This window comes from Oncorhynchus clarkii, chromosome 4 (genome assembly GCF_045791955.1).
Source record: "Oncorhynchus clarkii lewisi isolate Uvic-CL-2024 chromosome 4, UVic_Ocla_1.0, whole genome shotgun sequence".
Classification (NCBI taxonomy): Eukaryota; Metazoa; Chordata; class Actinopteri; order Salmoniformes; family Salmonidae; genus Oncorhynchus; species Oncorhynchus clarkii.
In genome coordinates this window covers 63979533-64091955 of record NC_092150.1, presented here as the reverse complement: position 1 = coordinate 64091955, position 112423 = coordinate 63979533, and the positions used below count along the sequence as shown (strand labels likewise).

The window sequence follows — 112423 nt, the reverse complement described above, 5'->3', positions numbered from 1 at the left end:
ACACTACAGGGTGTTGTCCAAGGTCACACCGTGGTTCTTTGCAGTCTGGGACACAATGGAGTAGTCAATGTTGATGGATAGGTCTTGGAGCGGACAGGCCTTCCAAGGAAGGCCCTGTCTTGTAGAGACACATACAAACAAATGTCAATACATTTTATGTAGCTATAAAGCCCTTGCTACTAAATCAGCAGCGGTCAAATACATAAATACTACTACATACACAATCACATTTGACAGTCATAGGCCTATTAGCTACTTGTGTGTTTACGGACATATTCGACCTCTCCTTGTCCCAGTCTAGGATCCCCACACGCTTCAAGATGTCCACCATTGTCCATGTACACAAGCAAACTAATGTAACTTGCCTAAATTACTATCACCCTGTAGCACTCACTTCTGTCGTCATAAAGTGCTTCGAGAGGCTGGTCAAGGACCACATCAGCTTACCTGACACCCTGGACCCACTCCAATTTTCATACCGTCCCAACAGATCCATGAATGACGCAAGCGCCATTGCTCTACACACTGCCCTATCCCACCTAGACAGAAGGAACACCTATATGAGAATGCTGTTCATTGACTACAGCTCAGGGTTCAACACCATGATCCCCTCTAAGTTTGACACTAAGCTCAAGGCTCTGGGTATGAACGCCTCCCTCTGCAACTGGATCCTGGACTTACATTTACAGTGCCTTGCGAAAGTATTCGGCCCCCTTGAACTTTGCGACCTTTTGCCACATTTCAGGCTTCAAACATAAAGATATAAAACTGTATTTTTTTGTGAAGAATCAACAACAAGTGGGACACAATCATGAAGTGGAACGACATTTATTGGATATTTCAAACTTTTTTAACAAATCAAAAACTGAAAAATTGGGCGTGCAAAATTATGCAGCCCCTTTACTTTCAGTGCAGCAAACTCTCCCCAGAAGTTCAGTGAGGATCTCTGAATGATCCAAAGTTTACCTAAATGACTAATGATGATAAATACAATCCACCTGTGTGTAATCAAGTCTCCGTATAAATGCACCTGCACTGTGATAGTCTCAGAGGTCCGTTAAAAGCGCAGAGAGCATCCTGAAGAACAAGGAACACACCAGGCAGGTCCGAGATACTGTTGTGAAGAAGTTTAAAGCCGGATTTGGATACAAAAAGATTTCCCAAGCTTTAAACATCCCAAGGAGCACTGTGCAAGCGATAATATTGAAATGGAAGGAGTATCAGACCACTGCAAATCTACCAAGACCTGGCCGTCCCTCTAAACTTTCAGCTCATACAAGGAGAAGACTGATCAGAGATGCAGCCAAGAGGCCCATGATCACTCTGGATGAACTGCAGAGATCTACAGCTGAGGTGGGAGACTCTGTCCATAGGACAACAATCAGTCGTATATTGCACAAATCTGGCCTTTATGGAAGAGTGGCAAGAAGAAAGCCATTTCTTAAAGATATCCATAAAAAGTGTTGTTTAAAGTTTGCCACAAGCCACCTGGGAGACACACCAAACGTGGAAGAAGGTGCTCTGGTCAGATGAAACCAAAATTGAACTTTTTGGCAACAATGCAAAACGTTATGTTTGGCGTAAAAGCAACACAGCTGAACACACCATCCCCACTGTCAAACATGGTGGTGGCAGCATCATGGTTTGGGCCTGCTTTTCTTCAGCAGGGACAGGGAAGATGGTTAAAATTGATGGGAAGATGGATGGAGCCAAATACAGGACCATTCTGGAAGAAAACCTGATGGAGTCTGCAAAAGACCTGAGACTGGGACGGAGATTTGTCTTCCAACAAGACAATGATCCAAAACATAAAGCAAAATCTACAATGGAATGGTTCAAAAATAAACATATCCAGGTGTTAGAATGGCCAAGTCAAAGTCCAGACCTGAATCCAATCGAGAATCTGTGGAAAGAACTGAAAACTGCTGTTCACAAATGCTCTCCATCCAACCTCACTGAGCTCGAGCTGTTTTGCAAGGAGGAATGGGAAAAAATGTCAGTCTCTCGATGTGCAAAACTGATAGAGACATACCCCAAGCGACTTACAGCTGTAATCGCAGCAAAAGGTGGCGCTACAAAGTATTAACTTAAGGGGGCTGAATAATTTTGCACGCCCAATTTTTCAGTTTTCGATTTGTTAAAAAAGTTTGAAATATCCAATAAATGTCGTTCCACTTCATGATTGTGTCCCACTTGTTGTTGATTCTTCACAAAAAAATACAGTTTTATATCTTTATGTTTGAAGCCTGAAATGTGGCAAAAGGTCGCAAAGTTCAAGGGGGCCGAATACTTTCGCAAGGCACTGTATATTTTACATTTTAGTCATTTAGCAGAAGCTCTTATTCAGAGCGACTTAGTAGTGAGAGCATACATTTTTCTACTTCCTGATAGGCAGACCCAAGGTGGTGAGAGTAGGCAACAACACCTCCGCCACACTGACCTTCAACACGGGAGCCCCCCAGGGGGGCATGCTCAGCCCCCTCCTGTACTCCCTGTACACCCATGACTGTGTGGCCACTCACAACTCCAACACCATCATAAAGTTTTCAGATGACACAAAGGGGGTGGGCCTGATCACCGACAGCGATGAGACCTCCTTCAGGGAGGAGGTTAGAGCCCTGGCAGAGTGGTGCTAGGAAAACAGCCTCGTGAAAAAGAAAAGGAGAGCCGCACACTCAGATGCAATAATTGAATTACCTAATAACAAACGTTTCAACAGACAAGCTGTTTTCATCAGGGTATAATGACCAACACTGCAGGTAACTAGTTTATATAGTGTCAAAGGATACACACAGGTGTCTGTAATCATGGCCAGGGGTGGCTTGATATCATTGGTTAATTTACAGATATAAATAGAACATTTAAAGACATGAAAGGATAGCATGCGATCATAGATACAATTTGGCTACATAGGCTTCAGATCAAAGTCTACGTTGAGACCAAAGCGAGCAAGGGTCTTTAAATTAAAGATACAGGTAGCCTCTCGTTTTAACAATACATGTATTTTACCTTTATTTAACTAGGCAAGTCAATTAAGAACAAATTCTTATTTTCAATGATGGCCTAGGAACAGTGGGTTAACTGCCTGTTCAGGGGCAGAATGACAGATTTGTACCTTGTCAGCTCGGGGGTTTGAACTTGCAACCTCCCAGTTACACTCTAACCACTAGGCTACCCTGCCACCCCAAGGTCACCCCCTCTCCTAGGGAAGGTGACGTGTTTGATGCCGATAACGTAGGGACGAAATCGAGTGGTTCATTTCCAGCACATGATAACACATTTGATTGGGATCTGTTTCCCTGTTTGGGGGTGTTTGAAGAATCTACATTTATAAGTGCCATTGCATTGAGCGCAGTCATTACACTTGTAGTTTCCATCCGTTAAAGACTCAAACAGACGTTGTGCAGGGGTAAACAAAAAACTGCCTCTCCCTCAACGTCATCAAAATCAAGAAGCTGATCGTGGAATACAGGAAACAGGGGGGGGGGGATCACGCCCCTATTGTCATCGACAGGAGTGCTGCATCAGATGACCTGGCCTCCACAATCACCCGACCTCAATCCAATTGAGATGGTTTGGGATGAGTTGGACCGCAGAGTGAAGGAAAAGCATCCAACAAGTGCTCAGCATATGTGGGAACTCCTTCAAGACTGTTGGAAAAGCATTCCAGTTGAAGCTGGTTGAGAGAATGCCAAGAGTGTGCAAAGATATCATCAAGGCAAAGGGTGGCTACTTTAAAGAATATAAAATCTAAAATATATTTTGATTTGTTTAACAATTTTTTGATTACTACATGAATCAATTTGTGTTTTTTCATTGTTTTGATGTCTTCACTATTATCCTACAATGTAGAAAATAGTAAAAATAAAGAAAAACCTTGGAATAAGTAGGTGTGTCCAAACCTTTGAATGGTACTGTATATAAAAAAAATTGTGGGACCTAACATATCATATGAAATGGATAACGTAGTACACAAAAAGCGGGGGGCACGTTTTTGCATGTGACCACCACTTTCAAAACTACTGGATGAAATTATACCAAAGTTCCTGAGCATCACTTTCACCGAGGTTGGTTACGAACCGGTTGGGAGGCCACAACAGGCAGTGTGTTCTTCCATCCACAAGTAAAAGACAAGCACAGCCTAGAATTGTTTGTATGATGAAACAAAATGTACGTCAAATGAGCAAATGGGACTAGTAAAGGCTGCTGAAAGTTTAACTGTTCATCTTAATAGCTAGCCGGCACTAGTTTAACTTTACTGTAATTAACGTCAGTACTAGCTATCGAATTCACTGGAGAATACCTGTCTGGTAACACTTTACTTGACACCCGGTGTCATAACACTTTATGTCTTGGACATAACCATGTCATAATATGTCATAACAGCTGACATTGTGTTATAAAATGTCATAATTTGGTCATAACACTGTCATGACACATATATTTAGAACTGTTGTGACATCTATTGTATTATTTTATGGCTGGTTATGACACCTACATAAGAGTGTCAAAACCTACCACACAAGGCATAGTCTACACCATAGTCTACATGTCAACAGTATGTTTATGTTATATAAATAAAAGTATAAAAATACCAGATTCTAAAATTGACCGTATTAAATGATCATTGTAATTGCGCATAAATTGACGTCAGAAATACCCCTACCCCAACGCTCTGTTGATGATGACAGGGAGGAATGTAGGAGCATAGGACAAGTCACTCACTTTTTGATTGATGAATGGCATAAGGGCATGTACGTGATAGGCCTATCTGGCTAATATGATTATGATGGTCATAATGCTTCTTGACAGTATCATAAGGTGCATTTTGTTAGTCCAGGTAAAGTGACACAGGATGGTCATAATGCTTCATGACAGTATCATAAGGTGCATTTTCTTAGTCCAGGTAAAGTGACACAGGATGGTCATAATGCTTCTTGACAGTATCATAAGGTGCATTTTCTTAGTCCAGGTAAAGTGACACAGAATGGTCATAATGCTTCTTGACAGTATCATAAGGTGCATTTTCTTAGTCCAGGTAAAGTGACACTGGATGGTCATAATGCTTCATGACAGTATCATAAGGTGCATTTTCTTAGTCCAGGTAAAGTGACACAGGATGGTCATAATGCTTCTTGACAGTATCATAAGGTGCATTTTCTTAGTCCAGGTAAAGTGACACAGGATGGTCATAATGCTTCTTGACAGTATCATAAGGTGCATTTTCTTAGTCCAGGTAAAGTGACACAGGATGGTCATAATGCTTCATGACAGTGTCATAAAGTGTATTTTCTTCAAGTTATTTAAAATATCTAAACAGAATGAATTACTACAACAACCACAAAGGACTTAAGAAACAAACGTTCAAACAAAAGGAAACTTCTTGGCAGGGAAAAAACACATTTGAATAAATGTTGGTTTTGACACTCTTATGTAGGTGTCATAACCAGCCATAAAGTAATGCAATAGATGTCACAACAGGTGTAAATATATGGGTCATGGCAGTGTTATGGCCATGTTATGACAAGTTATGTCAGCTGTTGTGGCATTTTATGACATGGTTATGACCATGTACAGTAATAATGTGTTACGACATCTGTGGTCAATTAAAGTGTTACCAGTAAAGTAAACAGACAACAAAAGTCTATAAGGACATCAAAATCTAAAATTCACCCTTACCTTAAAACTAAACTTAAGCAAATTTTAACACATTTTTAAATTAAATATCGGTTTCATATCACTGAGGTATATGTTTCAAACAGCCTTTTCCGAAATGTAAAGGTGACGTTTTCTTCCCCTTCAAAATAGTCCCATGATTGTTGAGGTTTTCGAATTCAACCAATCAAATGTCCCTGTTTCAACTTTTTTTTAAGAGTCTAGTGATCTAGTGAATGTCATTGGCATCAGCTGGTGGAGGATGGAGGGAAAATACGAAATAAGACCATTTGGACAAAGCAAAAGATTTTAGATTTCAGCAGGTAGCCTAGTGGTTAGAGCGTTGGGCCAGTAACCGAAAGATTGCTAGTTTGAATCCCCGAGCTGACAAGGTAAAAACTTGTCATTCTGCCCCTGAACAAGGCAGTTAACCCACTGTTCCTAGGCCATCATTGTAAATAAGAGTTTGTTCTTAACTGACTTGCCTAGTTAAATAAAGGTTAAAGTATAAAGACATCATTGTTCCCTAAAGAAAATGAGGGAGATCTACACAGGCTGATAGGTAAGTAATGGCCAGGTTTCTAAATTCTGTCAACAATTTTACTAGGCCTATGTCATCAATCTGAGAACAAAGTTAATTAAAACAAATTCACTAAATTAAGTTAAATTAAGCCTAGGATGTTCCACATCTCAGCACCTATTGACCTAAATGTCTCCTTCATGCTGTAAGCCATTTATTTTTGACCCAGGACTTAACACTAATGTGAAACGTGCATGCATGTCTTTTATGGGTTTTGGCTTGTAAGTAGCCATATCATTTCCAAGTCTCACTCAACTAAAAGTAAATAAATGGATGTAATACTCTTTTTACAAAGAACTTCCTCAAAGTATAGAAAAACATTTTAATGCTTGTCTCTAACATCCAACTGAGAAGGTGTGTTTTATTTTTGCTCTTTAATACATAGGTCTTAAAAATAACTATTTATTTGGTGAGATCATTCAATTTGTGTGGTAAAATTTGGAAATGCAGCATTAATTAATATACAGGAGGCATTCCTGCTCGGTAACACTGAATCAAAGATGTAAACCACTCGTTTGGCAGTCTGAAGGAAGTCTAATACCTGCATGGCAAACTCCAAACGTATTTATTCATTAAGTAAAAAATAAATCTGCTGGGATCAGCACTAATATATTTTTCTTTGGTTCTTTTCTGTTAAGACTTCAAGATTAATCGAATAATGACAACAACAACTATAAAACGCGGGCCCAAGTTCTACATCCAATGGAAAATGTAAATTCATTCCAAAGTTTTTGTTCCAACTCTGCTGCTGCAAAAAAAGGGAGAGTGAGTTTGCAGCTTCACAACCACTACCTGAACACCCCGAGCCTGGTCCAAAGAATGGGCATGATTAAGGAATGCTTTGGTAAAACTTTAACCTTAACAGTTCTTTTGTCCTCCACAAGGTTACAGATGAAGATTTTCTTTCCAAAACGCTACTTCCACAAATTGTTCACGTGTTTACTGTTCTCAGACTTTTTATTAATAGATTTTAGATGTTTATGATTTTTTTTTTTTTACAAAATGCTATACATCTATTGTTTAGTTGGAATGGAATGTTCGTATTCCTGTATATTTGACTGTGATATGTGGTTGTCTCACCTAGCCATCTTCTCAAGTTGAATGCACTTACTGTAAATCACTCTCGATAAGAGGATTTGATGAATGACTAAAATGTCGAATGTACATTTCAAATTAATTTATTGATTTTTATTTTTTATTAAATAAATGTCGATGTCACAAATGTAGCATTTGTAAATGTCTTTATTAAATATGTAGTTATTTGTTACATTTGACTGTGTAAAACCTAGCAGTACTACTTATTTCTGTGAGAATGAGGTGAATATATAGAATTTTGCAAAAAAACATGATTATTTGTCTTTCTGAAATGAAACCATCAAGTTATAGATTTTAAACAAATACATTTCTGTCATTGAACAACCCCATGCCATGATTATACTGTATCTTGAAAAAAAACTCACCAATCTCTTTCAAAATGTCTTTAAACAATAAAAGCTAATTTACCAACATTTCTGAAAATTGATATATAGCATTTTGGAATGAAACTCTTCATATTAACACAGGCCTGAATAAAAGTTGCTGTAAAAAATATTAATGTAGGCCAAGTCATATACAGTAGCCAACTCTTTTTGGAACACTGTAAGCAGCCCTACATGGATCAGTTCACAGCTAATTCTATATTTTCCTATGGCATTAACACCTTACAAGTCAGATAGGAAGGGTCAGATAAGAAGGGTGTCACTTCTGATTGGCCAGTATGTCAAAGACTTTCATGACATTCACCAAACACAAAGTCAAACCAAATTAATCTTCTGAATTAGTCCTTTAACAATGCTGCCACCAAGTGAGACATATTGTAAGTCCCCTTCAGATTTAGCAATACATACTTTATTTGCTGTTGCTACCCCTACTCTCCAGCATTTGTACGTTTTTCAACTGTGGCATGGCTATTGTCAAATATAACAATAAGCAACTTACATTACAGCAGCACCATACTGTTTATATATATTAATGTTCAAGGCTCAAGCAGTATTTTACTTCTATCCAGAACAATTGTAAACATGGCACTGAGCTTACTTCCCTGTACTATACAATGAAAGGCAGAATGTCACCTGTCTTACTTTAATGTGCTGTGATTTTTGCCTTTCCGATAATCTCGCTGTCTCAGAATCAAAGAATGTCCTAATTAGTGCCATTTAAAAGGACTTCATGACGTCTTTTGATGTAATATTACTGTCTGTCCCAATTAGCTGTGCACTTGTCAACCTCATTTTGTTATGATGTCTCAGTAGAAGAGGCATGCACTGTTGGCAACATAGATCTTTCTGCAAAACGTGCCCCTCTCTGTGTAGTATGTTAGCCTACTTAGTGTATGTTGTTAAGCCACAGAAATTAAGTGTATGTATGTGTGTTTGATAAATACAGTAAAATATCATTAAATCTTGTGCAGCGTTTGGTGATTCTTAAACATTTGCATGAATCCCTCTGAAGAATGCAAAAAATACCAATCGAATGAAAAGTTACCTAGATCACAATAGTGTACTTTTAATGTCAAATGAGAAATGCCCTCTATTGGGAATAAATTACATCCTTACTTATCTGTTTCACAAAGCAGGGAGTTATGGCCAACCAACCCCCACACATTGTTTCTGCTGTTCTCTAGCTGCACTCTAGCAGGTAGGTAGTCAACAGTGGTCCTCTCAACCTGTGGAGGGAAACGGTTTTACTTAACCCCTAAACTATCCTTTGTGGCTTTTTCCACTGAGATGGCTATAAAAGCTAAAAAAAAAATATATTTCCATTCTTTTCATGATATTTGTCCTGAACATTGCAAATATTAAAGATATTCCAGAAATGTAATGAATGATTCAGATCAATTGAAAATGTAATCTTCATTTCACTTCAGTACTTTGATAATTGTTAAACTTGTATCTGTGTTAGACCCTTATGCAGTAAATAGGTAAATAAAACCAAACTGTAAGATAAAAACTAACACATAGGAGCAGAAATTTGAGAAATATCTGAAGTAGAAAACTATCCTAAAAATGTTACATGCTACCTGTAGTGACTAAATTTGAGGGGTGACAATGTTATCCTAAGGACTACGGTGCCATTATTCACATTAGGCTGGAATTTACATAATCTAAGGCTGACACCTAGTGGCAATAAATAGAATGACTCATCAATCGAACGTAAACAAACCTAGGTACGTACGTTACCTAGTTATGAGCATCCTCCCATGCCAGCTGACTCGAGAGCTATCAATATATATGTGAAAACATTTCCAGTTACCTGAAAGCATTTCACAGAAAAATAAATACCTAACACATTTCAGCAATAATTTGCAGATTGCTAATTGAGCCATGCTTCTACGTTACACGTGATAAAAGTTACGTAAGTCAAGATTCAACCAATCAGCTTCTGCTCTTCAAACAGGAAGTTGTGTGTATGTTTACGACGTTATTTTCTTCTCAGCGACTTGCTTTTTTCATCCCAAAAAGGCATCTTTCCACCTTCAGTTTGCAAAATGAAACAAAACTCAAATGTTCCAGCTTTCCTCACCAAGCTTTGGACTCTTGTGGAGGATTCTGATACGAATGAATTTATTTGTTGGAGTCAGGTAAATGAAATTGCCCCGCTAAGCGTACCAGAGCTAGCTAGCGAGTAAGCGCTAGCGCTGCAGGGTGTGAAACGAACGATTTAGCCAGCTAGCGATTTATCATCTGTTGCCTCATAGACCGAGTTATAGTATTTCTTCCTAGTCTTAAATGCAGGTGTCACTGGTAGGCTTCAAGAAGCATCATTTTTTTTTAGCTACTGATGTCAAAGACGAATTTGCTATTGTTGTCCGTGCTTGCTAAAGCTTGCATAGTAGCCTCCGCTACAACCCTCCCCCAGAAGCTGACGTTATAGCTAGCGAGTGCAATTTGAAATATCTGTTTGAATGTTGGCTAGTGTCCTAATAAGAGCACATCAATAAGCATTCCGTCAGGCAAGAAAGTCCATGCACTGTTTAGTTCCTGAAATGTAACACAAATACATTCCCTTTAGTGGAAGTAGTTGTTGACATTGCAGTCTCATAACTATAATAATGCTTTGTTTTCTAGGAGGGGAACAGTTTCCTCGTCATGAACGAACAGCGATTTGCCAAGGAGATCCTTCCCAAGTTCTTCAAACACAACAACATGGCTAGCTTTGTCAGACAGCTAAATATGTGTAAGTCAGCTATTCTATAAACAGAGCTGCTCAGCTGTTCTAGTGGAATGCCCTCTGTGCAGCTGTCTAATGGGTGGTCTCTCTGCAGATGGATTTCGCAAAGTGATGCACATTGACACAGGCATAGTGAAGCAAGAGCGTGATGGACCAGTTGAATTCCAGCATCCTTACTTTAAACATGGGCAGGATGACTTGCTGGAAAACATCAAAAGAAAGGTGAGACCATCATGAGGAAACAAACAAATAATGGTAAACACATAAATGACCTATATCAGTAAGTGGTCAAACTGAATAAGGTAGACATTGAGTAATGGGCATATTTTTGTTCAGGTTTCTAATGCAAGACCAGAGGATACTAAGATCAAACAGGAAGACCTGTCCAATATTTTGGCCAGTGTTCAGAATGTTAATGGAAAACAAGAAAGCATTGATTCCCGACTCAACACATTGAAAAGGTATGCAAACTACCATGGGGGTATAAAAGTAGTAGTGATGTGTTGGTTTGGAGATGGTACTATGCTGATGCTTGAATTTCTGTTTACAGAGATAATGAAGGTCTATGGAGGGAAATATCAGACCTGAGACAGAAGCACTCCCAACAGCAGCAAATCATTAAGAAGGTACAGTCAAATGTGCTTCACCCCAAATTACTTCACATATTCAGAGGAAGTTGAATTGGAAACAATTTTCTTACAATAAAACAGCTTAACCATTGAATGCATAATTGGCCTTAAGGCTATAAAAGTTTAATCTAACTTTGCTTGTTGTGGTCTTTGTTCATTGCAGTTGATACAATTCATTGTCACATTCGTACAGAAGAACCGGATTATGGGTTTAAAACGCAAACGGTAAGCCTTCATAGTATAACAATTCTTCCACCGAATGACATCATCGATTACAAAACATTATTAATACATTTTACTTCTCAATCTCCATTTTTCAGACCTATTCTACTGAACAACAATGGAAAGAAGCCTAAATACATCCATGAAATCTATGATGAACCTCCTCTGGAGCACAACAAAGTATGTGTAGAGGTCTGAAGGGATTTACCTCCTTATGTAAGGTATACACAGGGATGTCCATCCATTGACATCACACTAATGATACTAGCAAATACACTAGATATTTTTTTCTTGACAAGATTAAGGCAGGATCATTGCCCAGGAAAATTGCTTCAATTGTGAGTCAATGAAACTTGACATTGTCAGGGGGGAATTTTCCAATATGAGTTTATAATGTTATTTCAATGAAAAGCATTCTAAAAATGTATATTCTGAGCCCTCTCCCAGCCCTCTGTCAGTGGTTTGAAGAACGCTGATCTTACTGATGATGTTGTCATCTGTGACGTAACTGACGACGATGCAGAGATCACAGAGGGCCCCTCAATAATGGATCAATCGTAAGTCAACATCTACATTTTTGTTTCATGTATATTTCCGTCTGTGCCATCTATCCTCATGCCTGTTCTCCTCTCCTTCATTCTTAGGGGGGATGTAGAAATTGTTGAGGTCTTCGACAGCAATACTGTGTCACAGACAGATGGCGCTGACAATCCAGGCCAAACCAACTCTTTGGTATTCGAACCAGAAGAGACCACCATAAGCACATATGATAGCCTTCCAACCAGCAGCGTCTTGCAACTCAACAAACCATCAGGCCTGAGCCTGGAGGATCCCATGAAGATGATGGACTCAATCCTCAATGAGAGTGGAGCTATTTCTCAGAATATCAACCTCCTCGGCAAGTAAGTGGACTTGACTTACTTTATCTTCGTGGTCCGTAGTTCCTGAATAACTTTAAAAGGCTCTCACAATATGTCCAATATTACTGGGTAGCATTTTTGCAATACTAAGGATATATAGGCCTATGGAATTTGTTTCAGGTTACAGTTAATAAGAAGCATCCATATGTTTTAACAGGGTTGAGCTGATGGACTACTTGGACAGCATTGACTGCAGTTTGGAAGACTTTCAGGCTATGTTGTACGGGAAGCAGTTCAGCATTGATCCAGATATTTTAGAGGTATGCTTTTCATTTTTAAATGTAATTGGGAAGTTGATAGGCCACAGAGGTTTATGTTAATGACATTTCATACAAAATGTTATTTTTACTCAGTTCTATGATTCCTCTTCAGTTGTTCAGTTCAAATTGCCCTGTGAACTTGCAAGATTTCAGCATCTGCACAGCTTAAGTGAGTCCTGTCAAACAGGCAATACACAAGTCTATAGTGAGGCTACTACCTGCTTCCCCTCTCTTTAAATCTTTTTAATTATTTTGTTAGGGAATTAATTTCACTCAAATTATGTCATCTTTAGGAGAGTGGGGGTTCCAAAGGAAATGTAGGGCTGTTATCCAAAGGAGGCAAGTCTGGCATCTCTGCAGACAAGCAGCTGGTCCAGTACACGTCCTGCCCTCTGCTGGCCTTCCTGGATGGCTGCACCCCTTTGGCCCCAGAGCCAGACAGCAGCATAGCCACAGAGCTGGGAGACAGCCTGCTGCAGCCGAGCACTGAGGTACCCACAGACCTCCTGGAGCCAGATGAGGAGCCTCCACGGAGCTCCCTGATCCGCCTAGAGCCCCTGACTGAGGCAGAGGCCACGCTTTTCTACCTGTGCGAACTCAACCCAGAAGGGAGCACCACTGACTCGACACAGCTGGATATTTAACCAAGGAGCAGAAAAAAACTCAATGATTTACTGTATTTATTTCCTTGTATCTTTTGGTACATTTAGGTCAGAAGTAAGACATTCCATAATGTAGCTGTTGATATGGTTTCTCCACTATTTCCACTAGCAGTTGAAGGTAAACCCCGATTAAAGAAAAGGCTGCAATTTTGTTTCACTGTATTATTGATTCCTGTATTGATAGGTCAATGATCACATCAATCTTTAAATGAAAAAAACAAGTGCCTGCGCATTTCCTTGTCCTAGAACTACAGTGCTCAGCATTTCAAATACTGCAGTCTGGGGTGTATCATAAGGTGTCGTGTTATAAGACTGTGATTTTGTGAGATTCACTGTTAAGCTTCACAATGACATTCAAATAAAGTGTATTTTCATTCTGAATGCAGTATGAAGTGGCAAAATTCAAGAAAAAGCATGGTTTGCTTTGGGTTACAATGCACTTTAATACATATCGAAAGGCAAAAACTATTCAGGAGAAATGGGAGTTGACATGTATCGTCTGCTAGAAACACTTAATACCTTAAATTATGCTAAAGCAGCTACAAAATAACTTATCCACTGTTTGAACATCAGTATTTTACCTTTAAAAGAACTAGTGCAAATCATAAGTAACACAAGGTACATAAAAATGAGGGTCTTATTACAAGATGTGCAAGTTGGCCAAAAGGTAAAGCTGCAGGTTAGCAATTGGGGCAGATATTCTGAAAAGGAAACCACAGCAACATTACGATTTACATGATGGTAGATTAGCCTATAATATCATGCAAATGGTTAATCATGCTTACTGATGGAAATGAACCTAGGATAACAATGTTAGCTAATATCTGGAACCCTGCACTTCCTCTACATATGCCTAACTTAAAGTGAAGGAAAGTGTAGCATAAACAAAGCAGTCTTACTCATTTTGTAACAAATTAACAGTTCTTTCTGAATGTCCTATCCAGAACCGATTACAGTTGAGGAAGAGTCCTCCCTTCTTTAACTGAACACATGTCCACTGACCATCTCCCCAAGCCCCAGCAACCTTTACAACCCCAACTCTGCAAAAGTAATCCTCTCCATTCTTTAAATTGTGCAATAGGATAAAACACAGTGGATAACACATGTACTCAATACTTGCATGCATGCCGTTTGTTAAAAACAAAAAGGGTGGGTGGGTTATCCACGGGGAATACACACACACAGAGCTTGTTCACCTTATACAATTTTGAATAGTCATGATCATGAGCAAATGATTGCGCCCCCCTCTAATTCTTTCTTTAGCTCATCAGTCGAAGTCTCGATTGACCAGGACCAGTGGGGCAGCCAGGGTCCACACATACAGGGCAATGCAGATCCAGCTGGAGGAGATCTTCACCCACACAGAGGGCCACTTGCTGGTCATTGTCTCATAGCTGGAGTCGGGGCTGGGGAAATCAAAGAGACCTTTTAAAATGAGTGACCTGTGTATATGTTCACAATATTCAATACTTAAGCAGACTCATTGCCTAATTCTCATGTATAAAACCAGATCAACCAGGGAGAGTGAGAGATACACACCTGTACCAGTTGGTGAGGGTCATCATGATGTAGAGGGAGGCCAGGAAGAGCATGAAGTGGAAGAAGGAGTAGCTGTAGGTGACTCCGTCCTTCTCGTTGTCCAAGGCCCGGTTCTCGCCGTCTTCCACGTCAAAGTTCTCAGGGTGGGGGCCATCCTCGATCAGTGCAGACTCGTCACTGGTCAGAGTCAGTTTGTTCACTTGGGTGTTAGAGGAGTTTCGGATGCTAGAGGAATGAATGGATAACTTGTTATTGTTAGGGTCAATGGCAACTACACGAAGCTGGTAAAAAAATGTACATTTAGTTTACCTTCATTTAACTAGGCAAGTCAGTTAAGAACCAATTCTTATTTTCAATGACGGCCTAGGAACAGTGGGTTAACTGCCTTGTTCAGGGGCAGAACAACATTTTTACCTTGTCAGCTCGGGGATTCGATCTTGCAACCTTTCGGTTACTAGTCCAACGCTCTAACCACTAGGCTACCTGGTGATAAAATAACATTAGCAGTTCCTTCTTATAGGAAACTGCAGACAGTTAGAGTTTGACCTGTTTTCTACCTTGAGTATAGAACACACATCAGGAACAGGACCAGCCCCACAATGCCCTGGGCATCCCACCACTGAACAACAGGATGGTCCTTGCCAGCTGGGGTGGTGTTGTTGAGGCCAATGATACCCAGCAAGCTTGGGTTGCATTTCCTGTCTGTGGATGGCAAAGACCAATACATTCACTCAAGTTGTCTTGATGAAGAGCTAGCCACTGATTGGTGTATTGAAAAGGGAGACATTGGCTCATTAAAATCCTCACCTGGCTCATTGGTCATGGCAGACCAGGTGAGATACATGGTGTACAAAGTTACAATGGAAGACTGCAGCAACCCGGACCTTGGCTGGGACTCCTGTTGAGAAAAGGGGTGAGAACACATAATGACATGTTTATTATATAACATGATGAAGGTTTTAGGGATACAACATGATGAAGGTTTTAGGGATACAACATTGAGTGTAGGTGACATGCTGGTCCAATGCACTTCCTTACCTGAATCTGTGGCAGGATGGACATGACTGAGGCTCCCACACACAGCAGCATGTTGACAGTGATGAAGGCCTTGTTTTCAGTGCAGCCGTCAGTGTGGGTGTAGTAGACGTAGAACATGACCAGAGACACAAGGGACAGGATGTAGTTGATGGTTGTAGCAGACAGCAGAGCTGCAAGGGAGGAATGACACTTGATGGTTATTTCTGGACAATGGGAACAGAGGTTAGAGGAGAGTAGACGCTGAAGACTGCTTTAACTCAACCATCACCATTTCCACAAGGTATTCTCAAAGAGAAGCTCACGTCCCATACCTGCATACCAGCAGCGAGAGTTGCCCTCCTCCATTTTCTCCACCCAGGACTCATTCCAGGAGTGGGCAAAGTCAATCAGCAGGACCAGCTGGATCAGGATGAAGCAAAAAGCTCCAGCCATTCCTATGTAGAACCAAACTATGGGAGAGAAGGGCAATGTGTGAACTACTTTCAAAGAGCTGCAGGATATGCTAATATTTCCACAAGACAGAAAAATATATTTGAATGAAAAGGGGCGTTACCAGTTGTGAAGGCACCCTCTGGAATGAAGAATGCACCGATGGTAATGGCAGTCGCAGCAGCAAACTTGAAGAACCAAAACCTAAAAGATAGCATAAGTATTTTAACTGTGTGACCTTTTGTTTTAACTTCCTTATAAACAGATACCCTTATTTATGAATTATATTCATGCCTTGCAGTATATAAGCTTACTGATATCATCATTACCTATTCTAATTATACATAATAATAATAATAATAATAATAATAAATAAGACTTGCTGTGTCATTTTTACCCGTTGTGTACTGCAGCTCTAGGATCCTGGCTACTCTTGACCTTGACCATAAGGAGGGAGAAGAGCAGGAAGAACATAGACATGCCGAAGCAGACACGGTACACAGCCTTGTAGCCGACCAAGACATCACAGTTGACATGACCCTCCACACCTGGGATTGATGTACCCATTCCCCCATCACAGAATCCTGGAATCTGCAAGAGCCAAGATGCACAGGTAATTAGTCAGGCAAATAGAAAAATGTATAGAATTAGATGTCACTGAGCGCACAAAACATTATGAACACATGCTCTTTCCATGACACACTGACCAGGTGAATCCAGGTTAAAGCTATGATCCCTTATTGAGGTCACTTGTTAAATCCACTTCAAATCAGTGTACATGAAGGGGAGGAGACAGATTAAAGAAGGAGTTTTAAGCCTCGAGACAAGATTTACATGCCTTTGAACGGGGTATGGTAGTAGGTGCCAGGAGCATCGGTTCAAGTGTACATGTTGTACATCAAACACATAACATAGTTTAGTACCTTCTTGAGTTGCTCTTCCATCCCTGGCATTAGCATGATGCATGCGATGCCCACACCCAGAAGGAGGAAGAAGGCATAGATAAGTCGGGTGACAGTGGAGTTATTCCCACTGGGGCAGCATCTGCACAGCAGGCAGGGGGCAGTGCCACACAGGCAGGGGATCTACAGTGAAGACAACATTATTAAATCAATTAGCTAATAATAAGCATTGAACTGATGGTGACACAATCATGCATCTGCCTAGCTACCACTGAATGGTTGAACAAATAGAATAATGGTACCAAGTCAACAAGTTATTCAGTCATTGATCAAAGTTAATCAATCCACCTAGGGTTAACATAACACCAACACAGTTGTTTTTGACAAGTTGCTAACTATTATGGAAACCAAATCCCTGCCAAGAATAGAGATCTGGACATGGCTGGTGTCAAACCTAATCAAGTGGATACCAATGTGGAAGAGAACGTCCAAACAGCTAACGTTACACTTTCAGCTTAAACGGTTTCAGGAATAGTATTAGTATAACCAAATAGAAAAAAAATACCTATGCCTGTTATTGTCTCTACATGAACTTAGTGTATTTTCAGGACGCACATTTCGCAAGTCACTACTAGGCTAACGTTACGTGGAGACGTCATAGCTGTAGCTGTTATCTGACATTTGACTCTGCTTTGACTGCGACGGTGTTGCAATATTTCCAAGTACCGGTAGCTAACGTTAGCTTAGCTATCAATGACAAAGTGGCTAACTATCTAGTTAGCTTTCACGTAAGGCTACATTGCTGTGTAGTATCGAAAATGTAAAACGTATACGGTAGAGAGAGAGCAATCGTTAATCTGAATAAAACATGGTCGGGTTCGAACTGTCAAACCCCACATAGTTATGACGGTTGTTTGCCAAATAAAAAAATACTTGTTCAATAATTTGTGTTCAAGTGCTGGAAATATTATCACAGGCCAATTTATTTCATTAAAAAGGCAATGCGCAAATCCCGACAGCTGAACAGGGAGGAACCACCCTGGCTTGCCTTCGTTGTTGCGCATTTGCTACAGAAGGTTAGCAACTGAGCTAGCGAAGCTATCTCGGAAGAAATGGTTGATTCGGCCCTTTTGTTTTTTATAACTGGATATGATGTCGACTTTTATTTCAATTAAGAAAATACTTACCCAACTCGCCATGGAGCACAGTCCAAGAACGGCCCCCATGGTGTTTTGCTGAAATACGACTTCTCTGTGAAAAAATATGGATGCTTCTCGTCTGTTTACGATCTCTTCTTCAATGAGGTTTAACCGCAGTTGGCATCCAATAAATGATGCATTACCGCCACCTACTAGACTGGAGTATAACTCCCTTACACTTTGCTTAAAAACAAATAAATATACAGTACCGGTCAAAAATTTGGACACACCTACTCATTCAAGGGTTTTTCTTATTTGACTATTTTCTGCATTGTAGAATAATAGTGAAGACACAAAAACGATGAAATAAAACATATGGTATTTTTATTTTACCTTTATTTAACTAGGCAAGTCAGTTAAGAACTAATTCTTATTTTCAATGACAGCCTAGGAATAGTGGGTTAACCTTTCGGTTACTAGTCCAACACTCTAACCACGAGGCTATCTGCCGCCACATGGTATCATGTAGTAAACCCATGGTATCATTTAGTAAACAAAAAAGTGTTAATAAAATGAAAATATATTTAATTTGAGATGATTCAAAGTAGCCACCCTTTGCCTTGATGACAACTTTGCACACACTTGGCATTCTGTCATCCAGCTTCACCTGGAATCATTTTCCAACATGCTTGAAGGAGTTCCCACATATGCTGAGCATTTGTTGGCTACTTTTCCTTTACTCAGTGGTCCAACTCATCCCAAACCATCTCAATTGGGTTGAGGTCAGGTGATTGTGGAGACCAGGTCATCTGATGCAGCACTCCATCACTCTCCTTCTTGGTCAAAAACCCTTACACAGCCTGGAGGTGTGTTGGGTCATTGTCCTGTAGAAACGCAAATGATAGTCCTGCTAAGCGCAAACTAGATGGGATTGCGTTTAGCTGCAGAATGCTGTGGTAGCCATGCTGGTTAAATGTGCCTTGAATTCCAAATAAATAACAGACAATGTCACCAGCAAAGCACCCCCACACCATCACACCTCCTCCTCCATGCTTCATGGTGGGAACCACACATGCGGAGACCATCCGTTCACCTACTCTGCGTCATACAAAAGACATGGAGGTTGGAACCAAAAATCTTACATTTGGACTCATCAGACCAAAGGACAGATATCTACTGGTCTAATGTCCATTGCTCATGTTTCTGGTCCCAAGCAAGTCTCTTCTTATTGGTGTCCTTTACTAGTGGTTTCTTTGCAGCAACTTGACCATGATGGCCTGATTCACACAGTGTCATCTGAACAGTTGATGTTGAGATGTGTCTGTTACTTGAACTCTGTGAAGCATTTATTTGGGCTGCAATTTTTGAGGTGGGTAACTCTAATGAACTTATCCTCTCTAGCAGAGGTTTCTCTGGGTCTTCCTTTCCTGTGGCGGTCCTCATGAGAGCCAGTTACATCACAGTCCTTGATGGTTCGCACCAAACGACAAGCATCACAAGCACCTGGAATCTTCCCCTTCATTTGGTCAACTTCATGTTTACCGCTACCCCAGTAATCACTCCTTTCAATGGCGCCCTTTTCCTGAGAGCAAAAAATAAATAAAAAAATGCACATCTCTTGTCCCCATTCGTTTAAATGCGGATGGCCTGCTTCCTCTGACCAGCAGAAACACAAACAATGATCAACAACCTTCACCGATTCCACAGCACCCAGCTCATTTTTCACTCACCCTGAAACCACAAATGGATCAGCCAAAAAGCAAGGGTACACACTTTTCCCAAAAATGTCACTCCTGCCTTCACGTCTCATCTTTATCCTGACCCTTGGTACAAGCCTCTGGCTCCGAGAACTTCACCACACCTGCCCCCTCTGATGCTTCGCCCTCCCCCAATCCATTTTTCCTCATGTCTTCGATCCAGTGTACAGCTCACTCTGCTTACACTTTCTACCATTCTGCTTTAACAAACCATTTCCCTTTTCCCCACCATTTTAAACCAATTCAAGCTCACCCTCTTCCTCCCTCTCTCTCTTTGACCTCCTCTGCCTCTCTTTTTCCCTCCATTCCTCCTCCGCATTCCAGGTATACATCTCCTTAGTAGAACACTGCACTTCTCCTGACATACCGTACATCTTGTGTTTGCCCTCTAAAGGGACACCATTTTTCTTACCCGCTCATCATCTGTTTACGAACTCACTGACTTTCCCGTTTCTTTAACATGGGAAACACCCCCATCTATGACTCATTTCCGGTGTGTGTGATCAGAGATGTGATCATGCACAAGTGTGAATAAATGCAGCATACTCAGAAAATTGGCACATTTGTTGCTTTGATTCTGTTGGTTTGTTCTAAAAACAATGCCCTCATTGTTGTTGAATGAGCATTGTAACACAATGAAGGAAGGTAACAGTATCCAGGGGTGGAAATATTCAAATTCATTGGCACACATTCCATTCAATTTCACTCCAGACAAAGGAAGTATCTAAAATTCAGCTCCCTCTTTGCTGGATGGCTCAACCTGTTCCGTGTCAGTTGATAGTTCTATACTGAGCAAAAATATGAATGTAACATGTAAAGTGTTGGTCCCATGTTTCATGAGCTGAAATAAAAGATCCCAGCAATGTTCCATACCCATAAAAAAGCTTATTTCTCTAAAATCTCACAAATTTGTTTACAACCCTGCTAGTGAGAATTTCTGCTTTACCAAGATAATCTATCCACCTCACAGGTGTTACATATCAAGAAGGTGATTAAACCGAATTATCATTACACAGGTGCACCTTGTGCTGGGAAAATAAAAGGCCACTCTCAAATGTTTTATAACACAACACAACGCCACAGATGGCTGCAGGAATCAGAGCTGCTACCAGAGAATTGATTGTTGATTTCTCTACCATAAGCCGTCTCCAACGTTGCTTTAGAGAATTTGGCAACTACAGACCACGTGTAACCATGCCAGCCCAGGACCTCCACATCTGGCTTCATCACCTGCAGGATCATCTGAGACCAGCCACCCAGACAGCTGATGAAACAGGAGTATTTCTGTCTGTAATAAAGCCCTTTAATGGGGAAAAACGTATTCTAATTGGCTCGGCCTAGCTCCCCAGTGGGTGGGCCTATGCCCTCCCAGGCTCACCCATGGCTGTGCCCCTGCCCAGTCATGTGAACTCCATAAATTAGGGCCTAATGAATTTATTTCAATTGACTGATTTCCTTATATGAACTGTAACTCAGTGAAATTGTTGAAATTGTTGAAATTGTTGCATGTTGCGTTTATATTTGTATTCAGTAAATTTCCTATTCAAGTGAAGTCATTCACTTCTTGAACAGTAGATGCCAAATTTCCTGCTCAACCATGTGTCTAACCTTATACTTGTAGCTACTACAACCCACCCAACCAATAAAAACCCATAGTAGCAATGATTTAGCATGAACCCAACAGATTAGAAGGGGTTATAAAGCATGACACATTCTACAAGACAGACATTAGAGCTTTTCTCTACCCAAAATGCCCAGCTGTTGGAGACAGCAGACAGCTCTGGCGAGGAGTGAGCTCAGACACCTTGTCACAACAAGGTCATCTCTAGGAAACCTCTATTAATAGACCCTGGGCTGTTTTCAAAGGGACAAGCAGAGTTAATTCTGGAATCATGTTAATGGAAAGAAATATATGTATCAATCAAGGGGGTCAAATGGACTCATTTAAATCTCTCTCATGGATTCCATCACCATCACTTTAATCTGAGAAGAAAAATGCATCCCAATTGCATTCCCCCCGAGCACAAAACGCTGCTCTGAATCATTCACTAATGGCCTCAGCAGTGGGAGACATTAAGATAGGGAAAAAAGATAATGTGTGGAAAATAAGTATGTAAATGAGTCATTCATGGCTTTTTGCAGTGAGCAACAGTACAAAGGGCTACTGTTCAAATTCACAGTCAGATAGCTTTGGTAGCTTTGTCACCTTCAACATATCAGATTAGGCTAATTTGGATAAGCACATATTCTGGCTATGGAGTATTAGGAAGTCATTCATGAGTACCTTGGGTTTCACATGTAAATTAGTAAGTATGTAAGTAGTCTTACACGAGCCTTGGCTTGTGGGTTTCATGGGTTTCATGGGTTCCATGGGTTTCACATGGGCATCAATTTATAAGCCAGGTACCTTGCCCTAATTTTGGCTGTGGAAGGGGAGCACAGTCTGATCATGTTGCCATTTTAATTGCTTTAGTTAGATTTAGAAGATACATTTCCTCCCTTATCTAATTATATATTCTTAACCTGTTTAGTTTGCATGAAAGCCTGACATAGGCTTACTCTATACAGTAAGAAGAGTGACAGATGGTTTTAAATCACATTTAATCTAAGTCAAAGCAGTGGCTATTCTTTTGCAACAGCTACTGCTTGTTCAGACAGTACATAAAACAAATTGCATTGATAGGAAGCAGCCTAATTCACCAAAGGGACTTCATACATTCTCAGTATATGATAGTTGTTTGAATGCAGTGATAAGTGAAATCACATTTACAGATATGCAGCATGCATACTTATATTAGAGTTAGTTTGTTTTACCTCTCAAAGCTACTTATTATCGCATATGATTTAATAGAACAGGAAGGTCTGGGGGAAATGAATGCAATTCACAAAGAAATAATTCACAAAGAAATACACAAAGAAATATACAACAAATCTCAACATCACAACAGACCCCGACGATTTTAAACTCTTGAAATGGAACTGCATCTGATACATGCAGTTCATTACACACAACTGTGCTGAGTTTGGCATTGTCCCTGTTCAGTTGGTCTGTGTTTTCTCCAGCTGAAAAAGTGTGTTCCCTGTCCTTCCATGCAGATACGCACAATTATATCTTGGAAAACTAATTTTTCTCTGTGGCTGCCTGTCTACTCTGGAATTTAATGTTACATTTCACAATGGACAGAAAACCTCATTGCTCATTTTATTTCTGGAAACAGAGCAATAATGTGGAAGCATACATGTGTTCAATGATGCACATTTATTATACAAATAAATGAACCACTAGACAAGTAAGGAATTCAAGCATTCATTTGGTAAACTGTCTTTATCCATCAGAAATATGCAATGACTGGAATTGCTATAATGACATAGTAGGCCAAAGGCTTTGTTTTTCATTGCATGACAGTTCAATTCAAACTGATGCAATGCAAATGCCAATACTACATTATCAGTTCCTTATCAGAGCATATGTCAATCTGAATGTCCATCAAACTGGTGATATAGGGTCGTAATTACATTATAATAGACTTCAAAGATACTGTGATAGAGGACGAAACAAACGTGCTCAAGTTAAACCCGCACTGGCCTCTGCGCGTTCCCGTGCGAAGTATGTCTGTGTGATGTCACCGTGTCGGGGATATAGTTCCTCTCAATAGAATAAAGAGAGTAGAGGAAATCACGATGAGGATGGACTGTGCGCAACGCGTCCTATCCATGGGTTGTCGATGGTGAAATATATATTTCGGGGGAGCGCATTTAAAGCACATTATTGTAACAACCATTTGTTCTACACATTGGGTAAGTAAGTGTCACAATATGTCGTGTTTTGGAAGGTTACTCGTCGTCAGGTTGTTGCCCAATGCCGACAAGTAACCTACAGGCTGCTGAAGCCTAATTTATGCGCAAGTTATACGGTTCTTAATTCAGCTGGTTATTGTTGGCATTACTTGCGGTAGAAATCTGCAGCCAGAGGATTTCAGTCATGTAAATTCCACTCATGACAATGCCGTATATGCAATGTCATACACACTATAGACTACAATGTGCAGATGTTGGAGCAACCTTTTTGTCAATCGATCTATCCGTTGTAGGCTACATTCATTCCATTGTTATTGAACAATCATGTTGTTTGTCAAGCAGAAGAATATCGACGAATATCATGCTACTTGGATTGATTGATAATCAGGGTTATTATCAATTGTTCATAAGGTCGTTGTATTTTAAGGACAAATCCTCCTCTCATTCCAAATGACATTAGCCTTTGAAGGCTATTCAATACTTGAAACAAAGCTCACCTATCTCTAATTCAATTGTTTGTCCCTCTGTCTGAACACCTAGCTGATTTGATTTAATGCCATAAATGTTTCAATTAGCTTAGCAGTGCAATCACGAGGAACAATACTGATTCTCTCAATCAGTGTTTCCTCATTTATTTTATATGATATATTATATTATATTATTCCCACTGATCAAATAAAGCATGGTCACATTTATATGGCTCTCATCTTTTGAATAAGCTGTTTGAGGAAGGTGACACTCAGCTAAAACCTTTCCGATGACAACTCAAATCTATGGTTTGAAACATTGTTTGCTCTACGTGCATCATGCAGTAGGATGTTGTATTTATGGTGATCTCCAAGCACTGGGTTTATTCCTGATTACAGCATGCATTCCATTCCAGTGTCCGACTCCCTAGCTCCTGCTGAGTAGAGGGTAAGCACCATGCTATTCCTTTCACTCCCACCATCAACACATCCACCAGTCAACACCTGCCCTGAGAGACTACATGACTGGCAGAATAATGAGCCAGCCTGGGGAAATGTGTTGATTATGACACTGGGAGGGAAGAGATTGCAGACACATTCCAGTCTTAAATCTGTTGACTGTCTGCTCTAGTCTTTAGAATCCTGTGTAACATGTCATTTCCAGATCCCATCGCACAATCTGTCTGACCTTCTCCACCATAATTATTGTATAAGTTTAGAATGACTGTAGTGTAGGTGTCAGATTACCACCCAAACAGTGCCACTCAGCTTGGACCAGGCTGTTGTTGTCAACGGACTGCTGTGTTTTCTAAAGAGGACACTAAAAGTAGAAGTGAAATGTTGTTTAACGCATATCCAGAGGGACAGCTGAAGTTGCATGGGGACGTGGCGTTGTTTTTTTTTTTTTTTTTTTTTTTTACCTTTATTTAGCCAGGCAAGTCAGTTAAGAACAAATTCTTATTTTCAATGACGGCCTGGGAACAGTGGGTTAACTGCCTGTTCAGGGGCAGAACGACAGATTTGTACCTTGTCAGCTCGGGGGTTTGAACTCGCAACCTTCCGGTTACTAGTCCAACGCTCTAACCACTAGGCTACCCTTTACACCCCCCTCTGCTTCCTCTGGTCAGCACTTTGTCAAATAGACTCAGCGCTCCTTCACCTCGCAACGCTATACCATTGTTATGACTCTCTGGAAAGGTAAAGAGAAATGGGAAGAACGCTGTTACCCTTTTCACCTTAGAGGTGTATGTCCCGAGCTGGTAGCTGCCTATAGGCTTATATTCCTGCTATCTGGAGGTTGTCCGGTGTTAGATATGCAAATATAACTATTCATCATTCTTGTGGACCAGTGACCATCATCTGTCACTAAGGATCTTATGTCACAGTAGATCATTCCAAATTGGTCAGTATTGACTGTACTTTAAAAACATGTATTCAGGTAATGAGTTTAGGTGCCTCCCATTTGTATAATCCTGTTAATTGGCTGAGTTGATGACAGAGAATTAGTAATGTTGTCTGCCTACTACTGTGTGTAATTGCACACATGATGGGAATGAAAAGGGCAGTTTGGTACCACTTATTTCCCTGTTATCACGTTGTGTCGTATCTACACATCAAACGTTTTTCTCAGGAATGTCTGATGAAACAAATGCAGAGAGAAACTGTGCTTTTTATTGTATCAAACAAGGAGGGTAAGCTGTAACCTGATTAGAGACTCATCAGGAGTTTGATCGAAGACACCTCTACCTTAAATCCCCAGAGACCAACTGTCTTTTAAAGATGGCGTCTGAAAGGATTAAGGCTTAGTCAGGTAAACGCTGACAATAGGTGGCATTTCAATTTGGCCATCTTTAACTACAGTCTGCCTGCTACAGGAAAGCGGTTTTGTTGTGGCTCATGCTGTTTGAAGTTTTTTTTTCTGCTTCAGTGAGTGTCATCAAGGCATCTGTTTCTGCCTTTGACAGTTTCTGTGCTGGTATTTCTCTAGCAATGCCCCAGGAGGGCTCCTCTTTCCCATCATTCCTCTCCTCTGCCTCGCTCCCTCTCAGCTTAGTCTGCCCTATGGTAATTATTAGACCTCGTCAACTTGTAGTCCTAAAAAACGGAACTGAGTTACCTCTGGTTCGTTCAGCCATTCCTATGGAGAAAATGAATGAGGAAAGAATATGGTTGTGGGATAAAGGTTGAAAATAAGGTTAACACAGGTTTAGGAGATTTTATACATTTTTGTTCTATGATTGTAATACCAGTCAGTTGACATGATCTTTATGAATTAGGAAGCATTTATGTGTTTTTTTAAATTACATAAATGCTTCAAAATGCACAGAACGTGACTTTAGCTGATGAAGATTATCTCATAGAACAAAACGTATCAAATCTCCTAAACCTGTGTTTACCGCATTCTCTGTTTTCTGTGTTTATCAAAAAAAACGACAAAAACTAAATTAACTTTCCCATAGGCTTTGTCCAACGAACCATGGCAGAGTTAGTGCCTACAAAAAGACGCCGTTAATATTTCTCTCTATTGGCTCTTGTTAAACCGCATCAGTTTTAGCACTTAGCCAAGCATGCTCTCGCTCCTCTCACTATTGAGTCAATAAAATGATCACAAATCTGGCCCATTGTGGGAGTCATTCTGGACTGCTCTGCCAGTGTCAGAACAGCCTCCAGAGGCTGCTGCACACACACACACACGTCCTTTTTGTGAAATAATGAATAAGAGGAAACTATTTTTGGATGCTATATCCTTACTACATTATTCTTATGTTGTGTACTGTAGTGGAGTGTTAAGTTCATCATGTTTTTGGAGTAAAAAAAAAAAAAAAACATTTTATTTATTTGAATTTCACCCCCTTTTTCTCCCAAATTTCATGGTATCCAATTGTTAGTAGTTATCGCTACAACTCCCATTGGGAGAGACGAAGGATGCACCAAAACACAACCCAACCAAACCGCACTGCTTCTTAACACAGCGCGCATCCAACCCGGAAGCCAGCCACACCACACCATGCACCTGGCGACGTGGTTAGCGTGCACTGCGCCCAGCCTGCCACAGGAGTCACTAGTGTGCAATGAGACAAGGATATCCCTACCGGCCAAACCCTCCCTAACCTGGACGACGCTAGACCAATTGTACGTCTCCCCATGGACCTCCCGGTCGTGGCCGACTGCAACAGAGCCTGGGCTCGAACCCAGAGTCTCTTGTGGCACAGCTAGAACTGCGATGCAGTGCCTTAGACCACTGCGCCACCTGGGAGGCTGTAAATAAACATTTTGGGGATGAAATCTCCACTTCCCTGTTGTTGCCACACTGGATTTCGATCCAAATGTGCTGATTGGCCCATTGACCCACAGTGAACAGTGGTATTCCTCCGAGGTTCCTAACGTCTTGGTTTGTCTTTGTCCATCCTTCTCTGTCTTGGTCCCTTTGGGTCACCAGCTGCCAGTTTGTCACTGAAAAGTGGACAGTGGAGCTTACTATATGTTGCAGTGCCAGTCTTACATGACACACATGCAGCAACCCCATGAGAGTACTTAGCTCTCACTGGGAGCATGTGCAATTATGTTATTCTAGTCTACACAGTGCACCGGTGCGTACCAGCAGAAGTCATTTTAAGACCACAACACTGTGGCCCTTGTTCCCAGGGCCACAGATGGTAATTCATACCACAGACAGATTTACTTTAAAACACAAATAAACCACATTGTACACTACCGGTCAAAAGTTTTTAGAACACCTACTCATTCAAGGGGTTTTCTTTATTTGTACTATTTTATTTTTACATTGTAGAATAAGAGCGAAGATATCAAAACTATGAAATAACATATGGAATCATGTAGTAGCCAAAAAAGTGTTAAACAAGTCAAAATATATTTTATATTTGAGATTCTTCAAATAGCCACCCTTTGCCTTGATAGCTTTGCACACGCTTGGCATTCTCTCAACCAGCATCACCTGGAATGCTTTTTCAACAGTCTTGAAGGAGTTCCCACATATGCTGAGCACTTGTTGGCTACTTTCCCTTCACTCTGCGGTCCGACTCATCCCAAACCATCTCAATTTGGTTGTTGAAAAACAAATGATAGTCCCACTAAGCCCAAACCAGATTGGATGGCGTATCACTGCAGAATGCTGTGGTAGCCATTCTGGTTAAGTGTGTCTTGAATTCTTAATAAATCATGGACTGTGTCACCAGCAAAGCACCACCACACAATAACAGCTCCTCCTCCATGCTGAGAACCACACAGGCGGAGATCATCCGTTCACCAATAATCTCAAATTTGGACTCATCAGACCAAGAACAGATGTCCACCGGTCTAATGTCCATTGATCGTGTTTCTAGGCCCAAGCAAGTATCTTCTTATTATTGGTGTCCTTTAGTAGTTGTTTCTTTGCAGCACTTCTACCATGAAGGCCTGATTCAAACAGTCTCCTCTGAAGAGTTGATGTTGAGATGTGTCTGTTACTTGAATCTAATGAACTTATCCTCTGCTGCAGAGGTAACTCTGGGTCTTCCATTCCTGTTGCGGTCCTCATGAGAGACAGTTTCATCATAGCACTTGATGGTTTTTGCAACTGCACTTGAAGAAACTTTCAAAGTTCTTGACATTTTCCATATTGACTGACCTTCATGTCTTAAAATAATGATGGACTGTTGTTTCTCTTTGCTTATTTGAGCTATTCTTGCCATACTATGGGCGGTATTTTACCAAATAGGGCTATCTACCTTGTCACAACCCAACTGATTGGCTCAAACTCATTAAGAAGGACAGAAATTCCACAAATGACCTTTTTAAGATGGCACACCTGTTAATTGAAATGCTGATTGAGAGACTGCCAAGAGTGTGCAAAGCTGTCATCAAGGAAATTTGTGGCTATTTGAAGAATCAAATAAAAAATATGTTTAGATTTTTTTAACACTGTTTTGGTTACTACATGATTCCATATGTGTTATTTCATAGTTTTGATGTATTCACTATTATTCTACAATGTAGAAAATAGTACAAATAAATAAAAACCCATGAATGAATAAGTGTTCTAAAACTTTTCACCGGTAGTGTCCATCTGCATAAATTATAACCATACACGTTATAATTCACAGAGTGCACACAGTAGATGAAGAGCCCCACAGTCACACAGCTCTGAAGCCTAATCCTTGTCTTTATCCAGCCTTGTGTAAAGTCTAGAGACTTGGGGCAATAAAACAACCAGGATTGTGTAATCTTAAATCACTGGATTTGAGCCGAGTCATCACAGAGGCTAAAGATAAACCACAAGCAATCTAGGCTGTACTCATCACCCTGCTTTATATCCTGCGTTGCACTCTGTTGATGAAGCTGCGGTTGAACAAGATACTGTACGAGGAATAACAAATATGAAATAGACCACCTAGCTGTGATTGTTTGGCCCCAGCAGACCGCACAAACTGCCTGGTAAGGTCTTCAGCAAGCCGGTTGTTTATTGTAGGCTGCCCTATGTGATTTGATGAAATGGTACTCTCATTTACTGCTAGACAAACCACCTGTCTGCTCATGAAGTCTGTGACACATGATATATGGGCCGATATAAAGACAAGGGTTTCATTCACAAAGTGTTTTATTAACCTCTGGCAGGAATTATCTCGAATGTGAGGAAATTCATTATTTATTAAAGCCATTGATAATTTAAGTTTTTATTTATTTTATTTACAAGCAATAGTTTGCAAATAAATTACAAAATTACATATTAGTTTCCTTAACCTGTAAGCAGTCTATGGACAAGTTATGACAGCAATCCATGCTTTGGTTTAGTTTCCCTGGAACTTTTTCCACATGCAAAAATTTTAGCATTTGTAGCACAAATCCCATTCAAGTCATGGGACTGATATTAGCATTTTTCGCGCATCATGTTCAATGCAGCTAGGTGACTTTGTTGAGCTTCACAATCCATTTGAGATACTTTCGAATTATTTGGACACGATGTGCGAAAAATGCTAATATCAGTCCCATGACTTGAATGGGATTTGTGCCAAAAATGCTAAAACGTTAGCATGTGGAAACCGTGCCAGGGAATCTAAACCAAATAATGGATTGCTTTCATACCTTGTCCATAGACTGCTTACAGGGTAAGGAAACCAATGTGTCATTTGGGTGAACTATCCGCAACCATTTTGACAGGGAGTTATGCTGAGACCAAGGTTTATTTTACTGATTAGCCCTGTATATACAGCAGTACATATCAATATTCATATCAATACTAGAAAAGCAAAACACAATCATAGAAAAACACATTATTCAGGTAAAAGGTCCTCAATCAGTCTTTTGAATTGCCCAAGAGGCACCATGTTATCCAAGAGTCTTGGATGATTGTTTTTCCTTTCATGTGTAATAAACCTTGTTTAATCTGGATTGTTTTAAGCTAAATTGCTGTGGAAATTGTACAGATACACTGCCTTCAGAAAGTAATCACACCCCTTGACACACCCCTTGACACCCACATTTAATCACACCCACATTTTGCTGTTACAAAGTGGTATTAAAATTGATTTAATTGTACTTTTTTTGTCAACAATCTACACAAAATACTCAAATGTCTAAGTAGATGAAAAATGTATGAAAAATAAAACACTAATATATGTATTCAACCCCCTGAATCAATACATGTTAGAATCACCTCTGGCAGCGACCCAGTCTTTCTGGGTAAGTCTCTAAGAGCTTCCCACACCTGGATTGTGCAACATTGTCTCAGTTTTCTTTTCAACATTCTTCAAGCTCTGTCAAATTGGTTGTTGGTCATTGCTAGACAACAATTTTCAGGTCTTGACACAGGATTTCAAGCAGATTTAAGTCAAAACTGTAACTCGGCCATTAAGGAACATTCACTGTCTTTCTAAGCTACACCAGTATAGATTTGGCCTTGTGTTTTAGGTTATTGTCCTGCTGAAAGGTGAATTCATCTCCCATGGTCTGGTGGAATGCAGATTGAACAAGGTTTTCCTCTAGGATTTTGCCTGTGCTTAACTCCATTACGTTTTATTTTTAATCCTGAAAAAATCTCCAGTCCTAAATTATTACAAGCATACCCATAACATGATGCAGCCACCGCTATGCTTGAAAAAATGGAGAGTGATACTCAGTAATGTGTTGCATTAGATTTGCCACAAACATAACACTTTGTATTCAGGACAAGAAGTGAATTCCTTTGCCAAATGTATTTCACTATTACTTTAGTGCTTTGTTACAAACAGGATGCATGTTTTGGAATATTTTTTATTCTGTTAGGGTTCTTTCTTTTCGCTTAGGTCAATTAGGTGAGTGTTGTGGAGTAAATACAATGTTGTTGATCCGTCCTCAGTTTTCTCCTATCACAGCTTTTAAACTCTGTAACTGTTTTAATGTCATCATGGTGAAATCCCTGAGCGGTTCCTTCCTCTCCGGCAACTGAGTTAAGAAGGACGCCTGTATCTTTGTAGTGACTGGGTGTATTGCTACACCATACAAAGTGTAATTAATGACTTCACGATGCTCAAAGAGATATTCAATGTCTGCTTTTTATTTCATTTTTACCCATCTACCAATTGGTTCTCTTCTTTGCGAGGCATTTGAAAACCTCCCTGGTCTTTGTGGTTGAATCTGTATCTGAAATTCACTGCTTGACTGAGGGACCTTGCTGATAATTGTATGTGTGGGGTACAGAGATGAAACAGTCATTAAAAAATTATGTTAAACACTATTATTGCACACAGGGTGAGTCCATGAAACGTATTATGTGATTATGTGACTTTACTCCTGAACTTATTTAGGCTTGCCCTAATAAAGGGGTTGAATACTTATTGACTCAAGACATTTCAGCTTTTCCTTTTTAATACAAACATTATTCCACTTTGATATTATGGGGTATTGTGTGTAGGCCAGTGATAAAATAATTGCAATTTAATACATTTTACGTTCAGGCTGTAACACAACAAATGTGGGGGGGGAAAAGTAAAGGGGTGTAAATACTTTCTGAATGAATTGATTGACTGATTATATAGGAGGGTCTTTGGGCCTATTGAAAATGTGTTATTTCACATGTAGCCAAGTAGACGAGTCACCATAAAGATCTATTTGTAGAGATTGCCAGTGCATGTGTGTGGATATACACAGTACAAAATATGAATATTTTATTCAAATCCGCTTATATCATCAATTATGCAATTGTATTCAATTGAGCAGAGAGAGCTGTTTTTATTTGATAGGGTCACTGTCACTCGGGCACATAATGGTGAGGCCATCAGACCTACCAGAGAGAGGAGTTACAGTGTTGGGGTGCCTGCCTCTTCTGGCAGGTGTGTGTAATGAATCGGCTTTCAGTATTTCCGCTCCCTGACTCTTGTTCTCCCCGACATTAAACTCCTCATAAATCTTCTCAAGGTGATTTTTCAACAAAGTGCAAAGGGAGGAAGCCTTTTCAAAGTCACAGGCTGCTTCCTGGGGGAGAGGGCCATGACTTGACAGTGAGTCTCGAAGATGCCCTTGGCAACACGACGGGTCACAGCATCAAGCTTTGAAACCAGCATCTAAGATATGCATTAATTGTGATGATAAACGGGGTCGTTTGATCTCTGAATGCTGATTGGCTGAAAGCCATGGAATACCACAGATATGACACAAAATGTGTTCACTGTTCTAATTACATTTGTAACCAGTTTATAATAGCAATAAGGCACCTCAGGGGTTTGTGGTATATGGCCAATATACCACGGCGTTGCGTCGTGCTGTGGCACAGTATATTAGCCATATACCACACCCCCTCTGGCCTTATTTCAACACACTGGTGTGATAGAAATGTTTGTTTCGGTATTGTATTTTTTGTGGGACCATTTTAGGCATCTGGGGGATTTTCTTCGCTATTATGACTTAGTTAGGACTTTTACAGAAATATTAAGTGAAAAATACATTTTGTTCCTCAAATGCTCAACTTCAATAAGACCTCAATGTGTTGTGTTCTGTAAATTGCCAACTCAGCCACGGGCAGCTGTTTTCCAAAGCTCTGTTGTGGCTTATTTCAAGATCAGGTACTGGCTTTCTTCACTTCAAAGCATGTAAGATATCCAATTGACTATCCAGTTCAAAGGACTTTAGTAAATCTTGGAGGGATTTGATCATATTTGTGTCCCAAATGCCAACCCCAAACCTATTACGCTGACCTATGCGCCCTGGTCAAACATAGTGCACTATACAGTGGATAGTGTGCCATTTGGGAAACAGCCCATATGAAGCCTATCGGGAGAATGTTTCATGTTTGTTTGAGGAGGCAGGTGGCCAGCAGGACAGGCATCCTCCAGGGACGGCCTCTCTCCCTCCGTCTGGAATGGGAGAACGACCATGGTCCCGCCTCTACAGTGGTCAGTAGAAGATGAATCACATTGCCTCTCTGCTCTGCCTCGTCTCCATCTCTCCTCGCTGCTGCTGCTCAGGCCAACTCACTTGGCTATAAATAGGGAAAGATTAAAACCTCTCATCCGGCTTACCTGCACAGCATCTTCAACTCGCCTGCTAAGTATGTTTCGGGTTTTTTCTCTCTCCATTGCTTGTAATATGTATTCTTTGAGCACTGGGGGTGTTTATAAAGACGTTTTATGAGCTCATCAGTGGCTTTAAGAATGACTCTGTCTGACCAGATGTGACTAGCTACAATAATGTAGGATATTTATGAGAAATGGCAACAAGAATTTGCAGATGGTATGAACTGAAGAGATGCTCAATCAGGCTTATGAATCTCTCGATTGGAAATACCCTGGAGGTGCCCTACTCAGTGATTTGAAAAATATAAGCTTTTCAGTGCATTAAAGTCACTTGTCAGTTTGGTGCTCTTACATATGAGTGACAGAGAATGTGCAGCCCTGGGAGCTGTGTCCTCTAAATCCCAGGCATCAGGAGATCGCCTGTCCAAATATAGCCCTATATGGAGGTGGAGGGCCCTCTTCTCTTCCCGGCTGCTATGGGAGACATTTACTTAATTACCCTCTCTATGCTGCAAAACATGGAGGCAACATCTGTAGGCTTTGTTTCAAATGACATCTTTCCATAGCAAAATGACAAATATTAGTAGTTGTGGGCTCCTCAACTAGGATATATTTCTGGGTAGAAGAGGTCCAATGAGCAGTGTAACATGATCAAATGGGCATCTGCTGTCAAGGCTTTATAGTAATGCTGAAATAACATTGTGCAGAGACACACTGTACTGTAGCCGTGATGCCTGTGATTAATTTAATTGCATGTTTTCGCAATGTAATGTGGTTTCTTATCAGTTACATCAGCTCCTAAAACATTCAAAGAGATGACTCATTTTCTTCCTTTGCCTAATGGCTGTTACGTGCGCGCTTGTTTTTTTTATTTCTGATCTGCTGTGCCTTAATCAAATGTTGTCACAGTATTTCTAGGTTATGTTTGGCAGTCATCCCCATTGCCTTGCTTGAGTCTCTCTGTGTTGGCCGTGTTATCTGACCGCTCGCTCGGTCACATGCTGCCCTTTTGGACAGAGGGTTGCTGGGAAAAGCCTGTGAGCCTGCTGAGAGGGACAGACCGAGGACGGGCCGGCCTTCCACGCTGTCATTCACAGCGGGATCAACACAGCTACCACTGGGTTGGGTAAAGAGCCCATAGGGGCAGGATACAACACTCTTGGATGGACATCTCTCAGATATAAATAGGACACTGTCACATTTCTCTTCCTTGTAGAGTATCTTCCATCTGTGGAATATCATTGTTTTCAATAATACCTCAGTGGACAATTAGACAATGGTGCCAGATCAATGATGTCATGTTATGCTTTGCGCTGCTATATGACCGGGTAACAGTGGGAGTAAACAGTGGGAGTGGAGAGGCAGGCTGTTCACTATGCTCTGTGAGCAGGACTCTTTTGTTTGTTTGGGGCTCCAGTAATGAGAGTCCCTGACCCACCTGAATAATGAACAGCCAACTGTTTATTCACAATGCTTCCATGTGACTTAATTCCCTTAAGTTTCTCACTGAACACAGCTCATTATCAGACGTAGGGAGCTCTCTCTTCTCTCAGTGGAGTGGAAAGAAGAGGGGGAACCCAGGGACAGGGTCCTGGTTGAGCCAAGGTGGAGCCTCAGGTGTTTTTCGTTCTGCATGCAGTTCATCCACCTATTATATACTGTATATATATATGCCATTTAGCAGATGCTTTGTCAGTCGTGTGCATACATTTTAAGTATGGGTGGTCCTGGGAATTGAACTCAATATCCTAATATTGCAAGCACCTTGGTCTACCAACTGAGCTACAGAGGATCACGTATAACTGTCCATGTAAGCCTCCTGGCAATCGGACATACATACGGGTGCTGTCGGATAACCTTATCACAACAATGGCCTTTATGACAGCTGGTTGAATGTAGTTTATGGTGCATGATTTGCTTACAAATTGTATTTATCACCTAGAGATTAAATACTATAGAAGGCTCTGGAAACAGTTGGTTGAAATAGAAACGTGCACTGACGTTCTTTTCGTTCCCTTATGAGCTAATTGGCATGTTGACTCTGCACCCTGTGTCACATCTGAGCTGTTGTAACTGCTCCACTTTCCCTCACCTATTAATCCTCTTACCTCAATCGAAAGCTTATTTCCATGTAGATTAAGAGGCGGTGGGGCTATTGAAAGTGTGCTATATTCTCCATTTAATATGAGGAGGATCAAGAAACCTCGTGGCTGGCAGGGTGTGATGAGTGGTGGTGGCCGTCTGAGCTTGAAGGTCAGCCTAGCCCAGTGTAATGGTTCTCTTTCAAGCCATTGTCACTAAGTAAATGAAATGGGGCTCCACACGTTGTTTCTTGTTCTGACACAGGTGTAGGAACTTCCAATGGCCGTTACCCTTACCACACTCAGCCAAGCTGCTCTAGGTCATCACTCCACATTGGTCCAACCAGCACTGGTGGACAGAGGGAGACGGTTTACAGTTCAGCCATTAGTTGGTGAGACAATTCAAGCCACTAAAATAACGACGCTTTGATAGGTTGTGAGGACAGGCCACATGAAATAAGAAGCTTCCATTTACAACTAAGGACAGGTTTCCATTCAAATTTCAGAAAGACAAGTCGGTGGCTGAACCAGATATTCTCCACAAAGAGTTCTGCAGTGAAACATTCTCAGTAGTAGAGCAGCAGAGCCGAGTTGAGTGTGTTTACGACTTTGTGCCGAGTTAGTTTTAGTCTGTACAGTGTCTCCTGGGAAATGCCATGTGAATGGAATGGCATTGCGGCACAGTGGCTGTGCACATCTTATCCCCACTCCGTAGAGCAGCGATGATTCACTGAACTCAAACATGTTTTGCTTATCTTGTTTGTTGGAACGTAAATAGAACCCAAACGACCTGAGGGTTACATGTCCAATACGTTTTGACCTGATCGTTATGTTCCCACAGTTTTTTTTTTACACGGTGTGTTTCTTTTCATGCTTCATAAAACGTAACGTGGAGTGGTCACACGGCATACATTTTTCATCGTACGCATGAGTGCTTGCTGCATATATAAGTATCTGTATAGTCCTGTTGTCCCTATAACCAATCCTATGTTTTAAAGGGGTGGCTCATTAAGTCAATAAGATGGGCGTGTTTTTCAAATGAGTGTCCATTTTCAAATATTAAGTCCATTACAACTGATTTGATATTTTGATGAGTTGGAACATAATCTGAGTTTTTAGCATGAATCACTCATCTCCCAGGGTCCACTCCTAGGTCAGCCGTTTAAGACCTATTTTTGCATATTTATGGACATATGTGTGTACTTCACAAGTAGTGTTACCTTCTATATTTAGCTTTGACGTGCCTGAAATGAAAGACGGCTCTACCTCCTCTGTTGTTGACCATAATAATTGCAAATGTTTTGGAGATATTCCAAATTTATGTTTGCATTTTGGAACTGTTATCCGGGTTTCATGTTTTTGTCAAGATTGTCAATCTTCATCTGATGGAGAGATGTCAGTCATCTGTGCTGTGCTCGGTTAGTATATTTTTCCTATATTTGTCCCTTCAATCCCATCCCCAACTTAATTGCAGAACAGATAACCTATAATTTCCGTTCTCGGGACATAAATAAAGCCTCCCAGGATTTTTTAGGGAACCATAGTAAAACATTCTCAGAACCTCCCTGCAACCTAAAAATGAACATTCCCAGAACAGACGAAATGTTCACTTCCGTTTTCAGAAAGTTACAAAAAAAAATCCAGTCAAAAAACGTATGGCTTCGTTCCCAGAACCAATGGGAAACAAAAACCTACATTCCCACAACTTCCGAGGAACCAAATGTCCTAGCTGGGTAGTCATTGAGCATTATCATAAATAGACATGAAAGGAAACGCATTCAGGAATGAGGAGATTTCTCTCCATTAACAACTTCTTGTTGTCATACTGTACTGTAGCTGGAAAGTTGTAAAGAATTAGAAGGAGATAAGATGTTGTGCTACTCCAATACTGTTAAGGATTAAGACTGGATTAACAGTCTTTGTTTTAGAGGGGTTTGTTATTAGATAATGTTGAAGTAGAACCAGTAGAACCAGTCTGATCACTGTGTTCATCATTCTATTACACTTGTGAATTAGAATGGTGAATGCAGCAATCAGGCTGGTTCCACCAGTTGCTCAAGTGGGGTAACTTGAGTGACTTCAAGATATTTGACTTCCTTGCATACTTTCAAGGGGAAAAAAAAAAATCTTACCCCATTTTCTCCCCAATTGGTAGTTACAGTCTTGTCTCATCACTGCAACTCCCATACAGACTCAGGAGAGGCGAAGGTCGAGAGCCGTGCATCCTCCGAAACACAACCCAACCAAGCAGCACAGCTTCTTGACACAATGCCCACTTAACCCGGAAGCCAGCCGCACCAATGTGTCGGTGGAAACACTGTGCACCTGGCAATCGTGTCTGCGTGCACGGCACCCGGCCACCTCAGGAGTCACTAGTGCGTGATGGGACGAGGACATCCCTGCCAACCAAACCCTCCCCTAACCCGGATGACACTGGGCCAATTGTGTGCTGCCCCGTGGGTCTCCCGGTCACGGCCTTCTGCGACAGAGCCTGGACTCGAACCCAGAATCTCTAGTGGTACAGCTAGCATTGCCTTAGACCACTCCGCCACTCGGGAGACCTTTCAAGGGAAACATGTTTGCTGATTGGCAAGGCTCTTATAGTCAGTCTTTAGTGGTCTAACTTGTAGTCAGATTCTATCCTTTCTGATTCCGACAACAATAGGCCTTTACACACCGACACCTTTCATCCCACATATGCATAGGATGCTTTACCACGCCCTCCTTGCTGCAGTGTGTGAGTGAGCTCAACCATACGGAGACAAGCTTGTGTTTCTAACAACAGTGGGCAGTGATGTTCTCAGTCAAACATACACAAGCTGCTGCCTCCCTCCTGTCTCCTGGCACTGGGCTCTCGTTGGCTGCTTGGCACAGGGGCCTGCTGGCAACGCAGCCAGCTCCTTTTATTCCAGTGGACGTGGATGATTGAATGGCTGCACTGAGGAGAATGCCAACACCAGTTCCTGCTGCTCCCACTCTGTGAGGGCACTGTTGGTTCCACTGCTTCCCAGAGCCCTCTATTGGATGGGACCCAAGTCCAAATACAGCAGTCTCTCTGTAGGCTCAGACAGTTATGGATGCATGTGTTTAGCAGTGGGCCTTTAAACATGCAGGATCACTCCTCCGAGGGTCTCACTCTCAGCGCACACAGGGCCTTTATATGGGCCATGCTGCTTAACCAGATTTCTGTCTTCTAAAGCTGGCCACAGATGAAGCTGGCCACAGATGAAGCTGGCCATACATAACACCGGTGATGAAAAAAGTACCCAATTGTCATACTTAAGTAAAAGTAAAAACACCTTAATAGAAAAATCACCCAGTAAAATACTACTTGAGTAAAAGTATTTGGTTTTAAATAGACTTTAGTATCAAAAGTAAAAGTATAAATCATTTCAAAATCCTTACATATTTTAAGCAAATCAGAGGGCACAATTTTCTTGTTTTTCTATTTATTTACGAATAGCCAGGGTCACATCCTAACATTCAGACATCATTTATAAACAAAGCATTTATGTTTAGTGGGTCTGCCAGATCAAAGGCATTAGGGATGACCAGGGATGTTCTCTTGATAAGTGTGTGAATTGGATCATTTTCCTGTCCTGCTAAGCATCCAAAATGTAACAATATTTTCTTTAGGAATGTAGTGAAGTAAAAGTTGTCAAAAATATAAATAGTAAAGTACAGTACCCCAAAAATGACTTAAGTAGTATGTTAAAGTGATTGTACTTAAGTACTTTACACCACTGCATAACACCTTTAGTCACTCACCGCCCTAAGTCAAAACAATTACATTTCTAGTCCAAATGGCCCTGCGTGGCCCTGACTCTGATTCTGATTAACGTCTCTCTGCTTGGCCCTGATTCTGACTAACGTCTCCCTGCTTGGCCTTGATTTTGATTAACGTCTCTCTGCTTGGCCCTGACTCTGATTAACGTCTCCCTGCTGGGCCCTGATTCTGACTAACGTCTCCCTGCTTGGCCTTGATTCTGATTAACGTCTCCCTGCGTGGCCCTGATTCTGACTAACGTCTCCCTGCTGGGCCCTGATTCTGACTAACGTCTCTCTGCTGGGCCCTGATTCTGACTACCGTCTCCCTGCTGGGCCCTGATTCTGACTAACGTCTCCCTGCTGGGCCCTGATGCCGGCTAACGTCTCCCTGCTGGGCCCTGATTCTGACTAACGTCTCCCTGCTTCCGTCTGACCTGCCTCACCGGTGCCCAGGTATTAAGCTGGAGGCCTATTTAAAATAGCGACAAAGCTAATCCAAGAATAGCCTGTGTTGATTTAGGGGGTTTTGATTAAATTCTAAATCTTGTGACATCCAGTGGGTGCTTATCACCTACGGCCTTGATCTACACCCACTGGAGGCGATGCACCATCTGTTGAAGGATGGCTAGATGGGTTTTTTAGGCACTATCTGTGTGTGTGCTGTGTTCTTGGAGGTAGGACATATTGCCTTTGGAAATGTATAGGCTGTCTAAATGTTATCGCTGGTGTTAAAAATATAAAATAGTGAATAGTCCAGGAGAGACTGTAATCCAATCTCTGAGTATCTTTACTTAGCGTTAACAAAACAAAACAAGAGGGAATGGTTTACTCCCTGTTTAACATGCACAGCAGATTATTATTAGACCTACAATACTGTATTGATGTGAAATGCGCCCTCTGCTGGTCATGTTGTACACTGCATTGCATGGTATTTCGTCTTACTACATTTGGTCTCATAATGTAAAACGCAGGGTTGTTTATTCAAAGGGGAAATGGAGCTGCAGGAAAGGTTGCGTAACACATAGTTGAGTATTGATCACAATATTGATCAGATGTATATGTCCCTGTAGTAATACCAATCAATGGCCTTTAGGCCAAGTTAACAAAGGTCCTGGATATTTAGACTAGAGCTAAAGGACCAAATGGCATTAGAACAGGGTATTGAAGCAGTGCTCTTAGTGAAAGCACTATGATCTGTAATATTGCTCATATCAGGTTTCTGTCTGTAGAGCTTTACTACACTGTACAATACCTTACCAGATAGTTGGAGTTAAAAGCAAAAAATGTTTGGCCTGTTACTGCTTATTGTTACAAGTGCAGAATGCCCAATACATTGATTACAGTGGAAGCTGCTGAGGGGAGGACGGCTCATAATAATGGCTGGAACCGAGTCAATGGAATGGCATCAAACACATGGAAACCATCCGTTTGATGTATTTGATACCATTCCACCTATTCCGCTCCAGCCGTTACCACGAGTCCGCCCTCCCCAATTAAGGTGTCACCAGCCTCCTGTGAGTGATTACCTCTGTAATATGCACTGCAGATATTCTGTTGTACTGGGATGTGTGACTGAGAGCTTGTGCAATGATTTATAACGCAGTGTTTATCAACCAGTCACAATATGTTTAGACATAAAATACACTATGGTGTTGTGTTCCTTTCCCTCCAGACTATGCTATGAGGACAGGGCCCAGCGATGACTGATGTGGAGCCTGTTGTCACCGACTTTGCAGCCACGGGGAGGACTGGCCGGAGGAACGCTGTACCTGATATCGTTGAGGCGGGGCCTGCTGACCTGTCAGACAAACTAGCAGAGCTTTCAGTTGTAGGTGGGTAGTGAAATTTATTTTTTAAATTACATACAGTACTTGACTGCATACTTTCAGCAATATTTACAATAATGTACATAGGCCTCCATGCTTTCACTCTGTTAATGGTTAGGCTGAATTGCACAATTTAAGGTATTTTCATCTCAACATTTAGATGAACAGTTTTACCTGTTTACTTTAGATGTAGTATTGCACCTTTCCATAAATGATACAATCCAAACCTAAATATAAGGGAAAAGCATGGCAGAGCATCACTGAACAGAGAACAAAGCGCTCTGTCATTAATAGATGGTTGAGTGCTTTTGTTAGGACCGGCCAGCCCAGTACCCATCACCATTAGCAAGTGTCTGTCTGGATAGCCAGCTTTCCATTAATCAAGCCGGGTTTAGTGGAAAGGGCATCTGGAAGTTAACAGTATGGAAAATGTACCACAGCTTTAACTGTTTAAATGGAAACTAAAGAATGGAACAGCCATCTCTCTCTTTTTAGTAATAGCTCAATGGCTGTGAGGGTCATTTGGAAAGGGATATCTATCAGTGAGGGGAAGCCAATCAATGCATTGGTTCATAGGGGTGGGGAAGTAATTGTTAGTTGGAGGCCTCTGTAGATACAGTATACACTTTTCACTTAGTGGCTACAGTGCAATGTCGGGGTCCATAGGTCCTCATGTTATAGAGGGCATGAACCAGATATAACATAGTTGCCTGCAATTTGCAGTATAAATCCCCTAGGCCTTGCCCTATGAGGATCAAAGCAGAGTAGTGTTTGATCGGTAGAATAAAATACTGTAAGTGTCTGGCTGGAAGCAGTCGGTATTGGCCCATTTCCTCAGAAGATTCTCATCTCTATGTGGCGTATTGCACTTTGTCAGTGTTCGAAACAGTATTCAAATTCTGGATATGAACAAAGCGGTTGAGTTGAGGGTCTATGCTATGATTAGTCTCTGTTGATATTCAAGGTGTCAGCTAGCGAGCTATACGTTATGTGCTGAGGTTGGTAATCTCATATTCCTTTTATCTTGCGAATGCAACATATCACCCATATCTTACAAAGCAACACAAAAGAGGGGAGAGTACACAGCTTGGATTATAATTGGAATGCAGACATTTTCCACTACATGGGCCTTGAGGCATTTTCAATGATATGTTTCTGACGAAAATAATGAATGCTGTTCTGTGTGTTTCTCAGATGATGAAGGAGGAGAGGGCTCGTCCTCTGGAAGCCCACCGAAGAGTCCTACAGAGGGTGAGGAGAAGGCAGAGGGGACGTAATTGGGCCTTGGTCTCTGGCTAACTGACTACGAGAGAAGATGGAGAACAAGAGAGAGACTGTCTCTAACATGGACCACTTCTCCTCAAACAAACCCCATTGACCAGACAACTGTAATCGCCATGCACCGTGCTATGCAACATCAGGACACCTATGATGAAAACTTAAAGAGCTGTTGGATGATGAAGGGAAGGGAGAGCTCTGTCGCTAGGAATGAAGTGGTTGTTTCTTTGTAGCTTTAAGGGGGTATTCATTCAAGATTACCCATAATTCATTACATGTACGGTGAATGAGCCTGCATTTATGTCTTGTTCATCTTAGCATATGCAGTGAACTGGTGAAGTGGCTGACAGTTGGGCATGACTCTGAAAAATGTCATTTCATATTTGAGCGAGAGTGACTTGTACATACGTTGCTTACAGAGGTGTTCCAATGAAAGCATTTTCTCAGAATGTTAACATGTAGTTGCAGGAATGTCTCTTTGCACAACAAAAGTATAAACATTCCATTTGGTGATGTAAGTACAATTTTTATCTTAGAATTGTGATTTATTAGTGTGCTACAGTACAAACCTCTACTGTGTGTTTTTTACTGTTAAAATCAACATTATTATCAACTGAGTTATTAGAAGTAAAAAAATATATACGTATTTTCGGTGTGTAAATATAGTTTTACATTATATTTGCTTCCTTGTAAAGATGCATTTCAATGTCCACTGCAGCTAATAAACATTATCCTCTACGTACGGCAATGTTGTGAATATTTTTCAGATGCTATAATTAAAAAATATATGTTTGTTTGTTGTCTTTGTACAGGGGAGGCATCTCATTACACAGTGAAATTGATACCAACGTTGCTGCCAATTACAATATTTGTAATTGGCAGTAAAATGGTGATTACATTGTCTATCCTACTTTTCCTTAGTCAGCTGCAATGATACAGTATGTCAGTAGAGCTTTTCTTAGCCATGAAACCAGAATATTGTTGTGTTTGTCACCATTGAATTTTTTATATGTTTTATTTTATTTATGTCTTATACTGTATCTGGCCAGAGGAGGGCACCAAACATGTCTTTCACTCCGAAATTAATGGATCGTTCAGAATAAACTGGCAAATACACAGTACATTCTCTTTATAAGACCTTTATTGACATTAAATATACAGCAAATTGTTAACTGAACATAGATATCGAAACAATTAAATGAAGGATAAATATTTGTTCAAATATGGATTATGCATGTTACTGTAGCAACAAATCTCCATGCTATGAATTAGGCTACCCATGTTAACTCACTCTGTATCAAATGTCAAAGCGCTTGGAAACAAAGCACTGAACATCTTTAAGAGGGCCAAGTAAAAAATACGATTGTCTCCTAATAGTATTCATACATGCACATGCATACACATTCATCACATATTTAATCAGTATAGTCAGAACCCGATGTCATGCTCTGAAATCATTACTGTAACCATAGCCTACTCAATAACGCAATACATGAATGTTCCATTTTTACTTTCCTTCAGATTTATGATACTGAAAATGAATAGCTTTCTCTGCCTGAAACATATGACCTAGTCGAATGCACACAGAGTGCATAATGGCTGTCCTCAATGCGGAATGCCCATGCGACTGTTTGAGTGGATTAATCCACTTAACGACAAAGAATTATCAAACAAGCTCTGATTCCGGCTGAGTATTTTCACACACCTAGATATGACATATTCCTTTTACAGTCTGTCTTGCAGAGGGCAAGGAGAGTAGTTAGTGTTGTGCAGAACATTCCTCTAGTAAGTCACAAGACGGGTCTGCAACTGCAATCGATGCACGAGCAGTTGATAAATAATAGTTGTAATTTGCAATGGGTACGCTGAGTCAAATCTTTGTTAAGTAAAAAGCGAAATATAGCTTTAGAAGCGCTCAACGCCAATCAGAAGATAGAAAGTATCTCCTAAGCCAATGGGAAGTAATTCTCCGCCCCTTACAGGATGCATATTAATAAGCCCCAAACAAATAACGTAGGTGTACGGGAAAACGCTCACAGACTCATCAGTATTAACTTTACCTCAGTTCTCTTATTGCACGGTCCTCTAACTCTTCATCATGGTTGATGCCTTCTGTGCCACCTGGAAACTGGTCGACAGTGAAAACTTCGATGAGTACATGAAAGCACTTGGTGAGTTTTTATAACTTTAAAAGTATAACCTAAAAATAAGACAGTTTATTTATGATTTATATTTGATACATTACATGATGTATGGTCGTTCGCATGATCACACCTCTTATTACATGTTTTCCTTAATTTCGCAGGTGTTGGTTTTGCAACAAGGCAGGTCGGAAATGTGACCAAACCAACGGTTATCATCTCAAAAGAGGGGGACAAAGTAGTCGTAAAAACCCAGAGTACTTTCAAGAATACTGAAATATCATTCAACCTGGGGGAGGAGTTTGACGAAGCCACTGCCGATGACAGAAACTGTAAAGTAAGTGCTACAATGTGGGATTTATGGTCAAAATTGGGGATATATGCACTGGACACTACTCAGCTATAGGCTTTGGGCAGTTGGAACCGCTCATAATTTTCACTGGGTTTGAGAAGCCTGTTACAGTGCCCAGTCCAAATTTAGTAATATGATCTGAATTATGTTTTGGATGTTGTATCCCTTGCTTGATAGAAGTTCCAATAACATTGTAATTATATGTAACTAGTTGGTGAGAGCAATATTCTGACCTATTTTGCCCGTCTGTTTGTAGTCCACTGTGAACTTGGATGGCGATAAGCTTGCGCACGTTCAGAAGTGGGACGGCAAGGAGACCAAGTTTGTGAGAGAAATCAAGGATGGAAAATTGGTCATGGTAAGAGCCTTACTGAGTTAATTATGAAATGTGAATTCCTGGGTAATATGGATGCTGAAACAAGGCGGTGGGGCAGCAAGCCCACTAGTAATACTACTGGTGGAGAGGGTATTTCTATGCTGAAAGCCTTTATTCTGAAGTATAGTAGCATAGTTGTCAATGTAGAGATGTGAAAATTAGTATAGAAAATGTTCATTGTCCTCATCAGTTCAGCATGATTACTGCAGTTATATATTTATTTTTTTAAATGCAAGTTTGCAGGCTTACCTCTAATTGTCCATATTATGCATTTATCATATTATACAATTATCATATTAAATGGTCATTTCTGGTGTGACCTGGTGGGATGTATTTAGCTGATAGAAACTGGAGTCTTATTTTTATCACCATAAAACAAGCAATATCTTACTTTTAATAATGATGAATGTTTATTTACACTCTATTTCATGTTTGATTTGCTAATTTCACAGTGATTTATTTGTTATTTTATCTGATCCACAGACTCTCACATTTGAAGACATTGTGGCAGTGCGTACCTATGAGAAGGCATGAGCTGGGAGACATAACTATTTAAATCATTTGAGTCCATTTTACTGGGAGACAGCCAATGTTTACTTTTTTTTTTTTTTACTGTATGCTGACCGTTGCACTTCATCCTTCCAAATGTTTTATAACATGGGCTGGAAATCTTTTTTTTAAAGACATTTTTATATACATTTCTTTCATGATAGATCATCCTTTGTAAACATGTGTGAAACATGCTGAAATAAAAAAATTAACTCAAAAAGTATATATTTTTACTCGGTTATTTAAATGACTGTTTGATACCCATTGACTGCACAATCTCCTCAAACTCAACATATTCACTCACGCAAGGATTGAGCAAGTCTGTCTGTGAGACTGTCAAGTTATCACGTGTGTAGGCTGGTTTGGTATATATCTCATAAAGAGTAAAACCCTCAAAACACTATTTGTCATTTTGAGGCTTTTGTAGGCTACCTATCTGTAGTCCTACAACACAATAATAGGTTATATATTAGTTCACACATGTAGTGTTATTAACTGTTATGTAACAAAATATGACCTAATCAATCCGTTATAATGGTGTTCCAAACTTGCATTGCGTAGCCTTAATATGTCGGATCTTCCTGCATGGATGTTGTTCTCGTAGGTAAGATCCTATGTCGTGTCTGCCCCAATGTATTCATTTTATGACCATTCGATACAATGTATCAGCAGAAATCAAGCTCACATCCCTTGGAAGTCCATGTTGAAACAATGTTGCAAAAAGGGCTTTGGCGTGTGTATGCCAGCGCCAAAGTCAAATATAATTTTAGTAGAACTGCGCCGAGCGACCTCAGCTCTCTCTCGACTCTCTCTGAAATGTAAACTATCTAAAGTGCTCCCGTGACCGCACTGTTTTCACAACCAGGGAGCGGTTAAAGGAGTCACATGACCGCCATACTTCCTGTTTGTGTTTGCTGAGACAACTTATACGACGCATTTTCGCTCACATTTTATGAGCTTAATGTGAGAGTATGGGCGTCGTGTCCCTTCTGGCTGGGCTGCTGATTTACGCGGCGCCTCTTGCACCTGTAAATAGCATTTACCTGCCAAGCATAGGTAGATTGTTTATATGCGTTGATTGCACCAATTAATATTTTTTTTAACCTGATTGTTGAGCTGTCAACCATTTTTGCATGTAAAATGAAAGCACATGCTGATATTTGCCTTTATATTCTATTCTGTTTGTACAGTTTTTCTGAATCATGTACAGCCTTTTTAAATTAATTATTTTACAATTTTGTCGATGCTCACAACCCTGTGACCTTTTGAAAAACAGTAAATGCGTTTTCAAAATGTGGTTGCCTTCTCAAAACATAAATAAACTCAGCAAAAAAAGAAACGTCTCTTTTTCAGGACCCTTTCATTCAAAGATAATTCTTAAAAATCCAAATAACTTCACAGATCTTCATTGTAAATCATTTAAATTAAAGTCACAGTTATGAAAACTTAGGACACTAAAGAGGCCTTTTTACTGACTCTGAAAAACACCAAAATAAATATGCCCAGGGTCCCTGCTCATCTGCGTGAATGTGCAGAGGAGGCATTCTGCAAGAAAGCATGAGGACTGCAGATGTGGCCAAGGCAATAAATTGCAATGTCTGTACTGTGAGACGCCTAAGATAGCGCTACAGGGAGACAGGACAGACAGCTGATCATCCTCACAGTGGCAGACCACGTGTAACAACACCTGCACAGGATCGGTACATCTGAACATCACAGGTACAGGATGGCAACAACTGCCAGAGTTACACCAGACATCACCGGCAACAACGTAGACTATGGACACAAACCCACCGTCGCTGGACCAGACAGGACTGGCAAAAAGTGCACTTCACTGACGAGTCGCGGAATTGTGAAAAACTGAGTTTAAATGTATTTGGCTAAAGTGTAAGTAAACTTCTGACTTCCAACTGTATTCACAACTATACTTAAAAAGCTGATGCAAATAGTTACCTCAATATACTTGGGGAAATTTACTACAAATGATTATTTCTATACAAGGGAATATGCAAAAAGAAACAACAGTGTTCAACTTCAAACTTCCACATCTTTATTTTAATAAAATAAATGTTATAATTTTATCATTTCTTCAAACTTCAATCTCAAATTTCCATTTAAACCTTACTCCTTAGGCATTCATATTTTGTCATCTGTAAGCATTCTGGGTATAACTACACCTTGCCTCCTTAGGTAAAGTTACATCCAGATAGCTTGCACCTAACTACAAATAATTATAGATCTTCACAACTGCATAAAGTTGTATGTGATAGTTTGGGATTAGCACTTTGACCGCACATCGTGTACAGATTGGCAAAGATTTTCTGGTGGTCTGTGTGCCCCTTAACAACAAAGCAATATTTTAACAGAAACGTAAATTAACGATTTGTCTAAATAGACTTTACACAAAGCACAATATGAACCTTAGCTCAAATACAACCTCATTCAAACTGTTTTAGATTAATCAAAACATGGGGTTTCAAAACATACATTGCACATTTGTTACAAAATATATGCCAAATTCTCCCTTAAACCTGACTCCATATGCACATATTATTTTGACAGGCTTTTGTGGAGCGATGGGTAACGATGTTTCGAGGGTGACTGTTGACGTGTGCAGAGAGTCCCTGGTAGGCGCCCAGGTCGGGGCGAGGGGACGGACGTAAAGTCTATACTGTTACAAACCACCTTTATAGCAGCTCCTTTTGACTTAAACAAGTCAAAACATGTTGGTGTATATTCGTCCAGCTTCTGCATAAAGGTGGACTCAAGAGAAACAGTTGTAATTCTTCTGAACTCTTCCTTAATCTGAGAGAGAGAGAGAGAAAACATCTTCTGAACAGATAAGTACAAAAGATGATCCGAGAGCCAGAATGCTATTGGGAACCCCTCCCAAAGCTTGTGTAGAGTGAGAATGTTCAGACTAATCTTTAATGCATGTTGAATTGTAGATTATAATACTAGGTCAAGACAACAAAATATTTAAATAAATAAAGATGTATACCTACATTGACTATTTTCCTTCGGCTGTATTTTGTACCTGAGTGGGTTCAAACAGGGTTGGCCATCTTTCATTGAAGTCCTTCACAGAAAGGGCCGGAACGACATTTTGTCTTCGATATGAGAAGGTCTTTGCCATTTTAACACTCACAATGTTGTGGTTGTCACATATTTGTACTTGAATGCAGGAAAACTGCAGATCTTATATCCCTACGGATCCCGACGGAATTAAAATAAAATCAATTATTTTTTTGTGTATACATAAGCTTAAAACATTATTACTTACACATCCCATATGCTATCTCCTTTTAAAATAAGGAAGACACACATTGTCAATACCTGCCTGGGTGACAACGCATTGTGTAAAACACTAATAGGGCCCTATAAAATCCTTGTTCTTTTTTCCCCCAAATGCCGTTTTATTGTCCGGAATTCCATTATAACTTTTTGTTGCTTAATGTGTTCAATCCATTTGGGTGATAAACAAATACAGTATATATCTAATACCTATTCTTCACACTAATGTTGGGTTACTGTAATAAAAATATATTGTGTATCCTGTCCGAGGGGTACCGTGTATTCTGTTTACATTTCTGGATTCCGTCGGAGTTTTCAGCATTGCGGAAATCATAGGGCCCTACAAGCCCTTATATGAGCTACAATGACAACAGAAATATATTGTAACGACCCTGGGTTTATAAGCGCGGAAATCGACCCGGCCGCACGAGCATGCTTTTGCGGCACAGTCGATAGCGCGCCGGACCTCGGGCTCGAAGGTCGAGAGGATTCGAGACCTGCTCCCTGCTGTTTCATTACAATATTTACATACCATGTCAATGTATTCTGGAAAAGATGGTCTGTCCAGTACCCAGGAACGTCTGAATACCTATACTCTAAAGAAGAGGAGTTGTATTAAAATCTATGACAATGTCAGGAAAATAAAACTCGAATGACTTCAGCTTTAGATAGCTAGCAGAAACATCGCAATCCTAGCTGATTTGGAAGAGCTGCTTGTTATCCATCTTACTAGCCAGCCCAGTTATTTCATTTAGCTAGGTAACTACTGCACAAGGTCAACGTTTGCAGTGCTGCCTTGAACATGTTGTGAATATATGAACAACAAGGTTTCCGCAAGGACAGGTGTAGCTAGACAGTGTAGTTAGCTAGCTACGTATGGTTCGTTCCTGTCTGCCTGGCTAGCTTGACTAGCAGGCAAATATTACATTGCAGGGGAACCATGTGTTCAGTTCTACTGTAATGTTTGCTGACAATGCACTTTTTGGTACGCTGGGTAGCTAATATGTCACATAGCGATTTCGGTCAATATATAACGTACACAAAAATGACAAAGGTTAGAAACAGCGCCGAGGCGAGTAAATGCCCTGCTAACTTACTAGCATGCCCACCACTAGCTAACAATACAGCTTGCTAGTAGCATGCCCACCACTAGCTAACTATACAGACATCACGGCCGTTAACTAGCTAGTAGCATGCCCACCACTAGCTAACTATACAGACATCACGGCCGTTAACTAGCTAGCTTATCAACTTGCAAAATATAACGTACTCTAGCAATATAGCCAGCTAGAAGCTTTTCGTACTTGAAGAATATTAGTTAAAGTTTTTCACAAATATTTTCGACACTTCGACACACGTCGAAAATATGTGTAGAGAGATCCAAACTACATTCCAAGTTATAATTTGGTCCTTACCTGCTGCATGGCCTTTCCAGAGGAGAGAGATCAAGAGGAGGTCCATTGAGGGCCTCCCGGGTGGCGCAGTGGTTAAGGGCGCTGTACTGCAGCGCCAGCTGTGCCATCAGAGTTCCTGGGTTCGCGCCCAGGCTCTGTCGTAACCGGCCGCAACCGGGAGGTCCGTGGGGCGACACAATGCACAATTGGCCTAGCGTCGCCCGGGTTAGGGAGGGTTAGGGAGGGCTTGGTCTATAGGGGTGTCCTTGTCTCATCGCGCACCAGCGACTCCTGTGGCGGGGTGGGCGCAGTGTGCGCTAGCCAAGGTGGCCAGGTGCACGGTGTTTCCTCCGGCGCATTGGTGCGGCTGGCTTCCGGGTTGGATGCGTGCTGCGTGCTGTGTTAAGAAGCAGTGCTGCTTGGTTGGGTTGTGTATCGGAGGACGCATGACTTCAACCTTCGTCTATTGTTACTTAGAAATATTCGTAAAACCTATTATTTATTATTTTAAGTAAAAATCATTGATTTTCTTTTGCAATATTTACTAAGCCCGTGTACAAATATTTATACGCCCGTACGGGAGTTGTAGCGAAGATAGTAGCTACTACAACAATTGGATACCACGAAATTGGGGAGAAAAAGGGGTAAAAATTAGGAGGTCCATTGAGCTGGTCCAAGCACAATATAAGTTCAGAACTTGATCTATGTTAGTCCAACATAATGTTAGTCCAACATAATAATGATATTTTGAATATCATATTTTTAAGTTGATGGTTGTTACTTAGAAATTGGTTGGGTTGTATATCGGAGGACGCATGACTTCAACCTTCGTCTCTCCCGAGCCCGTACGGGAGTTGTAGCGAAGATAGTAGCTACTACAACAATTGGATACCACGAAATTGGGGAGAAAAAGGGGTAAAAATTAGGAGGTCCATTGAGCACAATATAAGTTCAGAACTTGATCTAGCATGTTAGTCCAACATAATAATGATATTTTGAATATCATATTTTTAAGTTGATGGTTGTTACTTAGAAATATTTGTTCAAATTTAGCAGCATATTACCCTGGATTTTTATTTGCAAATGCCAGTCTTTTACAACACATATAAGTGTTAAGTAAAACCTATTATTTTAAGTAAAAATCATTGATTTTCTTTTGCAATATTTACTAAGCCCGTGTACAAATATTTATACATGTTAAGTTTGCCTTTAATAAACGCAGTTGACAGTGAGAGGACGTTTCTTTTTTTTCTGAGTTTATATTTATCAAAACTATATTATACCATCAAAATTGCAAATACTTTAACAAAAGAACATAACAGCCTGCGAAAGTTTAAGGCAACCATAGGCTACTAATCTCTTGAATCCAAGTAGACAGAACAGAACGTTTAAAAAACAAATCCCGGTAGATCAACACATTTTATTTACAGTCGCTAAATCATGATGATCAAAATTGGAAGTACAAGTATTAAAATGTGTAGAATTATGGGTAATTACTAAAAAGGTTAAGCATATTTTACCAAACAATTTAATATACATTCCAGCAGCATACCACCCTGCATCCCACTGTGGGCTTGCATCTGAAGCTAAGTAGGTTTTGTCCTGGTCAGTCCCTGGGTGGGAGACCAGATGCTGCTGGAAGGGGTTTTGGAGGGCCAGTAGGAGGCACCCTTTTCTCTGGTCTAAAAATAATTAATTTCCCAATGCCCCAGTGCAGTGATTGGGGACATTGCCCTGTGTAGGGTGCTGTCTTTCAGATGGGACTTAAACGGGTGTCCTGACTCTCTGTGCACACTAATGATCCCATGGCACTTATTGTAAGAGTAGGGTTGTTAACCCAGGTGTACTGGCTAAATTCCCAATCTGGCCCTCATACCATCACGGTCACCTAATCATCCCCAGTTTACAATTGGCTCATTCATCCCCTGTAACTATTCCCCAGGTTGTTGCTGTAAATGTGAATGTGTTCTCAGTCAACTTAGCTGGTAAAATAAGGGGATTTTTAAAAATCTAATAGACAGTGTGCAAGATTCATTAATCAGTGTCATCACAATTTCATGTATCCAATACAAATGCTGGTTTGCTTATAGTTTTGTAGACTTTCCTTTGGTCCACAGAAACCCCATCCACAATATAAATAAGGAAATGTCAATACAATGGAGAAACCAATGATTTGAATGTATAGGCCTCAATCCACACACAAGCAAAGTTCTGTAATGGAAGGTAACAATGTTGAAGATAATGATTCAGTACTAACCCTACTTCATTCTCTATATCTCTGCCTGTCCGCAATATTTTAAAACATCATAACAAAATTAGACAGTCCCCAATGCCTAGATCTATACATGTATTGTGCATTGTATGATACTAATTGTGTGATTTAGAATTTTGTGTATTTGGCTTAAGCAGCAGGAGTCGCATGTCCCCATCCTGCCTGGTGTCAACGGTACAAGCTGGTGGCAGTGGTGTAATGGTGTAGGTAATGTTTCTGGCACATGTTAGGTCCCTTGATACCAATTAAGCAATGTTTGAATGCCATGCCTTGTAGAATCCATGTCCCAAATAATTCAGGATGTTATGGAGTCAATGGGGGGTCCGACCCGGTACTTGATGGGTTTACCTAATAAACTGGCCACTGAGTTGTGTTACCTATTGTTACGGATACAGGTATCCTGTGTCTGTGTGTATCCTGTGTTTCTTTTCTCTCCTTCTCCCCTCACAGGTGAAAATCATCACTCCCCAATCAGTCAACAATCAACCCATCAATCAGAAGACACACCTCCTGTTTCCTACCCTATCACAGTTCCTTCCCCATGGTTTAAAAACCCCATCATTTGTTTGCTCTGGAGCTCAATATCTTTGTAAATGCCATGTTGGTAGATCTCTGTTCTTCATAGATTTCAGTAGCTCAATCTCTTTGTAAATGCCATGTTTGTAGACCTCTGTTTTTCAACTCTCTCTCTTTGTGTCTTAAACCTCTCCTTTTGTTTGAGCACCTCCATAGCACTTTGTCATCACCTGTGAGTATTGTTTTTGGTTATGGTGTTTGTATTTAATTGCTGGTGGGAAAAGGGGAAACCAAGACAAGTCGCCCATGGGCATACACTACCCGTAGGTGAACTTTGTTATATACACTAGTTAGAACTGGGTGGACCACCCACTGTATTTTTGGTTAGTTAGTTAGCTGTTGTTAAAGTAGGCTAGTCTAGCTTAGGGGTGTTTTTGCATATTTGTTTCTTTCCTTGGGTCCAGCTCAGCCCCTTTTCCTGCTCCTCCCATTACCGTGTGTTTATCAAATAAACCTTGCGTTTGACGGTAGATTTCAGTTGTCCTGGTTATTACGTTCATACTTTTACTTTGTCACAATTATAATTTGCATGAGTTATGTTACGCGTCTCATTACCACCCCCCCCTAGACTGTCGGGCCAAAAGGAATTCGTAACATAAGTGGAGCCTCATCCGGGATCTGTCTTTACTGACACCCATGCCGCTCATGTTGATAGTGGTATAGTTCAGTGTTGAGCGTCATAGCTGAAGTAGCATTAGTGTTTGCTATTTTCGTTGGCTCTTGTGAAGTAGTTTAAGATGGCTACTTTTGATTTGAAATCCTTTTTGGATAACCCTTTGTGGGAGGTTTTTGACAAATGTCGTAGAGTTGATTTAATGACCTTGGCTGACCATTATTCAGTATCGATTCCACAGAATGTGGAATGTATTGTTGGAAGAGCTAGTGCTTGTGTTACCGCTGCCTGAGCATACTACCCCTGTAGGGGATGTTGCTGCTCCTGTAAGCCCATTGGTGTCTGATAATGAGGGTGAGGCTAAAACACCAGCCACATTGTCCCATTTTGATCCACGCTCCTCACTGTCAAACGGTGATGCCAGGAGGGATGTCCGTTTAGCACAGTTACAACTAGAGGTGGAAGAGAGAGCCCAAATTAGGCGAGAGACTCTCCAGTTGGAGATGTGCAAAATTGAGGCAGAAAGAGAACAGCGGCATTTAGATTTGGAGATGTGTAAAATTGAGGCAGAAAAAGAACGAGAACAGAGGCAGATGACGTTTAAAATGCGCCAGATGGAACTGGAGGCAGAGACAGCGAGGCTAGCCTTCGTTCCTACTGTGCCTATTAGTGAGCCGTCCTCACCTGCTGTGTCCTCAAACACGTTTGACATTAGTAGGCAGATTGCCTTAGTACCTTTGTTCAGAGAGTCAGAGGTTGACTCCTATTTTTGTGTATTTGAGCGTATAGCCGTAGCATTGAAGTGGCCTGAAGAGGTATGGTGCCTATTCAGTGTAAATTAACTGGTAAAGCCCAAGAGGTTTTGTCAGCGCTACCTCTAGAGGACAGTTTGAATTATGAAGTGGTCAAAGCTACTGTTCTTCGTGCCTATGAGCTTGTGCCTGAGGCATACCGACAGAGATTTAGGTCTCATAGAAAGTCTTCTAGTAAGACTTATGTGGAATTTGCTAGAGACAAGGGAAATCTGTTTGATAAATGGCATGCTGCTAGTAAGGTAACTGATTTCAACTCTCTCCGGGAGTTAATCTTGTTGGAAGAGTTTAAAAATTGCTTACCCGAACGCATTCTAGTTTACCTAAACGAACAGAAAGTATCCTCCCTGGCAGAAGCGTCTGTGTTGGCAGACGAGTTTGTGTTGACGCACAAGAGTGTGTTTTCGGCTCAAACTGAGAGTAGAACCACTGAGTTTCCTACCTTTAGCCCTAGTCGGCCAGCAGTAGTATATCAAGCACGCCAGAAGAATGAGCGTTCCTGTTTCTATTGTCATAAAGTGGGACATATGATTAATGATTGCTTCATGCTTAAACGCAAACAAGGGATGCCTCTTCGTGCCAAGCCGCCAACAGGTGTTGCTCTAATTCGTACGGTTGTGAGGTCTGCAACAAAACAGGTGCCTCAGGGTAACTGTAGTTTGAAAGTCTCAGTCCCCGACCGCAGTTATGAACCATTCATTTCCGAGAGGTTTGTGTCCCTAACGAATGACGAAGCGTCTCAGCGTCCGGTTAAAATCCTTAGAGATACTGGTGCGGCGCAGTCATTTATATTGTCTGATGTGTTGCCCTTATCTGACGATACATACTGTGGTGCCAGTGTGTTAGTGCAGAGTATTGAAATGGGTTTTGTCCCAGTGCCGTTGCACTTTGTGAAAGTACACTGAGTTAATCAGTGGAATATTCAGAGTGGGGGTACGTCCTAAGTTGCCAGTGAAAGGTGTGACCTTTATAATGGGTAATGATATTGCCGGAGGAAAGGTAGTACCCGTATTGGAAGTATTGGATAAAAGTGACCACTCTCTCTCTATTGAGCTGGCACAGAGTTATCCACATGTGTTCCCCGCTTGTGCTGTCACTCGTGCTCAGGCACTACAAAAGGGTGACGTGATAGATTTGTCGAACACTGTTCTGTTCAAAGAGGATGATCAAGAGGATGGATTGTGTGATACCTCTGAGAAATTGATCACCTCTGACAAACAGCCCAGGAAAGAATTAAAGAACGTTGAACTTATTGCTGATGCAATACAGTTACCAGTCACTCGTGAGCAGCTGATTGCTAACCAAAAGGTTGACGACAAACTTGCTAAATGTTTTACTAGTGTTGTCTCATTGGAAGAGGTGAAGAAGAAGAATGTGGCTTACTTCATTGATGGTAATCTCCTCATGCGTAAATGGAAATCCCATGTCGACGCGGGTGGAGATTGGAATGCTGTTTACCAAATAGTGATTCCTACAGCCTTTCGACAAAATGTGTTATCCCTTGCTCATGATCACCAGTGGTCTGGTCATTTCGGAATTACAAAGACGTATGATCGGATCCTTCGACATTTCTTTTGGCCGGGTTTAAAACAAGATGTGGCTCAGTTCTGTCGGACATGCCACACCTGTCAGATAACAGGAAAACCAAATCAGGTTATTCCTCCTGCTCCTCTTTGTCCTATACCTGTCATAGGTGAACCATTTGAGCATGTGGTGGTTGATTGTGTCGGACCGTTACCGACGACAAAATCGGGTAACCAGTTTTTGTTAACGATAATGTGTATGGCTACAAGATACCCCGAGGCTATTCCTCTGAGAAGGATTACAGCCCCGGTAGTGAGTAAAGCCTTAATAAAATTCTTCACGACATTTGGGTTACCTAAGGTGGTACAAAGCGATCAAGGTACCAATTTCCTATCCAAGCTCTTCAAGCAGGTGTTAAAATGCTTATCAATTTCACATCGTGTGTCAAGCGCCTATCACCCAGAGTCTCAGGGTGCGCTTGAAAGATGGCATCAGACACTGAAGTCTATGCTACGTAAATATTGTTTGGAATCTGAGAAAGATTGGGATGAGGGAGTTCCTCTAGTTTTGTTTGCTGCTTGTGAAACTGTGCAGGAGTCCCTAGGTTTCAGCCCGGCTGAACTAGTGTTTGGTCACACAGTGAGAGGACCAATGAAAGTCCTTAAAGACAGTTCTTGTCCCAAGAGTTGTGTACCAGAGATGAGAATGTGTTGGACTATGTTAGTCGCTTTCGTGAGCGCCTACACCAAGCTTGTGCTCTAGCAAAGGAAGCTCTGTCTTCCTCACAGAGGAGCATGAAAAGACACTATGATAAAGAGGCTGTTTCTCGTCCACTACAGCCAGGTGACCAAGTACTGGTGTTATTACCTGTTCCAGGATCTTCACTGTCAGCTCGTTTCTCTGGTCCTTATTTGATTGAAAAGAAAATAAGTGAAACTGACTATGTGCTTCAAACTCCTGATAGACAACGCCAATCTCGTGTGTGTCACATTAACATGTTGAAAGCTTACCACACCCGACCCATCACACAGTTAGAGAGTTCAAAAACTGAGGAAGGTACTGCAGTCTCCTCTGCTACTACTGCGATGATAGTGGACTGTCATTGATGATGTAGATGGATTGGAGTTGCGCAATACTCAACAGCAGTGTGTTAGATTGCCCAACTCAGAAATGCTGCTGTCTATCCAGTCAGGTCTGGTTCATTTAACGGATGAACAGGCCAATGATATTGTGAGGCTACTACACAGTTTTCCATGTCTCTTTAATGACGTTCCTACTCGCACAAATGTGTTGGAACATGACATTAATGTTGGAAATGCTACACCTATCAAGCAACACCCATATCGTATCAACGCTTCCAAGAGGAAGATAATGAGGGATGAGGTGAAATATTTGTTGGAGAATGACCTGGCTACGCCAAGTTCCAGTCCTTGGAGTTCTCCTTGCATTTTGGTTCCTAAACCTGATGGTACGTCCAGGTTATGTACGGATTATCGAAAGGTCAATTCTGTCACAACGCCAGATTCGTTCCCGTTACCCAGACTGGACGACTGTATCGACACTATTGGTGCTGCTAAGTATGTAACCAAGTTGGACCTCTTCAAAAGGTTACTGGCAGGTTCCGTTAACTTCACGTGCTTCTGAGATTTCTGCCTTTGTGACCCCAGACAACTTCCTTCAGTACTCAGTCATGGCTTTTGGGATGCGAAATGCACCAGCCACTTTCCAACGACTGGTTAACTCCGTATTAGCTGGCGTTCCTAATTGTAGTGCATACCTTGATGACCTAGTGATTTATTCATCTGAGTGGTCAGATCATGTTGACTCGCTAAGGGTAGTATGTGAACGGTTGGCAGCTGCTTCTCTAACCCTGAACTTGGCAAAGTGTGAGTTTGGGAAGGCTACTGTTACCTATCTCGGTAAAGAGGTTGGCCATGGACAGGTGCGCCCTGTTGATGCCAAGGTCTTGGCTATAACTGCATTCCCTGCACCTACCACCAGACGAGAGCTACGGCGCTTTTTAGGGATGGTTGGCTACTACCGTAGCTTCTGTAAAAATGTCTCTGCGGTAGTTGCTCCATTGACCGATTTGCTTAGTCCGGCTAGACCATTTGTGTGGTCCCCTGATTGTAAGAGTGCTTTTGAATTTGCGAAAGCACTCTTATGTAGTACCCCTGTACTTGCTGCTCCGGATTTTGAACAACCATTCAAACTTGAGGTAGATGCTAGTGCCAGAGGTGCTGGTGCTGTTCTACTGCAGCAGGACCAGAGTGGAGTGGATCATCCTGTTTGTTATTTTTCACGTAAATTTAATAAATGTCAAACAAACTATGCGACAATAGAACAAGAAGCTCTTGCTTTGTTGGCTCTGCAATACTTTGAAGTATACATTGGTTCCAGTGCCCTACCCGTGATTGTATATACTGACCATAACCCCTTAGTTTTTCTCCACCGGATGTACAACCAGAACCAGCGCCTTATGCGTTGGGCGCTGATTGTACAAAATTATAATTTGGAGATCCGCCACAAAAAGGGTTCAGATAATGTGTTGGCAGATGCTTTGTCTCGTGTGTAATGATTTTTGTATGTTTTGGTTGACTTTGTTATTGTTGTGAGTATTCATGGTAATACTGTGGTCGCAACCACTAGGGTTGCTCTTTTAAGGGTGGGAGTGTTACGGATACAGGTATCCTGTGTCTGTGTATCCTGTGTTTCTTTTCTCTCCTTCTCCCCTCCACAGGTGAAAATCATCACTCCCCAATCAGTCAACAATCAACCCATCAATCAGAAGACACACCTCCTCCTGTTTCCTACCCTATCACAGTTCCTTCCCCATGGTTTAAAAACCCCATCATTTGTTTGCTCTGGAGCTCAATATCTTTGTAAATGCCATGTTGGTAGATCTCTGTTCTTCATAGATTTCAGTAGCTCAATCTCTTTGTAAATGCCATGTTTGTAGACCTCTGTTTTTCAACTCTCTCTCTTTGTGTCTTAAACCTCTCCTTTTGTTTGAGCACCTCCATAGCACTTTGTCATCACCTGTGAGTATTGTTTTTGGTTATGGTGTTTGTATTTAATTGCTGGTGGGAAAAGGGGAAACCAAGACAAGTCGCCCATGGGCATACACTACCCGTAGGTGAACTTTGTTATATACACTAGTTAGAACTGGGCGGACCACCCACTGTATTTTTGGTTGGTTAGTTAGCTGTTGTTAAAGTAGGCTAGTCTAGCTTAGTGGTGTTTTTGCATATTTGTTTCTTTCCTTGGGTCCAGCTCAGCCCCTTTTCCTGCTCCCCCCATTACCGTGTGTTTATCAATTAAACCTTGAGTTTGACGGTAGATTTCAGTTGTCCTGGTTATTACGTTCACACTTTTACTTTGTCACAATTATAATTTGCATGAGTTATGTTACGCGTCTCATTACCACCCCCCCTAGACTGTCGGGCCAAAAGGAATTCGTAACACCTATAATTAACAAATCCTGACTAGCATGAATTACATAATCCCCTACATGTAATAAAATAGATTGATATAACATGCCCAATAATATTTCAATTTCAGGGAGATTCTGGCACATCTCTGACCTGCATTTTGATCCCCCCTACCATGTGACTGATGAATACACCAAAGTGTGTTCTCCTCTAAGGGTGTCCCAGCCTCAAACCCTGGTCTTTTTGGAAACTTCATGTGTGACTCTACCAGCTCATCCTGTCAGCTTCCAGCACATGAAACAAGTTGAGAGTTTATGATCTGGACAAGGTTTGTAGCTTTATATGGTATGGAAAACAACATGTGGTGTTAATGTGGATTAGTTTTTTCCTGTTTCATATACAACGCTAATGGAGAAGTAGCCTGTGCACCTTTTGAGAGGTTAAACAACTAACAAAAGCATATTGCTTCCTCCTTCCTGTCATTGGATAAATAACAATGATATTGTTACTGATGGAATTGTTGTAAAATAAGCAACCAATCAGTGATTTGCTCACTGAAGCATGAACAATGTCTGTATAGTGTATCGTTTTGAAACAGCTCTAGGCTTTGTCTCGAACCGAAATGTAATAAGTAATTTCCACAGCAGCCTAATAGGCCATAAATCATCCATACAATAACTTCTGCTGATATTAAAACCAAGTGCTATAAAGTCATTATGCCAACGTTCAACCAGTGGGGACAACTCCGCATCAGATAGGTGTGCATATGAATGAAGAGCCATGCATAGCAAAGGCTACTAAAAATGCACTAAATGCTAAGGCCTGAACATTTTAATCACACAACACGAAAGGACTTGTACTGCATGTGTAAACAGTTAATCGGTTAAGCCTGACATTTTATTGGCATGTATAATGCTTGTTAAGCATAATTAAGATGCTTTGGTGAAAGGCCCTGCCACTGCACCTAGATTCAAATGTGAAAAAAGACAACTCCTGGATTACAGGGATTTATGGGTAACACATTAGCAGATCTTTGTTTTATTTCATTCATTCTGCCCTGGGCTCTCTCTAATAAGTTATTTGAATGAGCTTATTCCTCTCACCAGAGACAACCCTCCACATGTCCCATCAGGGGAGCTGTCCACAGACGTGGTGATCCAAGTCATCAGCAACATGACTCAAACCATCAGGGAGTTCCTCCTAGACATGCCGGTGTACCCCGCCCTCGGGAACCACGACTACTGTCCCCAGGTATTCTATCTATTACACTGAACTCTATCAGAGAAGTAGTTGGTGAACCAGGCGAGGCAATCATTTGAGGAACCAAGGCTTTTGAGTCTGCCAATAAGAATGTGGTGATTGCCTTGGCCAGGTCGATGAATACAGCTACACAGTAATGTCTCTTATCGATGGCGGTTATGATATCGTTAAGGACCTTGAGCGTGGCTAAGGTGCACCCATGACCAGCTCGGAAACCAGATTGCATAGCGGAGAAGGTACGATGTGATTCAAAATGGTCAGTAATCTGTTTGTTAACCTGGCTTTCGAAGACCTTAGAGATGCATGGTAGGATAGATATAGGTCTGTAGCAGTTTGGGTCTAGAGTGTCTCCCCCTTTGAAGAGGGGGATGACCCTGGCAGCTTTCCAATTTTTGGGAATCTCAGACGATACAAAAGAGAGGTTGAACAGGCTAGTAATAGGGGTTGCAACAATTTCGGCAGATAATTTAAGAAAGAGAGGGTCCAGATTGTCTAGCCCGGCTGATTTGTAGGGGTCCAGATTTTGCAGCTCTTTCAGAACATCAGCTATCTGGATATGGGTGAAGGAGAAATGGTGGGGGTTTGGGCGGGTTGCTGTGGAGGGTGCTAGGCAGTTGACCGGGGTAGTGGTAGCCAGGTGGAAAGTATGGCCAGCCGTAGAGAATTGAGAATTTCAATAAGCATTTATAGTGGATTTGTCAGTTGTAACAGTGTTTCCTAGCCTCAGAGCAGTGGGTAGCTGGGATGAGGTGCTCTTATTCTCCATGGACTTTAGTGTCCCAGAACTTTTTTTAGTTTGTACTGCAGGATGCAAATTTCTGTTTAAAAAAGCTAGCCTTAGCTTTCCTAACTGCCTGTGTATACTGGTTCCTAACTTCCCTGAAAAGTTGCATATCACTGGGGCTATTCGATGCTAATGCAGAACGCCACAGGATGTTTTTGTGCTGGTAGAGGGCAGACAGGTCTGGAGTGAACCAAGGGCTATATCTATTCCTGGTTCTACATTTTTTGAATGGGGCATGCCTATTTAACTTCTTGCTCCTACTTGAGACGCAGATGTCTCAAGTAGACACCTGGAAATGCAAATGCGCTACGCTAAATGCTAAATGTACTCGTTAAAACTCAAACGTTCATCAAAATGCACATGCAGGGTATTGAATTAAAGCTACACTCGTTGTGAACCTAGCCAACAAGTCAGATTTTTAAAATGCTTTTCGGCGAAAGCATGAGAAGCTATTATCTGATAGCATGCAACACCCCAAAATGCCTGAATGCGACGTAAACAAAGATTTAGCTTAGCCGGCGCTACACAAAACGCAGAAATAAAATATAAAACATTCATTACCTTTGACGAGCTTCTTTCTTGGCACTCCTATATGCCCAATAAACATCACTATTGGGTCTTTTTTTAATTTAAATCGGTCCATATATACCCAAAATAGCTTTCTATGGAAGCTGTGTGATTCAGAAAAAAACATTGTTTTAAAACGCAGCGTAATTTTTTAAAATTAAAAAAGTTGACGATAAACTTTCACAAAACACTTCGAAATACTTTTGTAATCCAACTTTAGAGATTATAAACGTTTACTAATACATCAAAATGATTACAGGGCGATGTATATTCAATAGCTGCTCGTCTTCAAATCAATGGCTGCCAATGTGCACATTCAAAACATCCTGGTGGAGACCGGAAGAAATTGAATCCAGTTAGTTGGATTTACCAACAAAAAAGTCCCTGGAAAATGACGACAATGGCGACATCGTGTGGAATCTGTAGGGTCCATAATTAATTTTGTGCCCTTTTAACAACGCATGAAAGTGACGCATGGAAATTATTTTTAGCTTTCAGAGAGCAGTTTTTCTTGCGCTTTTCGATGAAACACACGATCTGTTATAGTCACAGCCGTGATTTAACCAGTTTTAGAAACTTCAGTGTTTTCTATCCACACATACTAATCATATGCATATACTATATTCCTGGCATGAGTAGCAGGACGCTGAAAAGTTGCGCGATTTTTAACAGAATGTTCGAAAAAGGAGGGGGTAGACTTAAGAGGTTTTAAGATGGTGAGGAAGGCACTTTTAAAGAATAACCAGGCATCCTCTACTGTCGGGATGAGGTCAATGTGGTTCCTGGATACCCCGGCCAGGTCGATTAGAAAGGCCTGCTCGCAGAAGTGTTTGACAGTGATGAGGAGTGGTCGTTTGCTCGCAGACCCATTACGGATGCAGGCAATGAGGCAGTGATCGCTGAGATCTTGGTTGAAAACAGCAGAGGTGTATTTGTAGGGTGAGTTAGTTAGGATGATATCTATGAGGGTGCCCGTGTTTATGGATTTGGGGTTATATCTGGTAGGTTCATTGAATAGTTGTGTGAGATTGAGGGCATCAAGCTTAGATTGTAAGATGGCCGGGGTGTTAAGCATGTATAGGTCACCTAGCAGCACGAGCTCAGAAGATAGATGGGGGGACAATCAAATCCCATATGGTGTCAAGGTCACAGCTGGGGGCAGAGGGTGGTCTATAGCAAGCGGCAACGGTGAGAGACTTGTTTCTGGAAAGGTTCATTTTTAGAAGTAGAAGCTCAAATTGTTTGGGTACAGACCTGGATAGTAAGACAGAACTCTGTAGGTTATCTTTGCAGTAAATTGCAACACCGCCCCCTTTGGCAGTTCTATCTTGTCGGAAAATGTTATAGTTAGGAATGGAAATTTCAAGGTTTTTGGTGGTCTTCCTAAGCTAGGATTCAGACACGGCTAGGACATCCGGATTGGTGGAGTGTGCTAGGGCAGTGAATAACTTAGGGAGGAGGCTTCTAATGTTAACATGCATGAAACCAAGGCTTTTACGGTTGCAGAAGTCAACAAATGAGAGAGCCTGGGGGGTGGGAGTGGAGGTAGACACTGCAGGGCCTGGATTAACCTCTACATCACTGGAGGAACAGAGGAGGAGTAGGATAAGGGTACGGCTAAAGGCTAACAGAACTGGACGCCTAGTATGTTCAGAACAGAGAGTAAAAGGAGCAGATTTCTGGGCACGGTAGAATATATTCAAGGCATAATGTACAGACAAAGGTAGAGTAGGATGTGAATACAGTGGGGGTAAACCTGTGCATATAGTGATAATGAAAGAGATATTGTCTCTAGAAATAGCATTTAAATCAGGTGATGTCACTGCGTGTGTGGGGGGTGGAACTAAATTGTTAGCCGAGGCAGGTTGAGCAGTGCTAGAGGCTCTACAGTGAAATTAAACAATACATACAAACCAAAACAGCAATCGACACGGCATGGTGACGTTAGGGAAAGGCATGCATAGCCGGGTGATCATACAAGTCCAGTGCGTGTCTTCAAGCAGCTAGCGGCACGGGGCTAGCAGGCTAACAGAAACGGACGGATCAGCAGGGTTTCGTGTGGTAATCCGGGCCAATTGGCAAAATATGTATAGTGGCCGAAGAAATATGTCCGAAGAGCCTCTTAAATCAGCAGTCCAATGTGCTTAAGATGGCTAGCAAGCCGCAGATCAGCGGCTGTGCGTTCAGGGGTCGTTAGCTGCTATAATTCCAGGTGAAAAAATAATAATAATCATAATAAAAATGTTTAAAAATAAAAATAGGTTCAGAGCTTGCGGTAGGAATCCGGAGATATCGGGAAGAATAAGTCAGACTAGCTCTGGTTTGAGTCACGCTGTACAGACTGGCGAGAGTTGTCCGGGATAAAGGTAGCTGATGACCGCTAGCAAAGGATAGCTGACTGCTAGCTAGTGGCTTCGGAATGTATTCGATGGGCCTCGTAAGCCAACAGTCCGTTGTGCTCTAGACAGCTAGCATTCAGGGGACGTTAGCTGCGAAGGTTGGAAGGTGAGAAGGCTCAGAGCTTGCGATAGGAATCCAGGGATATGGAGAGAAAACAAAATAGGTCCGGTATGCTCTGGTTGAATTGCGTTGTACAAACTGGCGAGAGCTTTCCTAGCTAAGGTTAGCTGATGACCGTTAGCTGGCTAGTTAGCTGGCTAGTTTATGTTGGAGAGATTCCAGTAAGAGGCAAAGAAAAATGTTAGAGAAAAAGCAGGTCCACACCACATTGGGTGCTACGCCATCTTGGATATTAGGTGAGTATTGTGGACTTACTACAATGTTGTTGATCCATTCACAGTTTTCTCCTATCACAGCTTTTAAACTCAAACTGTTTAAAAGTAACCATTGGCCTCATGGTGAAATCCCTGAGCGGTTTCCTTCCTCTCCAGCAACTGAGTTAGGAAGGACGCCTGTATTTTTGTAGTGACTGGGTGTATTGATACACCATTCAAAGTGTAATTAATAACTTCACCATGACCAAAGGGATATTCATTGTCTGCTTTTTATTATTTTTTACCCATCTACCAATTAGGTACCCTTTTTGAGAGGCATTGGAAAACCTCCCTGGTCTTTGTTGTTGAATCTGTGTTTGAAATTCACTGCTCGACTGAGGGACCTTGCATGTGTGGGGTACAGAGATGAGTTAGTCAATCAAAGATCATATTAAACACTATTATTGCACACAGAGTGAGTCCATGCAACTTATTACGTGACTTGTTAAGCACATTTTTTACTCATGAACTTATTTAGGCTTGTCATAACAAAGGGGTTGAATACTTATTGACTCAAGACATTTTCAGCTTTTAATTTTATTATAATAAAAAATAATAAAAACATGATTACACTTTGACATTAAGGGGTATTGTGTGTAGGCCAGTGACAAAAAAAATCTCAATCGAATAATTTTTTAATTCGTAACAACAAAATTTGTAAAAAAGTCAAGGGGTGTGAATACTCTCTGAATGCACTGTTTGACCTCTTGACCTTCTCCATTCTCTATGAGGATATTTCTAGGGTGTCCTGCAGGGTTACTCAAATTCACTGTCACTTTATTGGGGGTATAGGATTGTGTTCAGGCTTCAATCACAGCTTGGGCTGCACCAACTGAGAGTAAAATCCTCCTTCACAAAATGTATATTTTAGTCGTTTAGCAGATGCTCTTATCTAAAGCAACTTCAAGTAGTGAGTGTATACATTTCTGTTTGTACTGGTCCCCCGTGGGAACTGAACACACAACCCTGGTGTTGCAAGTGCCATGCTCTACCAACTGAGCCACACAGGACAATAAATTGACGGTCAGGTAAGGTTATTGTGTGCTTGGTCAAGTTATTGTGAGTTTTACAATGGTTATCAATATATAATGTTTATGGACATTAAAAACAATGCAAAAAATAATTGCAAAGTACCAAGAGGCCTGATCAGCAGGCCTAAAATGAGTTCTCTCATGTTCTAGCCAGACTCAGGGGGTTGAATACTTATCTAATCAAGATATATGTGTTTTATTTTTCATTACTTTTCTTTTACAAATGTTAGAATTTATCTTCCGCTTTGACATTAGAGTATTTTGAGTACTGTAGATTGTTGACCGAAGAATGACAAATCAATTTTAATCCCACTTTGTAACACAACAAAATGTGGAAACACTCAAGGGTCGCGAATACCTTCTGAAGGCACAATAGCTACATTACTTAGTAGAAGGAATATATATCCAAACTGAATTTGGTAAAAAGGGCTTTTATGTACTCTGCGCCATCGTCTTGGAACACCTTACAAAATACTTTTAAACTGGAAGAACTTGTCCCGATTTGTGTTTTTAAATCACTGATGAAGGATTTTGAGGCTGATTCCCTGACCTGCAAATGTTTTTAATTTGCTGTTTTATACTCTTGTGAATTCAATGGTTTTTACTAGATTACTTGTAGTTTTTCATGTTGTCTGTCTGTAATTTTTTTGTAATGACTTGGTGTTGCCTATCTTGGCCAGGGCGCTCTTGAAAAATAGATTTTACTCTCAATGAGCCCTTCCTGGTTAAATAAAGGTAAAAGAAAATATCTAGCCAGGTTTTTTTATTTTTTTATTTAACCTTTATTTAACCAGGTAGGCTAGTTGAGAACAAGTTCTCATTTACAATTGCGACCTGGCCAAGATAAAGCGTAGCAATTCGACACATACAACAACAGAGTTACACATGGAATAAACAAAACATACAGTCAATAATACAGTAGAACAAAAGAAAACAAAAAGTCTATATACAGTGAGTGCAAATGAGGTAAGTTAAGGAAATAAATAGGCCATGGTGGCGAAGTAATTATAATATAGCAATTAAACACTGGAATGGTAGGTCGGCAGAAGATGAATGCGCAGGTAGAGATACTGGGGTGCAAAGGAGCAAAATAAATAAATACCAGTATGGGGATGAGGTAGGTGGATAGATGGGCTGTTTACAGATGGGCTATGTACAGGTGCAGTGATCTGTAAACTGCTCTGACAGCTGGTGCTTAAAGCTAGTGAGGGAGATGTGAGTCTCCAGCTTCAGAGATTTTTGCAATTCGTTCCAGTCATGGGCAGCAGAGAACTGGAAGGAAAGACGACCAAATGAGGAATTGGCTTTGGGGGTGACCAGTGAGATATACCTGCTGGAGCGCGTGCTACGAGTGGGAGCTGCTATGGTGACCAGTGAGCTGAGATAAGGCGGGGCTTTACCTAGCAGAGACTTGTAGATAACCTGTAGCCAGTGGGTTTGGCGACGAGTATGAAGGTGCGGAGGGCTTCTGTCCTGCATGGATTCTAAGCACCAGAAGACTGCTTATACAGGATATAACATGGAAGACTGACACGTGTTTTTTTAAAGCAAGGTTTGACTCCAAACCAGTCCTATTGTCATTGCTCATGTTCCAGTGGGTTACTTGCCCTATGCCAGGAACACCAAGGCCGTCAGAGAACTCTACAGTGAGAGACTTGTGAAGATAATTCACAACTACAGGGAGATCATCTCAGGGCATTTCTATGGCCACACTCACAGAGACAGCATAAAGTTCTTGCAGGATCAGCAAGGTGAGTCACTGGATAGCGTCAAGGCTCTGCGTTGGAGAAGTGACTGTCATCAAGGAGTAACTAGTATTGATTAACTTATAGTATTGATAGCATTCGATAGTATTCAATAGATCATATGCTGTTAACTTAATCATAGACTCTTTTGTAAAAGTAAATTTTTTGTCTGGTAAGTGCCTGGGTCAGGATGAGGTTTGGACATTATTTGTATCTGTCATCAAATTCTGAACTCTACTTCCTACATACAGTATCATTGTGTGAACGAGGCATCATACGCTAAGTGACCTTTTGTACCTTTCCAACTATAATGACGCGTTTAGATCGTGTTCAACTCCACCTCAAATTACTCAGACAATCGACATCCACCAATGTGACCCATTCACCTCCTGTGGGTTCAGTGTTATCCTGACTGTCAGTGTTGGCTAGAATCCCCACAGCCACAAAAATGCTTGTTTGTATAATTACCTGGCTTAATGCAATGGAGGAAGAACTAAGGAATTAATGCCTTTAACCATGTATTTATTTACCCAAATTATCATTTGTTTGCTTTGAAGGGGAGCCGGTTAGTTCCCTGTTTGTCACACCGGCTGTTACTCCAATCAAAAAGGCAGAAGAGCCGTACTCCAACAATAGAGCCTTCCACATGTAGCATTATGACCCATAGGACTACGGGCTGCTGGTAAGTAGGGAACTCAGTTAACTTGTGAACCACCATTATCCAGGGGTTTGGGACAATCTACTTTCATTTGGAAATATCCATTCATGGTGTATTATCCTCCTCATGTCTAACATTAACCCTCTCAAGGTGATGTAGTTAAGCTGAACTTATTTCATGATTACCATGCAGAGGCTGATTTCAGTTCTGCTTTGTCACTTTCCCTCCTATTATTTTCATAAGGTCAGCACTGATCTGTCCTTGGCTTGGTTTACTAAAGTACAGTTTCAACAGAGCAATCCCAATGTGATTCTCGCTCATACAGCATAGAGCTCAGACTAGCTTACATGTGATTTCAGCATGCCCCAAAGACGAGAGCTCAAACATGTAACCGTGGGGAGGGCCCAGCCTTTGAAAATCACTGTTAGTCTCTTTGTAGCTCTACTTCCTGGGGTAATCTGTTAAGAAAAGCAATGTGGAAAATGAGAACGAATCAGAAACATCTTGACAACACTTTTTCAAACAGGGCGCATTCAGTCTCAACAGCTTAACAAATCCCTAGACCAGGGTTCCCCAACTGTCGGTCATTTTGGGGGGAGGGAGCGAGGGGATTTTCATTGTTGGAAATAAAAGACTGTAAAAAGCCCTGGAAATCAGCTCCAAATGATTATACATTTTGGAAGTCTATTCCCTAGTGTTTCCACGCATAATAGAGAGAGAAACACTTGATCTATATAAAAGCAAGCTAGGCGGAAAATCATTATGTTTTAGTCAAATATTATATTGGTTTGGGCTTCTTGCTGTCAATTTGCTGCCTACAAATGATTTGTAATTATGTTCCAGCCCCCCTACCATCCGCTCAAGAAAAAATCGGCCCGCAGCTGAATCTAGTTGATGATCCTTACCCTAGACCCACAGCAATGCTATTCCTTCATGATTAATGTTGCTGTCATTCATAACAAATCTAATTATAATCAAGGTACTCTCTCAGAGCAAAGTTTTTTACATGGCTTTTCATGGTTTTGAAATAGTATTTTTCTCTCTCTGAAGGATATTTGGCAGTACTACTTGAATCTCATCGAAGCAAACCAAGAAAAAAGATCTGACTGGAAACTTGAATACGTAATCACTGAACCACTTGGATGAAAGGATATTCAACCACACAGCTTGTTTCAACTTGCCCTGAGTTTTGAGTTGGGGCAAAGTGAAACGTTTCAGAAGTATTTTTGCCATTTTATGGTGAGCTATGATGTGTGTGATGGGGCCTGCAAGCTGACCCAGGTCTTTGCAGCACTTGGACTATACCTCCTATATCAAACATATTGAAAAGGGACACTAAAACAGGGATATTTTTATTGTGAACTACTGTAATGTAAAAATTCAGGGATTTTATTAATGCTGTACAGATATTTCTTACCTTTATTTAACTAGGCAAGTCAGTTAAGAACAAATTCTTATTTTCAATGACGGCCAAGGATCAGTGGGTTAACTGCCTGTTCAGGTTCAGAATGACAGATTTGTACCTTGTCAGCTCAGGGGTTTAGAACCTGCAACCTTCCAGTTACTAGTCCAACAGCTCTAACCACTAGGCTACCCTGCCGCCCCAATATGTTTTCACATGACCATGAAATATAAATGTATAATGTAATACTTTCAATTCAATTTAATGGTGACAATTTAAGCATCTCTGAGGTCGAAATAAGGACACGATACCAGATGAGAATGTTGATGATTATATAATCGCAAAAGGCCAAATATTGTGTCCAACTTTTTTTGGACCTTTTATTGATTTCTCTTTGACATGTTGAAATCAAAGAGAAATCGATCGCTAACTGCTAAGTACACTGTATGGTTATTGCTTTTAAAATGTCTGGCAGTTATTGAATAAACTGTAAACTGTGAATTGCTTTGCTTGCAGTATAAAGCAAATGGCCTCTAAGTGGTACTGTTGCACAAAAGGGGAGGGCATTCATGAGAAAAACATTATTATTATTATTTATTTTTTTCCAATGCACTTGTTTTATTTCCCAAAAATGAAACATGGCACGACAATTTTCTCTGCATTTTGTAAGTTGTGATGTTTTTTTCTCTGAGACACCATCAGTTTCTCATGTGCAGAGATCAAACTCTCTGGATCAAAGTGGCCCTAGTTTGGAGATTGTTTTCCCAGCTGTCATGCTACAGTTATCCTCTTCACCTGCTCCCCAGTCCCCTCTATAGCTGTACTGTGAGAGAGGTTAACTCATGACCTCGCTGGAGAAAATGAAAAGCTAGCAAATGCCACACTAGACCAAACCGCTCTGCGGGGGAGGGGGGATCAGACAGCCCCAACCCTATTCAACCCTCTCCTCCTCTCCCCTTGTTCCCCACTTCTCTCCCCCTCTCCCCACAGTCCAGAAGGACTATCTGCCCTTGCCTTTTGGATTTGGGGACGAAATCTTTTCACTCATATGCCCTCAACTGGGTTTAACATTAGCATTCAGGGGCTGAGAGAGTCTGGGAGAGTCACAATGCCTGGTGGAAGGGACTGTGGAAATGAGGTTAGTGGTTGACATGGTGATAAAGACGACTCCGGGGTAACTGCAGCAGAACTCTGGCAGGCCTCACTAATGACTCTGTGATGCACTAATAAGCGTGAATCACTGGACTGTCAATCAGATGGGCTGGTTCCCCTCAAAGGACCAGCTACTGATGGAGCAAGCGAGAGAGAGATGGGTCAATATTTGCCCTGTCGATGTGACTCTGTTTGAGACTAGAATGGGTCTCTTGCTCTTCAGTCTTCACTACCCGCAAGCCTCCCTGAGTTGTCCTGGGTTCAGGCCAGGCTTTAAACAACAGTATAAATCTAGCAGGAGACTGTGATCCTCCTGCAGTGGGCAGTAGAAGTGAATGCCTGGATTGGCCTCCTCCACACCACTTCTTATACATGGCCTTCAGAAAGTATTCACCCCACTTGATCTTTTCAACATTTTGTTGTTACAATGTGGGATTAAAATTGATTTAAAAAAAAAAATGTGTCAATGAACTACACAAAATACTCCAATGTCAAAGTGGAAGAAAAATTCTAACATTTGTAAAAAACAAAACCATTTTTTTGTCTTGATTACGTAGGTATTCAACCCCCTATGTCAATACATGTCAGCAACACGTTTGGCAGCAATTACAGCTGTGAGTCTTTTGGGGTAAGTCTTTTAAAAGCATTCCACACCTGGATTGTGCAACATTTGCCCATTATTCTTTAAAAAAAAATTCAAGCTCTGTCAAGTTGGTTGTTGATAATTGCTAAACAGCCATTTTCAAGTCTTGACAAAAGTTTTTCAAGCCGATTTAAGTCAAAACTGTAACTAGGCCACTCAGAAATATTTCATGTCGTCTTGGTAATCAACTTCAGTGTATGTTTGGCCTTGTGTTTTAGGTTGTTGTCCTGCTGAAAGGTGAATTTGTCTCCCAGTGTCTGTTGGAAAGCAGACAGAACCAGGTTTTCCTCTAGGATTTTGCCTGTGCTTAGCTCTATTCCATATTTTTTTCCCCCTAACAAACACAAACTCCCTAGTCCTTGCTGATGACAAGCATACCCACTCTATCAATTGGGTTAGTATTGTGGAGTAACTACAATGCTGTTGATCCATCCTCAGTTTTCTCCAATCACAGCCATTCAACTCTGTAACTGTTTTAAAGTCACCATTGGCCTCATTGTGAAATCCCTGAGCGGTTCCTTCCTCTCCAACAACTGAGTTAGGAAGGACGCCTGTATCTTTTTTAGTGACTGGGTGTATTGATACACCATCCAAAGTGTAATTAATAACTTCACCATGCTCCATGATATTCAATGTCTGCTTTTTATTTTTACCCATCTACCTATTGGTTCTCTTCCTTGCGAGGCATTGGAAAACCTCCCTGGTCTTTGTGGTTGAATCTAGGTTTGAAATTCACTGCTTGACTGAGGGACCTTACAGATAAGTAATTGTATGTGTGGGGTACATACAGAGATTAGGTAGTCATTCAAAAATCATGTTAAACACTATTATTGTACACAGAGTGAGTCTACATACATTATTATGTGACTTGTTAAGACAATTTTTACTCCTGAACTTATTTAGGATTGCCGTAATAAAGGGGTTGAAAAATAAACAGAATTCCGCTTTGACGTTATGGGGTATTGTGTGTAGGCCAGTGACAATTTTTTTTTCTCAATTTAGTTATTTTTCAATTCAGGCTGTAACCCAACAATACGTGGAAAAAGTCAAGGGGTGTGAATTATTTCTGAAGGCACTGTAGACCCTCTGAAAAATGTTTTGGGTAGGGTGGAACTGAGGTGAGAGAGGGATGTGGCAAAGCCCATTAAAGACACTTTCCTAAATATCAGCAGTATTCTAGGCATCTTACGAGAAGCAAAGCACATTTTCTCAGAAAGACACCAAGCCTCTACATTTCAAACCAATAATCCACACAGACAATAATGACAGAAGGCCAAGCTCTTAAGCCTTAGTGGACTTAATGCCATTATATACCCCCTTTGCCCTTTTGTATCGCCTTACAGAGTGAACTAGGGCAATACTAAGAACTCAACAGCCTGCCTTGCTTATGTAATGGAGAGTATTGCTATATGTCTTTGTGATATCAGTGATCTATGTTTTAAAGATGCAAAAACTCAGAACACAAGCTCGACATGTCCATGTTTCACTGTCTGAATAGGATTTTGTTGAATTCCTTTTATCTGCACTGAACTGTAGCCAATTAAGTGGGTAATACGGCACGGTTAATGCTGTCACGTATCCTTAGGCCCTCTATGCTTCCTGAAAACCTTAAGAGCTGTAGTTATGAGGTCAATGTGAGGGACCCCAGTAGGTCAAGTCTACGCTAAACACCGGACCTCATTATGGTCAAGCAGACTGTGATCAGTCGCCGCTCCTCACAGCGCTTTTGTTCCTGCTGGCTGGGCTGATGCCGCAAAACACTGTGGATTACTGTCAAGATTTTGTAACTGGGCAGGCCCCTGGGGAACTGGAATCTGTGGAATAGGACTGTTAAATTCAAGGGATGGCGGCAGAGCAGAGAACACACACACACGGCACTGCAAAAGTAGAGATTACAATGTCTTACTTTGATCAGGGAGGGTTTTATTCAACATGGAGAGCAAGGACACGATGTTAGTTAATAAGGGAGTGATACCTAGTCTTACGATCCCTAAACTTAGAGCATCTGTTCAGTGACTTGGATTATCCGAGTCATATCCAAAGGCTCTGTTTAAAACGTTTTTAACAGCCAAACATCCTCTTTTATGTCTCTTAAATTACTTCACCGTGCCCACACAGTCTTTCCGTCTATGGCCATGGTGTTATGTGTTAGAGGCAGCTGTGCATTGTTTTGTTGTCCCGTTTATCTTGGCTGTGTCTCTTAGACACTACAGGGTTGCGTTGGGGAGGAAAAGAGGGGTAGTAGCCAGTAATGAACGTGTTCAGACATTAAAAAGGGTCCTTTAGCTCAGATGGTGGAGCATGACATTTGTAACGCTAGGGTAGTGGGTTTGACTCCCGGGACAACCCCTACGTGAAATGTATGCAAGCATGACTGTAAGTCACTTTAGATAAAAGCATCTGCTAAATGGCATATGAATTATATATACGTGTGTGTGTATATATATATGTACAATACCAGTAAAAAGTTTGGACACACATACTCATTCAAGTGTCATTCTCTCAACCAGCTTCATGAGGTTGGCTGCTTTTCCTTCACTCTGCGGTCCAACTCATGCCAAACCATCTCAATTGGGTTGAGGTCGGGTGATTGTGGAGGCCAGGTCATCTGATGCAGCACTCCATCACTCTCCTTCTTTGTCAAATGGGCCTTACACAGCCTGGAGGTGTGTTTTGGGTCATTGTCCTGTTGAAAAACAAATGATAGTCCCACTAAGCGCAAAACAGATGGGATGGCATATCAATGCAGAATGCTGTGGTAGCCATGCTGGTTAAGTGTGCCTTGAATTCTAAACACGGCGGTTGGAACCAAAAATCTCAAATTTGGACTCATCAGACCAAAGGACAGATTTCCACCGCTCTAATGTCCATTGCTCATGTTTCTTGGCCCAAGCAAGTCTCTTCTTATTGGTGTCTTTTAGTAGTGGTTTCTTTGGAGCAATTCGACCATGAAGGCCTGATTCACACAGTTTCCTCTGAGCAGTTGATGTTGAGATGTGTCTGTTACTTGAACTCTGTGAAGCATTTATTTGAGCTGCAGTTTGTGGTGCAGTTACTTGACAATTTCTGAGGCTTGTAACTCTCATGAACTTATACTCTGCAGCAGAGGTAACTCTGGGTCTTCCATTCCTGTGGCTGTCCTCATGAGAGCCAGTTTCATCATAGTGCTTGATGGTTTTTGCAACTGCACTTGAATAAACTTTGAAAGTTCATGAAATGTTCCACATTGACTGATCTTCATGTCTTAAATTAATGATGGACTGTCATTTCTCTTTTCTTATTTGAGCTGTTCTTGCACTAATATGGACTTGGTCTTTCACCATATAGGGCTATCTTCTGTTTACCAACCCTACCTTATCACAACACAACTGATTGGCTCAAACGCATTAAGAAGGAAAGAAATTCCCCAAATTAAACTTTTAAAAGGCACATATGTTCATTTAAATGCATTCCAGGTGACTACCTCATGAAGCTGGTTGAGAGAATGCCAAGAGTGTGCAAAGCTGTCAAGGCAAAGAGTGGCTACTTTGAAGAATATCATATATAAAATATATTTGAATTTGTTTAACACTTTTTTGGTTACAACATGATTCCATATGTGTTGTTTCATAGTTTTGATGTCTTCACTATTATTCTACAATGTAGAAATAGTAAAAATAAAGAAAAACCCTTGAATGAGTAGGTGTGTTATCTTTTGACTGGTACTGTATTTATATATATATAAAACTGTCTAGTAACAGTTGTGGTGCATGGTTGTAGTGTGCATGATAGTTATGTGGAGATGTTGTGTGAACGAGTCTCATACCCTAGGTCAATATTTCACAGCTTCAGTCTAATGAAGTCGTCAGCCATTTTGGTGAAGAGTAGTGCGTATCAGTGATACCTGTCCTCATATCCTCCTCTCTGTCACTTGATTTCAATGTCAGAATATCTGACATCTGGGCTTTTAAAGGTCTTTTGATGCAGCAACTAAAACCTAAAAGGATGCAATTTACAGCACAGAATAGCCAAAATACCAGTGGGTCTATTCATGCAACAAGTAATTTGTGCTTGTAGACAATGAATGATGCAACATTTTGGATGATGTCAGGGTACATTGCAGACTCAGCTAAAATGCAGCTACTTCCATTTAACTGTGCAGTAGGCCTATAGGATCCTATTATAGCTAGTATGGCTGCAGGGCTGGGCAAGACCTATACGAACCCTTCAACCCTATGAGTCATGAGATGTATTGTATTATTTAAAGTGTAGATGATCCGGGAGAGATACTTTTCAGTCACACCTCTCAATTGTGGGTCATCTTTAGGTTCTTCTTCCTCAATGCAAGGCCTTGGTGCTGAATCTGCGTCAACAAGGAGAGGAGTCGTCTGGTCTGTTACTTCTAGTAACCCATCTCCCTAACCTAGCTCTGTAATCCTCCTGGGGGAAATGCCCTTGGTCTGTAAATATTGCTCACTGTAACTTCTGCTGACTGGCCAGTTCACTCTGTCTCACTCCCAGCTTTGTGTCCCTTTGTAACTTAACTCACAGAGAGGTGAAACGAAGAGATGTAACGGATGTGAAACGGCTAGCTTAGTTAGCGTGGGCACTAAATAGCGTTTCAATCAGTGACGTCACTTGCTCTTAGACCTTGAAGTAGTAGTTCCTTTATTTTTTTTACATTACAGGAGATTAGACATTTAAATTCAAATGTTCAGCGTTGTAGATTCACAGGAACGGCAAGTGTTTTGCATTGTTTATATGTGGTGAAATGAAAGATAGCCATTGCTACTTCATCAAGAACTTAGTAAATCAAAAACCCGGTATGAAGTTTAATATCACTTTTTGGCATGGCCAGATTTCCTTGTAGACAAACACAATGTTCTAGTCATAGAGCTAGCCTCGTGTGGTGCTAGCTCTCACACCCTACTCCTTCTCATACAGAATATAAAGAGAGTGAGTGCACAGATTTTCAAAGCCAAACTTAGCACAGACAGCCATTGAGGGAGGCTTGGTGATTGTGCAATTCAGCCTGTTTCCCCAATATGGTGGTAGGAGAGGGTGTCTTGAAGGGGGAAAGGAGGGGGGGTGGTCCTTTCGTCTCATGCTTCAGTGGCAATTTGTCAGCCAGCATGAATGGCCACCTTTATGAAGTCGGGGTTCAGATCTGATTGTACCCTGTCCTTTGTGGGTCGAGCATAGCCTGATCCCCATCAGCCAATGGGTATGCAGCTAGGCTATTACCTCACAGTCAGATGATGTCTATGGCAAGCACACTAAAAACTCCCTCTTTTCCCATTTGAGAGGAAGAAAGGCACTCTGGGAAAAGAATGGAACTCCATCGGACCTTCCATGAGAACTTCTCTCTAGGAATACACAACAAAGTGTAGAGAGAACAAAAGACCCATTTCTGCAGGGACATATTTTCCAAAGTGGCTTGTAGTAGTGAATGAGGGAGTGTTTAGAAGTGGGCCAAACATACAGGGAAAATCACCATTATGGTGACTACTGCCAATTAAAATGTACCCCACTGTGCTGGGGCTGGAGATTCTCATGTTACACTAGGGTTAACGTATTGTCTGCAGACACAGAGCTCTGATTGTGGAAGTGGGAAGTGTACTGTATGCGTGCAAGAGACAGTGGTCAGCAGAAATATACAAAACGAAAATAACGTGAATTAAGTCGTCATTTGGAAAGAATCCAACTGACAGTATTTTTACTTGACAGAGAGTGTGAATAGTTATTGAACCAATTTGTGCATTGTTATTGCTTCAACGGATTTAGACAAAAGTGAAGAACTGACACGATGTGATCATCACACTTAGAATTTTCCCCAAACATTTTGTGAGACTATGGACAGTAGCTGTGAACAAGATGATTGATATTAATGAATAATGACCTACAAACCATAGTAGAAATGACCAAATCCTTGATGAAGGTATATTGTCTTCTTGGGATTTGCATCCGTCTGGCATCCAATGTTTCCGTTCATAAATAACAGACTAAAATCTTAGGATCACGTTCCATCTACCGCCCTGTGGCTTCGTCTAAATATGTGAACAGAAGGACATTTCTGATTGATTGAAGGACAATCAATAATGATTTCCTAAAGACAGGCCGAAGCCAATTGTGTCTTTGCTGCACGTTTTCTCCCTTGGGGTTTATTCTTGGTTTGTGCTGGGCCTCAGTAGGCAGATTAGTTCAGGGTCAATGGGTTTGCCCAGGATGGAACAGGTTGGCCAAGGTCTATGATCATAGTGGAGCCTGGGGGTCATGGCCCCTTTTATTCCACATGATGACAACGGTACTGACCCATGATACTATGAATGTATCCCAAATGGTAGCCTGTTTCCTAATATGTGCACTACTTTTAACCAGGGCACACAGTAGTGCACTATGTAGGGAATAGGGTGCCATTTGGAAACACACATAGGCCAACAGATGACCCTTCCCGCAGCTTAGTGCACTGTCGGGCACAGTGCTGGTTAATTTCTAAAGGCAGATTTGCTCATTGCATTTAGGCCCTGCTAACTGAGAAACAGTGTACAAATAGTCCTTGAAATAATTCACAGTAGAAATCAGTGCCGGTCAGTTCCGTTTCAGACGAGGGAAGAAGATTTTTTTGCTTGGCCTTATAAGCTTGGCCTTATTTCTATTACAGCATATTGGAGGACTGTCATTCATATTCCATTCACCCAGATAAATGTAACAGCGATAGGTTTAGGCTACTATATGATACTCAAATTTTCCCTATATCCATCATGAGGTTGCTGCAACCTAGCCAAGGAATGAAAGTTTACAACGTAGGTGCACACAGGTTGAGAGACAAATTTGATGTGACAGACAATGACACATGGACAGACCGGGACATTCAATACCGCCTTGCACACTCTTGCCTGCATCTAGCTGATATTGGGTAAAATCATTAGTCCAACAGTTCAAACGAGAGTTTCTATTGGACAAATTATGGTATGTGTGTCTCCTGACCCCTCCTGTCTCAGCCTCCAGTATTTATGCTGCAGTAGTTTATGTGTCGGGGGGCTAGGGTCAGTTTGTTATATCTGGAGTACTTCTCCTGTCCTACTCGGTGTCCTGTGTGAATCTAAGTGTGCGTTCTCTAATTCTCTCCTTCTCTCTTTCTCTCTCTCGGAGGACCTGAGCCCTAGGACCATGCCCCAGGACTACCTGACATGATGACTCCTTGCTGTCCCCAGTCCACCTGGCTGTGCTGCTGCTCCAGTTTCAACTGTTCTGCCTTATTATTATTCGACCATGCTGGTCATTTATGAACATTTGAACATCTTGGCCATGTTCTGTTATAATCTCCACCCGGCACAGCCAGAAGAGGACTGGCCACCCCACATAGCCTGGTTCCTCTCTAGGTTTCTTCCTAGGTTTTGGCCTTTCTAGGGAGTTTTTCCTAGCCACCGTGCTTCTACACCTGCATTGCTTGCTGTTTGGGGTTTTAGGCTGGGTTTCTGTACAGCACTTTGAGATATCAGCTGATGTACGAAGGGCTATATAAAATAAATTTGATTTGATGATTTGATATGTTTATCCCCATTTTGTTCCATTTGCTTCTGTTTAAGAAACACTTTTCAACAGAATCGGCAGAATGAATACACCCCTGATCACGCGTAAACACAGTTCACAGTTTCATAGCAGCCACGTTGTATTCCTACTTGCATCTACAGTACGTTATGCACTCTCCTCCTTTCACCTCTTCCCTTTGCTTGTGGAATTCAGCTGTATGTGACCAGGCGAAAAAACCTTTCCAAGCCAAACCGCTACATCATTGTCACCATATTAGCTAGTAAAGTAACGTCATATTCAGCATAGCTAATAGAACTAATGCATTATGCAGTAACGTTACGGTGATGTAGTAACGTTACAGTGTACAGTCAGTAAGCAGTTACACCAGCGGGCCCCAGTGGCATTAAATTAGTTGAACCAAAAGCTTACCTTGACTTGGAAGAGTTCCAGTGTTGTGTTGGATAGTCATAGCCAGGTAGCTAACATAGCATCCCTCTATTTGAGCAGTGTGTTTCAGCAGGATAAACTAGCTAGCTGCATTTGCTAGCTAAGGAAGTGAAACTGAAAGTGAAAAGAAATTATGAAATCTATCTCTCTCTCTATTTCTGTCTTTGCTTCTCCTTCATTTAGGAAGACATTAATTTGTTCAAAACTGTTCAATTATTTTCTTTCTCTCTCTTTTAGTCAAATACTCACCACATTTTATGCACTGCACTAGATGTAGCTTATGCTTTCAGTACTAGATCAATTATCTGATCATTTGATTGGGTGGACAACATGTCAGTTCATGCTGCAAGAGCTCTAATAGGTTGGAGAACGTCCTCTGGACATTGTCATAATTACTGTGTAAGTCCATGGAAGGATGTGAGAACCATGAGCCTCATAGGTTTTGTATTGGAGTCAATTAATCTAGAGGAGGATGCAAGCTAGTTGTCCTCCGGCTACATCATGGTGCTACCCTACAGAATGCTGTTAAGGCTACTGTAGACCTTCTTTGCAAAATAGTGTGTTTTAATCAATTATTTGGTGATGTGATTATATTTAGTATAATTTTATCTAATAATTATACGTTCTTAAATGTTTTAACATTTTTCAATTTTAGGAAATTAAATGAGGAGGATGGTCCTCCACTTCCTCATCTGGGGAGCCTCCACTGGTAGAAATACTATTCTGATAACCTCAATATTATCAGGTTGACTTTCAATTCCCAAGATACTTTTTTACCCCACACTTACTTTACACTGTTGGATGCATGATACAGTATATTGCCATCTTCATTGCTATGGCATGATGAGCTAAATCTTGAATATGGGATTGTGCTGTTTATTGGAGAGGAAGTGATGTGTGAAGGTTACCAGGGCATACTTTAACACAATCAGACCTGGCCCATGCATTCTGCTCATGTGGAAAATGGATGTCTGCCGACACCTCAGTTTTGACACAGACAATCAATATGATGTGACTATGACCTTACAGTCATTTGACCACTCTATTGACTGCACATATTACTAATACACGCCAACAAAACTAAGATTCATGTAGTTTGCGACAATTAACCCACAGGGTAGGTTTAGTTTTAAACTGGCTATTAAAACCTTCATTATGATCATCTTCAGTGTTATCATATTATCATTCAAACAATGCAAACTATCCATAGCTTCTGACCCAAAATGCAATAGGCTATGCACCTATGGCAAAGTGTGGTAGACTGTAAGATTAACTGCTACAACAGTGCCATCCTCTGGCATTGTATGTGCATTGCATCCTTCTGAAGAAAATCCTGCCAAAATGTTGCACTGATTGTGGAGTGCATGGGTAATCTGTTTATATGGTGGTGGTGTGCTTTTTACTTAACTACATAATTTGCCATTGGAAACGTGTGATGTGACCAGACTGACATTTTAAATAAATTATAAGAACAATAAACATGTCAGGATGGTATGTGTATAGCTTGACGGAATTGAATGTCATTCCTCATATCATACCTAATGGCGATGTTCCCTCCTGCAAGGAATTTAACCCCTCTGATCTGCTCATTGGGCTCTGCACTGTGGCAGCCCTCTGCTCCAGCCTTTCCAACCTAGTGTGTGTGTGTGTGTGTGTGTGTGTGTGTGTGTGTGTGTGTGTGTGTGTGTGTGTGTGTGTGTGTGTGTGTTTCATTGAAAGAGCACCTTCCTAACAATAGTATACAATAGTATACGTACATTACGAGATAAATGTAGATATACTGACATATAACCTAAACAAATATAATCATAATGTTCCACAGAGATAACCATGGTTTACAAACAGATTTTTGGGCCTATATGTTGTAACATAATCAGTGAACATAACATTATTGGTCTCCTGGACCTGAGCCCAGTTATGACAAACTCCCTCAATTCCCGGATTATTAATTGAACCTGTCTGTCGCCACTGATAACACCATGAAGGCTGCGTTTGACCAGATGTAAAATAGTGAGATTGGGTCAGTCCTAAACCACGGGCCGGCTCGCCATATGGCGTGTAATTTATCATGATTTATACAGCAGTTCAAGCATATTGCTCCATCTGAACATTAGTGCACACGCAACGACCATATTAGCGACGCCCCTGGGCAAGCCTCTGATAAACCAACAACACGAGTCCATTAAGTGCCATCTGAATCACTGTCTGTCTGGACGAGCGAGCACATCCGGCCTGGCAGCACTGACACTACTCGGCACTGGGAGCCAGCCATGTTGAACCCACTTATCCATTTCTCTGAACTTGCTGGAACAGGGAACTGGAAGGCTAAGAATAAAAACATGTTTTAATGAAAATAATTCATGACAATTATCGAGATTCTTTAAACGGCACTTCTGGTAATTTTCTCCATTTTCAGTTGAAGGCATAACAGGCTACGTGCTCCCATGACTTGTTCAGAGATAGTTTTCCCTCCAACATCTGGCTATTGAGATAAGCTCCTGGGCATTGCCTTGGTGGGCGCTCACCCGGTCTAATATTGAAGCAGCACCAGACCAGTGGTTTTCACACAAACACGCTTGTGGACCAGCCAAGGTCAGAGGCTGAAGCCCCGGGCCTACGATGAATTTATGTAATTCATTAGCTGGACTGTAGATAAATCACAACTCAATCTGAGAGCACTGTCTTTGCATTCAGATATGCAATTGAATCACGCCACCACTTGATGTTCGAGGTGAATAGCCTTACACTATTTATTTGTTTAAATCATGTAGTTCACAAAATAGGCTAGTTTGCAACTCATGGCATCTTGCCATGCAGGGGTGGATTTGCTTCACTCACACGTACATTTAGGTATGGAGAGTTCACAGCATGCCAAAGAGCGTGTATTGTCAAAATCTGACCGTGTTCAGGCCTAATGGTGCTGTGCTGTTTAGTAAGTAGCCTGTTTCGTCTCACTACTATATATTTGGGATGTTTTGATCTTTTCATCTACACCCCAACGTAAACATCTAAAATAATGTGTGAGTTATCTTACATCGCCCTCATTTATACCAGTGAAACCAGTAGTTTCAAAGTACCCGGCAGCGCTAGTGCTGAGTCAACAAGGCGCTGTCCACTCACATGGTGCTGAAACGGCCACGGGCAGCGTAGGAGTTCGGTCGCTGTGGTGACTAATTTAATGACACCTTTGCGATCACGCTCTGTAACATGTGTCTTCTTCCCCATTAAGAATTTTGTAAATATCTAACTTGTTTTAACTGAGAACTCCTCAAGACAAATATATATTTTGGGGGAGATGGGGGTAATTTTTTTCAAGCATAGCCTAATGTCATTCTGAGTACCATGCATCAATACAGATTCTGAAAACTGAGTTTAAGGTCATCTTAGGCTACCCATTTTTTAATCAAGGAATCAACCATCGAAAGATCAAATGACATTTTCACAGAGCGTGAGCGAGCTCCTCAAAATGACAGCTGCACCTTCGCAACAAAGGTAATTTCCTATGCAGGTCCGTCCATTCATTTGATTTCCTCCACACACCCGTCAGAACAGAATGTAATTATCGGCTGCCCATTTCCACCTCCCGCGGGAGTCTGTTTTTCCTTCCTTTCACGATGCTCAGCTGTCAGTCAGTCCCCTGCTCTCTCTGGCCCCTTACGCTACATGACATTATGATCCACGCGCTGCGCCTTATCTCCCGCCACTGAGTCGCCAGTGGCGGCTCGAGCTTGGGAGCAACTGAGTGACGGTCCCGCATACCTGATTGCTAACTAACACTGTGATTCACTAAACGAAATAACCAATTAATAAACCTCACACAAGCTTTGAAGAATGTGTGACTGAATCTGAAGAAAATACACAAGGTGCAATGCATAACTGGTTCCAGTTTTAGTGAATAGGAGAACATTTGTTCAAACAACATGCAGGTTGGCAATTAGAATAGCCTAAAGGTCTACACAGAGCTCACTGGAAATCTCGTTGAAAGTGGAATAGACGTTGAAATTACGTCTGTGCCCAGTGGGAGGTTTACGCATCATTGTAAGGGCTCAAATCAGCAGCCACGATGCGGATGTTAGCTAAAACAATCACATTGGACCTCTGTCAACTAAGCCACGGGGTCCCTGTGTGTGTGTGTGTGTGTGTGTGTGTGTGTGTGCGTGCGTGCAACTGTGCGCATGTCAAAGTCTTCCTCATCAGTGTTCACCGTTGATTTTCGCTCTCAGAGCTTGGCAGAATGTGGGCAACCGTGTAGCACATCTTGTGATACATTTTTTTTGTCCAGGGGGAGAGAGCAACAAACGCAACAAATGTTGGACCGGACAGGTTGGTGTATTCAGTTCAGCGGGCACCACAAGACAATGAATTTGCCTTATTGAAACAAAGGCCATGTCGGAATGTTCCTGCAATCAGTTAAATATATCTATCAAACCAATTGTGTCGTCTATTTGTAGCAACATTGTATGCATTTTGATGCGAAGTGAACAATAATGAAACAACCTGGGGAAAAGTAATCAATGTAAGAGTTTTGTATATTTTTTTCACCCGACTTTTCGTTGATTTCACGTTGAATTCGCGTTAGTTGAGGGAGAAAGACAATTAACCAATAAGTCATAAGGACACTTATTTTTCCGTTCTAATTGTAGGCCATAGCCATATGAAAATGTATAGCCTCATGCAGATTTGGTCCCCCAATGCAAATGCTAAATGGCATCAACATGATGGGACTGCATAGGTTGGCGGTCGTTTCAAAAATGCATTTCATAAGCGACAGCACCAGAACAGCCTGAAATAAAATGAATAATGCACGCCACACAAAATTATGAGAGACAGATTGAGACGAGGATAGAGTAGAAATGAGCATAAATTCGGATGTAAAATCAGAGTGAGGAGCCCATATGCGGTCTGGTAGCAGCCAGTGAGCAGGTGTTTGGGTGCGATGAATAGAGAGAGGAGAGTGGGTGATTCTCCCCCCTCCACCATGTGATGACGGTCAGACTGACTGTATCACCGGAGCGATGGTTTTAGTCACTTTCAACAGCAACAAAACGGCAACAGTAGCACTTGACGTAAAGCCTCCACCACAGAACCGGAGAAGCACGGCGCTCAGAACAACGGGACATGAAGTTGGTCCCACATCCAAACAATTTTGGTACCAAACACACAGAATGGAAATAGACTGCAGGTTGGATGGAGTGAGGATGTCGACGGAATATGTCGCCTTGATTCTTCGACTGTAATTTCTAGCAGTCGGTGACAGCATCTCTCTGATTTTGAATTTAAATGCTTTCGGTAAGGAGAGTTATGACAAGAGTTGCTGCAGGGTGCCGCATTGCCTGCCCGCTTGGATAGTGTAACGATTTTATGGTAATTGTATTATTGGCATTTTGGGTGGGGATGGACGATAATGGCTGTCTTACAATTGTGTGCTTAGGCTTTCAACATAGCCAGCAACATATTTAGACCTATTTGGGAAGTCAGCCACAGCCAGTATTGTGACTGAATTGAGAGCTACAAATGTCGACGTATGAAAATAAACTTGGAAACAGAAGTCAAATGTACGGTACAGGTGGAAACCAAATGGAGCTGTCCAAAAAGTGAACACAGTCAATGTTGCTAGCACCTTCCATCATACTCAGGGAAGCAGGACGATATCTGAAGTCAGGCTTTGATTTTAGGGTCCTGGTTGAGAAGGTCCAATAGACCTGTAAGTGACGCATTCATTGTTGGTGACTTTTTGGCTCTATCTACGGTAACATTTTTACCTACCATTCAAAATTGGCCGTGGACGTTGAAGCAAGAACGATGACTCACTTACAATCCGGTTTGTCCCCAGAAACACTGGAGAAAGCCAAGGTGGAGTTAAAGGAGAACCCCGACACTGCACATCAGGACATTCAGGAGGTGAGGGACATGATTATCACGCGCCCAGACATTGGCTTTCTTAGGACAGACGATGCTTTCATCCTACGCTTTCTCCGAGCTCGGAAATTTAACCATTTCGAGGCGTTCCGCCTCTTGGCCCAGTATTTTGAGTATCGTCAGCAAAATCTGGATATGTTCAAAAACCTCATAGCAACCGATCCGGGCATCAAGCAAGCTCTCAAAGACGGATTTCCGGGGGTGTTGACCAACTTGGACAGATATGGCAGGAAAATACTGATTCTCTTCGCTGCTAACTGGGACCAGAGCAGGTAATGTCCGTCTGATATTAGGGAGCTGTCTTTTCAGAACTACTCTAACACCACTTGACAGTTTGCTTGCTGTCGACCCTCTATTTATTTTTCACAAATCTGTGTTATTGGATTTGTTAGAGCCTAGTCTTATGAACATAATCAAAACATAATCCCCACAAACTGAACTATGAACCCAAAGGCAATCCCTGTCAGTATCATGGATGTAGGCCAGGAAATTAGAAAACTTTAGGCTGCACAGGCCAGTAGAAATGATATCATCACCCCACTAGTGAATGTTGAATTTAAGGACTAAATCAGATACAGTCAAATTACTATATTGCAGAGATTTGACTTTAGGGGCCCACTCATGTGATCTCTCTCCATAGTCACAATGACAATTACATGAGTCATTTAAAACAGCCTTTTCAGACCTCATGCAATAGCAGGATGTGATGAACAAGCAAAATGCCATCAGGAATGGCCATTAACTTAATCAATAACAGCACTCACACAAGTCAAATTGTCTCTCCAATTTGATTCTTTGTATTACTCTCCTGAATGAAAATGGGAGAGTCACTTTCTGTATATAATGCCAAACAAGGGTATGCTGGTTACATTTCATTTTAACTGGAATTACAGTACTAAGATTATTTGGTACATTTGTTATTACGTAATAATTACACAATAATCACTTAATCACTACTTTGTCTTATTTTTGTAATCTAGGCTACTCCCCTAATGCTTTTTTTCACATCTATAGGTATACATTTGTGGACATACTTCGAGCTATCCTGTTGTCGCTGGAGTCCATGATAGAAGACCCAGAGCTACAGGTGAATGGATTTGTCCTGATCATCGACTGGAGCAACTTCACATTCAAGCAAGCCTCCAAACTAACACCGAGTATGCTGAGACTGGCCATAGAAGGTCTACAGGTAAGTCTCAACATTTCTCGAACCTTTCTCATTGCTGGGCTCCACATCACTCAGATGAAGTTCTTAGCTACTTTTGACACTTGTCTCCATTTACTGAGATTACCCAGATCACTCCTAATTCACATGGGGTTTGCTACATTTAATCATCTTAGTCAAGCCTGCCACAGGGATCTTGTCCTCCTGGGATTTTGAATACAGCAGACACTTGTCAGGTGCTGCATTTTTTAAGTGCAGATCTCTGTTGTTCTTACGGAAGTATAGCACTACTGTTGCAAGTTTATATGCGTTGAGCATTAGAGACAGGCTCTATTTCAACCCGCTTACCACACATGGCCCTGCATACCTACTGGAGAAGGTCGAAAACATCTCGAAATCTTCATGAGAAACTGTTTCGGATCAACTATCTTATCAATCTCTTGGTTATGTGACAAACTGTTTAAATGTAAAAGCACTTTCACTCGATAATCACTCTTCTGTACTCTCAGAAACGACATTACAATCAAAGACTTGCATAAGAAGTAAATAATGATATTCATATTTTGATTGCCGGCAGTGTAGGCCTGTGATAGAGACAGCATTCCTTTGACCATGTTCAATCACTTCTAATGGAAGATAAAAAATACAATATCTCTGGCCAAGTGCATCTTTGGTAGCTGGCCAACTAAAATATAAATATGATGTGTAGCCTAAGCCTATAGCCTAATAACAACATGCATACAGACTTTTTTTCTGAACGTCCTTGTGAATGTCAGCCAATTCCTCTTGTAACCCATTATTCAAATTCCAGTGTATGACAAGTTTAGATAGGCTAACCGTGCAGCTGTGTATAATGTACCATGTAGAGCATAGGCAGTTACCATCAGAGAGGTTTGTTGACTGAATATCAACGGAGGACCATGACGAGGCCGTTGCACATTCCATTGCTTCTCCAGACACAGAATAGACTGTGAATAATTGATCACTGCTATTAGTATCTCAGTCTCCCAATGTGCCCGCTACCAAATCATGCGGGAACACACTTGAATGGGAAACAAAATAAAACACACAGAAACATTGTATAACTAATGGAATCAGCCACATTTTCCTCAGTCGGAGACTGAAAAGCCCCAACTGAATCTGTTTCCATTCGATCGAGTTTATACTTTATCTACAGTCATTCATATATGTTCATCAGCTCTACAATAGTAGGTACTTCATGAGGTATATAGGATATTATTACATGGTATGGTATACCACTATGGATTTTCCACCTCAGACACCATGTGACCCCTCTCCTCATAATGCTAACGCCAGAGATAAAAGCTTCTCCTATTGTAATCAATAGTGGTGACATCCTATCTGTGAGCCCACTTGACACTGAGCACTGCGACTATCTCTGGGTGTTGCGGCCCCCTGGTGGGTTTTGTAATGACATTAAGGGTCTCATGTGTGTGCCAGCACACCTCATGTGTCACTATGCCTGTCATTAAGGGCAGAAGCACTTTCAACATAAGGGTTTCACCCTCAGCTGAGGTTAACACTCGTTGCCTGTATGGTTATTGATTTTTGAAAATACCAAGACATGTCAAGATGTTGTTTTTTCATATTATGTTGTGAAGGACATGTAGTAGCTGATGATCTATCCATCTTACATATCATTGGTACTTGTACCAGGTGCAGCTCACTGTTCGCTGCCCACCAGTGTGTGTGTGTGTGTGTGTGTGTGTGTGTGTGTGTGTGTGTGTGTGTGTGTGTGTGTGTGTGTGTGTGTGTGTGTGTGTGTTGCTATGTGTGTGTATTTGCCTGCGTGTGTGCGTACATGTGTGATCTTCAGGATCTTGGTTCAGGTTGTTTATCATTTCCTGCCAGTACATTTGTTATTGCACTTGGGTGGTGTGTTCAGAATACCATGAAGAATTTCAATACTACTGACAACAATGAAAACCGTTTAACATTACTACTGGCAACAATAACAACACTCTGCTGGCAGTTTTTTTTAGAGACTTTGGAATATTCTGAGGCTGAACAGAAAAATGGAAATTCAAAGAAAATCTGAAGATAGCCCATAAGGATATTTCAACTGTGTGGTAATTGAGTTCCTTATTCCCGAACTGACAGTCACATCTATTGTTGTTGGAATGGCTAATACAGAGAGCACAAACTCCAGTAGAGATTTCATTGCGTATTGGCAAAAGAGGCGAAAGAAATTAATACTTGTTCAGAGCGCAGATATTCTTGGCAAATCAATTCCAAGAAAAAAAAATGCTTGGAATGAGTAGAACACATCACGCTGGCCTTGGTTTCCCCAAGCTATACTTTGTTATCTCAGAGCCTCTGATGTTTCCTTTTGCTCCCTCTCTCTCTGTCTTACCGATGCCTTTTGTCCCTATCAGTCTAGAGCAATAACTTGTGTTCAGCAGCCAATCACAACAGACCAGTCCTCCCAATCCCACCCCACACTGAGTTTCCGTGGCAACCTATCCATCCGCCATGCTATGTACTCTCCAGATGGGTTGTGCTGCTAGATGAGAGAAAAACACTTCTGCCATTCTCCCTCGGTGTGGGTGATGATGTGTACATTGTTTCTGTGGGTTTTAGACAGAGTGGGGGATAATCTATTTTTCAACCTGTTTACATTAAAGGTTCAATGCAGCTGTTTTTTTATTTTTATATATCTCAATATCAAATCATATCTGGGTAACAATTAAGTAACTTAGTGTGATTGAGTTCAATTAAAATGGTTAAAAAGAAGGAAAAAAATAGCTTTTTAGCAAATAGCAATTTCTGTCTGGGAGTGTGGAGGGGAAAATGAAAAACTAGCTGTTATTGGCAGAGAGGTTTGGAACTGTCTTTCTGGTTGGTCAATTAACAAATTTACCACCTGGTGATGTCACGTTAGGCCAAAACTCAATCCCACCAAAACAGGTTGTCATTTCAGGCATTCTTTTCAAACAGCTCTTACACTAAAATGACATCATAATTTTCACAATTTCACAGTATTATTCAAACCGCATAGTGTGCAAATATATATAACACACAGGGAAATCAAGTTTTTGACTACACTGAGCCTTTAACCTAATTATGCATATGTAGGGCTGTAGTCAGTCCCTCTGTCGATTTGGCCTCCATAATTATGTAACATGGTGCAATGGTGCTAATTCACATCTTAAAAGGTGACAGCTTATAACCATTTAGCCAGGCTCAATCCATCAGTTTTAATTATACGTGAGGGCAACACATTTTTCAAAAGCTCTTGTGCAACAAGATTTAATGTGGCCAAATTCTCATTACTTTTAATAATGATAGTAGGACATTGTCAGTGAAATAATTGGAACTGCGAGAGGTTCATGCTTGGAGCTTTCTTCAGAGCTCAGTTTATTAACACTCTATAAAGTATTCATACCGCACTGACATTTCTTTCTAATACGTAGAAAGATGAATTTCACAAAAGTGTTTTTTTTTCTGCATATGGCTAATAGACTTGTTTCAGTAGCAGCAGACATGGCTGTTTTGTGCATTGAGGCCCGACATTATATGCTGTTCTGTCTGAGGCTTGGGATTAGCAAAGTACTTTTGTGAAGTGATGTAGTATAAATAGGTTTTATGGCTTTATGCTTGAGAATGAAAGTGCTGGATAATTTGATGAATATTTTGACCACACGGTTTATTTGATTTTTTGGTTTGTTGTTGCTGGGATTTAACTTGGGCTTTGCCTGATCTTTGAATGCCATTGAGACTTGTTCGATTTATAACAATATGTTATCTCTGTATGTTTCTTTTCCCCTTGTTATCTAACATCCATATCCCTCGGACTGCATATCTCTTAGCTGTACCAGTCAGAGTCTCTCTTCTACATACTGTAGCTAGTGTGCACATTATGTGTAGGTAGTACTGCAGGGAGAAAAACCTTTTCCTAGACAAAGGTTTCTTACAATCCACCCAGAAAAAGAAAGAAGACACGTTTTTGTATTGGTCAGTATCATTTAGCCAACTCAGTGTTTCTGTATTGTTTGGATGGGAGCTATGAAGGTTTGATTCATCCATGGGCAGTAATGTCATTACAGATCGATAAAATACCCACTGAGCTTTGAAGGGGTTAACACAAAGTGTCCGTCCTTTTCTACTGAAGTGGCGAAAAGGCCAGCAGAAAGAAGAACACTGACCGGATCCTAATGCCATTCTATGAATACCTCATTGAGCTCTGATGTACTGTATCCCATCGATTGCATGTTTTATTAGGCCCACCCACAGGATGGATGAGTTGAAAGCAGTACACCACTCGACATGGTTCTCCAAGCTTGTCGATAACGTGGGGATCTCGCTCTATTGTATTTATGTCGTATGAATCCAGTCATGAACTAGAGCCTTTTCCAATGTGTTTATCCCCACAGTCAAAGTATCCCCAAAATCTGTGAAAAATGGATTTTACCCTCCCTCAGTCAAGTCTGGACTTTTATCGAGGGCAAGAAGTCTGTATAATATTCACAGATTTGCTCCGTTAATACATTTAGTGTGATTCAGAAGAAGAGAACCTTTCCTCATGAGAGGTCAGGGATTATTAAATGCTGTGATCAACAGTGCATTACACACTTGTAACAAGTCCAAACAAAGTACTCCCTCCATCTGGCTGTCTGACTGTGAATCTCCCATCTGGATGTTCAGCTCCACTGGCTCCTATCCCACAGCCCCATCCAGGAGACTCTCGGCTGGCTGAGGAAACAGCAGCAGACATACCTGGGACCAAGGCAGAGGAAAACTAATTGTTAGTCTGCTTGCCTCAGATTCCGATTCACTCTGGAGTTGTGTTGTTGTTTCTCCTGCAGCAGAACTGTGCTTGTCTGGTCTGCAACAGGATTGGACGAGCCAATGAGTGGAGCTTCACCCCTCACTCGCACTGCTAAGTAAAGCAGGCCGTATCTGGCTTGTGAAGATAAAGTGTCTCCTGTTATTGACGTGACCTATCGTTTTTGACTGTGTCTCTCTTTTGTCTCTCCTTTCTCCTTTCTAATTACCACGGCTGAATGTGTTAATTCCAGGGTGTATCTCTTCAAAGAAAACAGAGAATGTGCAATGGTGTTGTCATTTTAAATGTACTTAACGTGGCTCTCAATCAAAAGCCTTCCCCGAGGATAATGCTGCTGCTTACTGTAATCTGCTTTTAAACTAGTGCACACGAAGAGGCCTGATTCCAGTGAAGAGATAACAAAGTAGCATCTTCACTTCAGGCTACGTTTCCTTTTTAAAAAGGACTCTGCTATATGTACGTATTATTTTTTCATTTTCACCGCAGGATGAGTTCACTCATCCTTTATCAATGACTCCTGACAGGAGCAGAGCAGAATTTAGAGAGCTCGTCAAGCCAGGAAAAGATGGGCTCATCAGCTTCTAAAAAAAGAACGGGGAGACATGAGAGCCGCATGCCATAATGTTCAACATCGACACTAGTGGAAGAAGCCCAGATTGAAAAATCTAATAATATTTACTTACATATTATAGGCTATCAGTGGCGTTTTTAGCATGTAAATCTTGTTTTTTGGGGGGGCTCAAAACAGGTGGGGCTCTGCCAAGATCAAATGATAGTCACTGTTGTAATCGGATTATCAGCATGTTTTGGTAGACAAATAACATGTCATCAGTGTATACCGTTGACTCCTTGTGGAACAACACAGTTTGTAAGCTCCTCATTCTGGGATGTTGCCAGTATGTGTTCGTCAGTGTTCACTGATGAGTTTGACAGCTTGGCTTTATAGGCTTCTATTGCCATAAATGGCTCTTTGCAATGCAAGGGAATGTCCCATCAACAATCGATGCCTGGTTAGATGGACTCCCCTTGAACCTCAGCTCTAGTCTCTAGCTTTAGTTGCTTGTAAAAATCTGCGATGTAACATCAGGTAACTTCTAGATATCCAACAAAAGGACATCAGGAGGCTAAGCTGTGACATCACAGCCACCAAGAGATCAAAGCAATGACATGTGTCTATTAACTAATATGTCCAAACATAAGCTAATAATCAATTGAAATGATCTTGTGATAAAAGAGCTTTGGAGCCATGCAAAATGGCCCATGTACGCCAATATCCATCTGTTCATGTTCCTCACTGCTGGCCTCAGATGATGTTTGGACGTCATCTGCCTTTTTAGCTCATCAGATTCAAGTTTTAACCTATAGGAGTCTAAGCCCTGTCTGAGCCAGGGGAAGATGTTTCTACTAATCAATAATGAATTGTTTTAAGAAAGTCATACCAAGGATCATTTAGCTATTTGATTAAGAATTTTAAGACCCCTTGAAGTATAAAAAAAATAACAAAAAAATGTATTTGATAAAAAAAATATTTTGGACCTTACTGCAATTAGCCCATACAATCGCATTGAATAACAGATTCACTACATGGAACAACATATATGAAATAACACATATGGAATCATGTAGTAACCAAAGAAGTGTTAAATATACACTACCGTTCAAAAGTTTGGGGTCACATAGAAATGTTCTTGTTTCTGTCCATTAAAATAACACCAAATTGATCAGAAATACAGTGTAGATATGGTTAAAGTTGTAAATTACTATTGTTTTTTTTTAATGTAATATCTACATAGGCGTACAGAGGCCCATTATCAGCAACCATCACTCCTGTGTTCCAATAGCATGTTGTGTTAGCTAATCCAAGTTTTAAAAGGCTAATTGATCATTAGAAAACACTTTTGCAATTATGTTAGCACAGCTGAAAACTGTTGTTTAAAAAAGCAATAAAACTGTCCTTCTTTAGAATAGTTGAGTATCTGGAGCATCAGCATTTGTGGGTTCAATTACAGGCTCAAAATGTTCAGAAACAAAGACCTTTCATCTGAAACTCGTCAGTCTATTCTTGTTCTGAGAAATGAAGGCTATTCCATGCAAGAAATTGTCTAGAAACTAAAGATCTTGTACAATGCTGTATACTACTCCCTTCACAGAACAGCGCAAACTGGCTCTAACCAGGATAGAAAGAGGAGTTGCTCAACTGAGCAAGAGGACACGTACATTAGAGTGTCTAGTTTGAGAAACAGACGCCTCACAAGTCCTCAACTGGCAGCTTCAATAAATAGTACCCGCAAAAAAACAGTCTCAACGTCAACAATGAAGAGGCGACTCCGGGATGCTGGCCTTCTTGGCAGAGTTGCAAAGAAAAAGCCATATCTCAGACTGGCCAATAAAAAGAAAAGATTAAGATGGGGAAAATAACACAGACAGTGGACATAGGAAGATTGGAAATAAGTGTAACAGACAAAACTAAGTTTGACGTGTTCAAATCACAAAGAAGAACAATCTGCAGAAGAAATTAAAAGATGCTGGTGGAGTGCTTGATGCCATCTGTCAAGCATGGTGAAGGCGATGTGATGGTCGGGGGTTGCTTTGGTGGTGGTGAAGTGGGAGATTTGTACAGGGTAAAAGGGATCTTGAAGAAGGAAGGCTATCACTCCATTTTGCAATGCTATGCCATACCCTGTGGCCGGCGCTTAATTGGAGCCAATTTCCTCCTACAACAGGACAATGACCCAAAGCACAGCTCCAAACTAGGCAAGAACTATTTAGGGAAGAAGCAGTCAGCTGGTATGCTGTCTATAATGGAGTGGCCAGCACAGTCACTAGATCTCAACACTATTGAGCTGTTGTGGGAGCAGCTTGACCGTATGGTACGTAAGAAGTGCCCATCAAGTCAATCCAGCTTGTGGGAGGTGCTTCAGGAAGCATGGGGCGAAATCTCTTCAGATTACCTCAACAAATTGACAACTAGAATGCCAAAGGTCTACAAGGCTGTAATTGCTGCAAATGGAAGATTCTTTGAAGAAAGCAAAGGCACAATTATTATTTCAATTAAAAGTAATTATTTCTAACCTTGTCAACGTCTTGACTATATTTCCTATTCATTTTGCAACCCAATTCGTGTATGTTTTCATGGAAAACAATTTCTGAGGCTGGTAAAGAACTTATCCTTTCTGTGGTAGTCCTCATGAAAGCCAGTTTCATCATTGCCCTTGATGGTTTTTGAAGAAACTTTCAGAGTTCTTGACATTTTCCGTATACCTTGTCACAACACAACTGATTGGCTCATTAAGGAAGAAAATAAATTCCTCAATTGAAACTTTTAAAAAGGCACACCTGTTAATTGAAATTAATTCCTGGTGACTACTTTATGAAGCTGGTTGAGAGAATGCCAAGAGTATGCAAAGCTGTCATCAAGGCAAAGGGTGTCTACTTTGAAGAATCTCAAGTATAATATATATTTTGTTTTGTTTATTTTGATTTGTTTAACACTTTTTTGGTTACTACTTGATTCCATATGTGTTATTTCGTAGTTTTGATGTCTTCACTATTATTCTACAATGTAGAAAATAGTAAAAATAAAGAAAAACCCTTGAATGAGTAGGTGTGTCCAAACTTTCGACTGGTACTGTACATGTTTGTGAGAGTCTCACCTTTCCACAGAGGGGTCATATTAGTTTGTAGCCCAAACTGTTTGGATGCTACAGACAGAAGTTGGCAGATTGCCTGTACCGACTTCAGCCAATTCTCCAGAAGCTTGTGGTGGTCATAGAGCAAAACGGAGAATACCATCGTGTTTGGGAGAGTCTCATCTTTCTTTGAGGGGCCATCATAGTTTTGTAGGCCAAACTGTTAGGATGCTACAGACAATCTTGTGAGAAGACCGATTTTCGGGATGTCTCATAGTCTGACAAACACCTCTCTAGCTCTGTCACCTTTCACGGTCGGCAGATGTGGTGGATTGAGACGCATCCAATGCAGATATCTCTAGCTTAAACTGATGGATGTTTAGGGGATGTTTTTTTATTATGCCAATTAGATTGCTACAGACCTATATCTATCCTACCCTACCTTTCTAAGGTCTTCGAAAGCCAAGTCAACAAACAAATTACCGACCACTTCGAATCCCACCGTACCTTTTCCGCTATGCAATCTGGTTTCAGAGCTGGTCATGGGTGCACCTCAGCCACACTCAAGGTCCTAAACGATATCATAACCGCCATCGATAAGAGACATTGCTGTGCAGCTGTCACAGTTGTTATGAGAGACGGACCAAGAGTTCCACATATTTTATTTTGTGAAACGTTTAACAAAACAATAAACAACCAACGCCCGTGAAGTAACGTAGTGCTACATGCACCTACACAAAACAATATCCCACAAAGCAGGTGGGAGAAAGGGCTTCCTAAATATAATCCCCAATTAGAGGCAATGATTACCAGCTGCCTCTAATTGGGAACCATACAACCCAGCCACATAGAAAATCAATGACTAGAACATCCCCCTTGTCACGCTCTGACCTAAACACCATAGAGAACCGAGGGATTTCTATGGTCAGGGCATGACAGCAGCCGTATTCATCGACCTGGCCAAGGCTTTCGACTCGGTCAATCACCACATTCTTATTGGCAGACTCAACAGCCTTGGTTTTTCAAATGATTGCCTCGCCTGGTTCACCAACTACTTCTCTGATAGAGTTCAGGTTGTCAAATCGGAGGGCCTGTTGTCCAGACCTCTTGCAGTCTCTATGGGGTGCCACAGGGTTAAAGTCTCGGGCCGACTCTCTTCTCTGTATACATCAATGATGTCGCTCTCACTGCTGGTGATTCTCTGATTCACCTCTACGCAGACTACACCATTCTGTATACCTCTGGCCCTTCCTTGGACACTGTGTTAACTACCCTCCAGACGAGTTTCAATGCCATACAACTCTTATTCCGTGGCCTCCAACTGCTCTTAAATGCAAGAAGAACTAAGTGCATGCTCTTCAACCGATCACTGCCCGCACCTGCCCGCCCGTCCAGCATCACTACTCTGGACGGTTCTGACCTAGAATATGTGGACAATTACAAATACCTAGGTGTCTGGCAAGACAGTAAACTCTCCTTCCAGACTCACATTAAGCATCTCCAATCCAAAATTAAATCTAGAATCAACTTCCTATTTCGCAACAAAGCATCCTTCACTCATGCAGCCAAACATACACTCGTAAAACTGACCGTCCTACAGATTTTCGACTTTGGCGATGTCATCTATAAAATAGCCTCCAACACTCTACTCAACAAATTGGATGCAGTTTATCACAGTGCCATCCATTTTGTCACCAAAGCCCCATATATTACCCACCACTGTGACCTGTACGCTCTCGTTGGCTGGCCATCGCTTCATACTCGTCGCCAGGTCCAGGTCATCTACAAGTCTCTGATAGGCAAAGTCCCGCCTTATCTCAGCTCACTGGTCACGATAGCAGCACCCACCCGTAGCACGCACTCCAGCAGGTATATCTCACTGGTCACCCTCAAAGCCAATTCCTCCTTTGGCCGCCTCTCTTTCCAATTCTCTGCTGCCAATGACTGGAACGAACTGCAAAAATCTCTGAAGCTGGAGACTCTTACCTCCCTCACTAGCTTTAACCTCTCTGGGATATGCCTCGCCAACAGCCAGTGAAATTACAGGGCGCGAAATTCAAAACAACAGAAATCCCATAATTAAAATTCCTCAAACGTACAAGTACTTTACACCATTGTAAAGATAAACTTGTTGTAAATCCAGCCACAGTGTCCGATTTAAAAAAGGCTTTATGACGAAAGCACACCAAACGATTATGTTAGGTCAGTACCTAGTCACAGAAAAACACAGCCATTTTTCCAGCCAAAGAGAGGAGTCACAAAAAACAGAAATAGAGATAAAATTAATCACTAACCTTTGATGATCTTCATCAGATGACACTCATAGGACTTCATGTTACACAATACATGTATGTTTTGTTTGATAAAGTTCATATTTATATCCAAAAATCTCAGTTTACATTGGCTCGTTATGTTCAGTAGTTCCGAAACATCCGGTGATTTTGCAGAGAGCCACATCAATTTACAGAAACATTGATAAAAGATACAACTGTTATGCATGGAATTTTAGATCCACTTCTCCTTAATGCAACCGCTGTGTCAGATTTCAAAAAAACTTTACGGAAAAAGCACACCATGCAATAATCTGAGTACAGCGCTCAGACATCAAAACAAGCCAAACAGATACCGCCATGTTGTGGAGTCAACAGAGGTCAGAAATTGCATTATAAATATTCAGTTACCTTTGATGATCTTCATCAGAATGCACTCCCAGGAATCCCAGTTCCACAATAAATGTTTGTTTTGTTCGATAAATTCTATTATTTACGTCCAAATACCTCCTTTTTGTTTGTGCGTTTAGTACACAATCCAAACTCACGAGGCGCGGGCAAGTCCAGGCGAAAGTTCAGACGAAAAGTCATATTACAGTTCGTAGAAACATGTCAAACAAAGTATAGAATCAATCTTTAGGATGTTTTTATAAAAAATCTTCAATAATGTTTCAACCGGAAAATTCCTTTGTCTGTAGAAATGCAATGGAATGCAGCTAACTCTAGCGTGAGCGCGCGTGATCAGCTCATGGCACACTGCCAGACCCCTGACTCAATCAGCTCTCATTCCGCCTTCTTCACAGTAGAAGCATCAAACAACGTTCTAAAGACTGTTGACATCTAGTGGAAGCCTTAGGAAGTGCAATATGACCCCATAGACACTGTATATTCGATAGGCAATGACTTGAAAAACTACAAACCTCAGATTTCCCACTTCCTGGTTGGATTTTTTCTCAGGTTTTTGCCTGCCATATGAGTTCTGTTATACTCACAGACATCATTCAAACAGTTTTAGAAACTTTAGAGTGTTTTCTATCCAAATATACTCATAATATGGATATATTAGCAACTGGGCCTGAGTAGCAGGTAGTTTACTCTCGGCACCTTATTCATCCAAGCTACTCAATACTGCCCCCCAGTCCCAAAGAAGTTAAGCACCAGCTGTCAGAGCAGCTCACAGATCACTGCACCTGTACATAGCTCATCTGTAATTAGCCCATCCAATCTACCTCATCCCCATACTGTATTTATTTATTTATCTTGCTCCTTTGCACCCCAGTATCTCTACTTGCACATTCGTCTTCTGTACATCCTACCATTCCAGTGTTTAATTGCTATATTGTAATTACTTCACCCCCACGACCTATTTATTGCCTTACCTTTCTTTTCCTACCTCATTTGCACATGCTGTATATAGATTTTTCTACTGTATTTTTGACTGTATGTTTGTTTATTCCATGTGTAACTGTGTTGTTGTATGTGTAGAACTGCTTTGCTTTATCTTGGCCAGGTCGCAGTTTCAGATGAGAACTTGTTCTCCACTAGCCTACCTGGTTAAATAAAGGTGAAAAAAAGATTCCCAGGTATGCGGACATCCATCTTAGGTGGCTAATGTCACTTGAAACGGATCAGCTGAAAAAAGCAGATGACATCCAAACGTCTGAGACCAACAGCATGGAACATGAACAGATGATCACAGTTGAGCTTCATGCTCTCACATTTTTGGAGGTTGTCCTCCCCAAATTAAGCAGCAGCAGAAGTATCTTGTAGTTTGAATAAATAAATACATGAGGGCAGAGGTGGTTTCTATTCTTCCCCCTTCCCCCTTCCTCACTTTATCGACATCACACTAGGGGTACAGATCAATCCACTTCCACTACCAACAACCAGAGGAGGAAGACAGAGCGTCCATCATGTATTCTGATTTGTGTTTCATGTATAATGCATCCAAGTCAAAGCTGTCGGATGGATCACAAAGCAGGAGGGACAAATATTAGGCAGGCTGATGCTGCTCTCAGGAACATACATGCTGTGGCAGCCTGGGAGATTTGGCCGGGTGAGGCGACTCGGACCTCTGCCCTCTTCCTGTCCACTGTCAGCTGTCTCTGTTCGTTGGTGTCAGATCTTGTGCCAGAAAACTGTGAGCGGCTCCGCTGGTTCCAGACTCTGGACCGCCCAGTGTCCTTGCAGCCAGGCCAAGGGGCTCTAACCCAGCTGTTCAGCATCACCATGGCGACAGAGGCTGTCCATTTCTGAGACGGAAAGCGGCCTTAAAGCTCAGTTCTGTCATCTTTGCCATCAAAGTACATGACTCTTTTCTCTCTCCGACACATGCTAGCCCCACTGAAGGTGATGACGAGTATCCTGAACAAACAATAGACTCTTAACACCCTTGTCCCTGTGATCACAGTACCTGTGTGTAAAAAGGATTAAGGTGTAAGGATCCTTCTGTTCGGGTTTCCAGGACTGCATGTGCACATGAAGCCATTACTGTCCTGTTTTTAAAAAAGAACAGCCATCTGCTTATCTGCAAACGTTCTAAAAATCCATCTGCATAGCCAAGAGGCAAGAGCTATCTCCCACGGCAAGAACACCCTCTGGCACTTCAACTTGTTGTCTGAAAGTGTGATAGAAAGAATTAGTATCCCCTGTATCTGTATTGTGATATAAGTTGATTGCCATGCTTAGTCAGTGGAGGTGTACGTTCTTGCTCGGTAGAAAGGTACAGCACGGCTTGCGTTAATGAAGAATTAACAGGGTGGGAGGGAAAAACTCCATAATGACAGTCATGTCTGTGATCTTAAATGTCGAGCCTGATGAATATCTATGAATAACGGACAGATTTAAGAGGGAGAGCTGCAGTAAGCTAGCGACACCATCATTAGCTAATTCGAATGATACAGGTCACCATTACACCGGTCTTAAACCTCAGTAAAGTCTTCAGAACAGATGGAAACCACACTTACATATGAAACTGAGGCATTACCAACTCGTTAAATGTTATGTGAGACTATTGAGTTTCCCCCAGGCTGTGTCACTAGGCTACATGGTGCACTCTGGGTGTTCCTCCTGTGTCCACCTCACAGACAATCCCATAAATCATCAGATTACTCATTTACATAAATGTTTCCCCAGGGATCCAGTTCTGGTGCTCGCCAGCCAACCCTGTTATATCAGGATACAATCTCAGCATACTCCCTGTGTCCAAATTATGACATAGAGATTAGACCATTATGAGAATAGTGTTCAACCTATGAGAAATTCCCTGGCTGCCAGTCTCCAACCTGCATGGCAATGCAACATTGCCCAGAAGACAACAGCACTGAACAATTCAATGTTAATTCAGTATACAGTAGCTAGTAAAATAAACGGACTGGGTGATTTTCAATGAGCAACATTAACATAAACCCAACATGAAAACCCATCAAGATGATGGAAAAGGGAATGGAAAAATCACTTAATGATGTTCAATTTACATTCTACATAACAATGTTCAACTCCACTCTCATTAAAACATACTCTCTGACATACTGTAATTTGAATAGAATAAAATTAACAAAGCAAAATAGGATTAAGTTAGTAACCATACCAACAGGCAGAATAGTGAGTGTATTTGTGCTCTTTGTTGCCCACAGGACAGCTTCCCTGCCAGGTTCGGAGGAATCCATTTTGTGAACCAGCCGTGGTACATCCACGCCCTGTACACCGTCATACGCCCCTTTCTGAAGGACAAGACGAGAAAACGGGTAGGAGGAGAGTTTGTTGTTGAGGGAACATAATGAAAAATCTTTTCGACAGAGACCACCGGGTCAACTGTGTTGCTGTACAGTATAACCAATGCATGTATTGTTCAACATCATTTATGGTAGCCTTCTGAAGAGCGGTGCTCATATAAACAGTGTTCAGGTCAGCTTTTCACAATGGCGAACCTATACTCTCTAACATACAGTAGACTTTTGCATGCTGTTAGATTGTATATGCTCATTTTTCTATCGGTGTCAATGTTGTGTTGTTGTTTTGTCCATCCCTCTGCAGATCTTCATGCATGGGAACAACTTGAACAGCCTTCACCAGCTCATGCACCCTGAGATCCTGCCCTCTGAACTGGGTGGGATGATGCCCCCCTACGACATGGGCACCTGGGCCCGCACCCTTCTGGACCACGCCTATGACGAGGAGACCGAGTATTGCCCCGAGTCCTACACCCTGTCTGTCAAAGACCTTGAGAAAGACCTGTCTCCTAAAACCATGAAGAGGTCCGTCTAGACTTATGTTATTCACGTGTGTCAATGTGATGTCTTCATACGAGATAAAGTTAAGTTAAGGATGCTGCGAATTTTCGCAGCTTTTTGTTAAAAATCGCGCAACATTTCAAAGTCCTGCTACTCATGCCAGGAATATAGTATATGCATATGATAAGTATGTGTGTATAGAAAACACTCTGAAATCGTGTCTGTGGCTATAACAGAGCGTGTTTAGGAGTAAAAATCCCAGGGAATACTGTTCACCAAAAACACAAAAAAAATATTCATCCGCCAGTCAATGTATTGTCTAAGGCGACAGAAAATAGATGAGATTCCGTTTACAACGCCTACAGCTTCCACACGATGTCGCCAATACTGGCATTTCTTTGCACGTTTATCCTTGGTGGGATGACGTATAGGCACTTCCTGTCTTGGGGTGCACCCAGGAAATTATGAAAGTGAAAAAAATGGATGATGATTTCAAGACTTGCTGCTATCGAATACAGATCGCCCCGTGATCAATTTGATCCATTATTAACGTTTATTAATACCTAAAGTTGGTTTACAAAAGTAGTTTGAAGTGATTTGTAAAAGTTTATAGGCAACTTTGTTAATTTTAAAAGTGACGTTGCGTCGTGTAAAGGTGCATTTCCCTTGGATCAGACGGCCTTTATAAATGAACATTTTTGGCATACTTTGACGGATTTAATCGGGAAAAAGACCCAATTGTGATGTTTATGGGACATATAGGAGTGCCAACAGAGAAGCTCGTCAAAGGTAATGAATGTTTTATATTTTATGTCTGCGTTTTGTGTAGCGCCGGCTACCGCAAAATCTGTTGTTTAGGTGACGTTCTGGTATTTTTTTTGGGGGGGGGGGGGGGGTGCATGCTATCAGATAATAGCTTCTCATGCTTTCGCCGAAAAGCATTTTACAAATCTGACTTGGTGGCTAGATTCACAACGAGTGTAGCTTTAATTCAATACCTTGCATGTGTGTTTTAATGAAAGTTTGAGTTTTATCGAAAACTATAGTTGGCGCTCTGAAATTTCCGCTGATTGATGTTCTTGCACTGGGATTAGATTCTGCATCATCCTTAAGAGGAAGTTACTCTGTCAGATATGTCATAGCTGATGCATTTTCTTCCAGGTATATCATAAAGTACAGTTGAAGTCGGAAGTTTACATACACTTAGGTTGGAGTCATTAAAACTTGTTTTTCAACCACTCCACAAATTTCTTGTTAACAAACTATAGTTTTGGCAAGTCGGTTAGGACATCTACTTTGTGCATGACACAAGTCATTTGTCCAACAATTGTTTACAGACAGATTATTTCACTTATAATTCACTGTATCACAGTTTCCGTGGGTCAGAAGTTAACATACACTAAGATGACTATGTCTTTAAACAGCTTGGAAAATTCCAGAAAATGATATCATGGCTTTAGAAGCTTCTGATAGGCTAATTGACATCATTTGAGTCAATTGGAGGTGTACCTGTGGATGTATTTCAAGGCCTACCTTCAAACTCAGTGCCTCTTTGCTTGACATCATGGGAAAATCAAAAGAAATCAGCCAAGACCTCAGAAAAACAATTGTAGACCTCCACAAGTCTGGTTCATTCTTGGGAGCAATTTCCAAATGCCTGAAAATACCACGTTCATCTGTACAAACAATAGTACGCAAGTATAAACACCATGGGACCATGCAGTCGTCATACTGCTCAGGAGGGAGACACGTTCTGTCTCCTAGAGATGAACGTACTTTGGTGTGAAAAGTGCAAATCAATCCCAGAACAACAGCAAAGGACCTTGTGAAGATGCTGGCGGAAACAAGTACACAAGTATCTATATCCACAGTAAAACGAGTCCTATATCGACATAACCTGAAAGGCTGCTCAGCATGGAAGAAGCCACTGCTCCAAAACTGCCATAAAAAAGCCAGACTACGCTTTGTAACTGCACATGGGGACAAAGATCATACTTTTTGGAGAAATGTCCTCTGGTCTGATGAAACAAAAATAGAACTGTTTGGCCATAATGACCATCGTTATGTTTGGAGGAAAAAGGGGTAGGCTTGCAAGCCGAAGAACACCATCCCGACCATGAAGCACAAGGGTGGCAGCATCATGTTGTGGGGGTGCTTTGCTGCAGGAGGAACTGGTGCACATCACAAAATAAATGGCATCATGAGGAAGGCAAATTCTGTGGATATATTGAAGCAACATCTCAAGACATCAGTCAGGAGGTTAAAGCTTGGTCGCAAATGGGTCTTCCAAATGGACAATGACCCCAAGCATACTTCCAAAGTTGTGGCAAAATGGCTTAAGGACAACAAAGTCAAGGTATTGGAGTGGCCATCACAAAGCCCTGACCTCATACCTATAGAACATTTGTGGGCAGAACTGAAAAAGCGTGTGCGAGCAAGGAGTCCCACAAACCTGACTCAGTTCCACCAGCTCTGCCAGGAAGAATGGGCCAAAATTCACCCAACTTATTGTGGGAAGCTTGTGGAAGGCTACCCGAAATGTTTGACCCAAGTTAAACAATTTAAAGGCAATGCTACCAAATACTAATTGAGTGTATGTAAACTTCTGACCCACTGGGAACGTGATGAAAGAAATAAAAGCTGAAATAAATCATTCTCTCTACTATTATTCTGACATTTCACATTCTTAAAATAAAGTGGTGATCCTAACTGACCTAAGACAGGGATTTTTTTACTGGGATTAAATGTCAGGTATTGTGAAAAACTGAGGTGAAATGTATTTGCCTAAGGTGTATGTAAACCTCCGACTTCAACTGTATACGGCTCATGTAATAACCACAGAAATAGGGCAGATATTGGACGTAAATAGAGATTCCTAGACCTATAAGATACATGGAAAACACATGATTGATTTTCTACAGTAGGAGTAATCCTTCATTAAATTACACAACACGGGAGCACAAAATATTCTGTTTTGTGTGTTGTGTACTGAAGGCCTCTCACCAACATTATTCAGTGGGGTAGCTCCTAGACATAATCATAGGAAATGGTATACTTGGATATTATAATATGTATTCACTATTCAAAATGCGAAACCTATTCCGAGAAATCGATCTCAGTGTTTAATTTAGTGGTCTAGTTTCTGAAATCCTCCATAGCGGATAGTTTTGTACGTTTTATAGAAATAATAAATTAGGCATGGTGACATTAGTTTGCTTTAGTGACAGTCCCTTGTCTCGGTGAGTTTCTTCAGGGCTGTCTCTCTCCACTTACTGGCTCATGAAATGAGCATTAGGCAAAATAGATGAATATGATGCTCTGATCTGCACTCAATGGAGTGCGCCAGCTACCTTTTGGAGCATGAACAGAAGTGATGTAGTTTTACCTTCGGCAATAAGCTCAGTTCCAATCCTGCTGCCCCACACATCCCTCTGACTGAACTTGTACTTCCCCCATGCACAGCACAGTATCCTTAGTAAAAAATAATAATGTTTTGGTTCAGCAGATTTTTATCAGTGAAATGTACTGTGAATGACATTTCTGCTTACCAAGACAATACACTGACGCAGCAGTCGAAGCAATGAGAGATAAGGTACTGTATGGGATTTTCATTGATTCATGAAGGACATAAAAGCATTTAATAATGTCTTTATTCCCATTGTTATCTAAGCCCTCTTTTACCCTGATCTGGCCTGTATCTGTGACAGAAGCATTTGATTGGTGTATCATAGCATCTTGGCCAGGGGCTTGATATATGGCGAACGTAATATCTGTAAATCACCTGCAGCCATATGATCTGAAGTGACTTATTTTAGTCAGGGGCTTTCAGCTCCCCACTTTACGCTGCGATTTATACGCTCCACAAAGGTCAAGCCAACATTTGCCTTATCCATTAATTGATAAAAAAAAATGTCAAAATTGGTTATGAGTCACTGTTGGAGAACCATATGCTCTGAATGATGAGCCGCTGTATCATGACCACCCCATAATGACACAGCCATACTGAACTGTATGACTGTGATGTGTCTGTGTGAGTGGTGGACTGACTCCGAGGCAGATCTGTTTTAATTCACTGTTCACTGCTGCAGTGATTACATAGGTCCCTGGTAGCAGCAGTAGCTTTATGAACTTGTAAATGTTAAGCTCACTGAGGCTGACAGGATCCTACTAGTTACTATTCCAAAGGCCATTTGAGCCCCTGTGTAAATACTGTACAATCATCTCTTTTTTTTTTTGTTTTTTTTTTGCCACAGGTGATTGGTTGTTGAAGCTCTGGTTGTTTTCTTAGTAATCCTCATCAGTCATATGAATGTTTATCCGTCACGGCAGACACAGGAGACCAACGTGTACCAGACGTCTGCATGACGAATGATCGCTCCCGTTCCCCCAAAAGCAGCTTAGGTTTCTATCAGAGAAATACATCAGAAATAGGTTAGAGCAGTGTCTGAGGGTGACATTTTGTGATCAAATGACCTTTTCGGGCTCATGCACTATACAAGACAACAACATTTCTAGGGGAAGAGAATTTTTAATGTTTCGTTTGCATGTGTTTGTACGTTTTTGTGTTTTTGGGGTATTGCACGTGACCCGAGGCCTCCTTAAACAATTCATGCTGGGGGGGTTTTGGGATGCATTTATGAAACCAATCGTCTATGACCTTGTACGATTCCTTTGTGTGCTACCTGCTCTGCAGGATGCAAGGGTTCTCTGGTGCAAGCGCACCTTTTCATCCCACTCCCTTGTACTAGGTGAGAAGTCCTCAGTGATAGTGCTTCAATGAACACAGGCCTCTCTGATGCCAGTCATCTTTTATTCATATCCACAGGTCCCAGTCGGTGGTGGAGCCCGGAGTGCTTAAACGGCCAGAAAAAGTGAAGAGCGAGGAGGAGAACATGCAGCCGCTGCTCTCGCTGGACTAACGTACGGCGCGACAACACAAGCAGACCAGGAAACATCGCCCTCAGACAGAAAGACAGACAGAGGGGAGACAATCCCCATGCTCCCTCCAACAACAAAAAAAGAACACAGAGACGTAACGATGCGAGGGAAGAGATCGGAGCATGAGGAGAACCTCTTCTGGCATCATAAAGACGAGCAACGCCGGCATTTTGAGAGATATTTCTAAAAACAAAAAGGGAAGAGAAGCTAATGGCGGAGGTCCAAATGTTATTGTCAAGTGCCAATTCAAAACTGTAAATACACTTCAGATCTAAACACTAGGAGGATGGGGGAGTCATTGTGACAGGAAAACATGCAAAGACTGCTGTTAATATTCTGTATGTGCTTCTCGTGAAATATTTTGTGATAAAAGTGGTACCATAGGAGGTTGATGGGAAATCACGCTTAAAGGGGATTGAAAGCTGGGGGCTTTTGGTACAGTATTTAACATTTCCAAACCGGCAAGTGCAGCTCGGGATTTGTTCTAATAACGTTTTTATTTTTTTTATTTTTTTTTTACATTTAACCTTTATTTAACTAAGCAAGTCAGTTAAGAACATATTCTTATTTACAATGACGGCCTACCGGAGATCAGTGGGTTAACTGCCAGTAACCATGAAAGCATGACAAATGTCTCATATTTTGAAATGATTTAGTATCAGCTATTGGTTCAGCTCAGAAGAGGTAACAGTGTTGTCACTGTGTCATGTGATTCCAAAAATGTGTTCCTGTTCAAGGATTATCTTGAAACGATCTGTTTCCATAGGAGATGTTGCCCACTACTGCACACACCTACTTGAAAATCAATTTAGATACACTATTTAAAATATATAGATATTATTATTATTAGAATACCTCATATCTTATTTTAGGATGCTGGAAGTTAAGATACAGTATAATGTATGCATATGATATCAAGCTTTTGTGATGTCTGCAGGGGTACAGTCAGTTTATGCCACTGTGTGATCTTCCCGTTGCTAGCTCCTTTGTTTCTCCCTGCATGGCGGTGAACCTCGAGGCAGTGTTCAGCTCTGGAGCCTCTGAGCCCTGACACAGTGCTGCCTTCCTGCTATGCCACTAACATGGATTCACTCTGGCGTGGCCGCCTGGCTGCCCAGAACTAGGCCAGACAGATCAACAGTCCTAATACCCAGTGATCACACGGTCCAGGCAATATCATCTCCAGCTCGATAACCGAGGAACTTATGCTCTCAGCTGCTGCAGACCCAGGAACCTCTGTGGTTTCTTTGGTTAAGGGAGGGCGCCGTTACAGCTTGTCAGTGTCACCCAGTCTGTCTGTAGTGATCATCAGGTAGCGATGTGTGAGAGGCGTTGCAATAACCCGATAGCTGAACAATGGTATTGTTGTCCGAAGCCTCATTGATCGGATGCTGCTGTCTGTGTGTTTCACCCAGGTTTAAAGTATTTCATGTTTTTATGTGATGTTCGTCAGTATTTGAAGGCATCCATGACTCGTTTGGCCTGTGCACTATTCAGATCATCCTACAATACAGGATGATGATGCAACAACAGCAGCAGCTTTTTTGAGGCTGGAACACACGTTTGAGAATTGAATATGTTAAGCATCTGTAATATTCTTCCGACTGTTTTCATGTATGCAGACTTGCCATTTCAACCAAAGCCCCCCTTTGACAAAACAACGTCTTTATTGTGTAATGCTTTACTTCATCCATGGCTTCAAGGTACAGTAACGACTTCTTATGACAGTTAATAATTGTTCATGAAATGAATGCATGTTATTGCTTCGAGTTAATCCTTTGGTTTCATGTTTCCATGTCAATTTGATTGTATATACTGTACACTACCGTTCAAAAGTTTGGGGTCACTTAGAAATGTCATTCTTTTTTAAATTAAAATTACTTCAAATTGATCCAAAATACAGTGTAGACATTGTTAATATTGTAAATGACTGTTGTAGCTGGAAATGGCAGATTTGTTATGGAATATCTACATAGGCGTACAGAGGCACATTATCGGCAACCATCACTCCTATGTTCCAATGGCACGTTGTGTTAGCTAATCCAAGTTTATCATTTTAAAGGGCTAATTGATCATTAGAAAAACATTTTGAAATGATGTTAGCACAGCTGAAAACTGTTGTGCTGATTAAAGAAGCACTTTCTTCTGAAACTCGTCAGTCTATTCTTGTCCGGAGAAATGAAGGCTATTCCATGCGAGAAATTGCCAAGAAACTGAATATCTCGTTCATCACTGTGTATTACTCCATTCACAGAGCAGAGCAAACTGGATCTACCCAGAATAGAAAGAGGAGTTGGAGGCCCCAGTGCACAACTGAGCAAGAGTACATTAGAGTGTCTACTTTGAGAAACAGACGCCTCACAAGTCCTCAACTGGCAACTTCATTAAATAGTACCTCCAAAACACCAGTCTCAACATCAACAGTGAAAAGGCAACTCCTGGATGCTGGCCTTCTAGGCAGAGTTGCAAAGAAAAAGTCAGACTGGACAATAAAAATACAAGTTTAAGATGGGTAAAAGAACACAGACACTGGACAGGGGAACTTGGATTAGCTAACACAACGTGCCATTGGAACCACAGGAGTGATGGTTGCTGATAATGGGCCTCTGTACGCCTATGTAGATATTCCCCAAAAAATCTGCCGTTTCCAGCTACAATAGTCATTTACAACATGAACAATGTCTACAATGTATTTTGGATTAATTTGATGTAATTTTACTGTACAAAATACATTTGCTTTTCTTTCAAAAACGAGGACATTTCTAAGTGACCCCAAACTTTTGAACGGTAGTGTACATGTAGGGACAGATAAGAGAGAAACTCAAATTAGAGGTCTCGTCAAATCACAGATTATTCAAAGCAGACGTGTTGGGAAGAGTGTTTAATGTTTAAATGTCCTTGAAAACAACTTGCTGAATTAAATTATGTAAATTAATCAAACATGAGCAACCAATAAATATGGACACACAGGTTGGTATCACTCTGCTCTCTTATTTACCTGTTTTGCACTACGTTTACGCCGAATGACTATCCTATAATGGAAAGCCATACTCCTGACTCACACCAATTCCAGCTTGGCAGTAAGGCATAAGAGTGTGAGCCAAACCGTGTCAAGACCAACGTTATGCTGAAGGATAAACTGACCTTGTATTTATGGGCACTTTTGTTAGACGGACGGACCTCTGCTGTTGAAGTATGAGTTGCAGACCACTGAACGGGATACATTAGGATAACAGCAGGTAATTGAGAGACCTTCAAAGCATTCAGTAAGCAGGTCGCATTCAAATGAGAGCACCTCCACTAACCTCCACTAAACACGTGTATTGTATTCATGTATTCATTTGCCGATGAATACATGAAAAGCTCTGAAAGATATCAAAAGCTGTGGGATCAGGGTAATTGGTCGGGTGGAAAATTACCCCCAGAATACCTCTAGGCCGTGTTTCAGCAAAATGCAAGCGGCTGGTGTCTGTGTAGAGAGCTAACATGAGGAATTGTCGCAGCAGAAGTATTTTTCCATCCTTGCCTATAAATCAAATCAATTGTATTGGTCAGATACACATATTTAGCAGAGATTATTGCGGGTGTAGCGAAACACTTGTGTTCCTAGCTCCAACAGTGCAGTAGTATCTAACAGTGCGGTGGTATCTATAAACGGCAGTGGTATCTAACAGTGCGGTGGTATCTATAAACGGCAGTGGTATCTAACAACGATTCACAACAATACAAACAAATCTAAAAGTAAAATGATGGAATTAAGAAATATATAAATATTATATTGAGCAATGTCGGAGTGGCATTGACTAAAATACAGTAGAATGGAATAATTTATAAACATATGAGATGAGTAAAGCAGTATGTGAACATTATTTAAACATGATTAAAGTGGCCAGTGACTCCAAGTCTATGTATATAGGGCAGCACCCTCTAAGGTGCAGGGTTGTGGAAGCCGGCTAGTGATGGCTATTTAACAGTCTGATGGCCTTAAGATAGAAGCTGTTTTTCAGTCTCTCAGTCCCAGCTTTGATGCACCTGTACTGACCACGCCATCTGGATGATAGTGGGGTGAACAGGCTGTGGCTCGAGTGGTTAATGTCCTGGATTATTATTTTTCTTCTTCAGCCTTCCTGTGATATCGGGTGCTGTAGGTGTCCTGGACGGCAGGTAGTTTGCCCCGGGTGATGCGTTGGGCAGACCGCACCACCCTCTGGAGAGACCTGCGGATGCGGGCGGTGCAGTTTCTGTACCAGGCGGTGATACAGCCCGACAGGATGCTCTCGATTGTGTATCTGTAAAAGTTTGTCAGGGTGTTGGGTGACAAGACAAATTTCTTCAGCCTCCTGAGGTTGAGCCATACTGAGCCACCCTGGGTTTACTGCAGTGTGTGTGAAGAAGAGAACACACCTCAATCCCTTACTGAACACACACAGCAGCAAACCCATCATCTTTTTGAATTATTCATTGAGAAAGCCATCGTTATTCCCTCCGACATGACCATCACGGTGCAGTCTGTTTGGCTAGTTGGTTCACCCAGTCAGAGGAGGCCCATACTGACTGAGACAACAGACGTGGTGTGATTTATGATTTCACATGGCTTTCTCCACCTTGACTGAGTCTACTGGTCTTCCCCATTGACTTCAAAGTATCAATGTAGCACTCTTTGTTCTATAGCTGTGTCACTCTGCTGAGAGTGTGAGGAGCCAGAGGTAGAACCAACAGCTTCCATATTGCCTTACCTTGCCCTGGTTCACTCCCAGAAAGTCTCTTATGGAGATTGGAGGTCTAATCCTGGCCTGAGGTGGCCTCTGTGAGCTGCCTGCCTGCCGCCTGCGTGTTTAGGCTGTTGATGCTGGAGGGAGTTGTTTTGTGGAGGATGCTGTGGCCAAATAGGCAGAGATGAATCACACCTCTTTACCTCAGGTCTCTTACTCACCATCACACGCATGAGACTCACCCGCTCTGACTATGTGGCAAGGAGCAATATTCTCTTTAATGTATCTGTCTGCACAGTGGTTATATCAGGAATTCTAACAACCCCCACAGCATCCTTGATTTCACTCTGTTTTCACCCAAAACTCCACGGTAGCTCTAAACCTAAAACAACAAGCGTTTGTTTTTAAAAAAAAAGTCCCTTGTATTATTTATTGCAAGAGATGGCATTGCCGAGCATGAGGAACATTGTACTAATTTAGTGCTCTGGCTGACCCAGATCTCCTGGCTCATCAGCTGATGATGAGGCCTAGCGTGGCTCTCTCGCTTTCTGGTACCCTGTTACTGTAGCCCAGGGAACATAGGGACCTCAGGACCAACATCTCTCCTCTGCTTGGATTTGATTTATTTTGCAGCTGAAGAACCATGGAGAATTAAGCATTTACAGTAAATAGTGCCCTGCTTTTAGGGGACAGAAAACATGCATTAAAATAACATGGTTTTAGCAGGAAACCAATGTAAGAGAGAGATTGACTCACTGGATTCTATTTTTGTTCCCTGCCCTGTCCTGAGCTGATTCG

At 41.3% G+C, this 112423-nt stretch overlaps 5 protein-coding genes and 1 pseudogene across 8 annotated transcripts; 5 read left to right on the top strand and 1 right to left on the bottom strand.

The window, feature by feature from the left end:
* The first annotated feature begins 9663 nt into the window (after positions 1 to 9663).
* LOC139407094 (heat shock factor protein 2-like) lies at positions 9664 to 13549 on the top strand. Of its 2 annotated transcripts, XM_071150490.1 has the most exons (12): positions 9664 to 9854; positions 10342 to 10450; positions 10539 to 10666; positions 10781 to 10905; positions 10995 to 11070; positions 11237 to 11298; positions 11394 to 11475; positions 11743 to 11852; positions 11940 to 12197; positions 12373 to 12475; positions 12588 to 12644; positions 12769 to 13518. In XM_071150490.1, exons 1-11 carry the CDS (start codon positions 9762 to 9764, stop codon positions 12642 to 12644), a joined length of 1203 nt encoding a protein of 400 aa, XP_071006591.1. In that variant the 5' UTR covers positions 9664 to 9761; the 3' UTR covers positions 12769 to 13518. The 2 variants fall into 2 exon arrangements, with proteins under 2 accessions (XP_071006591.1, XP_071006590.1); XM_071150489.1 differs by lacking the exon at positions 12588 to 12644 and having other exon boundaries at positions 12769 to 13549.
* A 6-nt stretch (positions 13550 to 13555) lies between these two features.
* On the bottom strand, positions 13556 to 18358 carry LOC139407095 (serine incorporator 1). The gene is made up of 10 exons (XM_071150491.1): positions 18233 to 18358; positions 17067 to 17228; positions 16541 to 16734; positions 16268 to 16347; positions 16026 to 16163; positions 15715 to 15884; positions 15484 to 15574; positions 15234 to 15378; positions 14677 to 14901; positions 13556 to 14543 (listed from the first exon to the last, which is right to left on the bottom strand). The coding sequence occupies exons 1-10, from the start codon at positions 18269 to 18271 to the stop codon at positions 14405 to 14407; spliced, it is 1383 nt and encodes a 460-aa protein (XP_071006592.1). The 5' UTR covers positions 18272 to 18358; the 3' UTR covers positions 13556 to 14404.
* Positions 18359 to 23611: 5253 nt separating this feature from the next.
* Positions 23612 to 43371, top strand: LOC139407092 (protein kinase (cAMP-dependent, catalytic) inhibitor beta). 3 transcript variants are annotated; one of them, XM_071150484.1, is made up of 3 exons: positions 23612 to 23739; positions 41213 to 41372; positions 42561 to 43371. In XM_071150484.1, exons 2-3 carry the CDS (start codon positions 41240 to 41242, stop codon positions 42641 to 42643), a joined length of 216 nt encoding a protein of 71 aa, XP_071006585.1. In that variant the 5' UTR covers positions 23612 to 23739; positions 41213 to 41239; the 3' UTR covers positions 42644 to 43371. The 3 variants fall into 3 exon arrangements, with proteins under 3 accessions (XP_071006585.1, XP_071006587.1, XP_071006586.1); XM_071150486.1 differs by lacking the exon at positions 23612 to 23739 and adding an exon at positions 24627 to 24654; XM_071150485.1 differs by lacking the exon at positions 23612 to 23739 and adding an exon at positions 33675 to 33726.
* A 1303-nt stretch (positions 43372 to 44674) lies between these two features.
* On the top strand, positions 44675 to 46285 carry LOC139407093 (fatty acid-binding protein, brain). Its single transcript, XM_071150487.1, has 4 exons — positions 44675 to 44815; positions 44950 to 45122; positions 45394 to 45495; positions 45997 to 46285. The coding sequence occupies exons 1-4, from the start codon at positions 44743 to 44745 to the stop codon at positions 46045 to 46047; spliced, it is 399 nt and encodes a 132-aa protein (XP_071006588.1). The 5' UTR covers positions 44675 to 44742; the 3' UTR covers positions 46048 to 46285.
* Positions 46286 to 48638: 2353 nt separating this feature from the next.
* LOC139408024 (cyclic GMP-AMP phosphodiesterase SMPDL3A-like) lies at positions 48639 to 70136 on the top strand (annotated as a pseudogene).
* A 15300-nt stretch (positions 70137 to 85436) lies between these two features.
* Positions 85437 to 107329, top strand: LOC139407138 (clavesin 2). Its single transcript, XM_071150585.1, has 5 exons — positions 85437 to 86144; positions 86887 to 87061; positions 101379 to 101489; positions 101779 to 101999; positions 106801 to 107329. The coding sequence occupies exons 1-5, from the start codon at positions 85756 to 85758 to the stop codon at positions 106892 to 106894; spliced, it is 990 nt and encodes a 329-aa protein (XP_071006686.1). The 5' UTR covers positions 85437 to 85755; the 3' UTR covers positions 106895 to 107329.
* Positions 107330 to 112423: the final 5094 nt, after the last annotated feature.

Coding starts and splice junctions, on each gene's coding strand:
- LOC139407094 (XM_071150489.1), top strand. CDS start 9,762: ATGAAACAAAACTCAAATGTTCCAGCTTTCCTCACCAAGCTTTGGACT. Junction 9,855..10,341: donor AATTTATTTGTTGGAGTCAG/GTAAATGAAATT, acceptor TTTGTTTTCTAG/GAGGGGAACAGTTTCCTCGT. Junction 10,667..10,780: donor TGGAAAACATCAAAAGAAAG/GTGAGACCATCA, acceptor ATTTTTGTTCAG/GTTTCTAATGCAAGACCAGA.
- LOC139407095 (XM_071150491.1), bottom strand. CDS start 18,271: ATGGGGGCCGTTCTTGGACTGTGCTCCATGGCGAGTTGG. Junction 16,348..16,540: donor AGAGCTGCAGTACACAACGG/GTAAAAATGACA, acceptor GCTATCTTTTAG/GTTTTGGTTCTTCAAGTTTG. Junction 14,544..14,676: donor ACCCTCACCAACTGGTACAG/GTGTGTATCTCT, acceptor TGATTTCCCCAG/CCCCGACTCCAGCTATGAGA.
- LOC139407092 (XM_071150484.1), top strand. CDS start 41,240: ATGACTGATGTGGAGCCTGTTGTCACCGACTTTGCAGCCACGGGGAGG. Junction 41,373..42,560: donor AGCAGAGCTTTCAGTTGTAG/GTGGGTAGTGAA, acceptor TGTGTTTCTCAG/ATGATGAAGGAGGAGAGGGC.
- LOC139407093 (XM_071150487.1), top strand. CDS start 44,743: ATGGTTGATGCCTTCTGTGCCACCTGGAAACTGGTCGACAGTGAAAAC. Junction 44,816..44,949: donor TGAGTACATGAAAGCACTTG/GTGAGTTTTTAT, acceptor TTAATTTCGCAG/GTGTTGGTTTTGCAACAAGG. Junction 45,123..45,393: donor CCGATGACAGAAACTGTAAA/GTAAGTGCTACA, acceptor GTCTGTTTGTAG/TCCACTGTGAACTTGGATGG.
- LOC139407138 (XM_071150585.1), top strand. CDS start 85,756: ATGACTCACTTACAATCCGGTTTGTCCCCAGAAACACTGGAGAAAGCC. Junction 87,062..101,378: donor TGGCCATAGAAGGTCTACAG/GTAAGTCTCAAC, acceptor TGTTGCCCACAG/GACAGCTTCCCTGCCAGGTT. Junction 102,000..106,800: donor TCTCCTAAAACCATGAAGAG/GTCCGTCTAGAC, acceptor TCATATCCACAG/GTCCCAGTCGGTGGTGGAGC.